At 40.7% G+C, this 144,179-nt stretch overlaps 7 protein-coding genes and 1 non-coding gene across 18 annotated transcripts; 3 read left to right on the forward strand and 5 right to left on the reverse strand.

Annotated features, from left to right (window-relative positions):
* Positions 1-6,293: 6,293 nt before the first annotated feature.
* On the reverse strand, positions 6,294-11,294 carry mars2 (methionyl-tRNA synthetase 2, mitochondrial). The gene is made up of 3 exons (XM_010896783.5): positions 10,692-11,294; positions 9,696-10,030; positions 6,294-8,454 (listed from the first exon to the last, which is right to left on the reverse strand). Exons 1-3 carry the CDS (start codon positions 10,987-10,989, stop codon positions 7,261-7,263), a joined length of 1,827 nt encoding a protein of 608 aa, XP_010895085.3. The 5' UTR covers positions 10,990-11,294; the 3' UTR covers positions 6,294-7,260.
* Positions 11,295-11,380: 86 nt separating this feature from the next.
* On the forward strand, positions 11,381-20,427 carry zgc:101583 (Mg_trans_NIPA domain-containing protein). 3 transcript variants are annotated; one of them, XM_010896782.4, is made up of 7 exons: positions 11,381-11,624; positions 12,816-12,935; positions 13,259-13,397; positions 14,012-14,068; positions 14,400-14,490; positions 14,775-14,935; positions 17,939-20,427. In XM_010896782.4, exons 3-7 carry the CDS (start codon positions 13,259-13,261, stop codon positions 18,601-18,603), a joined length of 1,113 nt encoding a protein of 370 aa, XP_010895084.1. In that variant the 5' UTR covers positions 11,381-11,624; positions 12,816-12,935; the 3' UTR covers positions 18,604-20,427. The 3 variants fall into 3 exon arrangements, with proteins under 3 accessions (XP_010895084.1, XP_019900541.1, XP_010895083.1); XM_020044982.3 differs by having other exon boundaries at positions 12,816-12,917; XM_010896781.4 differs by lacking the exon at positions 12,816-12,935.
* Positions 20,428-20,506: 79 nt separating this feature from the next.
* On the reverse strand, positions 20,507-21,784 carry timm8a (translocase of inner mitochondrial membrane 8 homolog A (yeast)). Its single transcript, NM_001305886.1, has 2 exons — positions 21,566-21,784; positions 20,507-21,174 (listed from the first exon to the last, which is right to left on the reverse strand). The coding sequence occupies exons 1-2, from the start codon at positions 21,674-21,676 to the stop codon at positions 21,013-21,015; spliced, it is 273 nt and encodes a 90-aa protein (NP_001292815.1). The 5' UTR covers positions 21,677-21,784; the 3' UTR covers positions 20,507-21,012.
* A 5,581-nt stretch (positions 21,785-27,365) lies between these two features.
* btk (Bruton agammaglobulinemia tyrosine kinase) lies at positions 27,366-49,850 on the reverse strand. Of its 5 annotated transcripts, none has more exons than XM_020044983.3 (19): positions 49,733-49,850; positions 45,395-45,449; positions 43,108-43,274; positions 40,394-40,498; positions 38,172-38,253; positions 37,786-37,914; positions 37,548-37,606; positions 37,239-37,396; positions 34,267-34,329; positions 33,964-34,018; positions 33,552-33,628; positions 32,293-32,420; positions 31,057-31,131; positions 30,756-30,927; positions 30,205-30,424; positions 30,019-30,083; positions 29,767-29,885; positions 29,466-29,623; positions 27,366-27,833 (listed from the first exon to the last, which is right to left on the reverse strand). In XM_020044983.3, exons 3-19 carry the CDS (start codon positions 43,246-43,248, stop codon positions 27,762-27,764), a joined length of 1,878 nt encoding a protein of 625 aa, XP_019900542.1. In that variant the 5' UTR covers positions 43,249-43,274; positions 45,395-45,449; positions 49,733-49,850; the 3' UTR covers positions 27,366-27,761. The 5 variants fall into 5 exon arrangements, with proteins under 5 accessions (XP_019900542.1, XP_010895077.1, XP_010895080.1 ...); XM_010896775.5 differs by having other exon boundaries at positions 27,367-27,833; positions 37,239-37,426; positions 49,733-49,849; XM_010896778.5 differs by having other exon boundaries at positions 27,367-27,833; positions 37,239-37,426; positions 49,745-49,842.
* A 575-nt stretch (positions 49,851-50,425) lies between these two features.
* On the forward strand, positions 50,426-54,600 carry LOC105025806 (60S ribosomal protein L36a-like). 2 transcript variants are annotated; one of them, NM_001310853.1, is given in 6 exon segments: positions 50,490-50,521; positions 51,056-51,161; positions 51,253-51,320; positions 53,971-54,087; positions 54,090-54,093; positions 54,477-54,600. In NM_001310853.1, coding segments are annotated over 6 exon segments (321 nt in total). In that variant the 5' UTR covers positions 50,490-50,518; the 3' UTR covers positions 54,500-54,600.
* LOC114839172 lies at positions 52,194-52,329 on the forward strand. The gene has a single exon (XR_003781792.2). It is a non-coding gene; the product is annotated as a small nucleolar RNA SNORA9 (small nucleolar RNA).
* A 7,903-nt stretch (positions 54,601-62,503) lies between the features above and the next one.
* Positions 62,504-70,425, reverse strand: LOC105025805. 3 transcript variants are annotated; one of them, XM_034291920.1, is made up of 10 exons: positions 70,114-70,425; positions 66,661-66,835; positions 66,230-66,350; positions 65,954-66,084; positions 65,783-65,848; positions 65,271-65,354; positions 64,996-65,133; positions 64,557-64,778; positions 64,095-64,175; positions 62,504-62,667 (listed from the first exon to the last, which is right to left on the reverse strand). In XM_034291920.1, the coding sequence occupies exons 3-8, from the start codon at positions 66,322-66,324 to the stop codon at positions 64,660-64,662; spliced, it is 633 nt and encodes a 210-aa protein (XP_034147811.1). In that variant the 5' UTR covers positions 66,325-66,350; positions 66,661-66,835; positions 70,114-70,425; the 3' UTR covers positions 62,504-62,667; positions 64,095-64,175; positions 64,557-64,659. The 3 variants fall into 3 exon arrangements, with proteins under 3 accessions (XP_034147811.1, XP_034147812.1, XP_034147810.1); XM_034291921.1 differs by lacking the exon at positions 70,114-70,425 and having other exon boundaries at positions 66,677-68,678; XM_034291919.1 differs by lacking the exon at positions 70,114-70,425 and having other exon boundaries at positions 66,661-68,675.
* Positions 70,426-75,964: 5,539 nt separating this feature from the next.
* Positions 75,965-84,283, reverse strand: gla (galactosidase, alpha). Of its 2 annotated transcripts, none has more exons than XM_010896772.4 (7): positions 83,976-84,283; positions 83,169-83,343; positions 82,369-82,543; positions 82,149-82,240; positions 81,800-81,961; positions 81,418-81,615; positions 75,965-76,824 (listed from the first exon to the last, which is right to left on the reverse strand). In XM_010896772.4, exons 1-7 carry the CDS (start codon positions 84,134-84,136, stop codon positions 76,489-76,491), a joined length of 1,299 nt encoding a protein of 432 aa, XP_010895074.2. In that variant the 5' UTR covers positions 84,137-84,283; the 3' UTR covers positions 75,965-76,488. The 2 variants fall into 2 exon arrangements, with proteins under 2 accessions (XP_010895074.2, XP_034147809.1); XM_034291918.1 differs by lacking the exon at positions 83,976-84,283 and adding an exon at positions 83,863-83,947.
* Between the last annotated feature and the right edge of the window lie 59,896 nt (positions 84,284-144,179).

Genomic DNA, 144,179 nt, shown 5'->3' on the forward strand with positions numbered 1-144,179 from the left:
GATGGCCTAGGCTATAAGAAGATTGCCAAGACCCTGAAAATGAGCTGCAGCACGGTGGCCAAGATCATACAGCGGTTTCAACAGGACAGGTTCCACTCCGAACAAGTCTCGCCATGGTCGATCAAAGAAGTTGAGTGCACGTGCTCAGTGTCATATCCAGAGGTTGTCTTTGGGAAATAGATGTGAGTGGTGCCAGCATTGCTGCAGAGGTTGAATGGGTGGGGGTCAGTACTTATGGTAAGAAAATCGACTACTCTGCAATGTGTGTGTAGTATGGCAGCCTTATCTATCAACAGTTACTTTTACTAAATGTAAATTGACTAAATTAGTTGCTTTGAAGTTTGTCTAACTTATAACCTATTAATAATGAGAGTTTACTTTGTGTGTACCAGTCGTTGGTATCCTTGTCCTGAGCTAGTATTTCTCAGGCCAGAATATATGTAACACTCAGCCGTGATGTAGGGCTTTGAGTCAAGTGTATGGTGAGCTGGGTTGGTGGTGTTTTTTCTATTGTTTGATAGTTGTACTCGGTGTATGTTTCCACAAAGGCTAGTTAACACTTATTCTTATGCTTTCTTAACCTTAGTTCATCCTTAACTAGAACACCGGTCTGATGCAGAACACTAACTTTTTGCCACCAGAGGGCAGCATTGTATTGGTCTTTGAGTAAGTGATTGTGGGACTGATTCTGTTCAGGTGAGCACCTAGAGAAGATTATCTTGAGGGAGTACTGCTTCCAGCATTTCAAAGTATTTATATTCAGGCACAACTTTAGGGGCCGGTTTCGCAGGCATGGATTAAGTTTAGTATAGGACTAAACATTTTTGTTCAAAAGAACTCCAATGAGCTTGTTGTTTTAGTCCTAGACTAGGCTTAATTTGTGTCTGCGAAACCAGCCCTAAGTGTTTCTCCCCCTGTTGATTACTACTGTATCAGTCTGTTAATCCCTGTCGTTCTTTATGCCTCGGTCTCACACTGTTTCTGCCTTGAGGTGTCTTATGTTTATATCCAGAGGAAAGCCATGGTTCTGGGTAGTTGAGATTAGACACAAACTAACTAAAGTGATCAAACTGTGTCTGAAGTACATCACCTATGACCCTAACTGTAACAATGATGAGGATGGGAATGAGTCAATGGACCCTGAAGACCTGCTTGATGACGATCAAGGTATTGCTTCATGTTATTCTCAGTAGCAATTACTGTGTTCTATATTTGTACATGCAATGCCATGATCAATATTAAAGCTAAAAGCAGAGGACCTATTTGAGGCAAGGAATAAAAGTGCCAATCTTGAGTTAGGGCACAAGGTGTGGGGTAATTCATGGACACCGCATCTGTGATATTCCTCTTAAACACATTCATGTTCCTCCATGTGTCAGAGGAGGAGTACAGAGATGTTACTGTAGGTGTGGTCGGTGGCCCGTTAAGTGTAAACTGTGATCAGTCCAAGGTGGACCTGTTGGGGATGCTAAATACAGCCGTGGTCTCAGTCCTGCTGACTTGGTTTCAAAGAGAGGGAGGAAGAGGTCAAGACAGATGTTTTCGGCCTTCATAGCCTTATTCCAACAGACCAGACCTATTCAGGGACTCAACATCACCGCATCAGAGCCTGGAAAAATAAGTTCCAGCCATTGGACTACTAAAGAAACAGGTTGTTTTCTAAACATTATTGTAAGTTTGTTAGACAAAATGTGCTGTCTCAGGTAGTAGCAGCTTATTAATAGCAGGTATACTGTATCATGACAGATTACAAGACCCAGTAAGTTATGAGAACTGTTTCAGTGTATTTTGGCTTTCCTTCAGTGGAGGTGTTGCTGAATGGTGCGTGGGTGTTTCTCAGGTCCCAAATTCGTGGTGTTCCACACACAGTTGAAAGAGAAATGCAATGAAGTCTCCACAGAGCTTTTTTTGTCTGCTGACTGAGCTGGCCAACAGACTGCCAGGTGACCTGCCGTAATATCCACCAGTGCTTATACTTGTTAGTGAACACACACCAGATATTAACACTTGAAATGAACACATTCCAGATCTTATCCCCAGTAATACAAGTACAGTGGTCACCCAAGGATCCACTAGTGGACGGATGCATAGGTGGGTGTCTGAAATGTGTGTAAACACAAAAGCCATGGTCACTCACATGGCAGCCTTATCTTCCACGTAGGGCACTGCTTTGGGCTGGATCTAAATTGGACTATACATATAAACAGGATAAAGGCCACTGATATCCATCTAAAACTAGATGGAAAATGTGTGAATACGTATACACAACATGTGTATGTGTACCTTGTAGCGCGAAAGCACCCTCTACCTTATCAGCATTGGGACAATGCTCCAGGGAGAACCACCTGGCCTGTGGCTGCTAAATGGGGCCCTTGAACACAGCCCAGTTGCTGTTGATAAACACAGCTCGGTTGCCACCCCTTGACGAGGCACACCTAGCATAGGCCACAGGAGGAGCTAAAGGGGCCCCTAGGAAAGCAGCTCCATCCACCAGACAGTGGAATGAGTGAAAAGCGGGGTTGCTGGTCCCTGCACCTGGATTTTTGGTTAATTACTGTTTTTGATTTGATTTTATCCACTACTTGTTAATAAATGCCCTCCAGGGCCCAGAACACTGGCTGTCTCTCTTCCCCTTGTCTTGCCCCAACATATGTATATACACAACTAGTCAAACGTTTTAAGAACACCTACATTTTCCTAATTTTTATTGAAATGGAGTTTAATGTCTCAATGTACTCAAATTAAAGTATAGAACAAATCAACAATTGGAGAAGAAATCATGGAATCACTTAATATTCATTCAGGTTTGCAGATCTAGCAGCCAAACACTCACGGCATTGTTTGTTGCAGAAGTTCCCACAAATGTGTTGCGCTTGTATATGCTTTGATACAGCATTCTGCAAACAGCCAGCCCTTTCATCAATGACCTTCTGTGGCTTACCCTCCTCATGGAGGGCGTCAATGAGTGTCTTCTGGGCAACTGTCAAGTCAGCAGTCTTCCCCATGATTGTGGTTGTGTGTACTGAAGGCTTGGTCTTATCGGTCCAAAATGTCCAAAAAATAAGACAATGTTTTAGTTATAGTCTAGATTATTGTAACCATTTTTAGCACAAATTTAAATGTATATTGTATTGAAGGGTAGCCAGACAGAAGTACATTGCGGTAGTAATACTGGATTGGCAGTGTGTGTTAGCTTTTCTGCATTTTTTGCAATGTTCTGGTGATTTGCACATCTACAGTATCTCACAAAGTGAGTATGCCCCTCACATTTTTGCAAATATTTGATTCTTTTCATGTGACAACACTGAAGAAATGACACTTTACTACTATGTAAAGTAGTGTGTACATTTTGTATAACAGTGTACATTTTCTGTCCCCTCAAAATAACTCAACACATAGCCATTAATGTCTAAACCGCTGGCAATAAAAGTGAGTTCACCCCTAAGTGAAAATGTCCAAATTGGGCCCAATTAGCCATTTTCCCCACCCGGTGTCATGTGACTCATTAGTGTTACAAGGTCTCAGGTGTGAATTGGGAGCAGGCGTGTAAAATTCGGTGTTATTGCTCAGCGTCATATCCAGAGGTTGTTTTTAGGAAATTGATTTGAGTGCTGCCAGCATTGCTGCAGAGCTTGAAGGGGTGGGGGGTCAGCCTGTCAGTGCTCAGACCATATGCCGCACACTGCATCAAATTGGTCTGCATGGCTGTCATCCCAGAAGGAAGCCTCTTCTAAAGATGCACAAAGCTCGCAAACAGTTTGTGGAAGACAAGCAGACTAAGGACATGGATTACTGGAACCATGTCCTGTGGTCTGATGAGACCAAGATAAACTTATTTGGTTCAGATGATGTCAAGCGTGGGTGGTGGCAACCGGGTGAGGAGTACAAAGACAAGTGTGTCTTGCCTACAGTCAAGCATGGTGGTGGGACTGTCATGGTCTGGGGCTGCATGAGTGCTACCAGCACTGGGGAGCTACAGTTCATTGAGGGAACTATGAATGCCACCATGTACTGTGACATACTGGAGCAGAGCATGATCCCCTCCCTTCGGAGACTGGGCCGAAGGGCAATATTCCAACATGATAACGACCCCAAACACCTCCAAGACAACCACTGCCTTGCTAAAGAAGCAGAGGGTAAAGGTGATGGACTGGCCAAGCATGTCTCCAGATCTAAACCCTATTGAGAATCTGTGGGGCATCCTCAAACGGAAGGTGGAGGAGCGCAAGGTCTCTAACATCCACCAGGTCCGTGATGTCGTCATGGAGGAGTGGAAGAGGACTCCAGTGGCAACCTGTGAAGCTCTGGTGAACTCCATGCCCAAGAGGGTTAAGACAGTGCTGGAAAATAATGGTGGCCACACAAAATATTGACACTTTGGGCCCAATTTGGACATTTTCACTTAGGGGTGTACTCACTTTTGTTGCCAGCGGTTTAGACATTAATGGCTGTGTGTTATGTGTTTTGAGGGGACAGCAAATTTACACTTATACAAGCTGTACACACTACATTGTAGCAAAGGGTCATTTCTTCAGTGTTGTGACATGAAAATATCTAAAAATATTTACAAAAAGGTGAGGGGTGTACTCACTTGTGAGATACGGTATGTTTATGTACATCAAAAGAGAGCTCAGGAAATCCGAGGTCACTAGCAGTTTTTGTGGAAGATTACTCACTGCACAACGGTTGAGATTAATTGAGATCTGACAGCGAATCTCTTCGTTTCTTGGGACCTAAAATAAAAGTTAAAAGCAAAAACATTTGTCGTACACTTCCTGAAACACAGCCTTCCAGATTAGGCAATTTTCTGAAACTCTGTAATGTCCGTTAAATGTACAGTTCTGTATCATGTGCATAGCAATGAACATTGACACTGTTGCAAGATAAGATAATTGGAAGCTATGTTCATGTGAATAAGGTAATAGAGTTGTAGTAAATATTTTTTATGAAGATTACAAATTTGGAAAAAAGACAGAAGACAGGTAAAGGAACACATCACAGTTGTTTGTAGTTCTCTAGGTCATATGGATAGTGAGCAATTAAAAATTATGTATAGAAGGATAATTTCTGATAAAATCTAAGCAATTGAAAATTGCAAATCTCAGGGGCATTCTTTAGACAAAGAAGAGGTACATGCCATCTGGATATGAAGCTATTTATGTTCATGTGAATTAGGTAATAGAGTTGACATAATACAATAAAAAAATTAAGATAATGAATTTGGAAAAATAAGATGGGTATCATTCAGAAGAGAGGTAAAGGAACACCACACTTGTTTCTAGGAGATCTAGCTCATATGGATTGGGAGCTATTAAAAATGTGTTGTAAATGGAAAATTTACCAAAATTTAAATCTAAGGGGTTTACTCTAGACAAGGAAGCTCAGGAAACAAAATGCAAGTGGTTTTAGTAGTACTTGTATTTGGATAGAATGCTATTAAAAAAAGGTATGTCTATTAGGTTACAGAAATGTAATAATACATGTCATTTTAACATAAACTACAGAATGAAGTCTGAAAGAATAATAGTGTCTACCTTTAGAAGAGAGGTAACGGAACACACCCCACTGGTTTGTAGATCTCTTGCTGAAAGGGATAGTGACCCATTAAAAAAGGATTGTATAGAAAGAAATTCTGATAAAATCACCTACATTTTAAATGGCAAATCTAAGGGGTGTACTCTAGACAAGGAATGTCAGTGACCAAAAAAAATGTGGTTTAAGAGGTACATGTCTTCTTGATAGGAAGTAATTAAAAAACATTTATCGATGTCTGGTAAAAGTTGTATTGATACATTTTTATATAAAATACTGAGAACTGACTTGGAAAAAAATCTGTGTACCTTTGAGAGGATAGGTACAGAAACACACCACACTTGTTTGTAGATCTCCATATCTTATGGATAATGAGCTATCCAAAAGGTGTTGCATTGATGGATATACAATTGTTTTTAGAGGCACATGTCATCTGGATAGGAACTTTTTGTAAAATGCATCTATATGTTAAGAGTTGTAATAAGGTAAAGATTTTTACAAAAATGAAGATATATAATGGGGAAAATGAGGTGTACCTTTGAAAGGACATATAAACAAAAATAGAAAACTTTTCTGCACCTCTCTAGCTCATGTGGGATTTGAGCTATTAAAAAACAGAAGTTTAGAATGAGAAATTAAAGAAGGAAAAACAACAATTATAAGGGGGGAATTGGGACAAGGAAGGTCAGAGACCAAAGTATAAATTAATTTAGAGCTAATGTCTCTTGGATAATATCATCTGTAAAATTATTTAGGCTTAGTCTATTTGTTTTATATTTTATTAGTATAAACAAATAACCTTTAATTGTAAATGTGGAGAAAAAAATTGAAGTTGGCACAAAGAAGAAAATGTCTAAACAATGATTTCTGCCGAATGCACTTTCAAGACAGTCCCTTAGCCTCATCAATGTAAAATTCCTACATTGAATGTAATGGAAAATAGTTTTTTGGAGAGAAAAAATACTGAACTGACAAACCAAAGGGTGTCTCTACCTTCACCTGATTATTTATATATCACTGTCGTCTTTGTAGTAGGGAGCGCTATTAACAAGCAAACTCTAGGAAAATCAACTGTTGTGACATGCAAAATGCTGTTTCATATACTGCATGAATGATTTATTAAGATTAAGTTTTTGCAGTATGTCCAGGTTGCAAACTTAACTTATGTGAGTCACCTTTGAGGGATACTTTTTCCTAAAACAGGCATTGACTGAAATATGGGCTGGGAAGGCCTGTTAATATCTATACCAAAGGTGGTTTCTCTTTTCAAAACAGTGGTTAGTAGATTCTGATCCTAGCAATCATAAAATTAAGAACAATAATGATGTTTTCCTCTGAAGTTGGGTTATGTTTAATTAGGCCATTCCACAAACTAAAACCAATGCAACAGTTTGTGTAATGTTATACTGCAAGTGTGAACAGAGTTTAAAATAGAAATGAGCCAATTTGTAATACCCCATAAAAGACCACTGGGCACTGTCAGTGTTGTCACAATGGGCATTTGAACTCATGGTCATAATATTTATATTTTAAAAATCACTATATGACCTCAATATTCTAACACTATATAATGATAAAGTTGGCTTCCTAAGACATGGGTGCTGGAAGGGGGGAAAATGCAATTATGAACATAAGCAGCAGTCAGATAAAGTTCAAACAGGCTGAAAGAAAATTAGTGACACATTCAAATGAATATTTGTTGTAAATGGACAGACAAAAAAATCCTGTTTATGATTGAAATTTAGCGGGTTTCTTATTTTTCTTGGAGCTTCCCTTCTCTGCATTTGGCCTCTCTAGACGATTGAAAAGTACTCCAGTGTCCGGACCCAGTGTTCTGCCTTCAAAGGGGCACTGCTTTCCCTGATACTTGGCCAGGAAGTCGAGAGCAGCCCAGCTCTTTTCGTCCTGCTTCACCCCTAGCCTGGACAGTAGCTTATCCGCTATCTCTGGCACTATCGGCTGGAGGAGGGTCCCATAAATCCTCAGACACTCCAGAGACACATGTAGAATAGTTTCCAGCCACTTTTGGTCTTCGCTATCCGCTCTGTTCAACTTCCAAGGCGTGTGGCGTTGGACAAAGCCGTTGGTCTGCCTCACACACCCACTAATGGCCTCCAGAGCTTTGTACACGTGCATGCTTTCGTAGTGCTGCTCCACCACGGCTGGGAGTGCATATACGGAGTCTAGCATGTGATAGTCTTCAGCTGCAGCCCTCCCCTCTTGACCTCCGGCGCATCGAGTGGGGAAGGAGTTAATGCAGAAATAAGGGTAAACCTGAGTTGGGTTGAGGGAGGTGGCAGTGCAGCGGTTTAGAAGGCCGCCCAGCGAGTCCGTGAGCTCAGCATTGAGCAGTTTGACCACTTTGTCGTCGTCATAGTCACAGTCTGTATCCGGGACCCCCTGGCGCAGGAGGAAGTACCTCATACCATCTGTGGTGAACCTCTGAGACCTTTCCAGGGGGTCCACCACATTCCCCAAGCTTTTAGACATCTTCTTCCCCCCCACAGTCCAATGAGAGTGCACATGTATGGTCTGTGGAAGAGGCAAGTTCGCAGCCAGTAGGAACGCTGGCCAATAGATGGCATGGAATTTCAGAATGTCCTTACCCACAACGTGATGGACAGAACTCCACCATTGGGAGTGTTTGTCTGGGTAACCGGCCACTGTTAGGTAGTTGACAAGGGCGTCTAACCACACATAGATAATCTGGTCAGGGTCCCCGGGAACAGGAATGCCCCACCAGAGACGTTTTGTCTGGCGTGAGACTGAAAAATCCGGAAGATCCTCCTGGAGCCACTGGAGAACGATGCGGTGGAAGCGTTCTGGTTGCACTGCTCTGGGGTTCCCCTCCAACCAGTCCCGCAGCTGTGACTGGAACTCTGATAGACGAAACATGTAGTTGTCCTCCTTCATCCACTCCACCTGCAACATAAATAGTTAAGCTGTTTTTATTTTTTTTGAAAAATATTGTATAGAGCACTGGAGTAGTTATAACTTTTTTATACTTATAACTGACTTTAATCTCTAAATGTTATATATTTAACTAATTCGTTAAATTTTTTGCCATTAATTTTCACAAAGTACCACAATGCCAAAATGAAAAAAAATTTAGAAACCTGCCAATTTATTGAAAAACTTCTCTCATGTACATAAGTATTCAGAACCTTTATTCAATACTTTGTAGAAGTGCCTTTGGCTGCGAAAACAGATTTGAGTCTTCTTGGATATTATCTCTCCCAGCACAGCAGGATTTGGGCAGTTTCTCACATTCTTCCTTGTAGATCCTCTCAAGTCCTGATTGGATGGGGAGCATTGGTTAACTACGATCTTCAGGTCTTCCACACAGGTTTAAAGGGTTTCATGTCGAGGCTTTGGCTGGGTCACTCAAGCACATTTACAGACTTGTCCAGAAGCCACTCCAGCTTTACAGTGTTTGGGTCATTTGTGCTGAAAGAAACAAATCTTTGCCGTAGTCTGAGGTCCTTTGTCTGGGACTATGGTTCAGGTTATCTTCAATGACCTTCTGGTATTTCTGCTGTTCATCTATCACTCAGTCTAGACCAGTCTTCCAGTCCCTGACCCTGAGAAGCATCATACTCCCACCACCATTCTTCTCCCAAGGGATGTTATTAGTCAGGTGATGAGAGGTACCCCATCAGTCATAGCCTGTGGAATTCGGGCCTAATAGTTTTATTTAGCTCTCATCAGTCCTGAGAATATTTTTCTGTCCTTCAGGCAGCATGCCATATGCTATTTACTCAGGAGTGGCTTCATTCTAGCCAGATGCCTGATTAGAGTGCTGCAACGATGGTTGTTCTTCTGGCAGGTTATCCCATCTTTGCAGAACTACACTGAACCTGTTAGAGTGGCTGTTGGGTTCTTGTTCACTTCCATGAGCAAAGGGTACTTAGTTTGGACACCTGACTCTTGGAACAGCCTTGGTGGTTCCAAACTTACATTTCACAACGATGGAGCCTATTGTGGTTTGGGGGAACTTTTAATGTTTAAGACATTTTTTTATAACATTCCTAAGATCTAGGCCTCAACACAATTCTCTCAGCAGTCTATAGAGAGTTGTTAAGCTACATGGCCCCAGAGGCAGAACTTCCAAAAGGAAACAAAAACTGTAGATTAAACTGTTTTCAATCACCATTTAAGCCTACCTTATGGCCACTCTCAAGTGATATCTTGACCGCCTTCCCTGATGAATCCTTGGCATCCCCCACCTGCGATAGTGTAAGAAAGCTCTCGTCCTGCGTTGAGTACCAGCCTTCATAATTCCCCTTATAAATGAAACCCTTACTCTGAAGCACTGTCCAGAAATGCTCCACTGCACATCGGTGCCTCAACTCAGTCGTGCGGATGTAGTCTGTGTATGAGATATTACAGCTCTGGAACAGATGTTTGAATCTCTGTGATACTTCAGTGCAGAAACTCTGAGGATCCTGACTGGCAGCATCAGCAGCCTGTTGTATTTTGAGGCCATGCTCATCAGTGCCTGAAATGTAAAGATATTAGATATGTTGAATGCACCAACCTCTAAGATATTCCAGAACAGTGCTTATCAGACATATTTCATTTGGGGAAGGTCATGGTATCTTCATGTAAAGAAACCCTGGACTGCTGATAGTACAGTATGTGTAGGTCTTTGACACCAAAGGTCTTGATTGGAACTCCTATTAGGAGCAGTCTTCCATATGACTTAATAGAATATTTCAAGGACAGAATTGTGTTGATGTTGCAGGAACAGTAACATTACTCATCTCCAAAAGCATCCTGTGTTAAACTGCACTGCAGAAGCCAGGAAGCAGAACAAAAGGTTTACATGACAATACTGACATCCATGTTTGAATGAGAGAGTGGTGGCATAAAACAATTCAATGAATATAAATACTTGAGACACTACTAGGTGCCCATTTCATTACAATCTTCTGCCTATTACAGGTGCAGTTTGCTATGGGCACAGTACTGCAGTACAGGTAAAGTAATTATGTCAATCACAACCACATTCAATTAATACTTTTTTATTTTTTTTTGCTAAGAAGGAGGAATGTAGTGTGTACCAGGTGGCAATACATCACCACATACCAGTCTAGGGTTAGTATACATAAATTGCCTTATCACTGTTTTATTTAAACAACAAGCCACCATTCACTCACCTGTGGCAAATCTAGTTTTGAACCCACGTAGAAGCTTGTATCTGTGTAGGTAGTCAGCAGTCACAGCTGAGTACAAGTGTCCGATGTGAGGAGAGGCGTTCACATAGAATATAGGGGTTGTGATGTAGTATGTTCTATCATCCCTGGGGATTTCCGTGCTCTGGCATCTCACCATAACCATTTTACAATTCCATTTTGAGGAAAGTGGCGAAGAAAGTACACATCCTTTTGCATGGCGTCTCGACCAACTCTGTACAACCATACACTCTCTAAATATGGAGTGGTAGGTCTTCATCATGGGAACAAGTAGATTTTTAAGTCTAACTATGACTGATTGCAAATGACAATAGCTATGAACAGGTGAGGAAGTGACTGCATTTACAACACACAGCAACGATTGACGCTGACTAGCTGGGTTTTTAGTGGGCAACCAATTTTATCGGATTGGTTGCCCATGATATTTGGACAAAATACGTCAGAACACTTAGCCCTTTGAATAATCCTTGCAATTGTTTCTTTGATAATTTTGTATCGGAGTCGACCTCGTGCTGTGAACGAAATGTGAAAGGCTCGTTCCCTGTCAAGGTTAGATAATCTTCCGGTTACTTCTGACGTCAATTCGAATTTATCCAATCACAGCTAAACTGTTTAATATTACCGCCTACTGTATGGAGAAACCAATCCGACAAATTCACATTATATAGACGATTTTGTCGCTTACCGTTTTTTTGTTTTTCAGTTTTTACATTTAATATTTTGTTGAAGAGTTTGTTAACTTTATAAAAACAGGTATGCTATTTTACAAAAGTAAGAATTTGATCATAGAAAATAATTAACACTTGACACGCTCACAGCTCACAAAAGAAGATATTCGGATATGCTGTGCTGTCAGCTGCTTATCTGAACAAATCGGATGGGTCGGAAAAAGCAAAGGTACAGTGAGTTGTTGCTAATGTTTAGGATATGTGCTAGTTATTGCAATTTTCAGTATTCTATGCCCACGTGAATATTGTACGTGAAGGTTGTTGTTGTACTGGAAAACGTTTATATGCAACCTCGTCTGTCAAATGTAAAAGTTAGTTAACTTATAGCTAGCTTATTATTAGCTAGGCTAAACAGGCATCTACTGTGTTTTGTCATCTACGGTGTTGGCTGCTTGCGAGCTAGCTTGCTACAACTGATTAACTGTTCAACGTTATTCAGATCGTTCAAACAGAATACATGTATGCCTAAATCACAGCCGTTTTGTTCACATTTGTTGCTGAGACATCACGTGATTTAAAAAGTTAGCTAGCTTACAGGCTAGACCCAAATTAAATTAGCCATGATACATGGGCTTATATTGTCACTGTAAAACCAGAATATATATTTAAATAGGGTAATAGGTATTGTATTTTTAATGAATGCTATAATTTCAATGTTCATAGGCATTGTTTAACTATTAGTAAAACAGTGTAGCTTAGGTAGTTTCACTTCATTGTAAAGTGTTTGTATGTTTACATGAATAATTAAAAGTTAAAATCCCAGAGATTCCTTGCAGGAATTGTATTCCTGGTCTGGTAAACTAAGCAAGAAAAAGTTTCACTCTACTATAATGACACCAGTTCTTTTAATCCTGTCACATGGTGTGTGTGTTTTTTTTTTAAGCTGTAGTCTTGTGGGAGGATAAATACCTTTTTGAACTGCATCAACCTTATTTTTATAGAGATACTAGGCTATCACGGTTTTTTCTTATGACATAACTAGATAACGTGTATTCTGTTTGGACTGAATATATGATCTATGCATATTTTGTGTATAGAAAGTTTATTATGTCCTTATTTTTCAGACACACTTAAATATTTCTCTCATTGTCTCTCTCACTTGTCACTGGTGTGTTTGTAAGCAGTAAGTTGTTTAATTTCTACCCAAGTTTACTCAGCAGGCAATGATAACTGCCTTATTATGACATTAGTGGTGTTTTTGTTCAAATGTATCCAATGCTAACTGTTAAATAATTTACTGCACTGAATTCAGTTAAGTGTGTCAAGGTGGCTTATGTTTGGCTTATTTGTTGGGTGATGTGGGCCCAGCCACTTCAATGATGATCAGCAGCACCGCAATTTCTGCTTACGCCCCTTGCAGGAAGAAAGTGGAACGCAACCTTGAGATTTGTGCCTGACCAGTGCAACCTGCTATTTCCACAAATATAATTGGTCAAGACAGAGCCTGCAGCCTGACGTCTATGTGAATGACAGATAACTTGTGCGAAAGATAACTAACCATGTAGCAAATCAGAAACCAGCATTTCATTGTCTTTCTTTAATGCTTTGCATCAGTATTCTCTCACTTGATCAATAGTTGTGTAGCACATCCACACATGATTGAAAATAGTTAGCTCACCAGACATTCTTTCCAGCGGCCTTAGAAAGAATAATCTATTGAATTGCCTCTAACCCGGCTTAGCAAAGATGGCCCCATCTCTCAAATCTATAGCAAAGTAACAGTACCATCACTGAAAAATAAAGGATGGTGGCCTTAGGATTTCTAGCTGTATACTAATAAAAATACCTTGTGGTTTATTTCAGATGGATATAGGACCGAACCGCACTGACTTCTACATTGGCCTCTCACTTGCCGTCAGCTCAAGTGTTTTCATTGGTGGAAGTTTCATTCTTAAGAAGAAAGGTCTTTTAAGATTGGCCAGCAAGGGGTTTATGCGAGCAGGTATAGTATTTTCTCACACATAGCTATATCATAGCAACTTAAAGGTCAACTTGGGGCATAAAAATCTGTTAACTGTCTTTCTCTAAATCTCCTAAAACAATTATGTGGTGTGCCTTTCGTGGTTCTTTGACAGAGATGATAATTTACTCTTACTCATCCAAAAAAGATAGTCCTTTAGCAAAGCTAGTCACTCTAGCTTGCTTATTCATTGAAAATTGTTATTCTGAATAATATTAATGAAGTGTGGGCTTATGTTTCCTATTTAACTCAAGTAAAGCAAAATATGTGAATTTTAAAATAAATTCCTCTTCAGATGCTGTAATTTCAGAAAAGCAGTTCTGTATTGAATTGAGAAATAAGATGTTTATCAACTTTAATATATATATTTTTTTAAGACAATGTATACACTACACTGATGGAGTGAGTGGTAGCAGAGTCAGCATTCCCCTACTCTGGATAGTAGCGGTATCTTTCAGTTTGGAGTGAATTAACAATGTCATCAATGAACCACCAAAAACTTTTGGCCATTGTGAAGTATGCTTCTGGTATAAAACAAATTATCTTGTATAAGAGGAGCTCTCTGAGTGATCATACATTTCATTTGTATTTAATAGGTCAGGGTGGATATGCTTACCTCAAGGAATGGCTATGGTGGGCAGGACTAATATCTAGTAAGTGCTGAAAATTGATTTTCATCTGATCACATTTCTTTATATTACAAGACACATTTGCCCTCTGCTGACCTTTAGTCTATGGTACAGTATAAACGGGTTAAGCCTCAATCACCCTTCTCTGTTAACATAGTGCTCTTTGTTTTCAAAGTGAATGTGAGGCTGTTGTGGGTTTGGTATTTTTGCTGGTAGCTTTTTGACCCACTCATTTTTGAGTAGACATTTTTGATGTACACATTCCACATTTGTACATGCAGGCAAAATGAGAGAGAAGTTATAAAAAAATCTTACTTGCCTGTATAATGTAGTAATGCTGGTTTCTGGGTTTTAGTGGGCGCAGGGGAAGCAGCTAACTTTGCTGCTTATGCTTTTGCCCCTGCCACACTGGTGACCCCACTGGGAGCGATGAGTGTTCTTGTGAGGTAAGTCTGATTACTGAACTTTAGTTTGGGACTTACTTGATTAAATCATACTGTATATAATTAATTGGCAACATATTTTCAGGTGCATTGTTTCAAAATGTGATAATCCATTTGCAATAGTTCAATGTTTTCCTGAGATGCATTTGGGCCTAAAGTCAGTCAGGCTTTATTGCAAGCCTCATAAAATGTTATAACTATAAACTTATATATTAGTTATGAAGTCTTCTGCTGCTAAAGATCTGTTCAATTAGACTAAACATATTTTGACTGGCTGGCCCATTCAGTGCTGTGCTGTCCTCCTATTTCCTGAATGAGCGGTTGAATGTGCATGGAAAGATTGGCTGCTTGCTTTGCATCCTGGGATCCACTGTCATGGTCATCCACGCCCCCCTGGAGGAAGAGGTGGCCTCCCTTACTGCTATGGCTGAGAAGCTCAAAGACCCAGGTACTGTAACTGGTATCGTATATACATGGTGTACCTTCTGTCATTTTACCTTTATTATAGATTCTCAGCTTTAATTCTAGTGTACTTGTGTACATTGATTCACCATTTGGAAATGACAGCACTTTTGATACATAAAGCCTGTTCAAACTATAACAGTTGTCTGTGTGACATTAATTTACCTAAAATGTACATAATATGTTAATACTATTTTCTATTCACAACTTCATGACTGCAACCTTATTGAGATGTTCCATCACATGTGGTCAGGGTTAGGTAGGTTACTTTTTAAATGTAATCTGTTACAAGTTACCTATCCACATTTGTAATCAGTAATGTAACTTTTTGATTACTCAAACTAAGTAACATAATCTGATTACTTTGAATTACTTTAGATTACTTTCATATTAAGAGGTATAAGAAAACAAATAGGAATAGCCTATAACCAGTTGAACACATTTTGCGGGATCAATCAATGTTAGAGTTTACATAGCTGGCCAAAAATGAAATTTGCATACACTTGGGGACACTAAATCTGCAGTAGTCTGATGTTTTTCTCCACAATCACAAACGTTGTCAAAACGTTGAAAAACAATTGTGAACACCCGCAAATAAATACATTTTACCAGCGTGAACGTAACCTGTGATTGTTAGGGCAACTAATGATGGATTTTCAAAACGCATTTTCTCCTCAAATGTCGTGATAAATTCCTTATAATGTTTTATCTTGAAGGTAGTGCCATGTTACGGCAAATAGTTGCCTGTTTTTCTAAACTCTTCCTGGCTGTGTTGTTCAGTGCGTTTGAGAAATAGACCTTGAAACTTGAAAAAGATGTAACACCACGTAGGCCTATCGCCTATCATTGTTCTGAGACAGATGCATCGAGGGGATAACGAAATCATATTTTATATGGGTAGGCTTATATTATCGTAGATAATGTAATAAAACTAGCGCTTCATCGGTCACTAATCTGGTTATGCGCGCCCACTTTGTGTGCATGATGATCACACCCAACAACTGAGGCAAATATTATTTTGGTTCAAATAACGATGTTTTTAAAACATTATATAAAAAAATCTAACATGCAACGTGTCATAATTGTTTCGCATAACTATTCTTTTTCAATTAAAGTTTCCAAAAGTAATCATATTTTTTCAAAAGTATCTGTAATCCGATTACAATATTTTAGTTCAACTCTGCATGTGGTGCAGGCATAAAATAGCTGTCAATGTCTAGTCTTTATTCTAAGCTTGCCTTTGGAGTGTGGCATTTGTGTCAATGTGAGTTAAGGATGTTGAGGCTGAATGTTTGAAATTCAATCCAAAACATAACCAAAACTTTAGGCTTACCATAAACAACAGTTTGGAACATTATATAAATGAAAGAAAGCACTAGTGAGTTCAAGCAATCGCAACAGCCTGTTAAGCCAAGCAAGACCTTGGCGGTGAATGGCCCGAGTATGCTCCCCATAATGAAGATGTCATTACCACCTGCATAACTACAGAGGCTTCACTACCCAGATGCAAAACACTGTTTTGACAGATGAAACAAAGGCTCTGGCTCATTTAGATTGATTGATTGCAATGAATTCCCATGTGTACAAAAACATATTGTCTGCAAAATTACAAGTAAATGCCTCAAACCCTTTGGTCTTTTTACAATGTGCAGAAAAACGATGACATCAAACATACTGACATCACCTAGGATGATTTTTGGCTGAAATGTAGACATGTCTTGCCTGCCCTAGTTGGGGTCCAGATGAACATGCCTTTGCTGAATATTAGATTTTAGGCAAGGCAAAAATACCTCAAAACTAAAATTAATTGAAGATCAAACTATTGGAAGTTATTCAGATTGCTGCAACTCATCTGGTGTTCAGCCATCCCATGTTTTCCAGTGTCAATCTGCAGCGTCACTCACTCCATTGGCGTCCGGTTAAAGTTTGTCTCTGCTACAAGACAATAGTGCTTGACTACAGATATCCAATCTTCAAAGCCTTCATCCCTACCCGAGTTGTTTATTTGAGAGGGTGGCTCTTGCTCAGCCCATTCAAAGCATGGCAACCCCATGGTGGAAACCGCTTCCCTATCAAGCTAAAATTAGCATAACACTTTCCATTTCTCCCCACTCCTTCAAAAACCAACTTAACAATGTGCCTGCAGAAATCATCCCAAAAAAAAGTGTGTCTTGCTGTATTTGATGTGATTTGATTTAAATTTTTACATGTATGTACTTTTATTTAATTATCTTGCAGTTATTATCATTATCTTGCTTTAGAGTATTTTAACCCCCCCACCCGTTGCCTTTTGTGAACTAATGCATGGATATTTTCACTCTGTACTAACACACCTTGCTGATAACTACCTCATGGGGTAAGGTGTATTTACTACTAGGTGTATTTCAACCCAATCTATCTTAAGATGAATGCACTTACTTACTCAAATGAAAAAAGATTGCTTCAGTACAGGCCTGACAGCAAATCATCAATATCTTTCTCAATACTTTTTATGTCCTGAAATAGGGGTGCAATTGTTTAAAAACTGACTGTCATTTCTTAATGTTGAGTCCAATATGTACACAGATACATGAGTCATCAATGTCTTTCACTAACTAGTCTATACTGAACCTAAGCAGCAGTTACAGATGCATTCTGGGATTCCTGGCCATTAGTTGTCAAAATAGAGCTGCCAAACAAAAACGGGTACCAAAAAATTGTACAATGTCATGTATGTGTTAGTATGTACCATGTCATCAAAATCACTCACTTTCAAACATGCAATTTTATGTAATAAAATCTGTCTACTTAAAGATTATGCACATAAACAACATTTTACATCTAGCCCAAAATGGGAGGTTTATGCATGTTTTGTTTGTTGCAAAATTCCCAAACTGCATCTTTAAGAGTCACTGATATATTAAAAGCATTGATTTGTAAATACATGAAAAAGTCATTATAAACTGCTGTTATGTACTCATTCAAACTCTTCAACTGTGATCTCTGCTAGGGTTCATCGTGTTCGCTGTGTCTGTTGTGGTGAGCAGCTTGATTCTCATGTTCCTGGTTGCCCCACGCTTCGGCCATAAAAACGTGCTTGTGTACATCCTCATCTGCTCTGTGATCGGCTCCTTGTCGGTGTCTTGCGTCAAGGGGCTTGGTATCGGTATCAAGGAGCTATTTGCCGGCACTGCTGTCCTAAAGGAACCGCTGTTCTGGTGCCTGCTCATCTGCCTGGTGATCTGTGTCAGCATCCAGATCAGCTACCTCAATAAAGCCTTAGACATATACAACACCTCCATTGTCACCCCAATATATTACGTGTTCTTCACCACTTCTGTAATGGCGTGTTCGGCCATCCTCTTCAAAGAGTGGCTTAGCATGACCACGGATGGAGCCGTGGGGACTGTCAGTGGCTTTCTCACAATTATCCTAGGGATCTTTCTCCTCCACGCGTTCAAAGATATCACATTCAGCCGGGACTCGCTGCCACTGTACCTGAGGAAGGGGCCTCACGGGTCCCCCTGGAGCCAGCAGCCTTATGTTGCTCTGTACAACCCAGAAAGTCAGCCCAATGTGCTGGGGGAGGGGAAGCTGGCCAGGGAAGGGGGCTCTAAGGGCGGATACTCACCAGAGGGCTCCATAAGGAGAAACAACAGCTTTGTCAACATTTAGCACCTGGTTTGGGGTCAATTTCATTTTTATATCAGTTAGTTGATGGAAATGTATTTAGATCATAGGAAACCATTCCATCTATTTATTTAATTTCAAGTTCCAGAATTGGAAACTGAATTGACCTGAAACCTGCTTTGCAAAAATACCAAATGTTCAGAGACTAATTGGTGATCCTGTGCTTTGCAATACTTCAGCTTTCTCAGTTTTTATGATATAAGTACCTGCGTAAACAAGTGGAAACTATATGTTTACTAAATCGGTAATAAATCTGTCTTAAAATCACAGGATGGTATACTGTACAGTCTAGTTATGTCTAGCGATAAGCAAATTGCATTTTCTTTATTCCTTAAGGTAAACCTTTTAACAGGTTGAAAGCATTCATTCTACATGTTTCCTTTTATCTCTGGATGTGGTTTTTCTACTGTTTAAGAAAACTTTGTTTGTGGCACTATGAATGAATGAGATCAATGTTAAAATATAATAATGGACAGTGTGACCAAATGGAATGTATTGATGAAATAGTTTTAATCTGAACCTATTGATGCCCTCTACTGTTTTTCAGTGAACTGTAACTTATTAAGTCTGTCTTGTACCTGTTTTTTTTTATTGCATTTTAAAAATCTTGTATTCTAATGTGCCTAGCAATGCCTCATGCCTTACTGTAAGTCAAGTTAATGCTGTGTTTAACTTGTATGTCATTCAATCACCTGTGTCTCTGAAAAAGTTACTGTTTGTGTCAAGATGGAAAAAGTCACTGCAATACCTCAATTGTTTTTCTTCATGTACACCAGTGGTTTGCGACCAAGTGTACTTACTCTTTAGGGTGCTTAGCCTATTCATTGGAGGTACTTAAAGGGATATTTCAACTTAGATTCATATTTGGGTAAAATTCTGTTTACCCTTAGTTCTTGGTGGCCCATGGAGTAGTTTTTCAAAACAAGCTATTATTTACCTAATTCCCAGTCTGGAATTAGCATTATTAGTATCTGCCAAATTCATGAATTGAAACTGTCAGTGTTATCTTGCTCAAAGTAATGTTTTCATTTTTGTTATATAAATCTAATTTTCAACTAAACTGATCCTACTTATCTGTTCATCTGATGAACTTGTTGCAAAGTAGAAAACTGGTCATTTATTTTGGACAAATGGTGTTAATGTGTTTTTAGTGTCAACGTACCTTCATGAACAACCATTTAGCATTTGCTAGCTACCGATGACAGTATTACTGAATAACAGGCTGTGTGTGGTGGCTACAGAAAATAATTTGCATAGTTAATTTGAAGTCCCCAAACTATGCCCCGTTTCGTCAGTATGCAGTCAAAAAATGTATGCTGGCATGACATAACTTGAAATGTATGTTTTGCGGCTTGGGACAAACTGTTTCAATTCATGGATTTGGATGAGGTTAATAATGTTAATTCCAGACTGGGACAGAGGTGGATAATGTGTTGTGAAAAATGACTGCATGGGTGTTCAATAACTCAGGGTAAGTGGAATTTCACCCAAATATGAATCTAGGTTGAGTTATGATATATACCTTTAAGACTCATGACACCATAGGTTGGTAACATGCACTTGAGGGGGTATTTCAGGGTTAATTCGTGTAGGATGAAATTCAGGTGGTGCAGTAACTGAAAAGTGTTGGGAACCACTACACTATGAGATTACTACTAATACATCAGTATTTACTTAGTCAAATTCTTACACAGCTTTTTTTTGCATTCCTCCAAGTCCATATGCAAAACTAACCTATTATAGTCATTAATCTTGTTTTCATACTGCTGACTTTGGTTGTAAATAAACATCTTAAACCATTTCTACAGAAACCCACTAATACTTGTAGTACTAAATTCAGAAGGTAATTTGTAAAAGACTTATTGCAAAGTACACAATATTTATTTTTCCTTTATTATATAATAGAACACTAGTTTCAGTTGTACTTTAGGTAAAAGTGCCTTTTACCAAACAAGATATTTAACAAAAATTGTCATGAAATACAGTGACTTGACACAGTGGAGAGGAATTTAATATCCCAGATGTTTTGTTCTTTTTGAAGCCCCAGATCCTCCGTACACCCTTAAGCAGCAACCTTTGTCCCACTCCCGTCGTAGTTGTCATGATATGACTGACATGTGACGGGTTATTGTTCAGGAAACACAATTACAAAGTTATTAGCTACCAACCAGAATTTTGGGATATTACTGCATTTACTAAATATTGTGTCTGGCAAAGTGACAGAAAATGGCCAAGACTTTTAATCTGTGACATGATACAAGTATCAAAACCGAGGCACTTATTTTCCCCTCCCCCGGTTATTGGACATTTCTGCACCATATAGAAAGCCAGTATTGCTGTAAGCCACATTTTTGGCTTTTGTCAGTCCATCCAGTCGAGGATGTTGCTGTTAGACTATTCAGACATGGATTCTGAGAATGTGCCTCTACTCCTCTGAGTCTGCTCCAGTCTGTTCAGGATGAATTGGCTAGTGTCAATGAAACGCTCTACACAGTTTACAAAGCAGATCTCTGTCCGGGAGTCCAACTTGGGCCCAGGCTTGTCCATGCATTTCTCCTGGTGGAAAGCAGAGCAGACGTGTTCAGTTATTGGATCACAAGACATTGCTTGAACTACCATTTCCCAGACAATTGTAGATTAGAGTATTACAGGTGGTTACAATAGTTAATGCCTATGATTATGTAGGTCAGGATTGTATCACGCTATCTACATACATTTGGCAAGCTAGAGTAGTTTACTACCTAAACGCAATACACCTAAAACCACATTAAAACTAACCGGCAGTAGCAATTACTACTAAATAATCTGGTATAAACGAAGTGTCCACGTGTCATTGTATCACTGCCAGTCAATGTATTTGCATTTATTCAGTTGACCGCAATATGTTCAAAAGTAGCTTGCTAGCATTCTAGCTAGCATTGCAGAACATTGCCGAAGCAGTTCTTACCCAACACACTTCAGTCATCTGATGAACCAACTGCTGAAACCTTTGTTTTTGGGACTCGATTTCAATGAATTGCTGAAGCTGAGGATCTGCCGTTGCTCCTTGGTTGTCCATGGTAATCCAGTTATCGTTTATAAATTTCACCACCGGTAATTATAAAATTATGGTCAACGATTCACTGCAAATTCTGACCTTCACGTGTGTGGATAGGCTAGGAGCATCACAGGAAACGGAAAAGAACTGAGCCAATCAGAAAATGCGTTGATCATAACGGTAATTTCCATTGGATGTGGGGATACGCTACAAAAAATACGTTTCTCAGGATTCTCCAGAGAGTACAAAATAGCAAGTTAGTGACAGTTAGTGCCCTGGGTTTTGCTTCAACTTAGTATGATATTCAGTAGTTTAATACTTTTACAACAGCTAGTTTACACACAAGATAGATTATTTTTATTACACGTATAGAAATTAGCTACTTTTTTGAGTGAATCTGTTTGTAATACAAATAGCTTTCGGCTATCATATAATGGGCTGACAGCTAGTATAGTTGGCTAACAAATCTCAAGCGTATGGTGAAAAATAACCATGGCTTCAGGTAAACCCTTAGTTTGAAAAACAAGGAATGTGTATCCTGTGTATTTAGCCAATGACAGGCATTCCAGATTAAGCACCACCCACAGGGGAAAATGGTCCGTGTATGTGAGTACAATTCCTTGTCCCGTCAAAACGAAACCAGCAGAAACAAGAAACACGCTTGATAATCCGTTATTTCGTTTTTTTTAAAACGGGACAACGGATTTTGACTTGTTGTTTTGTTATCTAATTTTTTCACATAAACTATAAACGACTTGATATTTCGGTTTTTCTCTTGTGGGTGGAGCAAAACGTGGAATGTTTGTCATTGGCCAAAATCAAGGCTAGCACTTCTTTGCCTTTCAAAATAGTAACTCACCCTACTAAGTTACACTAACTTCAGAGTTATAAACTAGCCACCCCAATTCTGGTGACTACAAACGTCGAAATGAACAGATTAATAATTAGATAAATTATATATTTTAGCAATAGCAAGCTAAATTAAGGAAGGCATACAACCCAAACAACAGAAGTTGTAGCCTATTAATCATTGGTTGCCCATTTAATGTTTTAAATAAATACGATAAACATGTATTTTTTTTCTTTCACAACACTCCTAACCACCAAGCAAGCCTTGTAACATAAACCTTTGATCCCATATCTCTCTTTAAATCCTTGTACAAAGGCAACTTGAACCATGAAAAACCGCCAATTGAATCAATGTTCTAAGTTAAGTATGAGCTCCAACAGGACATGCACAAAAGAGAGATGAAAGCTCAAATACGTCTAGAACCAATGTTAATTACATGATTATTATTATTATTATCTATCAGAGGCGGTGCTAGGATCCCAATACATTCGGGGATTAGCCCCCCCACCCGCAGCGCTCGGTACAGAAAGTACACAGTTTTGAATGTACATGCGGAAAATGTCATAATTTTCATAAAATATTCATAAAAGAACCGTGGCTATAGCCCCGGACGCCCAGGCATAACGACGCCACGGTTATCTGTTATTATTATCACAGTCTTTTGTTCTTGTAATATAAATTCTGAAAGAGTATTTCACATATATCATACCAATCCGAGATTAGTGGCCATCTTGCTTCACCTGACTCGGGATCCGAAGGTCAATTACAGATTTGTATAAAAGCCTGTATTTTATTTTGGGGACTCAGAAGAACACGTGTTTACGTTTGCGAGTCACGCTGAAGTGTTTCCATGGTAACCGAATGTAAACCGAAAGTCATGGTTACAAGTTTTCGGTTGGCTGCAAGATTCCCTAGCATGGATATGTAAGCGGGTTAGTTTGAGAATATTCCTGGCATTACTATAATATGTAGCTACTTGAAATTTGGATTAAGTGGTGTTGTTTCTTAGCTACCTATTATCAGCTTTCTCCATTACCATTTGCCTTAAGTGATTGTTTGTATGTGATTCATGAGAAGAATTTTGCAATTCCATTCTCTTGTTATAAATAATGATAGTGTGTTATTATTTTATACTGCATTACTATAAAGATTTCAGGGATTTCTGATTGGACAAAAACAATATTACCTTATGACTTCACCCTCCCAACTTCATTCTATTTAGCTAATAATCAATCTATTAGTTTAATTAATGTACTGCCAAAATATGGCTGGATTTTTCTATTTATATTTCTTTATGTAAGATTATTAACTGGTTGCTTTCATCGCCTCTGAGATTTTCTTTCCTCTCGGCATGGTGTGTTTTACATTCAATTGTATGAAAAACACCATACCATGTTATTTCTTCTTGTCTCTATCAGAATCCTGTCTAAACCCTTTCCTACAGATCCCTCCTTTGATTGGTTCATTTGATCCCCAATTATTTTCCCACCTAATATACATACAGACTTGATTTAATCAATGCAACTTGGGGTTCACTCATTTTTGCACCGGCAACTAAGTTGGATGCACCAATACATTTTAATTACATTTTTAAAATGTGTAATATTTCCTGTAAATCAAAATATGGAATAACTGTAAACTTTTTATGTCAGATAAAAAGGACTGGTTCTTAATAAATATACATTTCATGGTGAACACTTAAAGAAAATCTGTAATTATACAAGTTGTTAACATACTTTGAAGCAGCACTGTATGTCCAATGAATAAACTGGACTGTCAAAACAGATATGCTCATAGTGAAAATGCATTTCGATGGTGATTAAAGCTGAAATCATCACATTGACCATATACGATTTTTGGAAGTACATTTAATTATATGTTTCGCTATATACCGTTTAGATTTGAAAACCCATTGATGTTCTACTGCCTGTAGTGAAATACACCAGAATTCTCTCTGTCACACACACCACAACGTAATCTGAGTTTGAGCATGCACTCTATATACACTGCTCAAAAAAAAATATATATTAATAAGGGAACACTTAAATCACACATCAGGTCTTGATAAAGAAAATGTATTAAAGATCAAAATCTTTAATGTTCTTTGTAATTTGTTGAGAACAGTCAGCGGAAACCAAAATCACCAACCGATTGAGGGCTGGATTTAAACTCACACCGAAAATCAAAGTAAACCAAAGTGAAATCACTGGCTGTTCCAACTTTTGTGAATTTCATCATGGCAACTCATAATGTGATTCAGTAGTGTGTATGGTCCCCACGTGCCTGTATGCACTCCCGTCAACATTTGGGCATGGTTCTAATGAGACAGCGGATGGTGTCCTGGGGGATCTCCTCCGAGACCTGGATCAGAGCATCAGTGAGCTCCTTGATAGTCTGTGGCGCTACTTGGAGGCGTTGGATGCACCAATACATAATGTAACACCCCTGGCCGGGATGCTAAATCAAGAGTCAGAGTCAGAGGTAAAGAACACCGGGTAGAATTTATTAACCCTAACAAGACAGCTGTGTGGCCACTGTCTACGCCCAACAATATCTGTTAACACACAGACTCTTGACAGACTCTCTCCTAGATCTGTAGTTAGCTCAGACAAGTATCACACGTTACAATTCTCTATCACACACAGAAGTGGAGCCACAAGAGAGAGAGATGCCTGCCAAAACCTCACCTTATATAAGCTATGGCCGGAGACCCCTGGACATGCCCCTGCTGTCCCCGAGGCCCCAGAGATGCCCTCCTCACTGTGGGATGTCCCACTCTGCAAAACAGCCCCACCTAACTGTCAGGCCCCGCCCCCTAATGAAGCAACTTAGAACAGCACTTTAAATGAACACAGGGTCGCTACAATAATGTCCCAGAGGTTCTCAATTGGATTAAGGTCTGGGGAACTTGAGGACCAGTCTATGGCACCAATGCCTTCGTCAACCATGAACTGTCTACACACTCTGGCCACATGAGGCCTGGCATTGTCCAGTACCAAGAGGAACACAGGGCCCACTTCTCCAGTGTAATGTCTGACGATGAGTCTGAGGATATCATCCCGGTACCTAACAGCAGTCAGGGTCCGTGTACCTCGTGGCCAACGGTTATAGAACCTTAAACAGAAGAATGAATCACAATTTCACAGGTTGTTATCCCTTTTGTTATTCTAGGTTTGGAGAAATCGTCTGTTTTCACTCCTCGTTTGTCAGTTCAAATATTTGAAAACGAGAACAGTTAAAGTAGGAAGGTTTTCCGAATGGGTAGCGTTTATTTATTTAATTTGAGGGCAACAAACTAGCTATCGTTAATGCTAATGCCGTGAAAAGAAAGACTTGCTAGGGGAGGTACTTTAAAGTTAATATAACCAGCTGTATCTACACTCATCTAAAGGATTATTAGGAACACCATACTAATACTGTGTTTGACCCCCTTTCGCCTTCAGAACTGCCTTAATTCTACGTGGCATTGATTCAACAAGGTGATGAAAGCATTCTTTAGAAATGTTGGCCCATATTGATAGGATAGCATCTTGCAGTTGATGGAGATTTGTGGGATGCACATCCAGGGCACGAAGCTCCCGTTCCACCACATCCCAAAGATGCTCTATTGGGTTGAGATCTGGTGACTGTGGGGGCCATTTCTGTACAGTGAACTCATTGTCATGTTCAAAAAACCAATTTGAAATGATTCGAGCTTTGTGACATGGTGCATTATCCTGCTGGAAGTAGCCATCAGAGGATGGGTACATGGTGGTCATAAAGGGATGGACATGGTCAGAAACAATGCTCAGGTAGGCCATGGCATTAAACGATGCCCAATTGGCTCTAAGGGGCCTAAAGTGTGCCAAGAAAACTTCCCCCACACCATTACACCACCACCACCAGCCTGCACAGTGGTAACAAGACATGATGGATCCATGTTCTCATTCTATTTACGCCAAATTCTGACTCTACCATCTGAATGTCTCAACAGAAATCGAGACTCATCAGACCAGGCAACATTCTTGCAGTCTTCAACTGTCCAATTTTGGTGAGCTTGTGCAAATTGTAGCCTCTTTTTCCTATTTGTAGTGGAGATGAGTGGTACCCGGTGGGGTCTTCTGCTGTTGTAGCCCATCCGCCTCAAGGTTGTGCGTGTTTTGGCTTCACAAATGCTTTGCTGCATACCTCGGTTGTAACGAGTGGTTATTTCAGTCAAAGTTGCTCTTCTATCAGCTTGAATCAGTCGGCCCATTCTCCTCTGACCTCTAGCATCAACAAGGTATTTTCGCCCACAGGACTGCCGCATACTGGATGTTTTTCCCTTTTCACACCATTCTTTGTAAACCCTAGAAATGGTTGTGTGTGAAAATCCCAGTGACTGAGCAGATTGTGAAATACTCAGACCGGCCCATCTGGCACCAACAACCATGCCACGCTCAAAATTGCTTAAATCACCTTTCTTTCCCATTCTGACATTCAGTTTGGAGTTCAGGAGATTGTCTTGACCAGGACCACACCCCTAAATGCATTGAAGCAACTGCCATGTGATTGGTTGATTAGATAATTTCATTAATGAGAAATTGAACATGTGTTCCTAATAATCCTTTAGGTGAGTGTAGTTACTCATTAATCTGGGTTGATGGAGCAAAGTTGAGCATGGAATGTATTATGTGCGATGCCAACTATTTGGTTGTGTGTGTTTCTGAAATAAATAAACCAGGTACAAGTGTGTCTGTGTATATGTGGTAACTCATGCAGTAATTGGTATAATAAACCTTTGTATAAGATCTGCTAAATATCATTGTGCAATATGTTTCTCTAATAAACTGAAGCCCCGACACTGCAACAAAGGCTATGGTTCTTTTTCAATAATTTAATGAAACCACATTTTCACACAGTTTTTTTTCTACTACAGATTTTTGTGAATTCGCCAAAAAAAAAAACATACAGAAACAAATACCTATATTCCTTTTCAATGTAGTTAATCTGTGATGGGAATAAAAGAAAACATGAGAAATAAATAAGGAAAAACATTTAAAACAACATGTTCACAATCCACAGCAATAACATTCTCAAATATTGTATTTCACATTACTGGAGCTTGTCATGTTCAACCATAATGCATCTCTCAGCTGTCACAGGATGGCTCGAAAGGCAGGTCCCTGAATGGATAAGGCCCAGAGGTGATTAAGCATTGAGTGTTCGTTGCGTGAGTTTATCTGCCAGAAGGATGAGTCTGTAAACCATCTCAATCTCAGAAAGGGGTGGTTGAATCTACTGGAGCTCATAAAGCAAATCCTCCACAGTCACCGACAGCTCCTGGAAGGTGGGTCTTTCGTCCGCCTTCTACCAGTCAAACCAAAAGGGGAGATGAGACATGAGGGTGATGGTTAACCATTGTTTAATATAAGATCTGTCAAGTTGACACTTAAACTGTTACTTCAACCTTAACAGTTGACACTTACAATGTTACTATAACCTGAATAGTTGGGTTATATTTGTTTGGGAAATGGATCAATGAGATTACAAACAATATTTACTTAGAAAGACTGAGAATTTTCAGTATGTTATCACAATGCTTTAAACCATATAAAGCACAACTCAATTCCAATGGGAAACCAATGTTTTTTTTGTTTAGTTGTTGTAGGTAGATTTGTTGGTATAACTTATATTTAGAAAAACAGTGCTGCTTGAAAGGATTATTTTTGTACAAAATATAAAAATAAACTCACAAAATTCTTGTTTATACGCAAATTCATAATCAAGACATTTCAAAAATTGAACAAAAACTCAAATTTCATGTGTCAAATTGTGCACCTCTTCATTCAATAGCTTGTAGCACCTCCAGTGAGCAGCTATAACTTGGAGAAAATGTCTCCTATTGCCACTAATCAGACACATATTTTTTGAGGAATTGTTTCGTTACAGAACTCAGACAATTAAGTAAGGTTTGAAGGATGTTTGGCATTTACTGCCTGCTTCAGTTCCTGCCACAGCATCTTGATTGGATTAAGGTCAGGACTTTGACTTGGCCAATCTAAAACACAAACCGTCTTTCTCCTGAGCCAATCTTTGTAGATTTGCTACAAAGCTTTGGGTTGTTGTCTTTTTGGAAGCACAGCTGTAGTTCCTTGACTGATGGCCTGATGTTGTGTTCAAGAATCTCCATGGTATACCTCAGAATTCATGGTTCCCTTGATGTTGTGCAGTCGATCAGTTCCAGAGGAGGAAAAGCATCCCCAGATCTTGACATTTCTACGGCTATGTTTGTCTGTTAAGGATAAGGTTTTTTTGGTGGTAGGCAATGTTGGGTCAAACAACGGTTTTGCTTGTGACCAGAAAGGTGCATTTTGGACTTATCACTCCAGAGAATGGACTTAAAGAAACCAGATTTCTGGCAAAGTTAAGACAGGCAGTCTAGCAACACTGCCAAGGATGCCATTTTGATTAGTGTTTTTCTTTTTGTAGAAGCATGCACCTGAGATGCAGCAGGGAAGTTCTGCAAATCTCCAGATGTTGTGTTTTGGTTGACATTTACCTGATTTCTTGTGGCTATTGGGGATATTTTGGAAGGGTGTCCACTTCTAGGCAGTGTTGTCATGTTAAATGCTCACCATGTTTTAATTATTTGCCTCATAGTGGACTGATGAAGCTCAAATATTATTTATAATGCATTTCTAATTGGCAAAATTACAGAGAATGATACTTTCATCAGTGCCTTTTAGCAGTCTTGCTTAAACTTTTCAATGTGTATATTTTTATATAGATCTAAAAAGATCTGTCATTACAGAAAATAGAGTTTGTTAACATTCGTGGGAGATTTGATTATCTTCCATGTGAATAGGAGGGTCCACCACAGTTTAAAACATAAAAATCTTCCCTAAACACACAGATAACACATCACATCAAATGCCTATATTCAAATCTCAGACCCACCATAATTTTGGCTATGTTACACTATAACACACAGTAACATACCTCCAGCCAACAGCTCGTCATGATATTGTAGACTTTGTCATTGGCCAGTTGGGGACGATAGAGACGATGGCCTCGGGACACCTGATCCACTATTTCGTTGTTGTTTAACCGTTCATATGGCATCTTCCCCAAAGTGTAGATCTCCCACATTAAAACCCCTATGGAGAGTATAGTAACCTTGTCAATAAGTTTTAAATGCTAGGTAGAAGAATACAAAGATAGACAAAGTCTGCCGTGACAATGGCTATACCAAGATGACAAGAAAGCCTAAACAGATCTAGGACCCAACCAAGATACTTACCATAAGCCCAAATGTCTGACTTGCTGCTGAATCTGCAGTAGAGTAGGACCTCAGGAGGTGACCAGCGCACAGGGAACTTGGCGCCGACAGAACTTGTGTACTCATCATCTAGAACGTACCTGAAAGGACAGGGAATGTTGTGAACATGTCAGAGTTAATGCTGTCAGAACCACCGGTTGATTTGTTTGTCAGGTATTTCAGGTATTATTTCTAACAGCTGCCATAACCATGCACACAATTCATTGTCTTTACCTTGACAATCCAAAGTCAGTGACCTTAATGGTCCCATTAGTATCTACCAAGCAGTTCCTAGCGGCCTGAAAAAAACCCACAGATTTAGTGTAGTTGGGGATTATACAGAACCATGTCAGTATCAGATCTGCTGTATCTTTGAAAGACTTGAGCTACAACTGGGAGATGTCTTAGTACATCTCTTACCAGGTCTCTGTGGATGTACTGCTGAGACTCCAGATAAGCCATGCCCTCTGTGACGTCCTTACACATCTCCAGAAGCTGGATCGGGGATGGGTGCTGCTTCAGCCCTTCCCGCAGGTAGCTCAGGAGGCAGCCGTTGACGAGGAACTCGGTGACAATGTAGATAGGCCTTTGTTTGGTGCAGACCCCGTACAGCTGCACCAAATTTGCGTGGCGAAGTTTCCTGGTTGAAGTGACAAGAGAAGAGAATGAGCAGATTTGTTGGTCTATAACTGGGTTGAATACTGCCACCATATGTGGAGAGAATTTAGGTCATTTGTGGCCTGGAGTGGTTGTGTGGTCTAACCCACTGTTTCCAGAGGACATGGGGGTCTGCTTTTGCAGAACATAAGGAAATGAAATACCACTTGCACAGGCAAATTGCAAACTCTTTGGTGGTGCAGACTGGAAATAATCTTTGTGAGGATCACATGTGTTTCTGGGTTTGAGCCTCTTTGAGGGCTGAATAAAGTGAAAGTGGTTCTCGCAAAAAGTGTGACATCCTTTGCACGTACATCATGACTTTGGCTTCCTCTATGAAATCGTCTTCTGACATGGATCCCTCCTTGATCATCTTGATAGCCACGTCGTGCTGGCCCTGCCACTTTCCATACTTGACCACACCAAACTGCCCATTTCCTAGCTCTCTGATGAAGGTGAGGTGGCGTGGGTCAATTTCCCATATCCCTGCAGTACGAAATATAAAATAAAATAAAAATAACAGTTACATATCTTCGGCCTGACAACAAACAGGTAGACAGATAGACAACAGACTGGAACACTCTCACAGGAATGCATTAAAATAGAATAACTCACCATAACCAAGCCCTACTGTAGATGGGGCAGTTTGGGTTTGACTGGACACAATGTATTTCAGCCTGCTCACCATACCTGCAATGGTGCACACAACACATACATATTAAATTAAAGAAGCATTCTGGAATTGTTGATGGTAAAGGCGTTGCTGTTGAGTCAAAATGGGTACCCCAAAACATTCATACCCTCTTACTGAGCAAAATCATTTTGACATCTTTTCAACCAGAATTATGTCTTGAATGTCTTTTTAACTTTTTTTGCTTTAGAGGGATGTCATATGTGGTGATATGATGTCCAAACTGCCGCTTTAAAGAATTACATTTGAGTTATGAGTGAGCACAAGGCCAAAGCAACATTGCAATGTAACATAAAGGTGAATGTCCTCAAGTGGCCCCAGTCAATGTCCTGATCTCAGTCCCATTGAGAATCCGTGGCACTATTTTTTTGATTGAAAATTAACCAAACTAAACAACTTGAAGCAATCTGCCTAGAAAAAAGAGCCAAAATCACTTCAACATTGTATACAATCAGTTACATATTACCAATAGACATTAAGCTTTATTTGCAGCAAAAAGCATTAATACTAAATATCGAATGCTTATGCAAGTAACATATTTCAGTTTTTTTTTTTTTTACAGATATTTCCCTATATAAAACCAATGTCACCAGACAATAATTTAATAAAATGTTCAACATTTTGATGTACCATTTCTAAAAAAGTGTTTGACCTAAAGTTTTAAAATACAATACATGGGTCTCTCTCCTCACAAGAAATACATTGGCCTAATGGACTCATATGGTCTACCATGATTGATTATCCACCATTTTGAATCTTGCGAAAAAAGCATTTGAAATACCTTGTCTGCACAAGCTGTGATATGTAGTATTTAGGGATAATGTCTCTTGTAAGACACATTTTTTTAAATCTAGGATGTTCTTTTGTCATACATATGAGTCTAATGAAGCATGATATGTGCACTGGAGGCAGTGGCTTACACCGCAGGTTCACGGCATTTACAAAATCAAATATGCTTGGCCAAAGAGGAGCGTGACAGTAATCATCAGATATTCTCTAGTCACATTCAATATCTTGTTTGGGTAAAGAATGTCCCTACATTTGTAAACAAACTCGAACATAGAATTTTCTTCTTTTCATCTGATTAGGTGAAGGTTTCAGTTGGTTTTGTTAGAACCTGGGAATTACACAGACATGTGATGTATTTGCGGAAGTTGTACCTGCTGCATTGTGTTGGTGATAGTTAATGAGGTCTGGGATGCTGCTGAAATTGTGCTTCTCTGCCAAGTAGAACTGGCCTTGTTGGGTGGTACAGATGTTGTAGTGTCTGCAGCTACCAGCACTTTCCCTGATGAGCAACAATGAGAAGATTCAGGTGTAAAATAAAGTTTCCCATAGATTCAGATTTGGATTTTTCCCCACTAATGACAAACTAGGTTTGGGGTCAGGGAAACTGAATGCAGATATTTGCCTGGGGGAAACTTCACCCTTGAACAAAGTTATGTTTGTTTTGATTGAGTAATGCTAGGTTGTGGGTAGGTACTTTTAAAGGTTATATAACACTCCAAAGATCTCTAAAGTAACTTAGATTCCCATTATGGTCCAGACTTCACACCATTGGTTGTCTAAATAAAGCTATTGTGCCTAAACCTCAAATGATTGAAATAAATGTATTCTCTGTTTATGTTACCTTATAGAGCTGAATCTTTGATTTAATGGAATGCAGCATTGCTTACATAGATGAGTATCTTTACCATGGTGGAGTACACAGTGGCATCCTATTCTTTATATGGTGTGTTACTTTTATAAAACTCCCTTGTTTAAGGGCAAGCCGATATATTTGGCAACTTGTACAGTAGTGCAAATAGATTACTCCGGGTTTTGCATGGAAACATTTACATATGTCTTCCTCTTCAGGTGGCTGTTTCCGTGTTCATCTACAACTGAATAAGATATTAAATATCAATCATGAGGTGGATAATTTATCTGCAAACTAATTCCAGTTTCAACAATCTTCAAGTTATGGAAATGGAATGGAACTGAATTGGAATGAGACTGGACTTTTTCACTTGCAATTGAATTAAATAAGTTTTTTACATTTACCACTTAAATTGACCACATTGACCACTTTATGTGTTTTAAATCATTCCCACTTCCGCATCTATATATACAGGACAAACGTTGTAGTATGAATGTAAAAAGTGTTGTCTGAACAGTGACATTATCACTCTAAAAGATAAAATTATCTAAATTCAAATTGTAATTTGTGAAAATGATGGTGATAAAAATGAAATGGGAATTTCATTATTTAAGTTGGTCTTACATAGGGATTGATTGAATATAATTTTCTTCAGTACATCTACAAACAGGATTTGTCCCAAATGCTAATGGCTCTGATCAATAGTTGTGCACTATACAGGGAATATTGTGCCATTTTGAAATGCATACAGAGTCTTTGTTTGCCTTCAGTTTAACTCACCCAGCCTTGGTGAAAACAGAAACTGTATATTTTCCAACTTTGCTTGAGTCTCGTACTAAGAAACCACCATCTTTGTTCTGGGGAAAGAATAAATAAAATATATTTTAGTCTAAATCCTCCATTACAGAGTTACAAACAATGCAAAGGCAGTATTGCATTGTCATTCAGTAGCATCAGCCCACACTGCAATATTTTGTCATTCAAAGATATTTTCAGATGGTGACAAAGGGAACATGTACGCTAGTATAAGGACTTCTCGGAGGGCCACAACTGAAATAATTTGAGTACAATTCTCAATGATGATCAATGCACAGTATATCATTTTATGGGGCTGGTGTGAGTATGTAAAATACTCAAAGTTACCGATTAGTTTTACAGATTAGTCACAGGTTAATTTTTTCACTGACATTACCTCAGCCTTCAACAGATTTTCTGCTTGACTGCGGTTCATGCTCTTGCAGTACCAGCTGTGGCAAACAGAGTAGGTGAAATGTACATGTTGAAAACAACTTCATAGCAATGGGTATTAAGTGGGTCACATGAGACATTTGTGTTTAAATAACCTTTTAATTATGTTTCAAACATGGATATCCAATAAGAAATGCATTGTGTTTTGTGTGTACCACTGAACATGATCCTGGGGGATTTTTTTTAAAGTGTTCTGAAGGAGAGGTTTTGTAGTGAATGATTTGTAACAAGAGAATTCTATACTCACTCAAACCTTTCCAGTTCATTTCCAGCCTCCACAACGTAATTACTAGGAATATATCCTTCCTTGCTGCAAAGGAACGGCACACAAACATTTTCTGAAGTTAATTTGCATCCGTACCAAACATACTGTAAAACCCAACATTTTAATCTCGCTGTATTGATCTGTGTAATACTTTTCATTAACATTTATGTAATTTAGCTAGCGCTTATCAAAAGAAACGTTTCTACATTAGTCATTTAATTCATTTAGAAGATATAACGAACTTAGAAATGGTGGAGTAGAGAGGATGAATGAATCAAGATGGAACCTTTTTCTAAGACACCAGGGTTAGCTTAGCTACTCTTATCTCATGATATAACTACCATAGGATCTTTAGTGACCACAGAGAGTCTTGAAACGTGTTGACCATCCCAACCTGAAAAATATCATTCTAAGCAAGGTATATGTCCGCCCCACCACCCCACGATTTTATCTACAGATTTCTACAGCGCACCCTTCTGGATCTCCAATACTTTGATTAGCACCTGGTCTCCAATATGTGCCTTTAAGGGGCAGACTTAGTGAAGTTAAGGCCTGATGCCGATTCCAGTCTGAGGTCCCCTGCCACCCTGTGTAAAAAATAAATATGTTTAACACCCCTGGTTAACCAAAAAATAGTATTGGTTCTCTGATGCTCTAAGGAGGATTTTTACAATACTAAATAGGAATGTGATCTGAGTATTGATCCTTAATTGTAAAACAGGTGGTTCAAACCCTGATTGTCTGAAAGCTTTGATATATCAGACTGTATGATAGGTATGACAAAAAATATTTTACTGTTCTAAGCACAGTAGTCAGTGCTTGACTTTGGCAAACAGTATTCAGGTTCCTTTTTTATGTAAAAGAGCCGCCTTGGACATCTGGGATGGGGTACTTTAATGGAACAAGCCTTATTAACCCATACATTTTGATGAACATAGTCTAATGTGCGAGATGCCAGTTCCTGCACTTGTTTTATACAAAGTCAAGTGTATTATGCCTTATTGCTTAACCGCTTACTCTGACTGTGGCTAACTTAACCAATAATCAAAAGAATAGTATGAACTACCTTGTCTCACTTGAAGACCACTGAGACTGTGTATGGTGGTCGAGCTGTATGAGCTTCTGCCTCCAGGGCACATATACCACTGCATTTCTTCCAGCAGAATTATGCTCTTTCCACACTGTCTCTATCCAATGAAGCAAAGAATGCCTGAGAATATCTTATATTCTTTGGGATTTTTGGAGAAATATCTGAGCTGACAATTCATAAAAAAAATGTAAAAGACCTATCCAAGGCCCTTAGGAGAGAGATAATTAATGCCTATGAGTATATTAGGGATTACAAAGCAATTTAAAAGACATTCGAAGTACTTCATTCCACTGACGAATCATCCACAAATTGAGAAAAAATCCTCTCCACTGAATGGCCAGTGGTTAGAAATTATTCAAGCCAAGAGCTAACCGAAAAACGCTCATCGAAGTCTCTAAGAATACCATCAAGGTATCTACAGGCATGTCTTGCCACAATAAATGTCAATTGCATGAGTCAACTGTCAGAAAGAGACTGCACAAAGTTGGCCTACATGGGAGGTCTGCCCTGAAAATAGAATGTCGAGACACAATTGCCATTTGCCAGACAACACCTCTGGGAAAAGACACTTTTGGAACATTGTACTCAAGACAAATGACTCAAAAGTGGAATTGTTTGGCTGGAATGCCAGACACCATATTTGGCTAAAACACAACAGTGCCTTTGAACAGAAGAACCTTATACGAACTGTAAAGCATGGACGCAGCATTATGATTTGGGTTTTCTTTTGAGCCTCAGGACTTTCCATCATTGAGTCAAACATGAATTCCATATCATACCAGACAATTCTTGAGGAGAATGTGATGCCATCTCTCAATAACCTGAAGCTGAACCGAACATGAATCTTGCAATAAGACAATGATCCAAAACACAAAATCAAAACTAAAACAGAATGGTTCAAAAAGAAGAAATGGAGGGTTATGGAATGGTTGAGGCAAAGCCCTGATCTCAATCCTATCGAAATGCTGTGGGGGACTGGAAGCGAGCCTGCTAGCAAGAAAGCTCCCTAACACACAGTTTAAGTAGTACTATAAAGAAAAGGCAAAAATATTTCTGAAGATTTTTGATGAATAAATTATTGCAAAGTATTATCTTTCAGGGTCGTTCCAAAAACAATAGTTTACCTTTATAAAGGACTATCAGTCAATTACATTCACAAATCAGTTAATTGTATTCATCACACAATAAATTATCAGTTCTAAATTTCTTATTATTCTCTATGCTATTGAGACATAATACAGCAAATGTCTCTGTGCACATTTGATTGTTATTCATTATGCCTGCCGTAGAAATAATGGCAACCAGCAGGTCAAACAAACAACTGAAATTAAATAACAAACCTTTGCACTTGAGTGTGTAAAATGAGTGGCTTGCAATTGTTTTGTATAATATTGTAAATTATGCCAACTTTACAAGGCCCCTGATAACGTGAACCCTGAGGCATTTGTCTATTCTGCCTTATGATATGTCCACCCCTGCCAATAATATTTGAAATGGTTACGATTGTTATCCTTAGTGAATGTTAAAATGTTAATACTACACTAGCACATCCAAACAGTTTAAATGCACTATAATCTGTGAATGCCCCTTAAGCTATATATCTGGATCATCTCACCAGTCCTGATTTAAATTTTTGGGAGCAAGTTGTTTGTTACAGGGGCATGGGTCAGTCCAATCTTTTTTAATGTGCTAACTTGTTGATAGGACTGTATTGTGTTAAGTTTTAAAAGTGCCATTTTAGTGCATACACAACCGGATACACAGAATGGATTTGGGTTGTGTTATTGCCCTTTTTAATTGATGCTAGAATACTTCTTCTTTTCTTCCATCTGTTTCTTCACAATCTTTTCCTCCGCCTCCTCACCCATATTTGTCCCGGGCCTTCCACCAGTTGGCGTCAGACATCTCTAGAATGGTGTACTCCTCATCCTTCCTCAGCTCCAGATCCTGGGGCGTGCCAGGCGTGTATGCATACTCTGCAATCACCGTCATCCCTGTGGAGAGTGCAGGCTGCTCAGGAGGCTGTGGAGGTAAAGGCCTCAAAGGTTTCTCCTGTGAAATTGGACATGGGGACAACACTGATTAAGAGAGTGGGTGGTACATAATTTCTTGTGTCATTCAGAAGCAGAGATACTGTAACTGAAATGTACGAGTGAATATGTTGAACAAAGACCTCTTCTGGCGTAGGGGGAAGTGGTTTTCTAGATTGTCTTCGAGACCCCTTGGAAAACCCTGTATGATAAAGGGAAAGCTTCATGTCAGGGTGTTCCCTGTGACAAATTATAGTTTATTGTTAATAGGCTTTACATCAAATATGTCAATTAACTTCCTCATTACAAAGCCTGGTAGAGAAACACATTGTGTTTTCACTACCTCAGTTTTATGACCGGGTTTCTGACCACGTCACTGACCTCCATTCTTGGTCTCCAGCACCCGGCAGCCCATGGCTTGCTTGACTTCCTGCTGGCAGCACTGCCACATGCCATCCATCCAGAAACATGGGTGGTATTTCTGCATCAGGTCCTTGTTGAAGCGTACCACTTAAACACAATGCACAGAGCAGTGAAGGAGATTGACATTGGAATGGTCTTGCATAGCCATAAGGTACCTCCAAAATCATGTTATCACACCCAGGTATTTGAAAAGGCTTGGATCAACACTGGCAATTAGCATAGACTTGACTAAATCTGACTAGATTATGGGCCCTCAGGAAATGTTTATAGTGTCTCATGTGTCTCTTTATCTATTCTTTATCAGGCTTAGTGTTCAGTTTATGATAAGGCTAATACTGACTGACCATGCTTAAGTTTGTGTATCCATTGCTTCCGGACCTCATCGCTTTTTGCGAAGATATAGAGTGGGCCTTCATCGTAGATTATCTGTGGGCCAATGGTGGAACAGAAATACAGACATTTGTTAAGTTCAACAAGACAAGGCAAAATTATTTTCAGATGTATTGTTTTACAGTTAAGCAATTAACTACATTTTCTTTAAAAAGGCCCCACAAAATAGTGTTAAATTAGTTGGCATGAATAGTACAGTACCATTGAGTAAAGATTTTCTTCAAAATAATACCAACAACAAATTAAGAAACCTATGTAGAGACTTAGAATCCTGTGACTTCTGGATTATCCATTACAACAGAACAGGCAAAACATTGATTTCACACTGTTGTATCATTGGTTGGCGGATTTGAACAATTCATTTAAATTAATCATAGTTGACTGAATATAGTTCATAGTTGACTATGATTGTTCGAGACCTCCAAATGACTCCTGCAGCCAAATCTGGATTTGAATACTACTGGGCTACATAATAGTACAACAATAATACTATTTGGTACAGCGAAAAAACAGTATGAGTCAGAATGACTTCTTGGTTTGGTGCTTCTCTGACAAACATTCTCCCCCCCACCCACCAGTGGTTTTTCAGATGAAGAGATAGATGAGGTTTTCAAACTTCTTGATGACTCTACGATTGCTGCTCCAATATCAAAGATAGGCCTTAGGTAATTAAATGCACCACAAAAAACATTTAGCTGTTAGTATGATATGGATGTGTTCTTCTTCAATAAAATAAAACATTTACATAGATCTAAATATTTACTAATATGTAAACTGCAGTGCTTCATTGTAGTTGGAGGAAGAATGTATATTCATCTGACGACAGTGCGTATTTTGTTTACTATGGGGGCTGTTAAAATTAGGGAGGTGGTAAACAATGAAATTGTTGATGAAAGTTGCAGGGAACAACTCAAATGATATGTGCTTGTGATCTAATGTCTTCATTTTGGTAACAGGGTCTGTGGAAATGCAAGAATTATGACAAGGTTTTTAGGCAGCTTTAATTCTTCCATGTCTTTCCCCCTACTCATTTAAAAAATATAAAGTTATGGTACATCATTTAGATTTTTGTTTTATATCAATCTAACCTATCTTCAAAAAAGTTAACCTAATGTATTAACGCTTGTTTCCTAACGCTTCTCGACCGTACAGACATTCTACATCAAGCTGGGATATAAAAAGATACTGGGTGTTTCAGATGTCATGCTCTAACATGATTGGCTGCAAATAGTCACCATGTCTACCGTGGTGACACCTGCATTGTTATTGGAAACCCCAGTTCTGTCAAAGCTACTAAGTTTCACTTCTTCCTATTTAAATGATCCATGCTGTCTTGGTAATTTTTTAAAAGAATATTACTGTATTACTGCATGTCTGATAAATCTCTGTGTTTGTTTATTTAATGAGAAATACGTCAAACACATTTTTAAAAGTAATTTATTTACCTGAACCTCTTTTGCACAGTCTGATAATGTTGATGTTAATATGTTAGGATATGCTTGTAGGAAGGTCTACAGGCAACTTCCACAGCCAGATGAAAAGTCATTGGTCTATTATAATCAGAATCATTTTTTGACACCACTAAAGGACCCCAAAAGTTCCATCCCACATACGGCTCAGCAATTAACCAAAATGTCTTGTAGTTTCTATTATTGAATACATATTTAATCTCTTGGCATCTAGACAGATGCATATACTGGAACTGTCTATCTGTAAAATGCGTAAATTAATGTGCAGTATATAACCAAAGGTCATATCCCATTATCTTAGATGCTCGTCACCCATTGCATATGCTAACTTTGCTTACAATGTGTGTATTTTGTCTATATGTTGTCTACCTATAGGAACACAAGAACACAGAGTATGTATGTGTGGGTATGTTCAAATTAAGTATACTAAAGGTCATTCTGACAAAACCAGGCCAGACTAATTATTGTCATGATTTTCACAGAACTATACAACACTGGCATTCAAGTCTACCTATTATTAAACATAATGACAAATAGTTAAGCTTGTCTCATTGGTAAAATAAAATAAACTACAATATGTTGGGATGGTAGACTAGCGGCTACAGCAACTACTGGATCACTGGTTTAAATCTTAACTCTGATCGTAAGATGCTCTTGAAATCACAAACATTTTCATGTTAACTTATCTTGGACCAGCATGTGCTCACCTGAAATGGGTACTGGCGCTCCACAGGGGCACATGGCTCTGGCTGTACTGTTTCCACACACTTGATCTTATCAATGTCCACCGTCCCTTTCAACCCTTTCTTTTTCTGTGCATAGGATAGGAAAAATAGGCAACAGGACAAATGGAGATCAGTTGCAATGTAGAGGAAATCCCCTTGATGCCCTGCCCTCATATTTAGCTTAATTGTGAATTGTTGTGTTATTCCCCTAATAAATCAGCAGGGCAGTAGTTTACAAAATAATAATAATTTGACATAGTTGCATTATTTACTCCCAAAAAAGTGGTCTGCCAAACAAAAACTGGACAAAAAAATTATTATAAAATAATTCTGTAGGTACAGAAACTAGTGAGTGACAACTGTAGATTTGTCAATTTTGCAACTAAGGCTATGTGAGCTGGATATAAATACAGTATTAGATATTGTGATTCCCTGATCTTCTTTGTAGATTAACTCTTTACCTTCTAACTACTCGTGTGGTTTGTGAGGATCATAGAGACCAGAGGATGCACTTGTACAAGTCTCCATTTTCATAAATAGGTCTTAATAGTTTGTAATTATAACTATTCAGACTACAAACTCCAGGAACACTTCAAGATCTGCCCTTGACTCACAAACCCTGCTTTAGCTCAGCCTTTTTGATAACACAAATGATTGATCTACAGATGCAGAATCAATAGGAAGATCTAATTTAACAACCTAAAAGCTCTAACATAATTTTACCTAAGACGTTAGAATCCCAAAATGCTCTGACATACTCTGGGATATTTAAAATTATAATAGGATTCCCATTAGCTTTTGCCAAAAGACGTAACTACTCTTCCTTTACTCCAAGTATTTTTTCAGTTTTATTGTTTTGGCTCTGCACTGCAATGGTTTTGAAATTATATAATGACTATGTTTGAGGAAATATACATCCATAAACCTGAACCTTGTAGGAAGTGCTGTCCAATGAGTTGTGAGGCATTTGGTTGGATCTGAGCAGTCAAGATGTTTCTATAAACTTGAGAATTCCTCATTTTGCTGCTGTCAGCAGTTACATTATCCTTGAAGTGGGACAGTTCCAGAGGCTGCTATACATGTCCAAAACAACATTTCCTTATATCATTTCATAGAAAAGTTGGCATGACTTCTTTGTTAATATCCATACTTTCCTCTTGCCATCACTCTACATGTTCATATTTGTCTTATTACTTTTTCCTGAAAGCTCTTTTTGATATTTTCTTTGGCTATTCTAAAGAAATCTGTTTTTCCACCTTGCAGTCCAGCCTATGTAGTTTAACTGTTGAAGTCTGTGAATGGCATTATCTGAAACATCAACCAGCTACCTCCTGGAGAGTGTTCCTGATCTGTTGGACAGTTCTTGATCACCTGTAGAGGTCCTCCTGGTTCTATTATTGCTGCTTCCTTTCTTCTTTTTAATATATTATATATATATATATATATATATAAATCGATTTTGGCACACCTAATGTTTTGTTTATGCCTCTGTTTAATATATTATAAGGTATCTGCATCATGACTGCCAGCTTGACTTGTATTAGCCCTTCTTTGGTCCTTGTGTTCTATCAACCAACTCCAAATAAATGGAAATACTGATCCTTGCATCAAGACTAGACATTGACTGCTCACTTGTGCATGCACCTATGGTGCAAATAAATCCACCTGCCTAATAAGCGACAGCTGTGAAGCTGATTGTCCAACTTTTTTGGTACATGGGGCATCTATGTGCAAAATATGCTGTTATTTGTAAAATGATGAAAATCACCTCTAATTATAGCTGACAGTTTCCACTTGAACCTGATAGTCTTTGTATTATTTCATATCCAATTTACTGAGCCAAAAACCAAAACTTGTGTCATCATCATCATCATCATAATTTTCTTCCGCTTATCCGGGGCCGGGTCGCGGGGGCAGCAGTCTAAGCAGAGATGCCCAGACTTCCCTTTCCCTAGACACTTCCTCCAGCTCTTCCGGGGGGACACAGAGGCGTTCCCAGGCCAGCCGGGAGACATAGTCCCTCCAGCATGTCCTAGGTCTTCCCCGGGTTCTCCTCCCGGTGGGACGGGCCCGGAACACCTTCCCAGGAAGGCGTTCCAGAGGCATCCGAAACAGATGCCCAAGCCACCTTAGCTCTACTCTGAGCTCCTCCCGGGTGACCGAGCTTCTGACCCTATCTCTAAGGGATCGCTCAGCCACCCTGCGGAGAAAGCTCATTTCGGCCGCCTGTATCCGGGATCTCATGACCATAGATAAGCTCATGACCATAGGTGAGAGTAGGAACGTAGATTGACCGGTAAATCGAGAGCTTCGCCTTGCGGCTCAACTCTTTCTTCACCACGACAGACCGATACATCGACCGCATTATTGCAGAAGCTGCACCGATCCGTCTGTCAATCTTCCGTTCCATCCTTCCCTCACTCGTGAACAAGACCCCTAGATACTTAAACTCCTCCACTTGAGGCAGGCACTCTTCAAAACTTGTGTCACTGTTCAAATACTTATGGACTGCAATGTATATATTTGTTGTCAAATCTCATGTACAGTTATAGTATGGGTGTTGAATCTTAAAAGGTAGACCATTGAGACAATTAATATAAAATATACAGCATGTTAGTCATGTTCCAGATCTGGAACTCCTATAACATTGTCATCAACAACAGAAACCAATCTGGGACCAAGTTAAGAATACTTACCCCTTTGTCCAGATCATAGTCATAGTAGGCAAGCTTGTCCAATGTGAGGATGAAAAGCCTCTCCTTGAAGTTTAAAGGAGAGGTCTTCTTTTTCTGCTGGGAGCGTTTTAAAAAGATCTCTTCCAAGAGACTTTCTGACATGGTCTGATCAGATGTGATCACCCTACCTGGAGAAAATATGTATTTTATGGCATATTGTGCTTTATTGGACCGAAAACAGGGCAATAAATTGTATAGAGCATTTTGGTGAGAGATCAGTGGGCCTGATTCAAACCCATGCTGCAATGGTACATGTTGACTGGGTGCAGTAGTTTGGACTGCTGGACCAACCTAGCTCAATGATCAATTATTAAGATCAGTGCGGTAAAAGGATTTGAATGGTTCATGGTGTCAGAGTAAAAAAATTTTAATAAAAAATTGGTTATTTATTTTGGTTTGAGGACAGAGTTTATTTATTTTATAGAAAATTACTCTAGTCTGAATTAAAACTAATGGAGTTTTTAGAAAATATATTGAACATAAGGCTAAAGAAAATAATATTCACTCGTTGACCCATCAAAAAAATGTAATGGCTGGTTTGACAATATAAAACTCAGCTAGTCAGTCTGTCTGATCAGTTTCAATCAATTTGTCGTTTTGTAATACCTGCTAAATCTTAGCGAAGTAGCTATTGCAGATTGCTTTGGATATAAATCTAGCAAATATGTCGAAAGAATGAAGGTTGATTCATTTTAGTTGTAACAAAGTTGTCCAAGCAAATAACGACAGTGTGGGCATCTTGACCAATCGATGTCATGAAGTCGTTAATGAAATCATGGTAGCATAACATTGATCAAGTGTCAGTGATGTAGGCTACTGTAACATTACTCGCATGTCAAAGAGAATGTAACATTTGTAGCTTAACGTAGAATTTAAAACTGTATGGTGTCAGATAGCCCAAGGCTTAGAACAATGCAGTCTGAAAAGGCCTTTGGAGGCTTCCCATCAATCTTTCGAGTCTGTGGATCTTAGGATCTTCTTTAAAATCGCATTACTCATGGCTGTAGCTTGAGTTACCTTAAAGCCTTACCAGCTAATTACTTACATTAGCTAGACGTGAACTAAAAAGTAGCCTAAAAAAATAGCGATGGTAGTTAGCCTACCTACTAATATGGCAACAGCTAAGCTTAAAGCTCCTGTTCCACTTTCTCACTGCAGTTGCTAATTTGCTGTCTGTCTCACAGAAAAAGTTAGATCTTTACAGAAAATGTTTCTCACCATCAAAGTAATAGTTCTAAACCGAGAGACGACCCATGTATTTATTCATGTATTTATTCCACCCAAATACATATACTTGCAGTCTGATTTACAGGTTCATTGTGGATGCTAGGATCATTTTAGTAGACAGCAGGAGATGGAGGATGTTTTGTATATATGATTAGTTATATGAAAACATATGAGAAATCTTTATCTTACAACTAGGCTCACAGATTTTAGGCTAATAAATATATTAGGTATTATATTTAAACATAAGGTATTATTATTTTTGCTGAGGCTACCAATATATCTTAAGGCAACACTGCTTTCATTCGTTTTTGAGAGATTAAGCTATTGCACCAACACATGGGCCATGCATCTCTGTTGTTTTTTTTTGGGGTGGGGGGTGTATCATTTGATTTACACAACATGCCTACCACTTTGAAGATATTTTTTTTACAGTGAAACAAACAAGAAATAAGCCAAAAAATATTTGAGTGTGCATAACTATCCCCTAACTAACCCCTATCCAGCTCTTCTGAAACAAGCTTCAGAAGAGCTGTTTGAAAATAGGCATTAATAAAGGGTTATATTTTTTTGATCAATGTTTTACTATTTTCTATTACTCAAATATAGAAAAGCCCCCCTCACCAACTTGACTATTTATGTGAAAGGTTTTGGTCTATCTGTTTGGAATTTCACTTTTTTTTTTTTATCTAATTGTATATGAAATGTCAATATAATTATTTTTGTATTTCATATATTGTATTTTTTATCCATATTATGAATGTTGTTAAACAATATATAGAGTACTAGCTTCATTTCCTGTACAACTGGAAATGAAGAATACAGATTTAGGTGCCAAATTCTGTGGCATTGGGGGGTTAAGTCGTCTAAGCTGCTGCCTCCGATGCATATGCACTGCAGGGTTCAAATCCAGCCAAGCAAATGCTGTACATTTTTCCAGTCTTTGTCCATTAAAGCAAAAAGGAAAAGAAAAAAAGGGACAATAATATAGTTTAAAAAGACAGTTCTATCAGATCCAACTTACCTAATCTTCATGAGCTCTGCACTGTGCTATTACAGCATAGATCTACAGAATAGATCTGAAAACAGATAGAAATTGGAGCAGATATCAGTATATGATCAACCCCTGTTTTGCATTAGACCTTATTCTCATGTGAATTACGCCCTTTGTTGCCAGAGTTTCCTCCTTCGTCGTGACACATCTGTTTCCTAAACCCACATCTTCCTGCTTCTCTGTGTTCAGAGTCACATTGACCCACTTTTTGCCCCATATGATGAAGGCATGACATTATCTTTCCCACTTCCAAACCTTTCCCTTACAATCATTTTGCTCTTATGTCTGATAGGTTAAAGGGGAAAATGACTGAAGATTCTGAGTTGTTGACTCACAGTAAAGTTTGGTGTAATTGGACTTATTGCAAATGTATGGATCTTTGTTTACATGCCATACGCAACACAGTCTCCTAAATATGAACATGCAGCTACACATGATTTACTGCCAGTTGCACGTTATGGTTCATGAATTTATGTTATGTATTGAGTCTGTCAGTGTTGGTGACGTCGACTCTCAAATGCGGATGTATGCTCTGGAAAGCGCTAAACAAAAAAAAAAGCTTAATGGTTAAGGTTTAATAATGTTTCCCGTGTGGTTAAGGTTAGGACTAGGGTAAGGGTACTTTACACAGATAACTAGGCTACTTGCTGCCCCAAAATTTTAGAAATGTCCACACAATTTTTGGCAATGCAGTTCTGTTACAGTTACAATACCTTGTCTAACATACATAGAGAAATATGTACCTATTTAACTTTGTGGAAAACACAACACACATGAACAATTTTAATCTTATACTCTGCTGAATCTACACCAATAGATACGCAATGCATCTTGCACCATTTGTCAACCACACAACTGTAGCAGTCAACCTCCCACATAACACAAGGGCTCTATTGATTCATTCCAAATTCAGACGGAAGTGGAGCTTGACAGGTAGAGAGATAGTGACAGGCATTTATAAATTATTCATGGATCAGGATAATGGCTCCTCTGTGGACCCTGGTATGGTGGTGTCAACTCAGCTGATGTGATAGGACACAAATTCAGCAAACATTAAGCATAAAAATACCATTGTTCACCATGCGGCAGTCCAGGGCCCATATATATACTTTGTATATTGAGGTGATCCTGATTTACAGGTAGCTTGGGGTTTACACTTTTGGAACTGTTCCATTGGACACCATGCAAACTACAGTAAAATAAATCAAGCGTACTTAAAATATTCAAAAGAATTCAATGTTTGATTTGACCAGCCTTTCAATACACACGACAGAATTGTTTTTTTACATTCAATTAACAGTTTTAGGCCTAATAAATGATTTTATCAAACCAAAAACAACCTTTAGTCCCCACTCAGCTACTCTCAGGTTTTCCACTAAAGTAGGCAATATTTCAATGTCACAGAAATGCAATGACAAAGCAACTTTCCCACCAGCTACAACTCACCTATGTCCTATGCACCTCTCATATCGTAAATATATTCAAATAATCTGAATAGTTATGGTTCCTCTGTCTGCTGTCTCCAGGGTAGAGGTTCACTCAGCTCAGCTTATTTTAAACAGCCTCCTCACTTCCTGGTTGCATCTGCCACTGATACCCCTCCTTTAACACCAGTTGCTAACTCTTTCACACTCTGCCAAAAGGGACTGTGAACTTTACACTTATTTTGATACTGGACAGTATGTCAACTATAGTATTATCATTGATGTTTAAAATGATCCTTTTTCACATGAAAGACCACTTACCTCTGCTGCAAATACATACTGTGTAGTCCAAAAAAGTCCAAACGTAGGTTGGATAAAACAGTTACCTGACGTTTTTGGGTAAAGCAAGACAAAATATTGTCCTGTTCAGTGGCTGCATTTGTTCAAACAATCAAACAATCTTGTATTACAACAGTAGTTTTTTGCTTGTCAGCCACACAAGTGGCAGCATTTGAAAAGGATTTGACTCATTTAGGCTGACAGGGTAGAATGAATAGGGAAGTTGCAACAGTGTTGCACTACCCTGCAAAGGGAAAAGCCACTTCAGTTGAAAGGATCCGCAGCAGACAGTTGTTAAACTTGTCACTGTTATTTACCATAATGTGTCCCTGTTTTTTGATAAAACATAAAACAACTAATACCTAGTCTACCTTATAAGACCCAACATACCAACCAACACAGTATATTTGTTTGATTTAACTTTACATTTTCATTTTACATTTTAAACTATAAGCAGATGTTATTTTTTACAGAGTGACGTACTGTTAGTGCATTCATCTTAATTTAACTAGGTGGCGCAACAACAACCCCCAGTAACAGTAATTACACTTTACTCAGTGAAGTGGCTGTCTACAAAGTCAGTGCTTGAAGTAGTAACATTAATTCACAGAAGGCAAAGGTATCGGGAGGGCCAGTTCCCCTTGTTCCTGGTTTTGAAATTAGTAAGTCTAGTGGAAATTAATGGAGGTAGTGCTTTATAAATAAACAAAGGAGCATGTTGCTCTAACCTCACAGAAAGAGAGGCCCAACCCACATGTTAATATAAAATACAGTGATGAGTTCTGTTACTGTCACTTGTGACAAATAGCATACAGTGGTTTTAATATGAATGCCCTAGCACGCATATAGATAATATCACCATGATCTAAAACGGACATAAAAGTAGCCTGCACAATCTATCATCAATTTACAGAGCACAGGCCCTGTTTCTATAAAGGAACATTATATTGAATTTTAACTTTTATCTCAATTCAGTAGCATGTTTTTTAAAAGATAACCTACCATCTAGCCATATCCCTAAGTATGTATATGCAAAGACCTGTCCAATTTGAGAACCATCCAAGCTAGTAATTACAAATGTGTTTGGACATAGAGAAAGACATAAAATATAGTTAAAGCTGTAAAAAAAGATTTTGACGACTGCTGGGGGTTAGGGTATAATGGGGCCCTTAAAGAAATGTTATGCGGCCAACAACCAGGGACAACAAAATCCCAGGGACACAGCATCTAATAACTTCCCTGAGGATGTGTCTTATGTCTACCAACCAATGGTGAGGATGAATACACAGTACCGACTTTGTAACATCCATGGGTCCAGTATCCCTTTATGGAGTACTTTGATGTTTGTACAAATATTTCTTAATTTCACTGAGAGTGTCTTCTAATGAATGTATTGGTTTGTTAATAACAGGAACCTTGCAAAATGCTCTCTCTGGAGGTTTCCTGTCTGATAAATGTTTGTGTCGCATGTAATCTTCTCAATGCACATGCAAACACAGACACACACAATCACATGGAAACACATGCACACACATGCACCGGACACACACTGAGTTTATCTGACCACAAAAGGAGCCTATCCACAAATATATATAAAATGTAATAAATATATATTTATGTAGGAGGATTCCTAACATCTATAATCTATCACTCCTAATAATGTAATTGATTCAAATGTTAATGTTTCCCACTATAAAACACCATTTTACGCACACATTTTAGGTTCAGTGAACATTCAATCCAACTTTATTTTATATTTTCCAGAGTCCATACTATTTGGACGAAATTCTAGTTACTATCCATGACTGTATTTGAAAAATGAATACAGTGGTTTTTGTATTCAGTGGTTTTTAGTACAGCAGCCTAGTAACAAATAGACGTTGTCTTTGAAATGTAATCATTTAGGACAATACATTATATATTGCCCCCCCCCCCCATATACAATACAAACCTATGCCGTTTCTTAGAATAGTTCTTATAATTTCACAATTTCATGTCTGTGATATGCATCAATGGCAGCATCCTACCTATTTAGAAACAAGGCTGGAAAACAAACACCAGAGTATAGCTAGGAATGATACACCCGTGATAGGAATGTTGTTTGTTTTTACATAACATTCCATATCAAGAAAACATTTGCATGAACAAGCAATTTGATTTCTTAGTGTTGCTTCATTGCATAAATGATAGAAAAAGTTCAAAAACATTAAGCTTGGAAGTTGCTTCAGTTGTGGAGCTTACTGTCCACCCAATGTAGTGTACTGTATCGCCATGATATCCAAAGTCCCCTTTTTTGTTCTAACCTCACTTAACCAGTGTATGACTTCCTACTTCTACTTCATCAATTGTAACCTTCAGACAATTTTTCTTAAAATCTATACCTCAGACATTATTTACCCAAGTAAGATTTTGAGTGCAAACTTTGGTAGTCTCTTTGTCTATATAGTACATACATACATTAATACATAGCCTGCATTTAACCTATGAAGCTTTAATCTTTCTCCAACAGAGGGAACCCTACCATTTACAAGGCATTAACACTTACCTTTACACTCACACTTAGCTAGGCCTCTAGATGGATCACAGTCTACCAACTATGATAGAGCATGGGCAGGGACGTCTGTTTGCGGTTGCTCTTATTCCAGGTACTGTCTGTGTGTAACAGCAGTAGACTAAACTCCACCCTTTGAGAGGAATTTACTTTACTCAGTTCCCCTTTTGCTTCCTGCTCATTTTCATATTAGCTCACTGTGGCCCTGTTAGTATAAAGAAAGAGGGACAAATAACCACTAACTCTGCAGTAACTGGCTATCAGGCTAGTAAGTATGGCCTACAAAGTACCATTATTAGACTGTTTTAAAACTCTGAGGCCTCTGTGAAATGAATTATTACTTGAGGCCTCTAGGTGTCAGTGATAAATATTTGGCTTAGTACTAATCAGTGTGCGGGGGGCAGATCTATATGTTATTTGCAATCCATACTTTCTGGATTATACTGTTTGCTAAATATGAAATGTTTACCAATCCAATCCCCAGATTGGAACCAGATCTAAATTATGCTTTATAATAAATTACTGTGAATTTCTTATTTTTATCTTTGAAATGATTGATCCACATATGATTACCAGCATTGTCGTTTTACAGATGTAGAATACACTCAAACGTTGTAAAGAAGGCGTATTATTTTCATCACTGGCATTACACTCCTAGTCACAAGATGGCACTGTTTAAAATTAAAACGTTTAGTACTGCTGCAGCATCCGCCAATGGCCTTTATGAAGGAGTGCTTCCGGCTTCTTCCTTCCTCTTTTCGTCTACTTCGGGCCGTCACCATGGTATGCATCTCCGCCATCAATACACACTATTGAAAATTATCCACTGTAATCTTTGACGTATACGTTCCCTTGTTATATTTTAATGTTCCTAGTGCGTGAATCCATTTGTCATCTACACGTACGTCGTATTATTAGTATTTTCTTTAACTGTATGTCGCTATAAAGTGGCCAATAAATGGAACTCGAGCAAATGGCTACGAGGCTAATACCAACAGTGACTAGTTAACTGCAGTACCTATCTAGTTAATGACTTCTGTTACACGTTGAAAAGACCAATAAGACTGTTGGCGATATATTACGGCTGTCATTTTATCTTTAGGCCCCTGTCGTCTAGTGATAAAAAAAGAAAGAATGGATGCCAGTTTAACTGCAACACACTTTGCGGCCTCTCGGTTAAACCTCGCGGGGCGCGTGTTCGATTTATGATTTAGCTAATCGTACTGTCGGCTTGTGCGCACCAGTGAGACCTGATCTCGTGTAGGTTCTTGGCGTGCTGTCGTCAATGTACATGTCTCTAAACATTTTTTTATTCAGGTGAACGTGCCGAAGACGCGCAGGACCTACTGCAAGAAGTGCAAGAGGCACCAGCCTCACAAAGTCACCCAGTATAAGAAGGGAAAGGATTCCCTCTATGCGCAGGGTGAGGCTGTCTCAAAACAGTCGATGTGATTACTAATTTACATAGCATTGAGTGCCATGTGTTCCAATACAAATAATATACATTGTTTTAGGTAAGAGGAGATATGACAGAAAGCAGTCTGGTTACGGTGGACAGACAAAACCAATTTTCCGCAAAAAGGTAAGCTTGCATAGCTGTGTAGTTGGTACGTTTCCTAAGGTCCTGATACATGTTTAAACCGATTGCCTGTAATAACCCTGACAGTAACTATGTTGTGGTGGACAGCTACAAGTATGTGTCAAGGGCGACTTAACTTGGTCAATAAATTAAGCCTGGGAAAGTCCTATTTAAAAATATTTGTTGTAGGTACTGCCACATACACTTGATTTTGTGCAGTTTACCTCTAAATTGATTGGTGGACCATTCAAACAACCTGTGATGGTGACCCAACTATGTATGCTTCATTGTGGTGTCCCAAGTTCAGGACTATAACAATTGTGACTGATAGTGTAAAGTGTAAAATGCAACAGGAAAGCAAGTGCCATGTTATTAGGAAAACATGGGAGGTGGAGACTAAGGGATTAGATTGTGTATTCAGTCATCAATTCCTGTTTAGGTGGATTTATCTACCTGAGAGAGTAAACTGACATGCAGGTTAAGGGAATAGGCAACCCTCTGCCACATAACATAAATATGTGGATGTTAATGGTGGCTGACAGGGTAGCTCTGTTCTGGGGATTGGGTTTCTATCGAATAAATTGGTTACATTGCTATATAGTAACTACATCGTATACTGCTATACAGCTAGTCGTCGACTTACGACCGTCTGCTGCTGAAGTACATTTAAAAAATCTTGTATGCCAGCCAGTACGGTACCGTGCGGGAGACTGGAGTTACTGCCACAAATGTAGTAAGAGAGAATGCAAACATGGCTACGGGGGACTTGAATATACTACCTTATTATTCCTCGGCCGACTTACGACCAAATGTACTTCCGAACGATAGGTATAAACGCATCCCGATCATAAGGTGACGACTATCTGTACAATGTTTTTGCAGGTCATTGTCAGCGAGGCTTAGCCTACAGTGGCTCTGTCCTTTCCTAAAGTGTCTGCTAGAATGAACTGAGATGGTTTGAGGCCTTGCTGTGTTTCTCCATGGCAAGGTTATAGGTAAACCTCAGACAAATAATAAGTTTTTCACCTTTCTGTCCCTATGTAATAGGGCTACCTCCCTTTGTTCCCTTAAGGGTGCCCTATGTAATTTAATGCCACCTATTGGCAGTGAGTTGTACATCGGTTCTGTAACTCCATTAGGATCTGAAATTGTCATTACTAACTTGGTGGGTACTGACCGGTTTGAAGCAGTGTCTCCAAACATCTGCTGGAACAGTGAAGAGTTTTGTTTTAGATGGGTTTAAAGTTGATGGGCCCTTTCCGTAACTACAGAACACTGAATAAAGTAAACCGCTAAACCAATCAGTGTCATCTGGGCTATCTTGCATTTGATTATTACCATATTTCAGAGACTTGTTGATGGCTATCTAGTGAATATGAAACCATAATCGTGCTCGCTAGCACTATATGGAACAATATGCCCACTGTACAAACTGGTCAGTCTAAAAGGCAATATATTTGCGTCTTCCCGAGCAGATTCTTAGGCCTACGATTCAGTTGAACTACCCACAATGCATGTTCTAACATTTTGCAGAGAACACCAGGTTGTAACACTTTCCGCAGCGAGAAATGGAATCAAGGAGTCTGCTTGGACAACTTAGGCTCGTTAGCTTATTGTCTTGGCCCAAAGACTTTGGAGAAACCTTCCTAAATGTATCTGTGCTCATATAAATAGAATAAACAAGAACCTTTAATGTTGTTCTACGTGATAATTGTCACTGCACTGTAGTAACTGTACACCTTTTTTCTTGACTATCTAGTCAACCTAGCTAAAGGGTGATGACGTACTTGTCAAGTGGAAAGGTAGCATACTCTGTATGCAACCTTACTCATCACTGTTAACACAAACTTCAGTGCTCACCATCAAATGTAAAATCTACCCTTGTTTGTCAAGGTGAAGTTGCTTCAACATATTTTCGTTTCTGGAACGTTCAGTGTAGGCCATGTGAACCCAAACAAAGCTTGTCGTTGGCCTTTACTTCACACCTTCAAGGAAGTGCATGCCTTCAAATGTCCCAGCCTTCTATGTTTTACTTGCATCCAGGGTACTGGGGATAGTCAGTTTAGACACTCTGCCAGAGACTGTTTTTACATTTTTACTGAAGGTACATCAAGGTAATTGGATATTTTGAATGGGAAATGCTGCATAGGGCACCTTTAAGTTCTGGAACTAATATCCATGCAATAAAACAATAAGATCTTATTTATCCTATAGGTTTTTGCAACATTCTAGCTATTGTTTTGTTTACTAGGTACTGTTATTCAAACTTAGTTAAGGGACTGTCTGAATGTAGAGAAATATTACAAAACCAAATGGTAACAATATGGAACATTGTCTGTGGGACAAACAGTTTGTGCTTCCCAGACCTATCTTTGCGATAATCTGGTGATGCATGTGAACTGAAGTGTGTTAAAGCTGTTTAGGCTCAAGTGTATGAAGTACTGCTAAAAGGAGTTCCTGGGTTAAGAAACATCTACCATCTTAATTGAACGTGCTCCTACAAGAATTTTAACAAGTGGAAACCAACTGTTCTTTCACCATTTAGGTTTCAGTTGCATGTATGAATAAGTACTCTTGGCTAGGTGGGGAATCTAGATGGGACCACTGCTTAGTGCTGTGGCTTTTGAATTGTTAACATGAATGCTGTCCTTAGGCTAAGACCACAAAGAAGATTGTTTTGAGACTGGAGTGTGTGGAGCCGAACTGCAGAGCTAAGAGAATGGTGCCCATCAAGAGGTGCAAACACTTTGAGCTGGGAGGAGACAAGAAGGAAGAAGGTAAACAAATGTATTCGCAAACAAAATAGAAATGTAATGCAGATCTACTTGGTCCATGTATTTTTCAACATTTCAACGCTCATATATTTGAATGCCGGTAAATATTGGTTTCATTGACATGCAAATAACTGTCCTTAATACGATTTAGGTTGCATCCCACTTACTGTAATCTGTGCATGCATGCTTAATCAGAACATCTGGCAGTTAGGAGCTGCTTGGAGTAATTGGCAAATGTCTCTCACTGGATAAAGTTAGCGTTTTTGTTTTGCTGATGAATGTTAATGTATTTGTAATTCTGTAATCTAAATATTGTACTGTAAATGGTGTAATTTATGGTTGGAATGTTTATTAGCTACTTTTAACCCTGATTTTTTCTGCTTTCAGGGCCAGGTCATCCAGTTCTAGGCTGTGGCTCAATCTGTTGGATGGAACTTGTTCACTTTTTCAATAAAATTCTTGAAATTGTACACAAGGCCTCATTTCTGTTAGTAATAAAAAATGTGATGCCACAAATGGCTTAATATATGCTGATGTCTTCATGTTGTGGAATGAGATGCCCAGAAAATGCATAAACCCATTCCATATTTCTACCAAACATTCATGGAAGTGTAACAGAACTTCAGATTTAAAAAGGACAAGAACCATGCTCACATTTTTTGGTTCTTTTACGTTTACAAACATTGCTTTCCAAGTATGGAGGAATTTTGGGGGCTTGATTAAATATATACTAGACTAAATTTGTGGAAATATGCAAGTGAACATGTACCATACTAAATCCTAAGGTGTTTTTGGTTGTTCATTAGGACGTTTAGGCATATTCAGTGACAGATTTTACGACTGCACCATGACATAAATTACAGTATGAAATGTAGAAATACACCCCTAAATGTTACATGTTATGCATTATTTTTAAATTATATTTCTTTACAATGTATATAAGTCCCTAAGATCACATACCATAGGACACAATCTATGGGCATTGATAAGAGGTGGCTTAATGTTCATAAGCCATTTCATGTCTCAACTAGTTTTGCTACAGCCTGTGAAATGTATTTTAATCAGGCATTGGCAACTAAAATATGTATTTGGCGAATGGGGTGTTTGACCTGTAAACGATCCCTGTCCTTGGCAAAGTGAAAATATCAGGGCCCGGTTTGCCAATAAACGACAGTTAACAATGTGCGTAGCCTTAAGATGGACTTTGTTACGACAGACAAACCATCACTTATGTTGCTCTTTATAAAGTGTATCGTAGGTTTTATTTACAGCTGTTTGGGATGGAATTAGGGCATGAATGTTTTGTGTATTACATTTTGTTTAATTAGGCTCCTACTTAATGAATTTAAAAAACAAAACTCAAAACAAGTGTTTGTCATTCACAAATGTTGTAGGCTGTGTAATGCTATAAGTGTTATGATGCTCCTGTGTGTGAACTGCCTTGTCTACCTCATATATTTAGAGATGTGTGTGTACCTCATATCTATTTTGCCTATCCAATCGGTTTGCCTATTTCCTGGCTTAGGTTTTTCCCATTGGTACCTCAATGAATTTCCTAGGATATTAACGAGCTACCAGCGTTAGAAGATCGACAAAACAAATCACAGTCCGCTATAGGCTGAGCAAAAGCCATCTGATCCATGATGTCCAGAATGAGACGGAGGATGGTTAGGCTACATCATGTTGGCACCAAACGCATTTTACTTGAGTTGAAAACCTTATCGGAAACCCCAACCATCTCAAAGTATGTGCCTTACTGGAGTTTGCTATTGGCAACAGCTTGTTTCCAATTCCACATGCTGTAATCAGAACAGTTTTAAAAAGATTTAATTAATCTTGGACCACAAATTACACAGTATAGTAATAACAATCAACCACTGAACTCACTGTTTAGTATTATCAGGACGACATTTGTGAATCACGCAGAGCTCCCTATAACAGACAAAAAAAAAAGTGGAACAATTTGAAAGAAAATAAGAGGTAATTAACAACTATTGAAAAAAGTTATGCTTAAGGTGCTGATGGACCCACCATCAGGGAAAGGGGGTGGAGGCAGGGAGGGGTCACTGCTGAGGGACCCACCATACAGGAAAAGGGGTGGAGGGCAGGAGAGGTCACTGCTGCCACAAGGCAGTGGTACGCCACAATGGATGCAGCACTCTTAATCCGCCCATGGTAGTTGCTGCAAACATTACATCCACTGCAGGTGCCTCTGCCCCTGCCAGGGAGAGAGCCAGGCCAGCAGAGAAAAAGTGGGCAGGTGAACTCCTCAACTTCCTCAAAATAGAGGCAGGGAAAAAGAGTAGCTCTTGAAAAGGCTGAGGAAGAGGTCAGCAGCTGCCAGAAGTGAGAGACATCTCACTCTGCCTGATTCATGAAGGCTCTGGGAAAAAAGTAGATGTCACAACAAACAGTGTAAATTCACTAAAAACAACTAATAATGTAAACTGATAAATATTAAGCAATTCCATCTGTAATTAGCTATTTTCTTTATTTGTAAAAACTACTGAGTACGAATTAGTGAAAAAAAGTATAGAAAACTAGTGTTCTACATACAATTCTATTTGGCTGACAACAGCAGGTGCCTATTTCCCACCTGCTACCACAATGTACATCATACCTCAACTATAAGGGCTAGGATGACTTTTTTGTATTTAAGTGAACCTGTAATATTTGCCAAAAAATCTACTCCGTTTTTGATGAACTCCTCTTCCCAGTGAAGAGGGTTTCATTTGACTCCCTCCACTCTGAGGGCTGTAACCTCCTCAGTAGTCCCCGAATAAAATATTAAAGTGAAAATGAATGGCAGAAGGTTGTATGGAGACTACCGTTTCTTAAATAAAATAAGCAAATATTCATGAAAAAAATAAGATGCTGACTTACAGGTATCGTTACTCAAAATAAGTAACAACTTGCAGTTGTGGAGTTTTTCCTGCTCTTCTGACATCTTGAAATAACTCCTTGGATGTCAGATGCGATCTTGCTGAACATAGCCGTTTATCAACCCGCATTTTTGTCCGTACTTGTGTTTGGATTGGAACCGTACTTGGGCCATGAAAGATGACATCAAACGAGTTCACAAAAACACGTACGGACAAAAACGCGGATTGATGAACGGCCTATTTCCAACCAAAAGGGTGGACTTCAGCCAATCAAAATCCTATCTCCGGAAATAGATCACGTGACATCAAATTCAGTTCCTCTGGTAGCTATATAGAGTATGTTACAACAATCAACACATGATTGGTTAACTGGGAATATAAAGCATAGTTGGAGAAATCCATTCTAATTGTTTGAAATAAAAATGGAACGTAAGAGAAAACAAGCATTCAGACGAGGTAGAGGCACCAGCACCTAAGGGTGTAGGAATGACTGATGGTAGTCTGGTTTAAAATACTGGGGGCGATAATTGTTTCAACATCACTGGCTTGCAATACTCATTATATCTGGAAAGGGTGTAGCAAGTACATACAAAATTAAAAACAAAAGGACACTTGTTTTTGCCTCCATTTATCATGTGCTGAACTCAAAGATCTAAGACTTTCTCTATGTACAGAAAGGCCTATTTCTCTCAAATATTGTTCACAAATCTGTCTAAATCTTTGTTAGTGAGCACTTCTCCTTTGCCAAGATAATCCATCCACCTCATAGATGTGGCATATCAAGATGCTAATTAGACAGCATGATTATTGCCTTAGGCTGGCCACAACAAAAGGACACTCTAAAACGTGCAGTTTCACTGTATTGGGGGGGGTTCCGGGGGGTCCGAAAACCAGTCAGTATCTGGTGTGACCACCATTTGCCTCAAGCAGTGCAACACATCTTCGCATAGAGTTAATCAGGTTGTTGATTGTGGCCTGTGGAATGTTGGTCCACTCCTCTTCAATGGCTGTGCGAAGTTGCTGGATATTGGCAGGACCTGGAACACGCTGTCATATATGACGATCCAGAGCATCCCAAACATGCTCAATGGGTGACATGTCCTGCGAGTATGTTGGCCATGCAAGAACTGGGATGTTTTTAGCTTCCAGGAATTGTGTACAGATCCTTGCAACATGGGGCCGTGCATTATCATGCTGCAACATGAGATGATGATCGTGGATTAATGACACAACAATGGGCCTGCGGATCTCATCACGGTATCTCTGTGCATTCAAAATGCCATCAATAGGAGGCACCTGTTTTCGTTGTCCATAACCCCACCGCCACCATGGGCCACTCGATCCACAACGTTGATCACCACCCACAGGAGGGACCATAAGGGGCAGGTGCAGAGAGGATCGGGCGGCAGTCGAAGGCGGGTGCCTAGACAACCCGATCTCTGGCCACGGAAACTAGCTCTAGGAACGCGGAACGTCACCTCGCTGGCGGGGAAGGAGCCTGAGATCGTGCGTGAGGTTGAGAGGTTCCGACTAGAGGTAGTCGGGATCACCTCTATGCACGGCTTGGGCTCTGGAACCACACTCCTTGAGAGAGGATGGACTCTTCACCACTCTGGAGTTGCCCATGGTGAGAGGCGGCGGGCTGGTGTGGGTTTGCTTACAGTTCCCCAGCTCTGCCGCCATGTGTTGGAGTTTACCCCGGTGAACGAGAGGGTCGTTTCCCTGCGCCTACGGGTCGGGATAGGTCTCTCACTGTTGTTTGTGCCTACGGGCCGAACGGCAGTGCAGAGTACCCAACCTTCTTAGAGTCTCTGGGAGGGGTGCTCCGACTGGGGACTCTATCGTTCTACTGGGGGACTTCAAAACCCACGTGGGCAACGACAATGACACCTGAAAGGGCGTGATTGGGAGGAACGGCCCCCCTGATCTGAACCCGAGTGGTGTTCAGTTTTTGGACTTCTGTGCTAGTCACAGTTTGTCCATAACGAACACCATGCTCAAGCATAAGGGTGTCCATCAGTGCACGTGGCACCAGGACACCCTAGGCCGCAGGTCAATGATCGACTTTGTTGTCGTCTCATCTGGCCTGCGGCCGTATGTCTTGGACACTTGGGTGAAGAGAGGGGCGGAGCTGTCAACTGATCTCCACCTGGTGGTGAGTTGGATCCGATGGCGGGGGAGGAAGCTGGACAGACTCGGCAGGCCCAAGCGTACTGTAAGGGTCTGCTGGGAACGTCTGGCCGAGTCTCCTGTCAGAGAGATCTTTAACTCCCACCTCCGGCAGAGCTTCGACTGGATCCCGAGGGAGGCTGGAGATATTGAGTCCGAGTGGACCATGTTCTCTACTGCCATTGTCGAAGTGGCTGCTCGGAGCTGTGGCCGTAAGTCTCCGGTGCCTGTCGAGGCGGCAATCCCCGAACCCGGTGGTGGACACCGGAAGTAAGGGATGCCGTCAAGCTGAAGAAGAAGTCCTATCAGGCCTGGTTGGCTTGTGGGACTCCTGAGGCAGTTGACGGGTACCAACAGGCCAAGCAGACTGCAGCCCGGGTGGTTGTGGAGGCAAAAACTCGGGCCTGGGACGAGTTCGGTGAGGCCATGGAGAAGGACTATCGGCTGGCCTCGAAGAGATTCTGGCAAACCATCCGGCGCCTCAGGAGAGGGAAACAGTGCCCTACCAACGCTGTTTACAGTAGAGGTGGGCAGCTGTTGACCTCAACTGGGGATGTCGTCGGGCGGTGGATGGAGTACTTTGAGGATCTCCTCAATCCCGCTGTCACGTCTTCCTTTGAGGAAGCAGAGGATGAGGGCTTAGAGGTGGACTCGTCCATCACCCGGGCTGAAGTCACAGAGGTGGTCAAGAAACTCCTCTGTGGCAAGGCACCGGGGGTGGATGAGATCCGCCCTGAGTACCTCAAGTCTCTGGATGTTGTGGGGCTGTCTTGGTTGACAAGACCTCTGGGATGGCAGACCGGGGTGGTGGTCCCTCTTTTTAAGAAGGGGGACCGGAGGGTGTGTTCCAACTATAGGGGGATCACACTTCTCAGCCTCCCCGGGAAAGTCTATGCCAGGGTTCTGGAGAGGAGAATACGGCCGATAGTAGAACCTCGGATTCAGGAGGAACAGTGTGGTTTTCGTCCAGGCCGTGGAACACTGGACCAGCTCTATACCCTCTACAGGGTGATGGAGGGTTGGTGGGAGTTTGCCCAACCAATCCACATGTGTTTTGTGGATTTGGAGAAGGCATTCGACTGTGTCCCTCGCGGCATCCTGTGGAGGGTGCTTCGTGAATATGGGGTCCTGGGTTCCTGTACGACCAAAGCAGGAGCTTGGTCCGCATTGCCGGCAGTAAGTCAGACTTGTTCCCAGTGCATGTTGGACTCCGGCAGGGCTGCCCTTTGTCGCCGGTTCTGTTCGTAATTTTTATGGACAGAATTTCTAGGCGCAGCCAGGGGCCGGAGGGTGTCAGGTTTGGGGACCACACGATTTCGTCTCTGCTCTTTGTGGATGATGTCGTGTTGGCCCCTTCAAACCAGGACCTTCAGCATTGCAGCCGAGTGTGAAGCGGTGGGGATGGAAATCAGTACCTCCAAATCCGAGGCCATGGTCCTCAGTCGGAAAAAGGGTGGCTTGCCCACTTCAGGTTGGTGGAGAGTGCCTGCCTCAAGTGGAGGAGTTTAAGTATCTAGGGGTCTTGTTCACGAGTGAGGGAAGGATGGAACGGGAGATTGACAGACGGATCGGTGCAGCTTCTGCAGTAATGCAGTCGATGTACCGGTCTGTCGTGGTGAAGAAAGACCGTCAATCTACGTTCCTACTCTCATCTATGGTCATGAGCTTTGGGTCATGACCGAAAGGACAAGATCCCGGATACAGGCGGCCGACCTCGAGAGGGGTCAGCTGAGGTGGCTGGGCATCTGTTTCGGATGCCTCCACAACGCCTTCCTGGGAAGGTGTTCCGGTCCCGTCCCACAGGGAGGAGACCCCGGGGAAGACCTAGGACACGCTGGAGGGACTATGTCTCCCGGCTGGCCTGGGAACGCCTCTGTGTCCCCCCGGAAGAGCTGGAGGAAGTGTCTGGGGAGAGGGAAGTCTGGGCATCCCTGCTTAGACTGCTGCCCCCGCAACCCGGCCAAGGATAAGCAGAAGATGATGGATGGATGATTCAAATGAACGAAATGACTCAAAAGAATCAAACTTTTTACTGAACGTCACGAAAAGATCTGAGTCAATAAAAAGAGTCGAACTTCCCATCACTAATAAGCGGAGCCGGCTTAGATTGAAGGTCTCTTGGCGCTCTTCCACTGCATGGTACCAGCTCGCCTTGGTTCGCCTGTTTTGCTTTTCCACTGGCCAAAAGTTAGGACAGTACCTGGTACCTTTTTTTAGTACCTGCTTCATCAAGGTTCCAAGCGAGCTGAGGCGATACCAAAGGTGACGTGGAAACCCAGAAGACTTCTGATTGGACAAGAGTGACTCAAAGCGTGCAGCAAGGCAAAACAAGCAGTTCTGCTTTTTAGCCGTCCATTCTCAGATACAAGAACGGCGCATCTTTGCTGGTCTGTCCCAGGAGTCCTTGCATCGATATGGGTTAATTTCAGTGCCAGTGCATAGGATCAGACTCGTCATTTGAGCCATCGTATCTCCCCAGAACTCCTCTTGTTTTGGACTTATATACTTGCGTTGAACTCGTAATCCCTGTGAGAGACCCACACATACGCGCTGTTCTTGTAGCCTACAAAAGGACCTCGTCTTTTTCTTACAGGGTTTAGGCTATCTGGCATACATTGCACTGGTCAAAATAGTAATGTCAAGCCGAATAGAAGCAACCTACCAATCTTTCTAACTATTTTTGCAGTCTGCAATGTATTAAGACCACACAGCAAAAGGTATTGCGGCTTCCGGAACGGACCCACGAAGCGGACCCGTATCGGCGTCCACTTGCGTGCAGTGACAGATCCACAACGAAGGCGGATCACGGACCCGCCGCGGCTTCGCGCTGCATCTGCTCCGCATCCGCGATTAAAACCTTGCGTTTGGGACCCGCAAATTGATACATACATCTGCCGCGGACCCGTAATGGACTCAAAATTCCTGGTTCATCTGGCCCGGGTCTGTTTTGGACCCCTCTGTTCTTGCTGTAGGATAAACTAAACCATAGGATTTCTATCACTAGGCCTAGTCTAGGTTACTCCAGCAATATAGGCCTAATCTTAAATCTGCATTGCCTTGTATTTTTAACCTAACAATATTGTCAATAGGCCTAACAGAAAAGGCTCAAGTCAAGACATAATTTTATTGTACAAAAGTAATCACTACTCAAGGGAAATATAAAAGTTCTTCCTATTCTGTTTTTCTTAAGTAGCCTACGTTGGCTAAGCTACTTTACATTCATTTTGTGGTCAAACCCTAATTTAGTGCTTTATAGGCCTAGGTCGGTGCAGACATAAAATATTTTATCCATTAGGCTAAAACTTCAATGAAATGCACAGCTAAAATATCAGAAAATTAATAACTGGTGAACGACAAGATGTTCAAAAAAAATATTGTTTATTTCTCCTATTACTCCATTTGTCTGGCTAGAGGCGGGACACGTCTCCTCGTTGCCCGATCCGCTGCCAGGTTGAACCACCTGATTACGTGCTTGGTGACCTCTGCGTCTGTGGCTGAGTGTCACTGTGTTTTTCCTCACAGCACCTGTAATCAAACAGACAGATATGTTTATGGTATGTGGCATCCAAAGCCAAGTATGCTTACACAAAACAATATATAAGATAGGTATTAAGGAGATTAAATTTAAAAAAGAAACATGACTATAAATTATTATAAAGTTATAAACAGGGTTGTGGTGGTTAAAATAAGAGGTGGGTAAACTATGAATTTGCGATCAGGATAAGGTTTGCCGCACCTTTCGCTATCGGATGTTTAAAAAAGACATCCAAAATGTTCAAACAATATCAGTGGTATTAAATGGTTATTTGATCAGAGCACAATTGTATGTGGATACATCAGTGTGGTTGTGCAATGTTTTAAGTTTGGTAGGGTCCTACATAGATTCTATTTGGAGTTAAACTTTATTTCTGACATTTGAGCGGTGGGTAAACTCCATTTACTTGCATTTAGTCTCTACAACAGTCCTGGTTAACATTATATTACGTCAGTTAGCAGATGCTTTTATCCAAAGCAACTTAACATTCAAGCGATATGTTGCAGCAGAGACCTTAGTGTTAGATTAACCATTCCAAAAGCAACACTAAATTAAAATACAACTCACATGGTCATTTACAACCCACACAAAACTGCATTCCATCAGTGTTTATTATTATTATCATCATTATTATGGAGAGCCAAGACAAATGTACGCGAGCGAAGCTATCACAACCACCAGGCAGCATACATTTGCGTGCGTTTACTTCGAAAACATGATGGGCCTGTTGCCCACACCTGGGGTGTGTTTCTCTTGACATGACAACCCCCGAACTTCGACTGTAGTTGCGCTCTTACGCACAAATACAGGTATGCCACTGTCTTGCACAAGATTGTGCTGGAAGTTAGCATCTCCACTTTCTAGAAGCGCACCAATGGTCAACGCTGTTTACAGTGCCAGCGACAAACTGAAGGAATCAAAAGGAGGGAGTCTCACAGCAGAGGGTTTACTACATGTCAGAAAGGTAGGCTTTTTATTATTATCATTATTGCACTGCCTTTTTAGTTAACAGGAATATCTTTAGTAGCCTAATTCCCCATCTAAATAAATGACCGTGTCAGGTTTTCACAGACGCACTAACTATTGCATTGTGTTAAACAGTCAATCAGGCATAGGCCTTCCTGATTGAAAATATGCGTATGCAAAGTAGCCATCAGCTGCTCACGGAGTCATTTCAAGTTCAAAAAACATCGAACGTAAAAAAACTATGGTATAGTAGCCAGTCTAACAAAGGCTACATGGTTATATTGACAGATGGTTGTTACGATTTTTAAGGCTGCCCCAACATTTACAAACTATTGACTTTGAACGTATTTAATATTACTTTGAATTATATACTGAAAAGCAAGATCTTCGTTGCCATCCTACTGAAGGACTTTTTGTTATTAACACCCTTCCAGTTTATCTGATGAGATACCTCATCCGTGAAGAGCCTGGCCAGGATGTTCCAGGTCACCCTCTTCACATCCTGACCTTCAATGGTGGCCAAAGAAGAAATCTAAAAGGCAAAGACATCTTGTTTTAAATAGCAAGGTAAGCAAGGTAAACATTTATAAGCTTAAGTTGCATTTAAAGGTGCATTTAAAATGTTTTAGTTCCTGTTGAAAGCGTCCAGAAATACATAGAAAGACATAGACAAATCCTGTTCTCTTGGATTATTTTTTGTCTCAACATGCACTTGGCTCACACCCTCATGAACCTGTGCCACCTTTACACACAATGTCAAACGAGGGAGATTGTCACTCACTGACTGAATCTTACCACTGGGAAAAGGCGGATCAGGACAGGCCTGTTCAGGGCTGTTCAATAGAATATTTGCAATAATCATGGACAATCAATAAACCTAATGGCAAGATTCATATTAAGTAAGAAAACTCACCACTCTCTGTCGAGCTGGGCCATTTGACGGTTCCTTTAAAAACATTTCAAATGCCTCCACTGCCTCCAATTGTTCCAGGGGAAACTGGATATTGTCCGGCATCTCAACATCTGGCCCCGGGGTTGCTGTTCAGCCTGCTGCTGAGGTAGTTCACCTTTGCCACAAGCTGGTCTTGTTGCTGTTTAATGGTCTCCAGCAGGCTAAGGATGTGGACCTCAGCCGCTGTTGACACACATGAAATATAGCTAAAATGTAGTGCATAAAATATATCACATTTCAGTTTTTATCCTCATTACTCATAACACTGACCTTAGTTATTGACAATAGTTAATGACAAAAGCTATTGACAAAGTTTAAAGAAAATATGTGATGGTTGTGGGATGTTTTTCCAAAATCTGTGGTACAGAATGACCCTGAGGATTTGTCAGTTAGTGCTCACCAGAGCAGGGAATGGTATCGGTCATTATTCCCCCTCGCCATGTTGGTCTATAGGCCAGGCTTGAAGAGGGCTCCTTTGTTCGCCTCATGTTGAGGGCTGGTGCGGGGGGTGGAGGGAGTTGCGGAGGGACTGCCGTTCCTGGCCCATAGTGAGTTGGGCAGTGTGAGAGAGTGGGAACATTTTTTTTTAATTAAATGGTAGTCATCTCTTAACCATGACTAATAATACACTTTGGGGCCTTCCAATTCACTAATATTTCAGAAATCAGTCCCTACCTTGAGAAACACCCCTCATGTTAAATGCAGGTGCAGGGAGTTGAGGTGGTGAAGGGTGTTGGGGTCTGAAACCATGGTCAGGTGCTAAGGGAGAGAAATTGCTATTAAATGGTTGTGATCTGTTAACCAATGGTATGCTGCGAGCTACAGGGCCAAACAATGGCAAACAAAAAATCTCTGTTCATGGGGAACATGAATTTGTATGTTTCAACATTTTGGTATGAACTACCTATTTCAACCCCATGAATGGATTGCCATTGAAAAACAATGTGTTTCAATGCAATTTTATGATGATGAATTTAATATTGCATCCTGGATGCTGAGACTTTTCAGGCATTATTGCATGAACGCAGATGTTTTTAACTGACAAAATATTTGTCTGAGATTTTGATCTTTTGAAAGTTACAATTTCATTAGAGTATGCAGAAAATCTGATATGGTAATGCAGATCCAATCTGTTGATTTGAAACAGACTGACCATTGCGGTGTTAATCTAGATGGGGCCACTTTACCTAGACAGTTTCCTCCAGGTTGAGGAGTAGTGACTCTGCTGCTTGGCACTCGGCGAGATGGTGGAGCTGGAGGAATTGATACAAGGAGAGGGGTATATCTTTAGCACTAACAAGGTAAACTATATCTATATTATGATTTTGTTATTTTGATGTTAAGAGATTATTCCTTACTCTGCCAGTGTAATTGGTTTGGGCTTGAGGCTCCAACTGATACACCAACCGAGTTGGAAGGTCGTGGCGACCTCAGAGAAGCTAAGTCACAATTTTCTTCTTCACTCTCATCAGAGTCCCCAAAACGATGGCTGTTAAGTAACCATATCATTTTGGTTATTGCAATCCCAAAATTGCCAAATATACATATAATACTTATAGTATTTTTGAATGCTACAGGAAATAACCTTCCTATTACTGTAGAAACATAACAAAAACAAGACCGAACCCACTTACATTGGCTTCCTGACTCGTTTCTCTGGCAGCTCACCCTCCTGCTCTGCCTCAGACTGTAGCTCAGAGGTGTTGCAGTCGGTCTCATATTGATTCATTTGCCTGATGGCGTCTTTGTAGTTGTCTAAAATTTTATAGTTTCAAATTAGCTGTAGAGCTGCACAGAATATTATTGATGATGATAATTGTTAGTATCATTACTATTATCTTTATATAACCAGGTTGGTCTAGTTGAGAACACAATCTCTCTTACAAGAAAGACCTGGCCAAGAATAGCATCAACAGATATATATTGAACATTTTAAACAATGCAAGGCCAAGACAATTTCATGTGCATTTTCAGAAATAGAAAATAGAAAGACTAGGTAATTCCAAGCATAAGGAGAAGCAACCATGAAATTATTTTTAAACAAGAATTTTATGAATTGGCATACCACAAGTTCTGACAACCTTTACGTCATATCTTGCTTCTCCTCGTTTGCAGCTGCCCGTTTCACACGTTCAGTGCTCTTAAAGCTGGGCCAGTACACCATCCCGTCATCATACCAGTCAACTGGCACTACAGCAATGTCCTCGCTTGCTTGAAATTCAATTAGATGAAAAGGCATCCTTAATGTAGAAAGAAAGAAAAAGGGTATTTATTCATCATCAAAAAAGGAATAACATGGACTTAAGCATGCACAAGTATAGGCCTACAATGTATACAAATAAGCAAGTAAGACGGGCTAAAAGTTAACCTGAATGGGGCCCCAAGGTGGGAAGAAGTATAAGGAAGGAAAAAGTACAGGTCATAATGGTCAAGTAGAACTTCAGCTCAACCGTAGAGTACTATTGCATTTTTTTGGCAGAATGTGTTGGGGGTGATGTTTCATAAACGTACAAAAATCATTGAATAATGCTAATAATATAGTGGACTATGTACGGTAAATGGTATTGAGAAAGGTGGGACAAGTCAATGCATGTTAAATTCAGTATAAAATATTTCCCCATGGCATTTTGAGGGACAATATTTCATCTCATATTTTGAAAACATGAATTGTGTATACATGGAAAAATACCAACTTTTGTGAAATACTTACAGCATATTTTCATCCAGAGTAATGGAAGTCATAGTCAAAAGTCAGTAGTCAACTATATTATTATATTAGAGTTTTTAACTTGAACTGATTGTTTAAACTGAGTGATTGAACTGATTGATTTTTTTCCCCCATTTAGTGGAGGAGAGGTATGGCCACGAAACCATCCCTGTAAGGCAAGGCTACACATTTCTGTCGCAGCACTGACACCTCAACCAACTTCAGCTTGTCAGATGCGTCATTTACAACAAATATTTTCATTCTGTTGGAGTTGAAGGGGTAGGTATAGAATGGAGACTGCCGGGAAAATTCAGTGTAAATAGCGTACACACCATTATCATTTTGGATAATGTTTTTGATAAGGCAGACTTCATCCCCCACCAGAAACATGTTGTCCCCTGTTGTTAATCCACCTTTCACAACGCATTTCCCCATATTGCGCATTAACTCCCATGCCAACAACAATTGGGCCCACAAAATGCTCCTTTTTCAGTGTCTGCATCCGCATCAAATTTGGTAGCTGTAACCTCCGAAAAGGCGCCGAATGAGCTGAGCTAGTGGGAACTCAGGTTTTCTAATTATTTTATTTATTTTCCCGAGGTGGTTCGCTGAAAAAGAGTCCAGACAGCCATGCCTCTTCTCCTCATCTGCCAGGTGGACCAGACAGTGGACATTGCGTACAATCTGGTCTGTCCCATACAGCTCACCAAAATGGTTTACAAAAGATTTTAGCATTTGTCCGGAATAGTCAGCAAGGTAGAGATGTTCAGGGCTCACCAAAATGGATATAACAGTTCGTCTTAAGGTTGATAAGGAGACAGGCACAGTCTTTCTATTCATTTTTGTTCTAAAAGAGACATTTCAGAAAGATACGTTGATCAGGTGTGTAAAAGTTGAATAGTGGTGTTGTCTGTTTCATTGCTACAAACTAGACTGTTTATTAGACCCCAGATGAAACAACAAGCTAACGTTAGCTAACGCTGCAGTGACTGTCCCTCTGCCTCTGACTCCCTGCATGGAGTTTTCCATTAGCTAGCTAATGTTACTGTTTTTAAAACATTTTCTAGATTGGTGGGGGCGCATACCGCCCAAAACCAACATGAAAAACGTAGCTAGCTGGTAATGTTCACTCATTACTAGCCGCTCATTTTAAACTGTGTGTAAAATGAGCGGTGATTTTAAATCACCATATGTACTGTGTATTTGCTGAATGGTTTCAAGGTAATGGTCGGTAGCAACCATTAGCAGATAAGCCCGTACTTTACGTTCAAACAGGCGCAAATACCCATTAGTTGTCTGAACCGACTTAAACAGTGATTAAAATGCCGAAGCTTGATTTTAATTTTAACCCTTGGTAGCCTATGGGGCTTTCGGCCGGATTTCACTACTGGGACATTTTGGGTCCTAGATTCATTTCTGTAACAGATACAACCTATTATGATGTATCCTGGTAATACCAACCCTTCTGGCTACAATAAAAACACATAAAAACAGACTTCTGGGTCACTATTTATAAAACTCATCTGTTTGAAAGGCAACATTTTTTTTTAGGAAAACATTTCTGCCATTTTTTAAAGCATTATGAGATTTCCTCATACTTTCATGCCTTTACTATCAAATTACACTGTAATTGGGTTGAAAATAATGAAATAATTATATAATAGAAGGTAAAAAATATAGGCACCCCCAAAAAATTTGGTTCTTCAACCTAGAAATGAAACACTATAAAATGAAAGATTATAACCCAATATAACAGTTCCTTTAGGTGTTATGACACAAAACTAGATCGCTAGTTACGTTTGGACTTATATATTTCATAAACTCAGAAAAATTACCAACTTCTTCCCAAAAACTCAAGAACATCTCCACACTATTTTGACTAAATATTTATTTTTATATCTTATATATAATACAAACGATGTATTACGGTTCAAAACATCATATATAGTGATGTACACCCTTGTAATATCTATTCTAGTGTACACATGAGCCTTTCTAAGATGCATTGGCAATGTCGTTGCCTGGTGAAAAGTTCTCATAGCAACCCAAACTATACAACTATACAACCCATATTATACACGGACAACCCCAATTATACACGGAACGCTTCAGGAAAGTGGCTACAAATAATATACCATTGGAATCGGACGATTATGGCAAATCTATTTTTCGAAATATTTATGCAAATGAGCACTGTCCGCGGTATCGCGGATGTCGACTATGGATGGATAAAGAGGATGGCAGATAGACACTACACATGAGACCAAACTTGCCAAAATGAAAACTTAACAATGCACAGCTAGCTAGAAGCTAAACATGCTAAAATTGTACCTGCTAGCTATCATAGCAGACACGTGCTTCACTGACTGTAATATTGACCCCTCTCCATTAACTGAAATACAAATTCCCATTTATCAGTTATAGGTTTGCATCGCAAACGTGAACTCAAACATATAGCTATATATAGGCATTATCAATACTTGCGAAATGATGCAATTGCGCCTAGCAGCATGCTAGCTAGCAGCTACATGCTGCTAACATAGCATGAGTTACATATGGATAACTGCGACACATTAAAACAGACCAAAACAGTCTTTATCACACTACCATAACATATTCTGCCGAAATGACTATCCCTTTTTAAATCAAATGGGCCACATGATCATCACCTCTCAGCTAACAATAGCATGTTGCACAAAAGTCCTAATATCAAACAACGTCATTACAATCATTATACATGATGATTAAAAAAACACGAAGGCCTATGTATGTTGTTAATGTCGCAATATATCAATAAATCTATACACTTACTCAGATAGTTCAGCGCAACCGTGTCCCAGGAAAGAAAATCTCCACTGATATATGACTCTCTTGTCTCGGCTCTTGGTATAGCTACTGTAATTCAACCGACAGTAAAGGCGCGTCCACTTCTGCGGATCCGACACGGGTCCAGTGCATAGACTGTAAAAAAAAAATGGACGACGCCCCTTCGCTCTTTTCCATTGGTGAAAACTGAAGCCGCCAGTGTCTGACAGTAGAATCTACCGCGCTGCCCCGAGGCGGAGCTGATCCTCTGGGCGGCGCCAAAACGAATGTGACAGTAACGCGGGTTCCGCGACTTGGAGGCGGATCCGCTTAGGAGTCTTCTGCTGTAAAACTGCTCACGCATGATTCCTCGCTACTACCGGTATAAACGCTGCCTAGTTTACAGTAGGCCACTCTTGAGTCAGTTGACTTGGTATTATAGCCGGCAATTAATAAGGCAGTTATTTGTTTTAAATGTGTCAGGTTTGGGGACCACACGATTTCGTCTCTGCTCTTTGCGGATGATGTTTCATGTTGGCCCCTTCAAGCCAGGACCTTCAGCATGCACTTGGACGGTTTGCAGCCGAGTGTGAAGCGGTGGGGATGAAAATCAGTACCTCCAAATCCGAGGCCATGGTCCTCAGTCGGAAAAGGGTGGCTTGCCCACTTCAGGTTGGTGGAGAGTGCGTGCCTCAAGTGGATGAGTTTAAGTATCTAGGGGTCCTGTTCACGAGTGAGGGAAGGATGGAACGGGAGATTGACAGACGGATCGGTGCAGCTTCTGCAGAAATGTGGTCGATGTATCGGTCTGTCGTGTAAGCTGAGCCGTGAGGCGAAGCTCTCGATTTACCGGTCAATCTACGTTCCTACTCTCACCTATGGTCATGAGCTTTGGGTCATGACCGAAAGGACAAGATCCCGGATACAGGCGGCCGAAATGAGCTTTCTCCGCAGGGTGGCTGGGCGATCCCTTAGAGATAGGGTGAGAAGCTCGGTCACCCGGGAGGAGCTCAGAGTAGAGCCGCTGCTCCTCCACATCGAGGGGGGTCAGCTGAGGTGGCTTGGGCATCTATTTCGGATTAATTTAGTCATGTAGCCTATATTATTGTACTGTAATATATCTAGCTAACTACTGTAGGTAGCGCAAGTTTTCTTTTAAGCTATACCTGGCTAACTAGCTACTGCAGCTAGCAAACGGTACTGTACGACTACGCTAAACAAACATCAGTTTAGTTTGTTAAGCCGACATCATTTCTGGAGCACCGTCATCATTTCTGGACAAGGAATCTCAGGTAAGCGTATTTAACTTCTTTACAAAGCAGATAGATAACTATTTGTCATATAGCTAAAATCACTGGTAGTTCCCATCGAATTACAGTACTGTCTAGCAAGCCATCTAACATTAGCTAAAACGTTAGCAAGCTACAGTACAGTACAGTAAGAACTACTTACCAGCTAGGTTGGTACATTTTCAAACATAGATGAATATCGAGTCACCTCAAATGTAAATATTTTTTACTATGAGTTCCACAAGTAATGATTCAACAAGATATTTGACAAAACTGTAAAAATGATTTAAATGAATTAAGAACGAATTGAATCAAATGGTTGACACTCTGTTTTATACTGGTTTTAAACTGGTTTTCATTGTCCATGTCCAGGTGCAGCAACAAGTCCAACGGCAGAGGAAGATGAAGATAGAATTGAAGACCACTCAGAATAATTTCTGACAACAAGGAAGAGTAAAGTGTCCGTCTGCTTGTGTGATTGTATTTTATCAGTGGGATAATATTAATTGTTTGTTTCAATTTATAGTTCATGTTTTCTTATCTTCATCATTTCACAATTTGAGCATTCATATTGGCTTGTGTTCTTATTTTTTTAATTATTTGTAAAATGGCCAGTGTGATAATATTTCTATATTTGATCAGTTGATAGCTGGAACAAAAATATCAATGATTGGAGAAGGATAGAACTCTACTAGTGGAAAAAATAACTGTTTATCATGGCTTTTGCAGTTGAAGACCTTTAATTTCATTGGAGTTAACTATATGATATTTGCTACTTTATCCTTTCTGATGGTTAAGAAGTTCCACACTGTTCTGATATTAATTTCTGTGCTGTTGACCAACTTGGGAGTGTGAGGTGGGTGATAAAATATTTTATATAAGTTATATAAATTATATAAGTGTTCTTGTTTGTCTGTAAATGTATAAACGTTTTTGCTACATATATTTATTTGCCACATGAGCTCTTGTATTTTACAAGATATGTCATGCCCTTCGCTAGGACAAAATGTCTGGACTAATGATCTAACAGCATTGGCATTATTATGTCGGAAGGGGTTGATAAAATAAATCTATATTTATACATAATACCTCACTGTAAAACTAAAGGTCAGTGTAGAAGCCTGCTGAAATGTGTTGTTCACATTTAAGAGTTTGTGGAACAGTTGGAGCAGGTTGGAGAAAACTGTCAAGATAGACATAAATTAACTGTACATTTTCTAGCTGTAGGTATGAATAAAAAAAAATGTGAGAGTGAAAAGGGCAATGAATAGTGAACTGAGGATGGCAGGGATTTGTGATTACCAACCGACAACTTTAGAGATATCATGTTGCCACGACATGATAGCGACCAACTGACAACGTCAATTAGTTAAGTTATAGCGACTAAAAGAAAACTTTCACTTTTCCGGTTGTGATGACGTAACTGACAACGTTGCTGCTACCTAATTTCGGTCGCCAGAATATGTCGTAACAACAGAAAATTGTTAGCTGGGCTGATGCCTCGCATGAGAAACGTCATGCAAAACAATTCGAAATAATTCATAATGACGTTTGAGATATCTTCAGTCTCACTTGCAATTGCTCAATGCTTACGATTATTCATAGGAAGTTAGTAGATTCTAGTAAGCCTATTACTATTAATGGCATGGTGTAGTGGTTAAAGACCGTGCCTCTCAATTTAAAATCTACTGAGAGCAACGACATATATTAATTATTTCTGGTAGATTCCACGATTCTCTCGTCTTTTCACTTGATGAAAAAGTTAGTTATTGATAGTTATTGTATAAATGTAATTCACGAATGAAAGAAAAAGGTGCTTTGTTTTGCCATGAAAGAAAAAAATGTTCTTAAGCCATGAAATGAAATAGCTTTGGCAGACTCGCTAGCAATTGCTCAATTCTTATGACTATTCCAGTAAGTTAGTAGATACCGGTAAAGCTTATTATTGGCTAATACGCTGTTAAAACGCCCAGTGGCAAACGCAATACATAGCCGCTATTTGTGGTGGAGGTAAACTTAGTATGAAACGTTAAGTCAGTTGAACTGTACCAACGTAATTTGCGAATGGCCAATTAACTGTTAAAACGGCCAATGGCATAAGAGGATTTGTTGAGAATAGACATGAGGCTATACTGACACCAGGCAAATGTACAGATCCTTGGTGTAGTGTTTAATCACACAGCCTTCAAATCGAATCTGGAGAGGGCCACACATTCTATCGTGGGCCGGCTGAACTAGGCATGCCTAGTTTCTTGTTTACTAATCAAGAAACCAGGCAAGGGAAACTTTAAAATATTAGCTAAATATTTACACTTGATAGTTTGGGATGAATATCAGAAAACCTGAAAAAGCTATTTCAAACGGGATCTTCAAAATATTTCAAAAAAATCTATGCTTGATAATCTGTGAAAAATCCAAGTTGAGGCTCTTAGACAATGTCATGTAGACTATACTGATGCAATACTGATGACATTTTGAAATATATATATTTCAAGTAAGATACCCACCGCATCATAAAAAACATTTTCTGAGGACTGCACATTTAACCCGGTTCCTAACTACCCCTTTCTCCGGCACATTGATGTAACCTTGCCCGTCACTCCGCGGTCGGCAGACCAAGGACAGTTTTATCCCAACTTGGTAGTAGTCAAATGTGTGAATATGAAATCTTCACCGCGGTCTCACAACCCAGTCATGTAGAGCTTACAAAACTATTGGGAAACGCATGGAGTTCCCACTATCTCAAACATCCTGTGTCTAGACTGTCAATGTTTTTGTGGTACTTGCAATTTGTTACGTGCGTGGAACTGAGGTACAAATACTTCAAAACGCAGCTTTATTTATATAGAGAACCAGACTGAGACCATGGTCTGTTTTACAGCTGAGCCCTGTGTACAGCACAGAGAATACAGAAAGAAATATGTTTTTGAAACCTACAATTTACAAATAACAATTATATCCAACAGCAATATTTTCCTTTAGTACTGCTTTAAATTGTCTTGCAGAAAACCAAGACATCTAGCTTAGCATTTTCCTGAAAATAATTCCAAGAATGAGCAGCATTGTATTGAAAGGCAGTTTCCCCTAGCTTTGACTGAGCCTGAGGAATCTCTAGGACTAACCAGTCTTTGGAGTGTGTCTGATAGCTGCCAACTTTCCAATTTATTTTAGAGGTTAAATATCTGGGACATTTATGCATTATAGCCTTATAGACAAACATTAACCAATGTCAGGTTCTACTGGAAACCAAAGAGACCTAGCCCACTAAAAGGTTCAAAAGACAATAGTGCGTGTTAAAATTGGCACCAGTAATAAATCACACAGCAGCATGATAGACTGCATCAAGAGACTTCAACAGAGACTGAAGCATACATATTACAGTATATCACCATAGTCAAGTACTGACATAAAAGTAGGTTCTACAATGTCAACTCTATGCTGGTAAGACAGGCATGATTTGTTTATATAAAATAAACCAATTTTAAATCTTAGCTTCTTCACTAAGTCAGTAATATGAGTTTTGAAAAAAGGTGTTCATAAAACCAAATCCCAAGGTATTTGTAAGAGGGAACACGTTCTCTAACAGAACCATCCAGGGTACTAATTTTTAGATCATCCAAATGTTGATTTCTTGACTTAGAAAAGTATACTGTATATTTAGTTTAACTTGAATTCAGTTCCAACTTAAAATCAACAAGGGATTTTTGTAGGAATAAAAAATCTGTGCTTGAGCATGGGATGGGCAATAGCATAAAACATTTTCATCTGCATAAAAATTATTTTTACAGTTCCTCACACTATTACAAATATTATTTATATTTAGTGAACACACAGGGATCCTAAATAGGACATTGAGGAACTCCCTTTTGAACAACGAGGACATTTGACTTCATACCATCCATTACAATGCCCTGGGTTCTTATCACTCAGATCATTTTCAAACCAAACCACAGGCATGTGTCACGCGACAGACTATTTTCTCAGTAAATTTGAATGATCAACTGTATCTAAAGCTTTTGACAAGTCATTTTCATCAAGTGCTATGACAATATCATTAACAATCAACGTAGTGGCTGTAATAGTACCGTGGCCAGGTCCGAACCCAGACTGATACACTAAGTACCTAGCAAAATGTTAAAAATTACATCTCGCTGGAGGGGAGTGTTGGTGTGAATGCATTGTTGCTATAATTCAGCAAACGTCCACATTGGGGGAGCACATTCAGGATATCCCCTAACCCTTTCATGGGCGGTTTCCTATACATGTCAAGCATAAACCAAGACAAAAAGTTCCATGGAGATTTTGCATTCGTCTTAGTCCGGGACTAGGCTAAAACTGTGACGTGGAAAGTGTAAGAACCCAAAGTGTTAATTAAATGAAGACCGTTAAATGGGGGCTAATGGGTGGCCAGTTTTGGCTACTGAGAACCATCATAAGCTTAGTACAGGTCTTTCATCAGAACGTCAAATAAGGTTGTAAAAAAGCTATATAGCTTCATTTTCTACAGCCCCCCCAACTAGATGTGTCAGGGTGAACATATTTGCTTTTATTCAAAATTGGCCAGTGAATGACACTTCACAAAGAAATATTTATTTCAATCAAAATATCACATTTGATTTGATAGCTGAAAATTCAGTTCAGCCATCCAGCAAATCTCCCTTTTGTAAAAAGAACAATTAGGTTAAAACAATGTACCAATATATTAAATACTTTAAAATAAAAATAATTAAAAACCTCATGACCAGGGTTTAATCCTTCAACAGCAGGGCACTAATTAAACCTATGTACCTAGGATGGCTTTGCAGACAGATTCATCTTAATGTAGGTAAAACAAAATGTGTCCAGGACTAGGCTTTATTTGTGTCACCAAACCAAAATGGGCTAAAAAGCAAACTATCTAGGTTCTGAAGGGCTTGAACAATGTTTTGTTTCTACCTGGTAGTTTACTGCACTTATCTGGTGTCCCTGGGGTCTGAATCAGTCACTATTAAGGTGAGGATTATGATTTAAAAGCTAAGCAACTTTGTATGCCTACGAATTAAAATTGTAGTTGTCCGGTGCATTTCAATCAGTCCATGATTGTTAGCCCATACTAAAGAACTGAGTTGTGTGTGTTCCTGCTGGACACGTCCTTCCATAACAGCCATTGGTTTTTCAAGTCACCCTTTAGTGGAGCGATGGACAACAGTGCTGTGCCAGAAGGGTTGATGGCCACTACCAGTTTGCTGAGGAGAGTCTGGATCCCCAGTTCCTTGTAGCTGGGCAGGACCTGAGTGACATTACACTGGGGTGTGCAAATCTTCCAGCTTGGCAGTGTGGCCAATGTAAGAGGGAAGCCTCTAGGACCACCAGTTTCATACTTGTTCATCACTGCAAGCGCCAACCGGCCACCAGATAGGGGTCTCTCCCACACCTCAAAGTTGTTCACCTGGGTATCAACAGAGATGGTTAGGGGAGATTTGAAACTGCACTCAAATCCTGTTGCCCATTGTGCATCAGACAGTAACATTGTAATTGTGTTGCGTGATGTAGCATAGCATAGCATCATCTTCCGCTTATCCGGGGCCGGGTCGCGGGGGCAGCAGTCTAAGCAGGGATGCCCAGACTTCCCTCTCCCCAGACACTTCCTCCAGCTCTTCCGGGTGGACACCGAGGCGTTCCCAGGCCAGCCGGGAGACATAGTCCCTCCAGCGTGTCCTAGGTCTTCCCCGGGGTCTCCTCCCGGTGGGACGGGACCGGAACCCCTTCCCAGGAAGGCGTTCCGGAGGCATCCGAAACAGATGCCCAAGCCACCTCAGCTGACCCCTCTCGATGTGGAGGAGCAGCGGCTCTACTCTGAGCTCCTCCCGGGTGACCGAGCTTCTCACCCTATCTCTAAGGGATCGCCCAGCCACCCTGCGGAGAAAGCTCATTTCGGCCGCCTGTATCCGGGATCTTGTCCTTTCGGTCATGACCCAAAGCTCATGACCATAGGTGAGAGTAGGAACGTAGATTGACCGGTAAATCGAGAGCTTCGCCTTGCGGCTCAGCTCTTTCTTCACCACGACAGACCGATACATCGACCGCATTACTGCAGAAGCTGCACCGATCCGTCTGTCAATCTCCCGTTCCATCCTTCCCTCACTCGTGAACAGGACCCCTAGATACTTAAACTCCTCCACTTGAGGCAGGCACTCTCCACCAACCTGAAGTGGGAAAGCCACCCTTTTCCGACTGAGGACCATGGCCTCAGATTTGGAGGTACTGATTTTCATCCCCACCGCTTCACACTCGGCTGCAAACCGTCCAAGTGCATGCTGAAGGTCCTGGCTTGAAGGGGCCAACACGACAACATCATCCGCAAAGAGCAGAGACGAAATCGTGTGGTCCCCAAACCTGACACCCTCCGGTCCATAAAAATTACGAACAGAACCGGTGACAAAGGGCAGCCCTGCCGGAGTCCAACATGCACTGGGAACAAGTCTGACTTACTGCCGGCAATGCGGACCAAGCTCCTGCTTCGGTCGTACAGGGACCTGACAGCCCTTAGCAAAGGACCCAGGACCCCATATTCCCGAAGCACTCTCCACAGGATGCCGCGAGGGACACAGTCGAATGCCTTCTCCAAATCCACAAAACATATGTGGACTGGTTGGGCAAACTCCCATGAACCCTCCATCACCCTGTAGAGGGTATAGAGCTGGTCCAGTGTTCCACGGCCTGGACGAAAACCACACTGTTCCTCCTGAATCCGAGGTTCTACTATTGGCCATATTCTCCTCTCCAGAACCCTGGCATAGACTTTCCCGGGGAGGCTGAGAAGTGTGATCCCCTTATAGTTGGAACACACCCTCCGGTCCCCCTTCTTAAAAAGAGGGACCACCACCCCGGTCTGCCATCCCAGAGGCACTGTCCCCGACTGCCACGCGATGTTGCACAGGCGTGTCAGCCAAGACAGCCCCACAACATCCAGAGACTTGAGGTACTCAGGGCGGATCTCATCCACCCCCGGTGCCTTGCCACCGAGGAGTTTCTTAACCACCTCGGTGACTTCAGCCCGGGTGATGGACGAGTCCACCTCTGAGCCCTCATCCTCTGCTTCCTCAATGGAAGACGTGACGGCGGGATTGAGGAGATCCTCGAAGTACTCCTTCCACCGCCCGACGACATCCCCAGTTGAGGTCAACAGCTGCCCACCTCTACTGTAAACAGCGTTGGTAGGGCACTGTTTCCCTCTCCTGAGGCGCCGGATGGTTTGCCAGAATCTCTTCGAGGCCAGCCGATAGTCCTTCTCCATGGCCTCACCGAACTCGTCCCAGGCCCGAGTTTTTGCCTCCACAACCACCCGGGCTGCAGTCCGCTTGGCCTGTCGGTACCCATCAGCTGCCTCTGGAGTCCCACAAGCCAACCAGGCCTGATAGGACTCCTTCTTCAGCTTGACAGCATCCCTTACTTCCGGTGTCCACCACCGGGTTCGGGGATTGCTGCCTCGACAGGCACCGGAGACCTTACGGCCACAGCTCCGAGCGGCCGCTTCGACAATGGCGGTGGAGAACATGGTCCACTCGGACTCAATATCTCCAGCCTCCCTCGGGATCCAGTCAAAGCTCTGCCGGAGGTGGGAGTTAAAGATCTCTCTGACAGGAGACTCGGCCAGACGTTCCCAGCAGACCCTTACAGTACGCTTGGGCCTGCCGAGTCTGTCCAGCTTCCTCCCCCGCCATCGGATCCAACTCACAACCAGGTGGTGATCAGTTGACAGCTCCGCCCCTCTTTTCACCGGAGTGTCCAAGACATGTGGCCGCAGGTCAGATGAAACGACAACAAAGTCGATCATCGACCTGCGGCCTAGGGTGTCCTGGTGCCACGTGCACTGATGGACACCCTTATGCTTGAACATGGTGTTCGTTATGGACAAACTGTGACTAGCACAGAAGTCCAATAACTGAACACCGCTCAGGTTCAGATCAGGGGGGCCGTTCCTCCCAATCACGCCCCTCCAGGTGTCACTGTCGTTGCCCACTTGGGCGTTGAAGTCCCCCAGAAGAACGATAGAGTCCCCAGTCGGAGCACTTTCCAGCACCCCTCCCAGAGACTCCAAGAAGGTCGGGTACTCTGCACTGCCGTTCGGCCCGTAGGCACAAACAACAGTGAGAGACCTATCCCCGACCCGTAGGCGCAGGGAAACGACCCTCTCGTTCACCGGGGTAAACTCCAACACATGGCGGCAGAGCTGGGGAGCTATAAGCAAACCCACACCAGCCCGCCGCCTCTCACCATGGGCAACTCCAGAGTGGTGAAGAGTCCATCCTCTCTCAAGGAGTGTGGTTCCAGAGCCCAAGCCGTGCGTAGAGGTGATCCCGACTACCTCTAGTCGGAACCTCTCAACCTCACGCACCATCTCAGGCTCCTTCCCCGCCAGCGAGGTGACATTCCACGTCCCTAGAGCTAGTTTCCGTGTCCGGGGATCGGGTTGTCTAGGCCCCCGCCTTCGACTGCCGCCCGATCCTCTCTGCACCGGCCCCTTATGGTCCCTCCTGTGGGTGGTGAGCCCACGGGAGGGCGGCCCCATGTCGCTCGTTCGGGCTGGGCCCGGCCGGGCCCCATGGGGAAAGGCCCGGCCACCAGGCGCTCGCGAACGAGCCCCAACCCCGGGCCTGGCTCCAGGGTGGGGCCCCCGCTGCGCCATGCCGGGCGACGTCACAGAACACACGATTTCTTTCTTCATTAAGGGGTTTTTGAACCGCTCTTAGTCTGACCCGTCGCCTAGGACCTGTTTGCCTTGGGAGACCCTACCAGGGGCATATAGCCCCAGACAACATAGCTCCTAGGGTCACTCGGGTACTCAAACCCCTCCACCACGTTAAGGTGGCAGTTCAAGGAGAGGATGTGTTGCGTGATGTATTCTGTGTAAAATTCCACAAGAGCACTCTTTCAGGGAGTGAAGGGGAGTAAATGAAGCACTAGGCAAAAAAACTAAAAACACACATGAATTACATAAATATAAAGAGTTTAGATAAAAAAACATATCTGCAATATTATATAGCTTTGACATCATGAAAAACTATTTTCAGAGCAGAAAATTCATTTTCTAAGTACACACCCTATCTTTCTCTGAAAATGTATGGCACATCTACAGCAACACCCCAGGGCATCTATTCAGATTGAAGAGGCATGCACTTTCCGAGGAGAATCTTGCAGGATGGTATATTTCTACTTAAAATTATTATTATTTTAATTAGCAAGTTACTTACAATATGTACATTTTGTGTTATGCTTTAAACCTTTGTTGATGTTTTTTTCCCACATTTGAAACTGTATCAGACAGATTTTTCTAAAATGTATTGTATTACATGTAATTTCGGTTATCTTGATTTTATTCAGACTTTATTTTTCCTTGTTGTTTTTCCTGGTAACAGGGACTTTTCCACACAATCATAGAAGAAATTTAACTGTAAAGTGGTTGAAATGCAGACAACTTTTACATTGCAAAAGCGTGAACAAAAGAATGATGAGCAAATAAAAGAATTGTGAGCTGGGCGTAGCCAAAGCTGGGCACAGCCATGGCGAAGCATTATGAGATTCTCCAATAATTTCCCTCCTGGATTCTTATCTCTGGTATCAAAAGGTCTGGTTATGACTCTCCCAAGCCTCCCAATATAACATTTGTTAAATTTATGGAGCACCCTGCTAAATAGTTTTGCATATGTCCAGTTGATGTAAGTTAATACCAATATAATATCCTCAAAGAGCACAAGAAAAAGAAATAATTAGGTCAACTGGTTATTTTAGCATGTTGAATGCATGCTATTACAAATATGGATTTTGGATGGGTATTTTATAGTCGGGCTACATATTTTTTTTTACTTGTAACCTGAACAGGTACATTTCAACACATTCACTGCAACAACCTGGGAACAATTAGGCTTAACAGTCTCGCTCAGGGACAAAACTGAATAGTCCCATTAGAACCAGCAACCTTTTTCTATTCTATGTTAAGCATAGATATGAAAAATCACGAGTGACCTCAAAGATATACTACCTTGGCAGTGCGATAGCCCTGTTTGCCCAGCGGGTCCTGACTGATGGCGATGATGTGTCTATTCTGCAGCAGCTCCTTGGACCGGGGACAAATATCCCTCAGGTCATTGGACATCAGTAGAGGGGAGGCCATAATGGCCCACAAGGCCATTTGGGACTCTTGTTGGGCGTGGCTCAGGCCAAAGTTCCCAATTACCAGCTGAATGAAAAAGGAACCAATGTCAGATGTTTTCAGACACTGATTAGAACATTCGGCCACCTGTTTAGAAGGTTCCCTTAAAAATTCTCCATACAAAATGGCCTTTGATATTAATTGAAAACTGAACTAATTAACCCCAAGCCCTGTTCCGTGGCCCTGGTTAGGAGTGGAACAGCCACAGTACCATGTCAGGGTCATTCCAGCCCCCAGGCCCAGCCACAGGGACGATGACATTTTGATGGTCGGCTGTCCATTCCAGGATGGTCTTGACACTGGCCCAGGAGTCTTCCACATCCATAGAGTTGCGCCAGTGGTTACAGGCCTTTCGTATGGCAGAGTAGTCTGGCTGTAAGCACATTATTGGAATTTACAATTGACATTGTCCTATTGGGACATAACTAATCCAAACTTTTCTTTTACATTACGTAACCTATTAAATGAATCATGAATGTGTCATAACAGTAAATCAATTCAGTGTCTGGTGTATTTAGCCATTTCATTAGCTAAAGATAAAAAGGAATGTTCTTTGTTACCTGATGGTACGGCCACTCATACAGTGGCCACTCACAGGAGTACACAATACTCCTACCAGTTTTATTCAGCGCGATCGACATGTTTGTGTAACCTGGACAAAACAAACAGCATAGACAGCAGTGTTACATAGTTCACACCGTTACCACATAATTTGAAACCTAATTTCATTGGATTTAATTAATCAACTATTTTTGCTTGTGTATCAAGATCTTACTGCACCTTCTCCCAGTAAATTCCACTTCATGTAGCACCCATCAAATTTGAGCAGATCCACACCCCAATCAGCAAAGGTCTGAGCATCAATATCGTAGTATCCTAGACTTCCAGGGAAGCCTCCACATGTTTTTGTTCCCAGGTCAGCATAGATCCCTAACTTTAGACCTTTAGAATGAACCTGAATAAACAATCACAAATATAAATCTTACAACATTTATGATTTGGAATAAGTATCTCATATAGGCTACATCACTGAAGAAAGGTGAAAACTGAATTACACTGGGACAAAGAATTTGATCAGGGGTGGGCAATCTGCAATCTAATAAAAGCTCAGTTCTAAATTAAACAACTTAAAACATTTTGTCAGAAATGCTGTCTAACTATTTGGGAAAAAAAACAACTATTTTAAATGACATGATGAAACCATTCCAAAAGGCAGATTTATGTATACTGAATAAGAATATAAATGTAACCTGAATGAAATGTTTGAAAACACTGGTGCTTTAGGTACCATGGTAACAACAACAGCCCTGTTATTTTACCCTTAGTTATGTGGCACATTCTTTGAAAGGTGTTTTAAAGAATAAACTACTTATGTTTACAGTCAAATTGCCTCATTGGGTAGGCTTTCACTTGTGGAAGGACATAATATAATGCTTTTGTGTGAAAGTAAAAATAAGTAAATTGCTAAGTGTGTGTGGATAACAAAATGGCCAAAAAAAGTATAGCTTGTTATTGCTTTCCTTTCGAATACTTCGCTACTACGAGTTCCAATGAAACCTGCACTGCTGTAGGAGACTCACGTAGTCGGCCAGTTTCTTAATGCCGCTGGGAAACCTCTTGGAGTCTGCCTGCAGACGTCCTTGGGCATCACGCTGGTGACTAGGCCAACAGTCATCTATGCAGACATACTCGTAACCAGCCTCTTTCCAGCCCTCTGTCACCATTATATTTGCCATCTGCATGTAGAGGTTCTCACTAGCAGCATACAGAAGGGGAACAGATGGTGGAAGATAATAGCCAGTGCATAGTCATAAACTTTTCCCAAATGTGTCAATTAAGTAATAGTTAATGTGTCGGGCCATTTATGCCTGTCCGCAGTTAAATGTAATATTTTGCTGATGTATCATTGACATGCATGCAATCCATCTGTGCTCGTAATGCTCTGCTAGACTGATAGAGATACACAGCAATTCGATTGCAACTTAAGATTTAAAAGAGCTATTATCTCAAACTTTAGTTGCAGAAAGTTAGGTAGACTGACAATAAAGTTAATTATATCTAAACACATAAAAGCTTGGCAAAATACAGTTACTGTCAACATGTGACTCTATGAACTGTACTATGGACTGTAATGACCATCAGGGGATTTGAAATGTTCCTGACTAAAAAATAAAGTTGTTAAAAATCACACACCTCTCTTTGTTGACGCAAATTTCGATTTAATCAACTTTTCTGTCAGTCTAACTAGCGTTCCGCAAGATCGAAGTAACTTACATGACTGTCCAGGACGGTACGAGAGTTTGATATGGAGGAAGTTGAGATCACGCGACGGTGATTGTCTTCGCCACAATTAATTGACTACATTTGAGTGTGCAAACATATCATACCTGATACAATTGTTGGGGTCCGTGTCACAGTCGATATTGCACATGAATCTCTCCCAGTGAAGCCAACCCATAGTGGGCTTGAGCGCGAGACCATTGTCCAGGGATCGAACTGGACTGATAAAAACACAGAAACTAAATAGCACCAAAACAGCCGCTCCCATTTTCGTTGCTTTTAGTTAGTTTATTTTGTAGATACAAAATCAATGTAATAATTTACAGTTTTTTGTCACAAAAAATAAACAGAACCGCACAACAAGTACATAGCACCATCAGTATTTGCTGTGTCAGATTAGCCACATTAAAAAAAACACTTCCGGGTTACGAAAATAAAGGAGGCCAAATACATATTGCCTCATAGGTCAAAAAATATTGAATGTTCCAGAGAGAAAGCAATGTAGGAAATGTTCAGGAGAGTGCTAAAGTCAAACCTGTCTAATCATGGGGAATGGTGTGCTACATCTACCAACACAATATTTTCCATACACTCTTAACCCCCAATGCAAAGCATTATAATAGACTGTAAATGTACATATTGCCCCATACAGAAAAAAATATTCTATACGCCGCAGTGAATGTATTCTAGGAAATGTTCAGGAGACTGTATAGAGTGATTATATGCACACAAAAAATCAAGGGGCTTTATGTATTTGCAATTGTTGCTGCCATTTTATTTGACCCATACCATTAGCCACACTGTAACTCAATGGATATGACTATTCAATTGCATTTCATATCCATTGAGTTACATTGTGGCCAATGGTATGGGTGAAGTAAAATACATTTACTGTGGCGTATAGAATAGTTTTGCTCTATGATGCAATTTGTATCCCGTGTACAGTATATTATAATGTGTTTCAATGGGGGAGGAGGTGGAAAGTATAGTGTTGCTGGATTTAGCACAAAGAGCCCATATATAACTAATGAACACCAGCAAATGAAAAAAAACTAATTTTTTAAATATGAAATGTTTATAAGAACAGTTTACTATTTCACAATAGTTTACTATTTCTCATTTCTCAATGTGCTCCACCTTAGAATAATATTTATCCTTTGTGATGAATACAGGATTTTACTTTAGTTTATTTTTTTAATATGTAAATATTACTTTTATTATCTATATCTTTACAATATACACTCACTAAAGCGACAAAATTAATTTATTTAATATTAGTAATATCGCGTTTTACCACAGACTTTTATTTCGAAGGCAAAATCCGAAAACCGGAAGTCTTTATGTTGCTACGGAATCTCTAATGTTGCCAGCATGACGGTACTGTTATTTCCTCATACAACCGTAGATATAAAGCATACAACCTGGTCTGCGCTAGTATTCTGCCTGCAGCACTAACTATGACGTCATAATCGTACTGTAGTGAGGAAACCTTCAGAATAAAAGCGCCAATATCAATATTTTGCATAGTATATAATTCCTCCTAAAGAGGGTAAAGTTTAAAGATAAAAACAATTCAAACATTTACTAATGCATGCAAAAAGCAAATAATAGAAGAATTATAGACCACAAAATTAAAGCATAAAATTTGCAATACACTATAACCCAATTTGGCCTATGATATTGCCTTATAAAAAAACTAGATATTGTGCCGTGGAACATGGCATTCGAGAATTACTCACTAGGTCACAGGTGTCAAACCGGTTCCACGGAGGGCCGAGTGTCTGCAGGTTTTCGCTCTCACCTTGTACCTGATTGATTAATTAGTTCACTAATTGGTTAATTTCTACCCCCACCTGGTTGTTCAGGTCTGACCTGGGAACCAATTTAAAGGAAAACCCAAAGACCTGCAGACACATGGCCCTCCGTGGAACCGGTTTGACACCCCTGCACTAGGTTATAAAGAATCAATATAGATGCCATTTTCCATGGCACAACATGTCGTTTTTTTTGTAAAGCAATATACACTGAACAAAATTATAAATGCAACACTTTTGTTCCCCCTCCCCCCCCCCCCCCCCCCCCCCATTTATCATCTAAGACGTTCTCTTTGTACACAAAACGCCGATTTCTCTTAAATATTGTTCACAAATCTGTCTAAATCCTTGTTAGTGAGCATTTCTCCTTTGCCGAGATAATCCATCCACCTCACAGGTGTGGCATATCAAGATCCTGGTTAGACAGCATGATTATTGCACAGGTGTGCCTTAGGCTGGCCACAATAAAAGGCCACTCTAAAATGTGCAGATAAAATAGAAAATTAGTGCCCACTATTTGAGAGAAATAGGCCATTTGTGTACATAGAGAAAGTCTTCGATCTTTGAGTTCAGCTCATGGTAAATGGGGGCAAAAAAAGTGTTGTGTTTATAATTTTGTTCTGTGTATGTTACAATCCGGTCTGTACACTGTCTGTTTAATGTCTGTTCCAATATTCTTCTTAATTCTTTGAATGTATATATATATATAAAATACATACATATATATTTGTTTCTAATCATTATGTTTTTGCTTTAAGAAAAACATATAACTTGCTGTTGAATACAATTCACAATTTCTTTATCTGCATTAAGCAGATAATACATTTCACTGATGGCTTTTATTCTGAAAAAATATCAGCGTTAGTGCTGCCAGCATTATATCTTGTTGTTAGGAGAACACGGCTTCCTGAAAGACTGACATCCCTATGGACCAGTAAAATCACGATGCGTCAGTAACCTCATCAAGATAATAGTTTGGGCATTAAGTTCGATCAGCATGACATTTTTTCTTCTGTGTGCAGATTGTATAAGCCCATAACCTAGTCTTGCAATGCCACACGTACCTCCAATGTTGTCTGGCCTCCTTGGAGGTCCCGGAAACTTACCTATTACTGGAAAAAACGTTTTCCCACCTCATTGCAACAACAATCCTATAGGTCATTGTTTCTCAATCTGTGCGCACCCCTGCCCTTACATACCTGAAATAGCTCATGAAGGACTTGATAATGAGCTGATCAGGTCCTTCATGAGCTACATCAGGTATATTAGGGCAGGAGATATCTAAAACATGCAGGTCAGGGGGGTGACCAGGAGCAGGGGTGAGAAACACTGCTATAAGTATTCCCCAGGCCTAGCGACAAACCAGGCCTGGTTTACTCAATTACATACATGTGTTTTATGATTATTATCCACTTATTTATAAATTTATAAAAGCCTGGGTTTTCTGCATGTTAATACTAGAGTCATATTAACCTGTCATTTCACTCACCGAAATTCCCAATGACTGGAAGTGTGTCCTTTGCTTAAAGAGGGCGATCAAGTTGATCCTGTTTGGCCAGTTTCTGTATTTGCCCTGTATTTCAAAGGTGCTAATGTTCTGCTGCTATTTTTATTGATCTATTGAAATCCTTTGACATCCTTTGACAATAGTTTGACCTTGAAATACATCCTAGTGGGTTTGCTACAGAGTATTGGTGTCTCTAAACGGTTCTTGGCCTGGTGTTTTACATTTCTCTATTAAAAAGAGTCCATTGTCAAAATTGAGATTATCTGCAGGCTCATGTGGGAGTACCACATGACTCGATTTTAGGCCACACACTTTTTATATACATAATTAACATAGCCAGGCAACAGGAAGCACTTTCATCATGCAGATGATACATTAATATACTCAGCTGGCCCCTCCTGAATTTGTGTTAAGGGCTACACAACACTGTCCTTCATTCATCACATTGCATAGCTACAGGTCAAGGTTAAATCTCGACCTGGTATTCTCTACTGACATTGTTTCTCTACTGAAATCATGTATGCAATTACTGTGTCCAAAATATCACAGCTGACTGCAGGTAGTGCACTTTTATTTATTTGTAAGGGGAAAATTGTATTGTTGAAGCAGAGATTAAAGCAAAAATATTATTGTTTGTCGATTAGCTACATGCAGATGTCATCTATAAACAAACATTTTGTCAATTTATGACATCCTTGAGAAAGCATATACAGTGGGGAGAACAACTATTTGATACACTACCGATTTTGCAGGTTTTCCTACTTACAAAGCATGTAGAGGTCAAATACTTATGTCATGTCATGTCATCTTCTTCCGCTTATCCGGGGCCGGGTCGCGGGGGCAGCAGTCTAAGCAGGGATGCCCAGACTTCCCTCTCCCCAGACACTTCCTCTAGCTCTTCCGGGGGGACACCGAGGCGTTCCCAGGCCAGCCGGGAGACATAGTCCCTCCAGCGAGTCCTAGGTCTTCCCCGGGGTCTCCTCCCGGTGGGACGGGACCGGAACACCTTCCCAGGAAGGCGTTCCGGAGGCATCCGAAAAAGATGCCCAAGCCACCTCAGCTGACCCCTCTCGATGTGGAGGAGCAGCGGCTCTACTCTGAGCTCCTCCCGGGTGACCGAGCTTCTCACCCTATCTCTAAGGGATCGCCCAGCCACCCTGCGGAGAAAGCTCATTTCGGCCGCCTGTATCCGGGATCTTGTCCTTTCGGTCATGACCCAAAGCTCATGACCATAGGTGAGAGTAGGAACGTAGATTGACTGGTAAATCGAGAGCTTCGCCTTGCGGCTCAGCTCTTTCTTCACCACGACAGACCGATACATCGACTGCATTACTGCAGAAGCTGCACCGATCCGTCTGTCAATCTCCCGTTCCATCCTTCCCTCACTCGTGAACAAGACCCCTAGATACTTAAACTCCTCCACTTGAGGCAGGCACTCTCCACCAACCTGAAGCGGGCAAGCCACCCTTTTCCGACTGAGGACCATGGCCTCGGATTTGGAGGTACTGATTTTCATCCCCACCGCTTCACACTCGGCTGCAAACCGTCCCAGCGCATGCTGAAGGTCCTGGTTAGAAGGGGCCAACACGACAACATCATCTGCAAAAAGCAGAGACGAAATTGTGTGGTCCCCAAACCTGACACCCTCCGGCCCCTGGCTGCGCCTAGAAATTCTGTCCATAAAAATTACGAACAGAACCGGTGACAAAGGGCACCCCTGCCGGAGTCCAACATGCACTGGGAACAAGTCTGACTTACTGCCGGCAATGCGGACCAAGCTCCTGCTTCGGTTGTACAGGGACCTGACAGCCCTTAGCAAAGGACCCAGGACCCCATATTCCCCAAGCACCCTCCACAAGATGCCGCGAGGGACACAGTCGAATGCCTTCTCCAAATCCACAAAACACATGTGGATTGGTTGGGCAAACTCCCATGAACCCTCCAACACCCCGTAGAGGGTATAGAGCTGGTCCAGTGTTCCACGGCCCGGACGAAAACCACACTGTTCCTCCTGAATCCGAGGTTCTACTATCGGCCGTATTCTCCTCTCCAGTACCCTGGCATAGACTTTCCCGGGGAGGCTGAGAAGTGTGATCCCCCTATAGTTGGAACACACCCTCCGGTCCCCCTTCTTAAAAAGAGGGACCACCACACCGGTCTGCCATCCCAGAGGCACTGTCCCCGACCGCCACGCGATGTTGCACAGGCGTGTCAACCAAGACAGCCCCACAACATCCAGAGACTTGAGGTACTCAGGGCGGATCTCATCCACCCCCGGTGCCTTGCCACCGAGGAGTTTCTTGACCACCTCAGTGACTTCAGCCCGGGTGATGGACGAGTCCACCTCTGAGCCCTCATCCTCTGCTTCCTCAATGGAAGAAGTGACAGCGGGATTGAGGAGATCCTCGAAGTATTCCTTCCACCGCCCGACGACATCCTCAGTTGAGGTCAACAGCTGCCCACCTCTACTGTAAACAGCGTTGGTAGGGCACTGTTTCCCTCTCCTGAGGCGCCGGATGGTTTGCCAGAATCTCTTCGAGGCCAGCCGATAGTCCTTCTCCATGGCCTCACCGAACTCCTCCCAGGCCCGAGTTTTTGCCTCCACAACCACCCGGGCTGCAGCCCGCTTGGCCTGTCGGTACCCGTCAGCTGCGTCAGGAGTCCCACAAGCCAACCAGGCCTGATAGGACTCCTTCTTCAGCTTGACGGCATCCCTTACTTCCGGTGTCCACCACCGGGTTCGGGGATTGCCGCCTCGACAGGCACCGGAGACCTTACGGCCACAGCTCCGAGCGGCCGCTTCGACAATGGCGGTGGAGAACATGGTCCACTCGGACTCAATATCTCCAACCTCCCTCGGGATCCAGTCGAAGCTCTGCCGGAGGTGGGAGTTAAAGATCTCTCTGACAGGAGACTCGGCCAGACGTTCCCAGCAGACCCTTACAGTTCGCTTGGGCCTGCCGAGTCTGTCCAGCTTTCTCCCCCGCCATCGGATCCAACTCACCACCAGGTGGTGATCAGTTGACAGCTCCGCCCCTCTCTTCACCCGAGTGTCCAAGACATACGGCCGCAGGTCAGATGAGACGACAACAAAGTCGATCATCGACCTGCGGCCTAGGGTGTCCTGGTGCCACGTGCACTGATGGACACCCTTATGCTTGAACATGGTGTTCGTTATGGACAAACTGTGACTAGCACAGAAGTCCAATAACTGAACACCACTCGGGTTCAGATCAGGGGGGCCGTTCCTCCCAATCACGCCCCTCCAGGTGTCACTGTCGTTGCCCACGTGGGCGTTGAAGTCCCCCAGTAGAACAATAGAGTCCCCAGTCGGAGCACTTTCCAGCACCCCTCCCAGAGACTCCAAGAAGGTCGGGTACTCTGCACTGCCGTTCGGCCCGTAGGCACAAACAACAGTGAGAGACCTATCCCCGACCCGTAGGCGCAGGGAAACGACCCTCTCGTTCACCGGGGTAAACTCCAACACATGGCGGCAGAGCTGGGGAGCTATAAGCAAACCCACACCAGCCCGCCGCCTCTCACCATGGGCAACTCCAGAGTGGTGAAGAGTCCATCCTCTCTCAAGGAGTGTGGTTCCAGAGCCCAAGCCGTGCGTAGAGGTGATCCCGACTACCTCTAATCGGAACCTCTCAACCTCACGCACTAGCTCAGGCTCCTTCCCCGCCAGCGAGGTGACATTCCACGTCCCTACAGCTAGTTTCTGTGTCCAGAGATCGGGTTGTCTAGGCCCCTGCCTTCGACTGCCGCCCGATCCTCTTCGCACCGGCCCCTTATGGTCCCTCCTGTGGGTGGTGAGCCCACGGGAGGGCGGCCCCACGTCACCCGTTCGGGCTGAGCCCGGCCGGGCCCCATGGGGGAAGGCCCGGCCACCAGGCGCTCGCATACGAGCCCCAACCCCGGGCCTGGCTCCAGGGTGGGGCCCCGGCTGCGCCATACCGGGCGACGTCACGGTACTCATTATGTTGTTCTTCATTAAGGGGGGTTTGAACCGCTCTTAGTCTGACCCGTCGCCTAAGACCTGTTTGCCTTGGGAGACCCTACCAGGGGCATATAGCCCCAGACAACATAGCTCCTAGGGTCACTCGGGTACTCAAACCCCTCCACCACGTTAAGGTGGCAGTTCTTGGAGGGGAAATACTTATGTCATGCAATAAAATGCAAATGAATTACTTAAAAATCATACAATGTGATTTTCTGGATTTTTGTCACTCACAGTTGAAGAGTACCTTTGATAAAAATTACAGACTTCTACATGCTTTGTAAGTGGGAAAACTTGCAAAAGCGGCAGTGTATCAAATACTTGTTAACCCCACTGTATTATTCCAGTCTCTGCAGTGGTGGATAAGTGATGATATTATGGCAATACAATGGTTTAACGTATGCCTTTAAACCATTCTAGTTTAAAGGCCTATGTGATGCACTCTAAATGCATGGTTGCATTTTTGTGTTGATTGATTTTCTAGTATTGATTTTAGAGATGCAATATACAGCTCTACAATATACAGAGACCAGTGCACCTTTTTCTTTCCTTTCCAAAAAAAGTCGAAAAGGAAGGTTTTGAGTGGGAAATAGAAGGGTTAAAATTAAGAGACCACTGCAATTTGAATGCTTTCCTCTTCATTTTTTCTGGAGCTGTAGATTGGTTCTCCTTCAATGGGGTCCAATTGAAATGCACTTATACCGACTGTCGCCAGTAAAAGGCAGCAGTACAATTTTGGGCACTCATGCTCTATGCAAGTTACTGGCATTCCTCATTCTTCAATAATTTTGACTACATGCAAACATTTTCCAGGCTCTCCTGTACAGCAGGAATTGTCTGTTTGTTTACTTATATATATATATACACACTACCTTTCAAATGTTTGGGGTCACTTACAAATCTCCCACTTTACCACCACCAAAGCACCCCCAGACCATCACATTGCTTGACATATGGCGTCCAGCATTTCTCCAGGATCTTTTCATGTGGTCTGCATCTCATTAATGTTATTTGTGATTTGTCAAACTTAGATTTGTCTATCTATAAAACATTTTCCCAATCTTCCTCTGTCTGTGTTCTATCACCCATCTTAATCTATTTTTTTTTTATTGGCCAGTCTGAGATTCAGCTTTTTCTTTGCAACTCTGCCTAGAAAGCCAGCAACCCAGAGTTGCCTCTTCACTGTTGACGTTGTGACTGGTGTTTGTGGGTACTATTTAATGAAGCTGCTAGCTGAGGACCTGTGATGGCATCTGTTTTTCAAACTACACACTCTGTATTTGTCCTCTTGCTCAGTTGTGCACTGGGGCTTCTCATTCTTTCTGTTCTGGATAGAGCCAGTTTGAGCTGTTCTGTGAAGGAAGTAGTACCCTGCATTGCACAAGATGTTCAGTTTCTTGGCAATTTCTCACATAGAATACCCTTAATTTCTCAGAACAATAATAGACTGAGTTTCCAAAGAAAGTTATTTGTTTCTGGGCATTTTGAGCCTGTAATCAAACTGACAATTTCTGATGCTCCAGGTCAGGGGTGGGCAATATTTTTCACTGGGGGGTCACACTGAAAATGCCAGAGAGCACTGTGGGCCAGATTACTATTTTAACCAACATGCCTAAAAAACACACAACATAGCTAACTCTGTTAACTTGCATATTATATTTATGCATATTTATTTTCCATGCAACACCGTTTTCATAATTGAACCTAATTTACTTTTACAATGTTTGTTAAAAATTATTTTCTGTTAACAACTGTTATTATGGCAGGCAAAGGCCTACAAACCCCTTTTTAGGGTTATTACGCAACAGAAATGTTTCAACACATATTTGCCTTAAGACTTAACTTTCAACTCAACAGAGTAAGCTACTTTACATAAGGTATAGTGTATAATAGTTATATATGTATAATAGTTATTAGAGCTGACATAAGTCTATGAAACTACTTCTGAAGATTTTCACTCAAATGTTGGTATAATTGACGTCATCTAACTTCATACAGTATATTTTTGTACTACGTGCTTTTAACGACAGCGATTCCAGCAGCCCAGACCCAAGAAATCAACTTTTAGGGCTACTCACTCAATATGAACAGGAGAGCCTCGTATGGGCGTTGACAAGTGAGGTGAAGTCAGGAGTAATTTCTGTTGAAGCAGTGTGCGGTACTGTTGAAACAGTGTGAGGTTCTGTTGAAGCAGTGTGTGGTACTGCTGCAAGATGTTCATTAAGCAGGCTGCATCTGCGCGTGGACTTGCTGAATTGTGACAGTTTTTGTATTTCGCTGCATACTTGCTCTGGAAGTGCCTCTGTAAATTGTACTCTTTAAAAACTGTGATGTTAGCTTAACATATTAAGCAAGTTGCTTTACCTGCGACATCTGCAAATAAATATTTTTCTGTCAATAGTTTTTTAAATACCCTGCCTTTCTTTATCAACTTTTCTTAGGCTCATTTCCATAGATAGCCATCAATTGCGTATAGTACGTATACATTATAACTTCCGCGCGTGGATTGTGGTGCTGGTCCCTACGTATCATAGCAACGCAAATACCTTGTTTCAAATAAAAGGTATTTTAAACAGACAGTATGATACTGCTGTACTTATTACTGGGAGTGCCACGGGACTTTTAATTTGAAAATAAATAAATATGCAACAGTAAATAAAGTAACGTAATCTGCGGACCTCTTCAGGTATTTTTTATTTTGTATTATTTGAAAAGTTTTGGATGTATCGCGAGCCGGATAGAATGACTCAATGGGCCGGGGGCCTTATCTTGCCAAGGTCTGATCTAGGTGCTGGCAAACTGACAATTTAGGGACCGGGGTAAAAGTGCAGTTCTCAGAACGATGGCTTTTTATGATACACTTGGTAGCTTATGGTATGTTTTGGATGTAACACGGGCCGGATAGAATGACTCAACGGGCCGGATCCGGCCCGGGGGCCTTATCTTGCCCATGTATGCACCATATATTCAACTATTTAAAGAAGGCTTGTTTTATTGCTTCTTTAATTAGCACAATATATTTAAACTGTGCTAACATAATTACAAAATATATTTCTAATGATCAATTAGCCTTTTAAAATGATAAACATAGATTAGCAAATACAAAGTGCCTTTGAAACACAGGACTGATTGATGTAGATATTTCATTATTTAAAAAATTTGCTATTTCCAGGCACGATAGTCATTTCAACATTGAAAATGTCTACACTATATTTCTGATCAATTTGATGTCATTTTAATGGATAAAAAAAATGCACACACAACATGCGATCAAAGGAGCTCTCAATAAAAGTGAAACCAGCCATCCTTAAATTGAAAAATTTGGTACATTCTGAGAAAAAGGGAACACATTGGTGAGCTCTGCAACATAAAAAGGCCTGAATGTCCACGGAAGACAACAGTGGTCGATGACTGTAGGATCCTTTCCATGGTAAATAAAAACCCATTCACAACATCCAGCCAAGTGAAGAAGCCTCAAGAATAGAAAGGCCAAATTAGACTTTGCCAAAAAACATCTAAAAAGTCAGCCCAGTTCTGGAACAGCATTCTTTGGACAGTTGAAACTAAGATCAACCTGTACCAGAACGATGGGAAGAAAAATGTATGGAGAAGTCATGGAAGTGGAATATTCTGTAATGGCCGAGTCAATCACCTGATCTCAACCCAATCAAGCATGCATTTTACTTGCTGAAGACAAAATGTAAGGAAGAAATCACAAACAACTGAACAAACAACAGAAGACAGCTGCAGTAAAGGCCTGGCAAACCATCACAAAGGAGTTCCAGACATCAAGCAGTTATTGCTTGCAATGGATTTTTGACAAAATATAAACAATTTACATTTTATTTATGATTGTGTTACTTTGCCCAATTACATTTGAGCCCCTGAAATAAGGGGACGGTGTATGAAAATGGATGCAATTCCTAAACGTTTCGTACCATATTTTCTTCAACCCCTTGAAATAAAGCTAAAAGTCTGCGCTTCTGTTGCATCTCGGTTGTTTCATTTCAAATCCATTGTAGTGGTGTGCAGAGCCAAAAATGTGAACGTTTTTTCAGTGTCCAAATATTTCTCGATCTAACTGTACAAATGATTTTCTTTCTCACCATATACAGTACCCCGCCTGGTATGCAATACTGCTAGAAATGAATTGCCATATATTGTCTTCTTTGGCTTTTTAATTCAATATAAAGTAGAGAAGGTGGGACAATGTAATCATTGTAATGTCATGAATATAGGATTTAATGTAAATAAATAAGCCATATTTTTACATAAATCTCACACTGGTTTCCTCTATCATTATGAACATTAGTTACACCACACATGACTGGACCTGCTGGACCCTGATTAATAGCATACTGACGTCAATTGGTGATGCCTTTGTATATACTGCCACCTACAGGCCATATGCAAAACTGATTATCATATACACTACAAGTAACTTTGTAGCTTTCAATGTCTAATATGAATTTTTGGTAAATAAACTGAACTTTGATTCACAGGTGAGTAGCTTTGAGGAGATTCAATGCTAACATTGGCAGCAAATGCCTGATCATTGTCATTTAATTTTCCATTATTAAATTTAATATAATTAAATTAGTCTTCTGTAAATAATTGACCATTGATTCTCATGTTAACAGTTTCAGACTTTTTGTAGTACAATAAAATATTTAGTAGAAGTGATTTTCTATTTTGAGACTTAACTGTCTCACAAAAGCTGGTGGACTCAAAGCTGGCCAATTTGGTCTTCTAAAGTTGATCCTGAGAACCTCCAAATGTTGCTGCTGTGGAGCCCCAACAGCACAATAGTTACACCCACAAATCTTATTGATACCAGCTGTATTAGACACAGACATATCAGTTCCAAGGCATTTCAGCTTGGTCTTCTACCAATATTGGCGCAGCTGATGCCATGTTTTTGATGATGTTGAGGTAATTGTATACTACAGATGCACATTAGTATTGAAGCAGGTACAACACTACAGACAACACTTCTATCTAGAAAAGCAACTGGATTGCTATTTGTCTAAAATTGCAAGTCAAGCAGTGCTTGGAGACCTAAATCATCCTCTTTCCTTACAATTGACCCTAGACATCACTGCTGTTCTAATGGGTCCACTAGCCTGCTGTTCTCACCTGTCCTCGTCCTGGGTCATCAGCAAGGTTGAGGTTCAGCGTGTCATTAGTTCGTTTTGAAGATACTTATAATAATTATAGAAAACCTCCATCTTTCCTTTTCCATTCAAGTTCATATTTGCTTGTATCATATTCACATTATATACACTCACCTAAAGGATTATTAGGAACACCTGTTCAATTTCCCATTAATGCAATTATCTAATCAACCAATCACATGGCAGTTGCTTCAATGCATTTAGGGGTGTGGTCCTGGTCAAGACAATCTCCTGAACTCCAAACTGAATGTCAGAATGGGAAAGAAAGGTGATTTAAGCAATTTTGAGCGTGGCATGGTTGTTGGTGCCAGACGGGCCGTTCTGAGTATTTCACAATCTGCTCAGTTACTGGGATTTTCACGCACAATCATTTCTAGGGTTTACAAAGAATGGTGTGAAAAGGGAAAAACATCCAGTATACGGCAGTCCTGTGGGCGAAAATGCCTTGTTGATGCTAGAGGTCAGAGGAGAAAGGGCTGACTGTTTCAAGCTGATAGAAGAGCAACTTTGACTGAAATAACCACATACAACCGAGGTATGCAGCAAAGCATTTGTGAAGCCACAACACGCACAACCTTGAGGCGGATGGGGTACAACAGCAGAAGACCCCACCGGGTACCACTCATCTCCACTACAAATAGGAAAAAGAGGCTACAATTTGCACAAGCTCACCAAAATTGGACAGTTGAAGACTGGAAGAATGTTGCCTGGTCTGATGAGTCTCGATTTCTGTTGAGACATTCAGATGGTAGAGTCAGAATTTGGCGTAAACAGAATGAGAACATGGATCCATCATGCCTTGTTACCACTGTGCAGGCTGGTGGTGGTGGTGTAATGGTGTGGGGGATGTTTTCTTGGCACATTTTAGGCCCCTTAGTGCCAATTGGGCATCGTTTAAATGCCACAGCCTACCTGAGCATTGTTTCTGACCATGTCCATCCCTTTATGACCACTATCATTTCAAATTGGTTTCTTGAACATGATAATGAGTTCACTGTACTGAAATGGCCCCCACAGTCACCAGATCTCAACCCAATAGAGCATCTTTGGGATGTGGTGGAACGGGAGCTTCGTGCCCTGGATGTGCATCCCACAAATCTCCATCAACTGCAAGATGCTATCCTATCAATATGGGCCAACATTTCTAAAGAATGCTTTCAGCACCTTGTTGAATCAATGCCACGTAGAATTAAGGCAGTTCTGAAGGCGAAAGGGGGTCAACCACAGTATTAGTATGGTGTTCCTAATAATCCTTTAGGTGAGTGTATATGTTTGTGGAGTAATGGTACAAAGTAAAACAAATTAACATACCTTCGGATTTGAAAAAAAATACACAAAACATGCAACATATTTGTATTGATCTTCTGGACAAGTCAAATTGACCAAAGCAAAGTTGTCAAACACTATTTATTTTCTATAAGATACTACTTTTAGCGTACAAAATAATTTTACTTTTAGAATTTTTTCAAAGATGATATAAGTTAAAAGTTGACACCTATTTACTGCACAAGGGTGCTCTGGCCTGGTATCCTCGCAGTTAAAATGCCTCTTTCTATATATAATGGTGCAAGTGATGAGTGTGATTATGCACACTTAAATAATATCTCCATCAAAAGACCCGGGCCTAAACTAAAACGATCCGGGGGTATAACAATGGAAGCCCAGGCCTAATGACACCACTTGAGAATGCAAGGCTGTTAAAGATGCACACATGTCCACCTACATTTTCAGACTGGAAGAATGTCTGCAATATTTATGCATGATCATGCAATGGACTTCTCTGACCAGTGGAGGGCAAGCTAGCAACATCTGGCCAATCAATAATTGCATTATTAGTGGATGGAAAGTATGGGATGGATAGGAAACATCTGACTGGCTATAATCAGAAGCTGGAGAAAATCAATGTCATGTGATGGGGAGAGCTATTGCCCTGGTTCTTAAACATCTCCTTGGGGAACAGCATACATTTCACAGTTTTTTGTAGTCTGGAACTTGAACAACCATTCACAAGTTGAATCAAGTGTGTCTACTATGAAAAAGTTAATAATACATGGAATGGCTCAAGACCCCAGGGAGAAGGTTTGAGAATGACTAACAACTTTTTACAACTTTTTTGTGCCAGGGACTGTCAAATAATTTTTTATTTCTCTAGGCAGTATTTCTAGGCAATATTTCCCAATCCTGGTCATCAGGACCCCAAGGAGTTTTTGCCTTAACACTCACACAGTTGATTGACATAATCAACCAATCATTATGTCTTTATTTTGAATCTGGTGGATGAGTGCTAAAAACAAAATGTGCAACCTATGGGGTCCCCAGGACCAGGATTGAGAAACACTGCTGTATGGATTACATGCATAAAAACAATATTGACGGTTAAATTTTTTCGGTGATTTCTACTGTCCATTGAATTGTTTGACATAGTCATAACATCGTCCATCAAACAATTTAATACACTATTCAGGACATATTGGGGCTATTGAAAATAATTAATTGTGATAAAACGTTATTTGGCTTTTAGGCTACTCCTATAATGTTTATAAACACCTAAATATATTAAAGTAGGTCAACCAAAGTAGGTCAATGGTTTGTAATGACTGAAAGGCATCAGCATGGCTTCAGAATATTGGAAATGATTGGAAACATAAATATCATCAAATAAATATTAGTGTAGAAAACAAGACATTACTTTGAGTTGATATTGCCAGCATGTATGATACACAGCTTGTGAGTATCATAGAGGTAAACAGAAAACATGTTCCTGAGAGGGCTATTATACTACAGGTTTCGTTAAATACTTGCTCATTGGCTAGAATATGTTCTAGAAAGCACATTATTTCTAGATAAACAAGACAGTTGGATGTCTTTAGGACAGATATATGGAACACCTAATCATGATGTAAAAGCCACAAAACCACTATATTCAGAAAGCAATAAATGGCAACATTTATGGAGGTGTCTATACAGCAAAGAACAACATAAGCAAACATTCTAGCACAAAACACATTATTGTTTACATTTATATGTTCATTAGTGAATTCATGCCTTTTCACATTTTATTTGCTACAGACACACACTGTCATATGTTCCATTAGCTCTATAAAACTAATTGAACAAACGATCGGGTTGCATTTGTAGCAGTCAAAACATGAGATGCTAGGGTAACATATGGGATAGTTTAAGATTTTACTACACAAGATACCCCTACTAAATAAGATACTATGTGTCATTCATCTTCATCAAGAGTGAAATGCTCTTATATACCTACTAAAAAGCTCTCATACATACAAGTGAAACGCTCTTATGTACACTACTGAAATGCTCTTATATACCTACTGAAAAGCTCTCATACATACAAGTGAAACGCTCTTATATACACTACTGAAAAGCTCTCACACATACAAAAGAAACGCTTCTATATACATTAAGATGATTAGTAGTGCGCGTGCGCGAAAGCTGCATGGTGCCTGTTACGTTACTCCCGCCTTTGAGTTAGCTTTTTTTTACTTCTTAACTTTTATTCTCTTTTTGTTTGTTCTTATTTTTTACAATTTTGTTTGAGAGAATTTTTGTGTTTTATTTCCTGGGACACTAAGGTGGCCATTTCCTTCACATCAAAAAGGGGGACACTTTGCATACACAGGGACACACAAACAGACACTTGTTTGGTATGATCCCATTTTAAATTTTAATATGTTAAAATTCTTGGCATCAATAATAATAATTAATTAATATATATAATATTTATATATAATAACAATGTGCAATAATTACTGTGCAATACCATTCCATATTCACTTTGCAGTCTTTTGCCCATGTGCAACTGCTGCTGCTGCTACTATTTGTGTTATATGTTGTTTGTGGATTCTTATTGTTTTTTCTCTTGTACATAGTGTTTTTATTATAATTAAAAAAAAAAGATTTTCCTACTATTTTCCTTAGGGATTGGGTGAGAAGCTCAGCCATCCGTGAGGAACTCGGAGTTGAGCCGCTGCTCCTTTGCATCGAAAGGAGCCAGTTGAGGTGGTTCGGGCATCTGGTAAGGATGCCCCCAGGACGTCTCCCTAGGGAGGTGTTCCTGGCACGTCCAGCTGGGAGGAGACCTCAGGGTAGGCCCAGGACTAGGTGGAGAGATTATATTTGGACACTGGCCTGGGAACGCCTCGGGATCCCCCAGTCAGAGCTGGCAAATGTGGCTCGGGAAAGGGAAGTTTCGGTTTTTTTCTCTATCCACTTTGCTGCTCTAACATTGGAATTTTCCCATTGTGGGACAAATAAAGGAATATCTTATCTTTTCCACCAGATTACAAAAAGGTGCATACACATACCACATAACTAATAATAAATATACAAGATACAGCTCATGACAAAGTGCCCTTCCAATTCAGAATACATAGGTCTAATAAACATCATACAGAAACTGTTTTTAATATTTTTATCTGGATAGATAAAGGGTAAAAAATACAGCACCTTCTGTTTCAGATAGAAGGTGCTGTATTCAGGCTTTGCCTATACATGTAAGCATGAGCATTTTCAGAATTTCAGTCCAACAACCGACTTTAGTTATTGTAACGTTCTCTGTCGCTGAGAGCTTGATTGACAGCTTGGTGGTAGCAACTGCTGTGAGCAGGTGTTGTGGCGAATCAACACATGGCTCATTTGAATATTAAAAATAGCCATGTGTTGATAGGTCACGACACGAAAATTTAACCAATGAAATTACTTATTTTGACACAGCTTTTTTGACACACATATTTTGCCAATAAGTATTAAACTAACAAGGTAATGTGCCAAAAGGCGGACCTTTTTGTTATTTTCTCAAAAGGAGGACAAATGAGTGTCAGGCTTAAGGCTGCACATGCAGCCGGACTGTCCAGCCTAAAGCCGGAGGACAGTTGCCAATCACAATGTTTTTACAATATTATCATGCAATAAGACCATGGAACTATAATGTGTGAAAGGGTTTCACTATAGTGTGTGAGAGGTGATTCAGTAAAACCGGAAAGGCTTCCGTTCAACAAAAATGCGCAATTCACAGCGCTATTCACGTGTTGATCGTCAGCCACGTTGTTCGCAACACTAATGTCTGCCCAACAGCCTGCAAGCAGCCTAATCGAGGCAGCAGCGTTACTTCACACTATGCTGGCGTCAGCGGAGACCATCAGAACCTTGTCAAATGTGACAACAGTCCAGCAGCTTTTCAGTAGTGTATATAAGAGCGTTTCACTTGAATGTGTGAGAGCGTTTCACTTGTATGTATGAGAGCTTTTCGGTGGTGTATAAAAGAGCGTTTCACTTGTATATAGGAAAGCTTTTCAGTAGTGTATGTAAGAGCGTTTCACTTGTATGTATGAGAGCTTTTCAGTAGTGTATAAAAGAGCGTTTTACTTGTACAGTGGGGCAAAAAAGTATTTAGTCAGCCACCGATTGTGCAAGTTCTCCCACTTAAAAATATGAGAGAGGCCTGTACTTTTCATCATAGGTACACTTCAACTATGAGAGACAAAATGAGAAAGAAAAATCCAGAAAACCCCATTGTAGGATTTGTAATTAATTTATTGGTACATTATGGTGGAAAATAAGTATTTGGTCAATAACAAAAGTTCATCTCAATACTTTGTTATATACCCTTTGTTGGCAATGACAGAGGTCAAATGTTTTCTGTAAGTCTTTACAAGGTTTTCACACACTGTTGCTAGTATTTTGGCCCATTCCTCCATGCAGATCTCCTCTAGAGCAGTGATGTCTTGGGATTGTCGCTGGGCAACACAGACTTTCAACTCCCTCCAAAGATTTTCTATGGGGTTGAGATCTGGTGACTGGCTAGGCCACTCCAGGACCTTGAAATGCTTCTTACGAAGCCACTCCTTTGTTGTCCGGGCAAGGTGTTTGGGATCATTGTCATGCTGAAAGACCCAGCCACGTTTCATCTTCAATGCCCTTGCTGATGGAAGGAGGTTTTCACTCAAAATCTCACGATACACGTTTGAGGTTGTGGACAGGTGTCTTTCATACTGATAACAAGTTCAAACAGGTGCCATTAATACAGTGGAGGACAGAGGAGCCTCTTAAAGAATAAGTTACAGGTCTGTGAGAGCCAGAAATCTTGCTTGTTTGTAGGTGACCAAATGCTTATTTTACTGAGGAATTTACCAATAAATTAATAAAAATTCCTACAATGTGATTTTCTGGATTTTTTCTCCTCATTTTGTCTCTCATAGTTGAAGTATACCTATGATGAAAATTACAGGCCTCTCTCATCTTTTTAAGTGGGAGAACTTGCACAATTGGTGGCTGTATATGAGAGGTTTTCAGTAGTATATATAAGAGCATTTCACGTGTATGTATGAGAGCTTTTCAGTAGTGTATATAAGAGCGTTTCACTTGAATGTATGAGAGCTTTTCAGTAGTATATATAAGAGCATTTCACTTTTATGTGTGAGAGCGTTTCAGTAGTGTATATAATAGTGTTTCAGTAGTGTGTGCGAGCGAATAATCTTCCAGTTGTTTATGTGAGAGTGTTTCAGTAGTGTATGTAAGAGCATTTCACATGTGTTTGTGAGAGGTAATTCTGAATGTCCCTGACAGCCCCTCATATATTGATCTGAATATTTGTTTTGTTTGTAGCACCAACCATTAGTGTCCGAAATGTACACAATTTGTACTGAGAGAAAAGTGGTGGAAGGTCCTGCTTTTCAAAAAAGCGTTTGATTAGAGCCAATTTCCTCCTAAAACAGGACAATGACCCAAAGCACAACTCCAAAAGATGCAAGAAGTATTTAGGGAAGAAGCAGTCAGCTGGTATTCTGTCTATAATGGAGTGGCCAGCATAGTCACAGGATCTCAACCTTACTGAGCTGTTGTGGGAGGAGCTTGACTGTTTGGTATGCAAGAAGAGCCCACCAAGCCAATCCAACTTGTGGGAAGGGCGTCAGGAAACTTGGGGTGAAATCTCTTCAGATTGCCTCAACAAATTGACAACTAGAATGCCAAAGGTCTGCAAGACTATAATTGCTGCAAAAGGAGGATTCTTTGACAAAAGCAAATTTTGAAGGACACAATTATTATTTCGATTAAAATCATTATTTCTAACCTTGTCAATGACAACATGTAGTATTCATTTTGCTATATTTCTTATTTAAACTAATTTCATCTACGTGACACCAAACTTCATCTATGTGACATTTCTAAGTGACCCCAAACCTTTGAACGGTAGTGTATATTTTCCACTAAAGCTATAGCGAGCTACAATTTCAAGGAGATGTTGATCTACAGACTGATTTACCAAAATAATCGCTATAACTTTTTGGTCAGCATGTACAATTTTTTTTTTAATACAAAAGGCTAAGCTACCAGTTCATGTCCGACATTGAAGATATAGCTAGCTAGTCTAGCTTAGTAGCTAACATAATTCAAAAACTAACATTATTATCTATAGCTTACTACAAGGGAGGGAGTGATTACTAATTTAAGGCTTGCTAGGAGTGAGAATTGGTTCAAATATAAAATATTTCAATTATGTTGATATTTCTTTATCTAGAGCTGTTAAAATGATTTTGGCAGGACCTTTCCTAAAGATGGCGTAACAAAATCGAATGCAATTGTTGCACATCTGGTCCCTATGAATATAAAAAAATACTGTGAAAATCATGTGACACATTTATGTGAAAATAAACTTTATGGTGTAGCCAAAATGTAACACTAGGTGAATTTAGCCTACACTGAAATATCTTAATTATCACCGGCCCTGGCCTAACGAGCAGTTTGTGATGCAAATATTTTCATGCATGTCAAGGTTTTGTTCCAAAAATAATTTGTGTAAAAATCAGTTAGCCTATTTGTGTGTTTTTTGCAATGTTAAGTTGTTTGCATCACAAACTGTTTGACATAGGATAAAAGGAACAAACGTATTATTGTAATATTATTATTATTATTCGCTTGATACTGCTATAGTAAATTTGAATGAAACTCTAAATTTGAATGAAACATTAAGCTTTTTATCTGTTATTGAACGTACTATCAGACAGACTTGAATATTTTACACTTGAACTAAATCAGTTTAAATGAAAGGGCATATACGGCTCCATCATGTAATGCTTATGAACCATAAAAGCCATAGGCCTGTCTGATTAGTGAGTACAAATGTTTTCTGCTATCCATTTTAAGTTTCATTTTAGATATGAATGCGCAATATTAACTGTTGTGACCAGACAACATTTGACTACCTGAATTAATTCCTATGTAGTGCCAACTGAGAATGTCACAGGTGAAGAAAAACTAACATTTTTAACTAGAAATATACTTTCGGAATAGGTAACTACATTTACTACTGAAATTGTTCCCAGATACTTCTGTCCAAATTCACCCGAAGGTAAGGTTGAACAATCCCACAAATTTGGGCTTCATTAGGCATTAATAAAATATGCAATAGGCATGGGCTTAATTGGCTTAGTCTACAACCTCCCACAATACCTTTCCCCTATGTGTCTCGCACACTCAAGCATTAACACACAAGTGATCTCCATTTTGCCATTTTGTAACATTGTTGTGAGACAACTAATCATACAACTAATCCTACAGCACGTCTCTGCAGTTCACTTCTTAATTCCAAAATAATGTTACTAGCTAGCTAGCTTTTTGACAGAACATCAGAACAGGAACAGGTTAGTTATTACTCTGTAATTATGTTGTTTACTCAAAATGCATGTGCAGTATTACAGACAACAACCTTTGAATTACAAATTGGAAGCTAAATACTTAAACCTCTGTCTACCAGTACTTGATTAGCAGGGGCATAATCACAAATTAGATATCATGGAATTAGGGAGAAAAATGTATTAAAATAATTAATAAATGTTTTACATACCCCAAGATTTCAAAGCTGATTTTTTTATTTTTATTAATTCAAATGTAACCATTGAACCATTTTGATAGGAAACTCCTAAGAAAAGGTCGAATTAATTCCCTTTGAACCCATTGGGATGTTTCTACAACATGATTGGATTTCTCCTCTGGCAAATTGGATTGTTTGGACGGAACTATTAACAGTACAGGTCTCAGTGGAAATAATATCATATGAAGTTCAAGTAACTGTTCATAGAAATGCAAGATAGAATTGCAAGGGATATGATGCATTACGTAGATCTCTTCACTTTTTTCACATTTTGTCACGTTACGGTCTCATTCTTATTGACCAAGCAAAAACAGGCTTTTAGACATTTTTGCTAATGAATAAAAAAAAACATAAATACCTTATTTACATAGAAATTCAGAGACATTCACTCAGTCTTTTGCTGATGAATTCTTCTTGGGAAGAGTCTTTGTGGTTATGACGCTGCAAGGCTGGAACAGCTGTAGCTGGGGAGTTTCCCCCTTCTCTGCAGATCCTCTCAAGCTCTGTTATCGGGAATGATGCTCCACAGCCATTATCAAGTCTCTCCTAACATGTTTGATTGGGTTCAAGTCCGGGCTCTGCGCCAATTCTTCACCAGATGGAAGGTATTAGGCAGGTTATGAGCTATGCCTAGTTTCCTCCCAATGTGATGATTGGCATTCATGCCAAAGAGTTCAATCTTGGATTCGTCAGACATTATGGAGAATTTTGTTTCTCATAGTTTGAGACTCCTTTTTGGAGGTCCCTTTATGCCTTTTGGCATATTCCAAGCGGGCTATGATGTGCCTGTGATGGAAGTGAGGAGTCACTTCCGTCAGGCCACTTTAACATAAAAGCCTTACTGGTGTAGTGCTGCACAGGTGGTTGTCCTTCTGGATGTTTTCCAATTTACACACATGAGCTCCTTCAAAGGAGCCTTAGTGCTCCTGGTAGGGTTTCCCATGGCAAAGTGGTCTCAGGGGAGGAGCCAGACTAAGAATGGTCCAAAATACCCCTATGTAAAAACGAGGAAGAGGAGGAGTTACCCCCTGCTCGGAGGAAGCCCTGGGCCCAGGGAAGCCAGGCCCAGAGGGAGGGCTCGCCGGCGAGCACCTGGTGGCCGGGTTTGCCACGGAGCCCGGTCGGGCATAGCCCGAAAAAGCAACGTGGCACCCCCCTCTCCATCCTATGGGCCCACCACTCATGGGAGGAACCGCTGGGGTCGGGTGTGCTGCCATATGGGTGGCAGTGAAGGCCAGGGGCCTCGACGGACCAGACCCGGGCAGCAGGGGCTGGCTCTGGGGACGTGGAACGTCACCTCCCTGTGGGGGAAGGAGTCGGAATTTGTGAGGGAGGTGGAGCACTATCAGTTAGATCTGGTGGGGCTTACATCCACACACAGTCTCGGTTCTGGAACAGTACTCCTGGATAGGGGATGGACTTTATTCTTCTCTGGAGTTTCCCAGGGTGTGAGGCGCCGGGCGGGTGTTGGGATACTCACAAGCCCCCGGCTGAGTGCGGCTATGTTGGAGTTTACCCCAGTGGATGAGAGGGTCGCCTTCCTACGCCTACGGGTTGTGGGGGGGGGGGGGGGTCTTTGACTGTTGTTTGTGCATATGCCCCGAACAGCAGCTCGGAGTACTTGGCCTTCTTGGAGACCCTGAATGGAGTCCTGTATGGGGCTCCAGTAGGGGACCCCATAATTCTGCTGGGTGACTTCAACGCACACGTGGGCAATGATGGAGACACCTGGAGAGACATGATAGAGAGGAACGGCCTCCCTGATCTGAACTCGAGTGGTCGTTTGTTGTTAGAGTTCTGTGCTAGTCATGGATTATCTATAACGAACACCATGTTCGAACATATGGATGCTCATAAGTGTATGTGGTACTAGAGCACCCTAGACCAAAGGTCGATGATTGATTTTGTAATCGTATCATCGGATCTGAGACGGCATGTTTTGGACACTAGGGTAAAGAGAGGGGCAGAGCTGTCAACCGATCACCATCTGGTGGTGAGTTGGGTCAGGGGGTGGGGAAGACTCTGGACAGACCGGGAAAACCCAAACGGGTAGTGAAGGGTGAACTGGGAATGTCTGGAGGAGGCCCCTGTCCGAAACTCACACTTCTGGCGGAGCTTTTCTGGCATCCCTGTGGAGGTTTGGGGCATTGAACCTGAGTTGTCGATGTTCAAAGCCTCCATTGCCGAAGCTGCAGCGGGGAGCTGTGGTCTAAAAGTCTTAGGTGCATCAAGGGGCGGTAACCCTCGAACACCCTGGTGGACACCGGTGGTCAGGGAAGCCGTCCGACTGAAGAAGGAGACCTTCCATGATATGTTATCCCGGAGGACTCCAGAGACGGCTGCAGTGTACCGACAGATCCGAAGGGCTGCGACCTCTACTGTGAAAGAGGCAAAACAACGGGTGTGGGAGGAGTTCGGGGAAGCCATGGAGAAGGACTTTCGTTTGGCACCAAGATGTTTCTGGAAAACCGTCCGCCACCTCAGGAGGGGAAAATGGGGAACTATCCAAGCTGTTTACAGTAAGGATGGGACACTGTTGACCTAAACTGAGGAGGTAATTGGGCGATGGAAGGAACATTTTGAGGAACTCCTAAATCCCACTAACACGCCCTCTATAGTGGAGGCAGAGCTGGAGGCTGATGGGGAAGCATCATCAATCTCCATGGCAGAAGTCACTGAGGTAGTCAAACAACTCCGCAGTGGTAAAGCTCTGGGGATTGACGAGATCCATCCAGAAATGTTGAAAGCTTTGGGTGTGGAGGGGATGTCTTGGATGACATGCCTCTTCAACATTGCGTGAGAGTCGGGGAAAGTGCCTAAGGAATGGCGGACCGGGGTGGTGGTTCCCCTGTTCAAAAAGGGGGACCAGAGGGTGTGTGCCAATTACAGGGGTATCACACTTCCCAGCCTCCCTGGTAAAGTCTACTCAAAGGTACTGGAAAGGAGGGTTCGGCAGATAGTCGAAACTTAGATTGAAGAGGAACAATGTGGATTCCAACCGACCAGCTCTTTACTCTTGCAAGGATCCTGGAGGGGGCCTGGGAATATGCCCATCCAGTCTACATGTGTTTTGTGGATCTGGAGAAGGCGTATGACCGGGTCCACCGAGAGATACTGTGGGAGGTGCTGCGGGAGTATGGGGTGAGGAGGTCCCTTCTGAGGGCTATCCAATCCCTGTACGTCCAAAGTGAGAGCTGTGTTCGGGTTCTCGGTAGTAAGTCGGACTCGTTCCAGGTGGGGGTTGTCCTCCGCCAGGGCTGCGCTTTGTCACCAATCCTGTTTGTAACTTTTATGGACAGGATATCGAGGCGTAGTTGGGGTGGGGAGGGGTTGCAGTTCGGTGGGCTGGGGATCTCATCGCTGCTTTTTGCTGATGATGTGGTCCTGATGGCATCATCAGTCTGTGACCTTCAGCACTCACTGGACCCGAGTGCGAAGTGGCCGAGTGCGAAGCGGTTGGGATGAAGATTAGCACCTCTAAATCTGAGGCCATAGTTCTCAGCAGGAAACCGATGGAGTGCCTCCTCCGGGTAGGGAATGAGGCGTTACCCCAAGTAAAGGAGTTCAAGTATCTCAGGGTCTTGTTCGCGAGTGAGAGGACAGTGGAGCGGGAGATTGGCCGGAGAATCGGAGCAGCGGGGGCGGTATTGCATTCGCTTTACCGCACCGTTGTGACGAAAAGAGAGCTGAGCCGGAAGGCAAAGCTCTCGATATATCAGTCAATTTTCGTTCCTACACTCACCTATGGTCATGACCGAAAGAACCTAAGGCTGGGTCATGACCGAAAGAACAAGATTGTGAGTACAAGCGGCTGAAATGGGTTTTCTCAGAAGGGTGGCTGGCTTCTCCCTTTGGGATAGGGTGAGAAGCTCAGCCATCCGTGAGGAACTCGGTGTAGAGCCGCTGCTCCTTTGCATCGAAAGGAGCCAGTTGAGGTGGTTCGGGCATCTGGTAAGGATGCCCCCAGGATGTCTCCCTAGGGAGGTGTTCCAGGCACGTCCAGCTGGGAGGAGACCTCGAGGTAGGCCGAGGACTAGGTGGAGAGATTATATTTCGACACTGGCCTGGGAACGCCTCGGAATCCACCAGTCAGAGCTGGCAAATGTGGCTCGGGAAAGGGAAGTTTGGGGTCCCCTGCTCGAGCTGCTGCCCCAGCGACCCGATACTGGATAAGCGGATGAAGATGAGATGAGCTCCTTCAAAGTGACTATCAGGTTTCTGATTGGATCCAAGCAGAAATGCTAAGCATTAGAAGCTAGCTGCAGGTATTCTTTAAATTGAACAATTGGAGGTATGCCAAGTGGTCGCAAAGTTTACATTCACTGCAGTGGATCACAGCCTAAAGAGGGCAGTGCAGTGATTGGCAGTACACTGGTGGTAAATCTGATGGTGGAATCAGATTGTAAATTAAGCAGACCCTATTACTAATTAAGTTTTCAAATTCAACCAGAGGTAAGATTGTCATCAGAATCTAAATGTGCTGAGCAGCTTGGGTAAAAGACAAACAATTACGGTACAGAAGACAAAGTCTACCTTAACCTCTTAGCTTGTAGTTTGGCAATGTGATGAAAGCAATACAGTGTGCTAGCCAAACTCTAAGTACTGGTATGAGATGAGTGAAGCTCCACACTTTCAGCTGTAGTAATCACACAAGAGGAAGAGGGGGCATTTTTCCTACAAAACCACATTTGTTTTACAGATGTTTTGAACAAGTTTAGGGGCTGAGAAAACTTGCTAGATACTAAGAAAGCTTTGTTTTGTTAACACAAATGTTTAACACAAATTCAGTTGAGCAGCCAGCAGAGTACAATATTTTATTTATTTTATTATGTCAGCCGACATAACATGTCACATCCTGTCATAACATGGTCACGACACTATGTCAGGGATCAGAACCCAAAGGCAGACCGGACACAAGAAATAGAATGGAGGTGATGTATATTGTCAGAACACAGGTCAGAATGAGAAAAAAGGGATAGGGATCAGGTCCAGATGGTGGGGTGAGGACAGGTCTGGAATCCCAAGGGAGTGCGAAGGTGAGTGTTGGTCCCGGCGTGGTGGACTGATCCGGCTTTGGGGTGTGTCTCCAGGTGAGTAACCAGGTGAGTGAAAGATGAGATGGAAATCAAATGAGACATAACGATCCGGCAGGGACGGGACATCAGGTCTCCTCCTAAATGCAATGGTTGGTGAACCAGAAACAGGTGCGTGATTGCTGATGACCAGGTTACCAGAACAAACAGACAGACACAAATAAAAAACATTTCATGGAAGAGGGGCCGTGACAAAGTAATTGAAGGTAAGCAGATAAACTTGTGGTATTTTTACCCCCAATTATTGATTATCTAGCTTATTTGTAGCGAGCAGTATTGCCCTTTTTAGGATATGCTGGATATTCATACACATGTTTATATGTAACCAGCTAAATACATAACAACGTAACAAATGTACTATGCTGATTAACTTAGCTATTTGCAAGCTAATTTTACTAGTTAATTAGCCAGCTAGCAGGTTCAAGAAATGACAAGTTATCAAACAATATCAAACAGGATGTCATGTCCTTCTCCTGAAATCTACTACTGCTCGCATCCCAGTCATCAGAAACGAAGCACTAGGGAAGGTAAATACAGGACATCACTTCATGCGTAATAATATTGGTATATAGCATTTATAATGAAATGTAATATAAAAATACTGTTTATAAGAAGACTGGTGTTACAGAATGGTTTGATATGTTTTGACAGACTTGCAAAGATGTCATAACCAGTCATAAAATAACACAATATATGTCATTATATTTCTAAATATGTCATTAGTTTTATGACCATGTTATGACATTACACTTCAAGTACAGTGTTACCACTGTCTTTTCTTTTTTTGCAATTTACCAGCTGTGAACGCTCTGCGATGACCAAACACAGGGTTGCTGTCGGTGTCTTGCTGAAATATCTTCCTTGTTGTGAAACCAGTGTTGAATCCTAAATCATCATCGACCATTCCCAGTCAAAAACATTTTTAAATCCCAAATCAACACATAGCTGCCTCTTCAAAGCTTTGTTGACAACATGTAGAGGGCACAGCAGAGGGCACTCAATTGTGTTGGGCTTCAGGTCTTGTTTGAGATTAAATTGAATACACTTTAGTTCCATTAATCACAGTTCTGTTGTCTACAATATGTTTTGGGGAAAATGTATGGAATAAGTGAAAGTAGCATTTTCAGTCTACACGGAACTGAATGACACATGCAGCAGTCACCTTTTAAATTCACCTATATACTATACTACAGGAGCTTCCTTCATATGAATGTGCTATGTTGAAAACAGTGTTAATTTAATGTAGCAAATGGCATTTTTGTGCCAACGCCCTCAAGTGTTTTATTTGGAGCAGCCAAGGTGTCTTGCGTCAATGAGGTGCTTACTTATGAATGTGCATTATGTGAATTTTCTTGATCAGTTCTCATTCTTAAGTCATCCATGGTCTACCAGGTCATTTGCTATTGCTGCGCCTTCCAGTGATTTCTTGATTCTTTTGACACACTTAATGTTTTGGCTATGTTTGTGATTGATTTATCCAGATGATTTTTCACCTCATGATGGCCTGCTTTATTTACATTTACACTTCTTGACAGACGACCTCAACTGATTCTAAATGCAAAAGCCACACAAAGAGTCACCTCCACACCTTTTGTTGTTTCTTATCAACTATGAATGCAACGAAACACACCTGGCCAAGAAACAACTGAGCAGCCAATTGTCCAATTACCTTTGGTCACTTAAAATGGGGGACTATGTATAAATGGTCAGGTGTCATAATTTGGTTTTCTTCAAGGTTCTGTTCTTGGAACCCTTTTAATTTTGTTTCATGTTACCTCTTTATAATGTCACCCGTAAGTGCAACATTCATTGCTTTGCAGATGACTCCAAGTTGTACTTCTCTTTCAAACCAGATGATACTTTAGCTCAGCATGTCTTGAGAAAATAATTACAGATGTCAATCAACGGATGACAACCACCAACACAGATGTTTGCCTTATCACACCACACATGGTGTTAAAAACTTTGGAGTAACAATCAACATCAGATTATTTTTAATAACTGAATAAAATGTGTATCCAAATCGGATACTATCATCTCAGGCACATTTTCACAATGGAACACTTTATCTGTCAGCCAGAAGCAGAAAATGTGGCCCTGTAACTATATTGTTGCGTTCTCCCCTCCTGTGTTTTCGGTGTATCGTCCTTTTGTATCTGTAGTGCACGGCACTCGGTTTTGTTTTCCCTTTTGTCCTTATTAAAAGCTCCTTCTTCGAACCTGCATTTGCCTCCACCTCTCCGTAAATGTGACAGGCCCATTGTTTCATCTGGATTATATTACTGTAATGCCCTGCTCTGCTCAGACTACCATTAAAAGCCTATAACTTGCACATAAAAACAAAAGTTGGTAATTTTACTTTAATTAATATTAGAATGCAAGAGCACATCACTCCTGTTTTAGCTGCACTATGCTGGCTGTCTGTGAAAAATCACTGACTAAAGCCCTCCAGGAACTGAATGGCTTTCACTCTATCTTTTGAAAGATATGATTGTTCTGTACGATTCAGAGAGGACTCAAATTGCTGGTCGGCTTACTGTACCTAGAAGACGATTACTCCTTCCACACCTGTGGAAGGAGCTGACACATGCAGTCTGGAGAAGGCACCCTTCAAACCTGGGACAGCTGAAGCAGTTTGCTTACGAGGAGTGGTCCAAAATACTTGTTGACAGGTGCAGAAGTCTCATTGAGAGTTACAGAAATCGCTTGATTGCAGTGATTGCCTCAAAAGGTTGTGCAACAAAATATTAAGTTCAGGTTACCATATTTTTTGTCCAGGCCAGTTTCATTATTTTAATTTTTTTAATGATTATGTTGCACCACAATTCAATAGCAATGTCTGATTTTCATTAGTTAATATTAAGTTAATTTGTATTTATTATTACTTTTGTCAGTTTCAAGTTATTTCAGTGACCATTGTGGGTTTTTCTTACTTTAACAGAAGGGTACCAACAATTTTGTCCACGTGTGTATATTCTATCTTAGGCAGGGTTGGGTGCATTTAAGGACAGGAAAACACTTAGGTTGTGATATTACAGAAATCATTTTAAAAATCCATCTAGATTCTCGTCAAATTTGCTTGACAATAACGAGGTAGCTAGCTACTGGTAAATAGAAGGATTGTTTAGGTCAGAGGTTCCCAAACTAGGGTTTGTGACCCCATGTGGGGTCACCTGATATGAAAATGGGGTCGGGGGAGAATGTTTAACAATTGACTGTTATTCCTCAAATTAAAAATGAACAATTATATACATTTTCTTTACATGGTGAGGGTCGCACACATTTTTAGATATCCAAATGGGGTCGTCGGCCAAAATAGTTTGGGAACCCCTGGTTTAGGTCATGATGGTGCTAATTATCCAGCTTGCCAAGTTATCATATTTCACTAGATAATTAAGCAATCATATTACGCTGATAGTCTAGCCAGGCTGACCAAAAATCTATATAGTTGTATTCAAGTAACTCACCATTGAGTTTGGGTCTGGTAAAAACATTTACAAGATGGTGTATAGAGCTTGCTTCACTGTGGAGTGTACACAGTATAAACCAGGACCATTACAATGTAAGACAGTCTAAATGCAATGTTTTTAGGAAGACCTGTGTCTTCTCAGTACGAAAGCCAACACATTCTTATCATATTGGGTTAAAAGCACAGTTGTTGCACATCCTTCATTGTAGGATTCTATGCAATAGCACACAGTCTTTTGCCCTGTAATGGATATTTTTCTCTGTCATATGCAACCACTTTGTGAACTACATTGCAAACCAGCAAGGTAGAGTTCAATAAATGGCCAAACCCAAGATGATCACAGTAATCCTTTAGCTGCCATGGGTCTAGATTACAAAGTGAGCATACTGTATAATGAACACAAATCCTGACCTTTGTGCAAATGTCAGGGGTGTGTATTTCAACCCTAAACAATATAAGAGACCAAACCAAGATAGACATGCCTGATACAAACAATTTATCACTGCTAGTTCATATCAGAGAGCCCAGGCAAAGGCATTGAGGCTCTAAATGTCAGATTTCAATTTGAATCCTCTCCCCTGATGGATAGACCAACCGATTTACTTAGTTACAAATCTTGTTTCCTCATGGTAATAAGGATCTTACTGACTCGCTAGCAGTAACAGCAGTGATAGATTGTAAATTTTTTTGGTTTGTGAGATTACTTGAAAGTGAGGATGGGGACTCTTTCCTGACCCAGGTTGTGATTTGTGACAGATGGAGAGTGCAGGTTATTGTGAGCCTGTATCCCTCCTCTTCAAAGCAGTTGGGTTAACCCCCAAATTTTTTTTACTGTAACTTCCTTCCAAAAGTTGTAATTTATCAGCGTTACAACATATAACCAAATATCTTTTTACCTAACATGTTTAATCCTTTATGAAATGCATTCTGAATTTATAAGAACATAACAAATATTTTTATATTTCTTTAATTTCACATTTCTAATTATAATTTATAAAATGTATAAAAAGGTAACAGTCAACAAAATATTTGACTTTTAACATTTGGGGTCTTACTTTGTGAAGCTATCCCCATAGGGGCTTTGCTCCTATTGGTTTACCTCTCCGCCAATCAGCAGGCACCCAAAATTTCACCTCTCACTGCCACCTGGCCTGGCAGATATATCAGAGTGGTACATACCCTGCTCAGCCTACCTTTTTTCTTCACGAGAAAGTTAATTATGCAGTCTACGAGGATTCTGAACAATGGTGGCTTCCCATTTACAACTGCTGGAGCGGTTTCAATTATCCCAGCGCCATGGCTGCCGACTATCCCCTGAAGCTCAATGTGGGTGCAGACTTCCCGAGACGACGAGTGGTGTCTCCATCCTGACATTGTCGTCGAGATTTGGTCACATTTCAGGAGGGCCGAAGTGGATCTGATTGTGACTGCCCTCTGTGGAGGGGCTGTCACACGTTTTGTTTCGCCCAGGAGCCCAGTGGTTTGCGCAGATGGTGGTGATGGCATCGTGGCCGATTCCATACCATCACAGGGTGTTGACACAAGCGAACAGTTCAATAGGGGATTTTCCTATGATAGGCCAGCCGTTGCGGTCTTGGCTCCTGAGAGGGTCAGGCTGATGCAACGTGGTTTGGCTGAGGACGACGTTGCTACATTCAGAGCATGAGAGCGATCTCCATGTCCAGTAACTACATGGGTCGGTGGAGGGTGTTTGCACACTGGGGCAAGGGCTCTGTGATGGATCCCCTTTGATGTGACATGGCCAATCATGGGCAGAGATCGCCCAGTACATGGGCTGGACAGTGTCTTGGGGCATAGTTCTCTGAAGTTATTCAATCAAATTTATTTATAAAGCCCTTTTTACAACAGCAGTTTTCACAAAGTGCTTTACAGAGACACCCGGCCTTAAACCCCAAGGAGCAAACAACAGTAGTGTTGGATTTCAGTGGCTAAGAAAAACTCCCTAAGAAGTCCGAATTTTAGGTAGAAACCTAGAGAGGACCCAGGCTCAGAGGGGTGACCAGTCCTCTTCTGGCTGTGCCGGGTGAGATATTAAGAGTCTAATTGGAATAATAAATAAATTTCTCTGGGCTAAATCCAGAGTCTATTTGATTCTAGACTAGGTCAAAAGTATGACCAGATGGACAAGGACAGGGACATCAACGGGCCCCCCAAACCAGGTACTCCGCAGGTGTGGACCAGGACCTCATCCCCTCCTAAAATGTAAAACTGGAGGAGACTGAGAAAAGTTAGATGTGCATTCCTCTGATTTATTTGGATTGGCTGTGTGGCTTTTTGGTTGGGTGCTCACCCTTCGTGAAACTGACAGGAGTTCGACTCCCGTCAGGGGCTGTGTGAGAGTTTTCCTCCCTGTGAATCTTCCATATGTGGTGGGATGCTGGGCGGCGTCTGAGGATCATATGTGGTGTGTTCCTTTGGGCTTGTGTGTTTCTGTGTTGTATGCATGCAGTGGCAGCCGTGTGGTTAGAGCATGTGCCTGGCATGTGCTGGGTCCTGGGTTCGTGTTTTTGGGCTGGCTCAAAGTGCTCTGATTCAGTTTTTACTGATTGAGGAGGTGGCGGGTGGGTTGGTGCCGTGTGTTTATTCGTTACGTCTGATGTCTCAGTGCACGTACGTTTTTGCCTTTGGCTGAGCTGAATGGATGTGGATCAGTGACGAGAACAGTGTTCCCTTGCTCAATCTGTACTGTGCGGTGACCAGCAGGGAGAACATTTTAGGCTTGCTCGCTTTGCCCTAAACCAGTAGTAGTGAAACTCCTATGGGCAAAGCTTCATGAAGTAGAACGATTACTTTCGTAACTCCAGTTCTATGAGCAGAGCGTCGCCCATAGGGTTCAGGCCCTGACCGGTCTCTGAATGCTTTTCTCATGAAGAAATATTATTCGGGAGGATGTGAGGGGTGTGGGCCTCTCTGTTGTAGCTGCCAGGCCAAATGGCAGCAAGTGGTAACATTTGCATATATAAACTTTCTGTGCCTGTCGATTGGCAGAGGGGTAAACCCATTGGAGTGAAGCCCCTATGGGCAACGCTCCACTCATAGAACGAGAGTTATAAAAGGCTGGTCCGTCTTAGTTACTAGGTGTGCAGTTTTTATAAGTTGTGCAATCTCTCAACTGGCATCTGCATTTAAATTCCTGACCAGTACGTTTAAGGGCCCTGAAGATGGATTGTCAGCCACAAGCTTATTTTTTGACCTGAAGTAAAAATATTGCTTTTGTTTGAGCTCGTAGTTATCCTTCGCTGCCTTCTTCTCTTGAGTGACTGGTGTGAATTTTTAAATGTTTTATTGAAAAACAATACGAGACAGCCACGTGTCACATCACTGCTCAACTCTTGACTCTCCAAAAGTGCACATAAAGTGCTGCAAGGTAGTTATTTGTGCATGTGCCAGATTTGGAAACAACTGGAGGATGTAATTTTATAATGCGACTATAATTTTTTTCAATGTCAATTTTTTTTGCAATAACCAGATTGGAAAATGTCAAGCTGGGACTGATAAAACTAGCAAGTCAGTTTTATCAGTCCCAGCTTGACATTTTACTGGCCTGGGGTCATTGGGCCATTGTTATTGTTGAGGCCTGCTAATGTACTGAACTTTGCAAAATGAAGTCAGTGAAAACTATATGTAAAATAATGTTGTATGTAATATGCTACTGCCCATGGGATTTCACTGTGTATATTATTGTAGCTATTTGTTATTACCTGATAATTCCTTCCTCTTTATAATTCTGTACATTTAATTAATCTATAAAAAAGTGTAGCATGCCACTCATCAGTTCCACATCAATTTCTGTATTATGGTAAACATCCACCAAAAGGCTATACAGTGTGTTTTCACTCTTACTTCCATTTCTGGGGAGAAAACATTGTTCTCTATTCAACTTGATGAATATTTAAGGCCAGACTCTCTTTCTAAATCATTTTGGTTTCTACTATCGGTAATATTCTAAATATTTTGTTGCTGTCTTCCCAAATACACAAATGCTTTGGCTCTGCTTTTCATCAAGTAATTTACATTAATATAAACACTATATGGCCAAAAGTATGTGGACACCCTAACCAATTATTGCATTCAGGTGTTTAAGCCAAAACCATTGCTCACAAGTGCATAGAAGAATCCAGGACAAGACGTTGGAACTGTGGTAATGTGTTCTCTGGAGTGATGAATCACATTTCACTATCTGGCAGTCTAATGAATTAATCCGAGTGTGGCGGATGCCAGGAGAACACTACTTACAGGAATACAGGGATAATGGTCTGGGGCTGTTTTTCACGGTTTGACCTTAGTTCCTGTTTTAATGTCATCTTAAAATCTACAGGACACAAAGAAATTTTTGACAATTGGGTGCTTCCAACTTTGTTCCAGCATGACTGTACCCCTGTGCACAAAGCCGGGTCCATAAAGATATGGTTCGACAAGGTTCGTGTGGAGGAACTCAAGTGGCTTGCACAGAGCACTGACCTCAACTCTGTTGAACACCTTTGGGATGAATTGGAATGGCAATTGTGAGCCAGGCTTTCTGGTCCAACAACATTGCCTGACCTCACAGTTTTGGCTGAATGGGCACAAATTCCCATAGAGACACTCCAAAATCTTTTGGAAAGCCTTCCCAGAAGAATGGCAGCTATTATAGCTGCAAAAGGGGAGCCCAACTACATATTGATGCCCATTGTTTTGGAATGGTATATCCAACAACTCATATAGGTTTGGATATACAGTATAGTGTACATGTATAAGTTGACGGAAAACACACCAACTCCTATTGTATGCTTTGCCAACCAAGGATGCATCCCAAAATTCCTATGTGTCTTCCTGTCATGCCCTCACGAGTGTTCACCCTTTGATAGTACTCACCTGTGTTAGCTTGTTTCACCCCCTCCAGGTGTCTCCCATCCCCTCATTATCCATGCCTATTTAACCGTCTTCTCTGTTTGTTCCAGTTGCCAGTTTTTCTTGTGGATTCTCTGAGTTGTCCCTATGTTCTTTTGCGTCTTGTGCCTTGTTCCTAGCCTCATTTCTTCCTCAGATTTCCAGTGTCCTCTGCCTGTCTTGACCTCCTCCTGCTCACTCCTTGCTTGCTTTGCTGTTTATGCCTACCGTGTACCAAACCCTGCCTGCCCACGACTTGTCTCTGCTCTGTGTTTATTCATATCAAATAAAACTTACACCTGCATCTGTTTCCCTGAGTCTGCTTTTGGGTCTCACTCTGAGTTCTGTCAATTCCTTTTATTTCCTTACCTTACTGCAGAAGATAGCCCAAGGGTAACTAAATCTTGAGCATGAGGATGTTTTCTACACAGAAAAGCACACATTATTGCCTGATGAACTTCTGAGATTCTGTATTTTAGACACTTCACATGAAAATATTGTCAGACTAATTTATGATCATAGCCCAAATATATTGTTTATTTTGTAATATCCATCCAAGTGTAATTAGCAAAACAATGTATATTATTTAAATAGTGCATACAAAAGTATTCACTTAAACATAGGCTCCATTCAGGATAATGTAACATTTACTTTATATTCAATGAACGTTAACGGCAGCTGGTAGGCGAATGTGATGTTACTACTGATGGTATTTAATAGTGATCATTACAAAATTTATAAAACACAATAACATGTTGCAAATGTTCAGTCTACTGAACACATCCTTACTGTTTTGGCACTAAACTAATTCTAAAATGATTGACGTGTTTCGTCAGTTGTAGCTACAGCAACCATGGGGGCGGGGCTTTGTGAAGGTTCTGACTATTATAAGGCGTGTCTGGCGGACTGATTATGAGCCTCATAATACGAGGTGTCGCTGCATTTTAAAACACCCTCGAATAAATCAGCAAAGGTTCACTCGCCTGACGGACTAGTGGTTCTAAAATTAGACTTGCCTGAAATGTAAACTACTAGCCTGAGACGAGCGGGCGAGCTTGATTTCCAGCCCTGTGTGTAACTCTATCTTGTTTCATTCAAATGTATACAGGAATAAGAAAAGAGAGGACAACGCTTCCTGTGTGCACAGATGTTATCTCACTCTTAACAACTCTGTTGCATCTATTGAAGTGTGGATTAGAGGCTTATACTGTACTTCACTGATTTCACCCATCTGAATTATAATCTACATTACCCACTTCTTCCCTGCTTGAGACAATTCAAGCACAGATGTTAAACAGTTTGGAGTTCAATGCAGTGAAATGTGCATCATTATATAATTTTAAATTTGTTGCTGTTGTGAAAAAGGTTTTCAATAATGGCTTCTTAGTGATTATAATCTAAAATATTATTAATAATGATCTAGCAGAGCAAGTCAAGCGATTATACCTCAACGGCGAGTTACAAGGCCTCAGTGATGGGCCTTCCAGTACATTTGAAAAAGAAAATCAATTTTAATAGTGTAATCGATACATGACTCAGCTTGTAGTCCTTTAAAAAGTCAGAGTACACAATGCCTGACCTTCGCTTTAGCTATGATTACCATGTGCAGCACTGTAAGGTTGCCATAACTAATCTCGACTGTAAGGGGCCTTGACGGATCCCATGCCCATTGTAATAATTAGATAGACCTGCAAATTATTGCTTATTGCTTGAGCAAAGAGCCTCTGTAAAATCGATGTCAAGCAAAGAGTAGCGACAGTATGTTCCCCACAAAAATGGATTTGCTGCTGCAGTACGAGCTGCAACTAGGCTGAGGGAGAGAGTGGTTTAAGGATATTTCCAGACAGTCTGCCAGGTGTTTAAGTGGATTGTTCTCCAGTGAGAACCGAAACTGTCTGTCTTTGTTTTCAATAAAAAGAAAAATGATTAGCACACATCTAATTTAGGTATGAATTTCGTTCTGTTTTTGCTCATACTCAATAACAACAGATTTAAAAATAGTATTGAATACGATGATTAATGACACAAGTTAACACCAAAGACCAGGGCTATATCACAAAGGTAGGCACAGATGCTCCGTTATGGCACAGATGGCAACATACAATGTTTTTGGTAGTCTACAATGTTTTTGAGGATAGGCTAAAAATATCAAACAAATTTGCTTTGTTTTTTTCTATCTTGAGTACAAGAGATACAGTTAGAGGTTAAAAAAATTATGCAAATTTCAAAAAATGTATCATAACCAGATTTTATGTTGGCATTGCTGAACATGGTTTGGTCTCTATAACTTAAACTGTTCAAGAGATACTAACCTAAGAGTTATGGTTAAATAACGCAAATAATGCAACATATGGTGATTAATGTAGTAATACTGTAGCTGATCAATGCTTAAGAAGGATGAGTTGGAATAATGTAGTCTAAACATGTAAAACAAAGTCAGTTTGGTCGCTTTAGCTTGAACAGTTCAAGAGTAATTGTGAGTGGTATCTCAGTTATTCCAACTAATTTAAATGGCCTTATGGTTTATAAATATTTAATATAATATAAAATTGGTATTATAGCTTAATAGGCAAGACACCTGGCCATTTTGAATAGTAACTACTTTATCTCTGTAGTTTGTATTTAAACCCAAGTCAATTTATTCTGTCTGTGTTCCTGTTTTAATGTTTTCTAATGTTTAAAAATTATTATATTATACAAATATTATAAATCCTTAATAGGCAGTAAAGGGGCTCTTTATTGGTATAATATACCTGGTAAATTTTAATATTGAAAATATGTTGGAGAATCACAAGGGGAATGTTGAGCCACTGACCATCTCTGAATAGTCATGCCAGGGTACAGCTTCATTAACTAGTTGGGTTACTGTTATTTAAACTTAAAATAAATAACATTTGTGTGGGATATGGATTATGATTTAGACCACCCTGTTAAATGATTAAGTGGTCTAGGCTGTACCAGTGCACTAAGCTGCTGCCTCCAGTGGAGATAAAACACTGTAGCATGGAATAGAATCTGGTACACTGCTTTTTCAGCAAAATGTCTATCCTCCCATACTTTCTGTTTTCAATTATATTTATATTCAATTCTATTTCAGAAAATAAAGTATGTCTAAAAACAACAATTACTCTTGATTAACAGTCATTACCCACTGTGTGGTGCTTGCTTAAAAAATCTGAGTAATTACTATTTTTAATATGGTTTTTACTACATAAATAGCAAGTCTTTCAGGTTGAAAGCTAACATTTTTCACATCCTTTTAACAGATGAAATATATAAAGGGAACTAAAACTAGTTTTTCTATCATCCAGCTATTGCTATTCTACACTGCCAGCCATTGTTATTTTATGCTGAGTAAGGTGTTTCAGTATGACCTTTGTTTTTGCGCTTGCTAGCTGATGAGGTAAATAATATCCGCAGGTGATTTTTGATTGGATACTTTTTCTTGTGTGGCCTGGGAGATTAAACAGAGGTTATACTGAGGAATATGCTGCTCTGGTTACACTTTATAATAAGGTCACATCGGTTAAAAGGTTTATAAAGGGGTTTTACATACATTATGATGGGTTATTTAAAAATCTATAAATCAATAATAAAGGTTAAATCACATTATTCAAGCAAGTGCAATAACTATTCAGTGCTTCACTAATGAGCAACCTCCAGTTATTAACCATTTAGAAATACACTTATTGGGTATTAGATCATTTCCTATGTAGCGTCAAGCAACAATATTTTCAGGGGTTGTGCATTTGAAACTTAAATACTTTATCACATTTGGGTGATACACTGGTACTTTTTCCCAGGAACAGAAAATGCTGATTTTCATGATCTGCCTCAACCCAATTTCAAAACGCTGTTGTACTTTTAACAATAATAGATTTTTTAAATGATTAAACATTCAAATTAAATTATTTTAATTTTAAAAGTAGATCGAGGGCATTTGGTCTTAAAGATAAATTCTCTTTCTCAACAATATGCACACAAACCTAGCCTATACTACAGGCAAACAGTACAGTAAGGTACAAACAAAAACATATTAAAACTTATATAGTGTTGATTAGCCATACACTTAAAATGCAGAACACATTCTAACTTAAAGATGTCATTGTGTCTGGAAACTCAAGTCCAAGTTATAGGGTTGTTTTTACTTTTCCAAACGTCTATAGAAATATGAATATTCTAACCACTACGGCACCAGCTGATACACATAGCCTAATATGCACATTGCTGCACTAAATGCATGGCCTCCTTTCAGCTAATGGAGGGAGCACTAGTTGATAGTATTATTTATGGTTGCATTTATCAACAAAAAAATCACTGATGCAAGCCCAGCCCAGACTAAAATATCTGAATTTAAGGTCCTGTCCAGTCCTGATCAGGTTTGGGCTGAGAATGAACTCTCTACTGTAATGAATACAGAGTCGTGATCAGGTTTGGGCTGAGAATGAACTCTCTACTGTAATGAATACAGAGTTGTGATCAGGTTTGGGCTGAGAAGGAACTCCCTACTGTAATGAATACAGAGTTGTGATCAGGTTTGGGCTGAGAATGAACTCCCTGCTGTAATGAATACAGAGTTGTGATCAGGTTTGGGCTGAGAATGAACTCCCTACTGTAATGAATACAGAGTTGTGATCAGGTTTGGGCTGAGAATGAACTCCCTGCTGTAATGAATACAGAGTTGTGATCAGGTTTGGGCTGAGAATGAACTCCCTACTGTAATGAATACAGAGTTGTGATCAGGTTTGGGCTGAGAATGAACTCTCTACTGTAATGAATACAGAGTTGTGATCAGGTTTGGGCTGAGAAGGAACTCCCTACTGTAATGAATACAGAGTTGTGATCAGGTTTGGGCTGAGAATGAACTCCCTACTGTATTGAACACAGAGTTGTGATCAGGTTTGGGCTGAGAATGAACTCCCTACTGTATTGAACACAGAGTTGTGATCAGGTTTGGGCTGAGAATGAACTCCCTACTGTAATGAATACAGAGTTGTGATCAGGTTTGGGCTGAGAATGAACTCCCTACTGTAATGAATACAGAGTTGTGATCAGGTTTGGGCTGAGAATGAACTCCCTACTGTAATGAATACAGAGTGGGGAAGGTAGGATCCAAGTGCAGAAGCGCTGTTTGTTCATTAAACCATTGCACAGAACATTCAGTTGGAGTGAAAAAACCTAAGTAGTCAGTCAGTGGGTAGCAACAGTACCAAAAGGCAACAAACAGGGGACAACGTAGTCAAACAAAAAGCTCAAAGTCAAACCGGATAATCAAATTTCAGAAAAATGTGTAGAACGCTCAGAATGCAGACTATACTGGCAATACCACGCAACCAAACAGGGGGACTGAAACGATCAAAATTCAGGTGGATGTGATTTAAGGAATGTGCTGCATTAAGGGCATCTAGGGAGTGTGCTATGTTCGAGTGGTCTAGGGAGTGTGCTGCGTTCAGGTGATCTAGGGAGTGTGCTATGTTCGAGTGGTCTAGGGAGGGTGCTGCGTTCAGGTGATCTAGGGAGTTTACTATGTTCGAGTGATCTAGGGATTGTGCTGTGTTCAGGTGATCTAGGGAGGGTGTTTGCCATCAGGTGATCTAGGGAATGTGCTGCATTCAGGTGATCTAGGGAGTGTGCTGCATTCAGGTGATCTAAGGAATGTGCTGCATTCAGGTGATCTAGGAAGTGTTCTCCATTTGGTTGATCTAAGACAGGGCTAAACATGTGACCTGACGGCAGACCTCACACCTACAATGTCTTCAGCTGGCCTTCATGCAACTAGCCTTTCCTCCAGATTACTCAACCCCTTGAAGCATGGGTAGGATTTTGGCCTGAACCTGTTCTGTGAGTGATTTGTCTGTACAGAGCAAGGCTGTGGCGAACTTCCAATAGTATTAATTTACAAGAAAGTCATTGACCTGATGTACAGGTTTTGCATGTGGTTGTGACTCTTGTTCTGTTCCCTTGTCCTGTTCTTTGTCATCCTTTTCCACTATGCGAAGCAATATGTTTTTCATTGATGCGTCTGTATATTAAAACAGGAATGTCATAGTCAGCGTTCAGCATGCAATCCTGAAACCATTCCTTTTCTACATGATGTTGGGAAAAGGAGCAAAACAACTTGTAGGCATACTGATAGTCTAAGCATCCACATGGACTGGCCTCTACATTCATACTGATAGTCTAAGCATCCACATGGACTGGCCTCTACATTCATACTGATAGTCTAAGCATCCACATGGACTGGCCTCTACATTCATACTGATAGTCTAAGCATCCACATGTACTGGCCTCTACATTCATACTGATAGTCTAAGCATCCACATGGATTGTTCTCTACATTCAGTAGCAGCAACTGCTCCAACACACAATTTGTTTCACTCACTTTTTCCCCAGCGGAACATCTCCCTTTGACTCTGAAAGTCAATTGAATATTTCAATACAATCTACAGTAAACAGAGACTGCAAAGAAACTCCTACACTTTTGAGTAGAGAACTTAGTTCATGATTGCAGTCCTTCTGTAATTCTGCAATGCTAATAACATGGTTGTTTATTTAGCTTTTTCTTTCGCTATATCCACAATCTGGATCCACAAAGAGGGACTGATTGAATTGCCAGTAGAAAGGTGATATAGAAATAAGGTATGTCCCGCCAGTCAATATGTGGAACGTTGAAACATGGAGGCAGGACACAAGTGCAGGGAGAACGATGGACATTTAATAAATTAACAAAATAAAAAACAGAAAATGGTCTGAACTGGGAAATGGTTAGGGTTAGGAACAAATTGAAACACAGGACAGAACAGCGCTACGTAAGGGTGGAACCAAAACACAGATCGACAGGATACAATGGGGAAGCAGGAACATTAATAGGGTCCATGGTCAGGGAAAACAGGTAAGGGCAATAATCAACTAAAACAGGTTTCCATGATGAAGTGAGGGCGTAGAATGACAATGTGACAATACATAAATAACAAAAGTCTGACAGATAGACTACTGAATAATAATAGATCATAAAAAATTAAATGAGCCTTCCTTTGCCTTAAAAAAATGTAAACCCTCCCCACCACTGAAATTAAAAAAGCATGAACCTCCCCCATTTTCCTCTGTGTCTCATGTTAAATTCTGATCTCTCCCTAGTTATTGTTACATTAAGTAGCTGTGCTATGGTGCAATGCCCCTTTAAAGAGCTTGTGTGACCTCGCTGTAGCAAAATGTTCTCAACTTTTTCCATACCAGTCCCAACAGGACCTGAATCTACAAACCTGATAGGCCTAGTGGTTAGAGCATCTGCCAGTAACTGAAAGGGTGCTATATTGAATCCCTGAGCCATCAAGGGATTCAAGTACAGCTTTGTCTCTAAGCAAAGATGTTAATCCTAATTGTTGTTGCTTAGAATGTGTTCCTAATAAAAATGTTAAAAACATTAGTTCATTAGTAACATTTTGTCTTGATACCTCTAGGTTAGAATGGAACATTATGCCTGCCATTCCTTCTCTATTGGCCTGGTTATTATATTCCAATGTCAGCCTTGATAAATCACTTTATAATTATAATACCATTATACATAGCACAGTCTTTATCTGTAAACAAATTAGGGTCTATTTTCATCTTAGACCAATGTCCTTCATGCTCCCAGTAGTGAAAAAAATCCTTCTTCGCCCGCTCTAACCTTAATAATACTACTGAGCAATGGAAAATGCTGGGGATCCATACCATAGTGCATCTACGCATAGTAAGACCTTTTGCCTCCTTTTATTAGCTGTAACTGGGGTATATAGGGGTCTCTTTTGTTCCATCTTTGTTTCTTTACTCATTTACAGTATTCATAACAACACACTTGTGGTATATGATCTTATATACCACTTCTTTCATGCAGTCAGCATTCAGGATTTAAACCACTAGACAATAAATCACAAGGTTTTGTGGTATATAGCCAATTTCCAATGACTAAAGGCTGTTTTTATGCATGATGCAACATGGGGTACCAAAATAAACTCCTTGGTCTCTGTATATTGCCCTTAGCACAAACGCCAGAGGTGCCTTATTGTTATTATAAACCAGTTACCAACTACATTAGAATGGTAAAAATGTCATACCTTCAGTATATAGTCTCAAATATCATGGCTTTCCTTCCAGTCTACATTCAGGTTTCAAACCACACGGTTTATTATACCTATTAGGTGGAGGCATTGCGCTATTTCATTTATGGTTAGGCCATCCCAGTCCACACATTAACCTTCAAATATTGACTACTCACAGATCACACAGTGTATTACTGCCACACACCTAGACACTAGTTCTAAGCTGATAGGAAATTAGGTCCCTCAGAAGAAAAAGCTACATAAAGGATTTTATTAGCTCTGTAGTGCCGGGTCTGTTCCAGTGACAATTGATTGGAATTGATTTGGTTCAGCGTTTTTTAATATCACATTTATTTGTCTTTGAGAAGAAGTCAATGAGTAGTAAAAATTAATCTGTTCTGTTTTGCGTGAGCCATTGCTGCGGTAAAATCCCCAGAGATAATCCCAGTATTAAAGCTGCACTGTTACACCAACTACCAACCAGCAAATTGATTTATCAGTATGTGTAGCTGAGGATACATTTCTTATTCTCTTTGCTCCTGGCGATAAACATTTCATGATTTGCACTGATCTTGTATATCTTATCTACCTCTTTGGTATCAGCCTAAACACATGTAATATACTCTGGCTCTATTTTTCCCCAAAAAACACATTTGATAATATGATCAAGTTATCAAATGAAATAATTGCATCAGGTCACGTACAACGTTGAGATGAGCAAGAGGCAAAGGTTTTGGAAGAGAACATGATTTACAAGGCAAGGGTTTTGGAAGATATATGATTTAAAAGGGAAAAGGGGAGAGTCAATTCTAAAATGTAATTCATGTGAGTGTAATATGCCAAATTATTTACTATCAATCAGAATTAATCATGATCAAGAAATATCCAGAACCATGTACAATAGCTTAACAGACATATATAGCACTGATTACATAGGCATAAGACTGGGAGTAGCTCTTTGGAAACCACTATGAAACTGGAGGAAGTAATATTGTTGAATTCTATGTTCTGAGCATCTCATGAAAGCATTTTCATTCCAGTGGCAACCTGTCATTCTGAAAGGTTGAACTCATTACCTTCTGTTATATTTCCATGGTGATGTGGGAATCTATGGAGTCAAATTGAGCTCAAATGTATTGACTGTAAGAAAAGAAAACTGAAACATTTCAGTATGAAAAAACTAAATTCAATCGTATGAAAAAAATATATACAAGCATGGAAAAAGTGTATGCTAAATCATTAAATGGATTTTCGCGTCTGGTCTTAATATGTTTTTGTTCAAACATTTTTTCCAAGTTCACTTCTTCTTAGATTACAATTTCTTCCCACCTTTGTTTGAGTCATGCTTTCTCAAAACCAAGTTTTGAGCCTCTATTGGCGTTGAGGCAAGGCTTTATATGGGCATTGAATTCTCGCACTGATTAGCCAGATGAATCACACCATTATAAGGTGAAAATCATAGCCTTTCCATGCACTGCTTTCCTAATGCAACCTGTGGAGAGAATTTTAAGAATTGTATAAACTGGGCTAAATGTGTACATTTAAAAATCTAAACAGAATAATAAATTGTTATTTCCAGGTTGCATCAACGTCACTGTTGCCATGGTCACAGACACGGATATTGATGTCTGACACCCCCTCCTTCCCATAGTGCATCCTGGTGCCATGTGTTCTCCAGGTAAGTGACGGACACACACCTGACCATCCATGTAATGTAAAAGGAAATGTGAATCATCAGACCAGGCCACCTTCTTCCATTGCTCCGTGGTCCAGTTCTGATGCTCACGTGCCCATTGTAAGCGCTTTCAGAAGTACAGGGGTCAGCAAGGGCACCCTGACTTGTCTGCGGATACGCAGCCCCATATGCAACAAACTGTGATGCATTGTGTGTTCTGACACCTTTCTATCCGTACCAGCATAAACATTTTCAGCACTTTGAGCTTCAGTAGCTCGTCTGCTGGATCGGACCACATGGGCCAGCCTTTGCTCCCCACATATATCACTGAGCCTTGGCCGCCCATGACTCTGTCACCTGTTCACTGCTTTTCCTTCCTTGGACCACTTTTGATAAGTACTGACCACTGCCGACTGGGAAAACCCCACAAGGGTTGCAGTTTTGGAGATTTTCTGACCCAGTCATCTAGCCATCATAATTTGGCCCTTGTCAAAGTCACTCAGAACCTTACGCTTGCAAATTACGCTTCTAACACACCAAATCTGAGGACAGAATGTTCACTTACTGCCAAATATATCCCACCCACTGACAGGTGTCATGATAACAAGATTATCAGTGTTATTCACTTCACCTGTCAATGGTTATAATGTTATGGCTGATCGGTATATATATATTATTCATAAATATATAATTTATATTTATATATATTAATTTATATACACTCATCTAAAGGATTATTAGGAACGCCATACTAATATTGTGTTTGACCCCCTTTCGCCTTCAGAACTGCCTTAATTCTACGTGGCATTGATTCAACAAGGTGCTGAAAGCATTCTTTAGAAATTGGCCCATATTGATAGGATAGCATCTTGCAGTTGATGGAGATTTGTGGGATGCACATCCAGGGCACGAAGCTCCCGTTCCACCACATCCCAAATATGCTCCATTGGGTTGAGATCTGGTGACTGTGGGGGCCATTTCAGTACAGTGAACTCTGTCATGTTCAAGAAACCAATTTGAAATGATTCGAGCTTTGTGACATGGTGCATTATCCTGCTGGAAGTAGCCATCAGAGGATGGGTACATAGTGGTCATAAAGGGATGGACATGGTCAGAAACAATGCTCAGGCACACCGTGGCATTTAAACAATGCCCAATTGGCACTAAGGGGCCTAAAGTGTGCCAAGAAAACGTCCCCCACACCATTACACCACCACCAGCAGCCTGCACAGTGATAACAAGGCATGATGGATCCATGTTCTCATTCTGTTTATGCCAAATTCTGACTCTACCATCTGAATGCCATCCATCCATCTTCTTCCGCTTATCCGGGGCCGGGTCGCGGGGGCAGCAGTCTAAGCAGGGATGCCCAGACTTCCCTCTCCCCAGACACTTCCTCTAGCTCTTCCGGGGGGACACAGAGGCGTTCCCAGGCCAGCCGGGAGACATAGTCCCTCCAGCGTGTCCTAGGTCTTCCCCGGGGTCTCCTCCCGGTGGGACGGGACCGGAACACCTTCCCAGGAAGGCGTTCCGGAGGCATCCGAAACAGATGCCCAAGCCACCTCAGCTGACCCCTCTCGATGTGGAGGAGCAGCGGCTCTACTCTGAGCTCCTCCCGGGTGACCAAGCTTCTCACCCTATCTCTAAGGGATCGCCCAGCCACCCTGCGGAGGAAGCTCATTTCGGCCGCCTGTATCCGGGATCTTGTCCTTTCGGTCATGACCCAAAGCTCATGACCATAGGTGAGAGTAGGAACGTAGATTGACTGGTAAATCGAGAGCTTTGCCTTGCGGCTCAGCTCTTTCTTCACTACGACAGTCTGAATGTCTCAACAGAAATCGAGACTCATCAGACCAGGCAACATTCTTCCAGTCTTCAACTGTCCAATTTTGGTGAGCTCGTGCAAATTGTAGCCTCTTTTTCCTATTTGTAGTGGAGATGAGTGGTACCAGGTGGGGTCTTCTGCTGTTGTAGCCCATCCGCCTCAAGGTTGTGCGTGTTGTGGCTTCACAAATGCTTTGCTGCATACCTCGGTTGTAACGAGTGGTTATTTCAGTCAAAGTTGCTCTGGCAGCTGCTGCCAGCATATGTTGAGCCAAACTGGGCTTGGTGTGTGTGGACCCAAAAGTAAAGTAAAGGACAATCAAAAGTGGTGAAATAGTGTAGAGTTTTGCAGCAATGTGGTTATGTATTAGATTTGTTGTATTTTTAAATTAAATTATTGGAAAGAGTTAAGAGACCACTGCACCTTTATCTTTCCTTTCCAAAAAAGTTGAAAAGGAAGGTTTTGAGTGAGGAACAGAAGGGTTAAAATCAAGAGACCAATGCAAATTTAACGGTTCTGTTCCTCACTCAAAACTTTATTTTTCGACTTTTTTGGAAAGGAAAGAAAAAGGTGCAGTGGTCTCTTAATTTTTTCCAGAGCTGTATATTACCAATTCTCCAAGAGAATGCAAACTTTTGAGCACAAATGTAGATGACTCTGGGGGGCGAAGGTCACCTTATGGGCTGACCACCAGTCTCCACAATCCTTACCACGACCTGTATTGGATGTGGTGACATGAGAATCATGAGAAGGCTGATCTGCTTTAAATATGACCTCATCTAAAGGCTAGGAACTAAGAATTACGCTGCAGCAGATTATCTTTCTTGTCTGCCCCTGCTTCATAATGACGACTTCTCCATTGACATAGAGCCGGGGGCAATATCTGCTGTCTGCTCTGCCATTGGAGTGTCTACATTCACTGATCCCTGCTCTACCTGCCCTGAGCTGAGACCATTTCTGCCTCCATACAGACATGGTACCTTCCTTCCAAATCAGCAATGAGCTGATACGCAAAATTCACTCATCCTGAGGGAACCACAAACTACTTGAGCTATTCAGTCTATATTCGTACATGGTGAACATAGCTGATGAAAGCCATAAAAGCATTGTCAGAACGAAACATAGGTTCAGAGACTTGTACCAGTAGCCAAAAATAGATGCACTCATCCAGTCTACAATTGTTTCTTGTGAGTCATGTCAACTGAATAAGCTGACAGCAAAAACTGATTCCAGTTACTCTTCCCAGTGGAAACTGGCATAAGGTTGCTATTGACCTTGAAGATCAATTTGAGATGGTTTTTTTTTAACAATTACGGGTTTGTCATTAAACTAATAGACTTTTACACAATATAAGAGGTTGCTTTCACAGCAAATGTTACTGTTGCTACAATGATCAGCTTTCTCAGCACTGTTTTCAGCCAGAAAGGAAATCTTACTGCCCTAGTGTCTGATAATGGCCCACAACTGACCTCAAGCAAACTGAAATTCTTCCTGGAAGAGAGAGATATCCAACATATATTTGTGTCAATTTTCAATCCTGAGGGGTAAGGGACCGTAGAATTCTTTAAGGAAAAAGATGCTAAAGGAAAACATTCTCACTGCTGAAAGAGAAACAGCTCTAAAGAAATTATGTCAAAGAGTTCTTCAAAATCTAAAGGGTAACTCCTCATGGGACAACTGGAAGATTGTCTTTTCAACTCATATAAGGAAGAAAGTCGAAGACCAAACTCACTATCCAGCCCAAGGATATATTTGCCCAAAGACACCAACAATCTGCTCTGGACAATCTGTGTGTAAGAAAACCTCTGCATGAACAGAAAGGAAAGTCAAAGTTCACTGAACCACTACAAGTGATGTGACAGAAAGGATAAAACAGTTATGAACTGAGAGATTTTAGAAAATGGGACACTACTCATTTGTCACAACTGCAAGAGAGCTTCAAGCATGCCACCATCTGCTAGTGCCAACAGTAATACAAGAGCTGGGAGCCAGTGTTCACAGACAGCTTTTCTGGCTATAAGACTTTGTCACTTATTATAACAAAATAATATATACAATTACTGTTTTTAAAGCTGTAACTGCTACAAATACTGGTAGGTTCATGTTTGTACATCATCTGGTTTCACCTACTAGTATCCTTTGTTATTGTGATAGAAAACCTCCTTTCAATTAAGGGGGAGATGTTGTGTTCACTTCTTTATTTTCCACAAGGTGTCGCTGTTAAGAAGGTCAAGGTTAATGACTGAGATGGATAGTGATGGGAAGTGATGTATGATGGGAGAAAGAAGATGTAAGATAGAGAATAGAGTCAAACTAAACTTACTGCTCTGCTTCGACCTCTGTTACTGCGTTGGATTACAGCACAAAACAGATTTTATGCTTATTGCAAAATTCAAGGACATTTATAAACAATTCCAAGAGGAGGCGTTGACAGTTCATTTATGATGTTTTCAGCAGATTTTTCAGATCACCTTCATAAGGAGCCAGAGGAATTATTTTTACATCTTTTTTTCAACAAAGAACACAGACTGGGACTCATAGATAGCACACAAGACCAAGTACATTGCTTTAAACACCAGTGTTATTCCCTCAATGGCCTCATTTAGTGGATATTGGGCCTGGCGAGGTCTGTGATGTTCCTTAGGTGTAGTAAATCAAACAAAAGCAGCGCACTTGTCTTCACACAGTGGAAAAAGTATACGAAGCATAAATGTATATCTCTCTCAACATGTATTTATAAAATTGATCATCCAGCCATATCCCTAAGTATTTATATGCAGAGTCTTGATTAATTAAACAGCCATCCAAGCACATGAATGTTCAACCAGCCTTGTGGACACATTAAAAATCTTAACATTTGTTTTCTTTGCATTAAACTAGTTTAAGTTGTAAAAAAGACACTTGTAGCATCTTAAAATCTGTCTCTAGCTGCAATAATGCTTGGTTAGCCATCGAAGCAATAGAGTATATGATAGTCGTCAATGTATAGATGAATTTTACTCTTTCTTATCTTGATCTCATCTCTCATTCATCTCATCTTCATCCGCTTATCCGGTATCTGGTCACAGAGACAGCAGCTCCAGCAATATCACCGATATTGTTTATGTAGAGAATGAACAGTAATCGACCAAGTATAGAACTTTATGGAACTTTTTTAACCAACTCCAGTGGCTCCGACTGGATGCCGTCTAGTCTAACACCCTGAATTATTTTCTTAAGATAGTCATGAAAATACGTATTTCAAATACAAAATAGGATTTTGTCATTTGTATTTAATAGGGTTGATGAAAATGGCTTCATATTTTTATCGAAATACGTTAGTGTTTTATATTTTGTAGTTTAAAAATACTGTAAAATACTTTGTGAGAAGTCTACATGATGACATAAAAATGCTACCTCTAATTGGAGCCTACTCAGTAACTTGCCCAGACTTGTTGAGATCAGAACATAAATGAATCCATACCCAAACAAGAAGGTCAAGGTAAGAAACATGTAGGTTGCCAGCTTTCCATAGATTTTTTGCAAAAATTGCTACAGTTTTTAACAATTCATGTTAAGTTTTGGTGTTCCTTTGAGTAGCTTAGGCTAAAGCATTTACCAATTTACGTAATGTTTTAGCAATCTCTTTGACCCGCGTTAAAGCCCTCACAGTTAACATTAGCCTGCTACTTTCAGCCTATGTTAAGTATTTGTTGGTTGTGCCCAAAGATACGAGATAGGGTACAAGATTGTATCCTAATTGAAGTAGCTGTTTAGTAGAATTTTGCACAGCATTGCATGAATGACTGCCTGGTACACTATTTATTATTATATTTACGATTAACAATCAAATGATTAATTAGTTAGAAACTAGTTGCTATGAATAAAGGTGCCATCAGTTTTCTTCTTATGAATTACTTGTCATTGAGTCAGTTTTGCTGATGCAAAGCAGTCCATTCATTACCAAACACCAATTAAATAAATTAGGAAACAATTATGAGCAAATGAGCAAGCGTACGGATCTGAGCAACTTTGACAACTGGGTCAGAGCATCTCCAAAACTACAGCTTTTGTGGGGTGTTCCCAGTCAGCAGTGGTCAGTACTTATCAAAAGTGGTGCAAGGAAGGAAAAGCAGTGAACCAGCGACAGGATCATGGGTGGCCAAGGCTCATTGATGCACATGGGGAGCGAAGGCTGGCCTGTGTGGTTGGATTCAACAGACGAGCTACTGTAGCTCAAATTGCTGAAAAAGTTAATGCTGGTACTGACAGAAAGGTTTCAGAGCACACAGTGCATTGCAGTTTGTTGTGTATGGGGCTGTGTAGCTGTAGACCAGTCAGGGTGCCCATGCTGACCCCTGTTCACTGTCGAAAGCACCTACAATGGAAGGAGGTGGCCTGGTCTGATTAATCAAATTAAATGTTTCATCACATGGATGGCTGGGTGTGTGTGTGTCGCTTAACTGGAGAACACATGGCACCAGGATGCACTATGGGAAGGATGCAAGTCGGCGGAGGCAGTGGGATGCTTTGGGCAATGTTTTGCTGGGAAACCTTGTGTCCTGCCATTCATGTTACTTTGACACGTAGCACATACCTGAGCATTGTTGCAGACCATGTGCGCCATTTCATGGCAACGGTATTCCCTCATGGCACTGGCCTCTTTCAGCAGGATAATGCACTCTGCCACAAATAAATAATGGTTCAGGAATGGTTTGAGGAACACAACAATGAGTTCAAGGGGTTGACTTAGCCTCCAAATTCCTCAGATCTCAATCCAACTGAGCATCTGTGGGATGTGCTGGACAAACAGGTCTGATCCATGGAGGCCCCACCTCACAACTTACAGGACGTAAAGGATCTGCTGCTAACGTCTTGGTGCCAGATACCTCAGCATGCCTTCAGAGGTCTAGTGGAGTCCATGACTCGATGGGTCAGGGCTGTTTTAATGGCAAAAGGTGGACCTACACAATATTAGGCAGGTGGTCTTAAAGTTATGGCTGATCGGTGTATTTTTATATATTTTATATATTTCATTTTTTTTATTGATTTCATCTTTTTTGTATAAATTGTAATGATCTTCCTTTTGAATTTCTTCAGTTTGTGTTGGAAAAAAAGGGTTAAAATCCGAGATAAAAAAAAATCCAGTCTGGAATTTTCTTTGGTAGAGTCTTTCTTTGGTATAATCAAGAGACTACCAAATTGGGATAATGTAGCTGGACTCAATGCTCATCGGCTAGGTTCTCAGGCTTTGAATAGAAGGCACCAGCCAACGTCAATGACATTGACTTCAATTAGAGCCACATTTTGGAATGTCAGTAGAGTCAACCAATCACAACTATGATGCCTTAAGGCCCTCTAGTTGTGTGGTTTCAAACGTTTCTTTGAAGTGATGCAACAATATTTTCTTCTAATGTGGTTCCTGTTATCGATATTTGCACACGTTGTGTACGTATCCTGCTTTTGTGAGCCACAGCTTAACACATGGCTTAGGACCGTTTGACATCTGCCATCAAAAATAATTGCTTCTTGATAGGTCTGCAAAAGAAACGTCTCAAGTCATGCTCTGTATACACAACACAGGCATCAGAGTAGGGTACACATTTCCAAAAAGACACGTTTCGATTCTGCTTCAGTTCCTAATGTTTGCATTTCAGTGTCACATTTCACAGACCATAAAGGTTGAACTTATCTGCCAGCACCTGCTACACGGAAGGTGGCCTCAATGTCATGTAATTTCTTGATGCACAACAAAGCAAGCACGTGAGAACTGAGAAGAGACTTCTGTTTACATCCTGGACCACGGCTGACCACAGCAAAAGTTTTGCTTTGCTTCACAAAAAAGGTTAATGACAGATCAAAGTGAGGAAGCAGTTCCAATATGATGAAGCATTTACTTCAACACGGCGTAAGTTTGAAAGAATGTACCGTGTTGTGGTCTCCCAGTTCCAGCCACAATAACATCCCAGATACAACTAACAGTAGCAACGTCTTACTCTCAGGTACACGAAACACAGTACGGTTATCATTCTTCCTCTATAATACTATTCGAATTGCATTCCTTATTATTAAAAATGTTGGAGTTAAATTTATATATTTGAATATTAATCCTATAAATTTAGCACATCAACTTATTGTCACTTAGACATCAGTAGCAACCACAGTGAGCTAGCCAACGTGGAGGGTGCTGAGTGGTGGCAAGCAAACTGTGATAGCTAGCTAACGTGAGCATTCTATACTACCGTATGTGGACCAAGCTAGCAAGTTTACTTATTATAACCTACCAACTGGTCTACCCTGCTTGCTTGTAATTTCTTTCTTTAAAACTAGAAAGCTTGTTTATCACAGTAACATTAACTTAGACAACACCATGTATCCCTCGGCACCAGTCTCCGTTCTCTCTCCATTTTCTAACAGAGATGAGCTGACATATTTTATATTATTTATTTAAATAGTATTGGTTTGTAATAGTTTTTGTTGATCATTCCTTATAAGAAAGAATATTTATTTTTAATAAATGAAGGCAAAAAGAAACCTTCCTGAATCCTGTCACTGTTTACAGTTGACTGATTAAAGCTGTTTATATTCATTTCTATAGTGGTTTATTTTAAAATGCTGTGACCTAGGTAAATTAGTAATTAACAGAACATAGGGTCCTCTGTTTATCTGTTGAAGAGATCTTAGCTTGACCAGAGAATGACCTGGCATCTGTTCTGCGTTTAATGTTTGAGTAAGATAAGTAGGGGGAGTGGCCTGTGAATAAGTTACAAAGGCGCTTGTCTTACCTAGATTCTTTGATTAGGTCATACTTTTTTTCATGTAAAAATGACAAAAAATTATAGAACTTTGGACTCAAGACCGATATCATTTTCTTTTACACATTACCTTAGATTTTGTAGTCAGACCAGAGATAAACATTTGTAACATAAACATTCTGATAAAAGAACAAAACACAGACACAGAGTATAGGCTAGGAAAGGACAATTGACGTAATTATGTCTATACTAAATACCGAAGAATCATCAAATATGTAAATTAACATAGAATTTTTCAGTTCCTTCACAATGCCTGAGATACCTCTTGTTATTGCTTTCCATATTTCTCTATACTGTAAAATCTCATATGTAATACATTTGAATTAAATTAAAATGTGTCCTTAAATGCAGATAGAAGTTCTGTGTGAGAATGTCAGTCAATCTTGCATTTTGAAACACCACTGTATTTAAAATAAGAAATATAGGTGACTGCAAGGAAAAAGTGACAGATTTTCCCACCTGGCAACAGGTTTGTGTGCCTGACACATTGCATTTGTCAAGCACTCATTTCCTGTATGTGCAATAAAAAAATATATTTACATTATGAGTTATGACAGGAGCCCAGACAAGTTTCACTTTGTACAGCACTTTTGTGTCCAAGTATACACCTGGCACAATGCGGTGGTGAGTATTACATGGGGGGACTTGATGGGAATCCAGCGGCAAACAAAGCTCGGCACAGCAGGCAGTGGGCAGACAGTAAATAATGGGGCATTGGAGCACATCCAGAGCCTTGCCCTATCTTGGGTCTCTCATCTGCCCCCGCACCAAAACTCCATCCGAACATCCCACTCAACCGGAGCAGCAAAGCTAGACTCAACTCCATCAATGCAGAGGTAATAAAGAGAGATGAGGCTCTTTTTACGACGGAGGCCCCAGTGGAAACAAATGTTGTGAACGGTGATTATGATGTCGAGAGTGGGGTTGTTGAGGTGGGAGTGAGATGGGGTGTGGCGAGAACATGAGTGGGGTGAAGAAATGGTCCATGAGCTCAATTCAGAATGATAACAGTCTTCTCCACCTACTCCATATTCTCCTCCTCTACCCTCCACTTACCACACAGCACTCATGGGTTTGGTTGCTAACCCCCCCACAGAATGAATACCTCCCGGCTTCTCAGCTGGCCATTGTTGCCAAGGCAACAAGATCTGGGAGGTTTGTTCTGGGCTAGACAATCATCATTATTTTGGTAACTACAGATGAGAGAAGCACAGACTTGATAGAGAAAATGACAAAATGTTAGATAATTTAGAAAAATATTTTCTGTATTTCCAACTACTGAGTCTGCTTTAATGACTTGAATGAATCTCTTCAATGGACGTGTAGTTTTAGTATACAGTTGTACTCAAAAGTTTGCATACCCTTGGAGAATTGGTAATATACAGTGGGGAGAACAAGTATTTGATACACTGCTGATTTTGCAGGTTTTCCTACTTACAAAGCATGTAGAGGTCTGTAATTTTTATCATAGGTACACTTTAACTGTGAGAGACGGAATCTAAAACAAATATCCAGAAAATCACATTGTATGATTTTTAAATATTTAATTAGCATTTTATTGCATGACATAAGTATTTGATCACCTACCAACCAGTAAGAATTCCGACTCTCACAGACCTGTTCGTTTTTCTTTACGAACCCCCTTGTTCTCCAATCATTACCTGTATTAACTGCACCTGTTTGAACTTGTTACCTGTATAAAAGACACCTGTCCACACACTCAATCAAACAGACTCCAACCTCTCCACAATGGCCAAGACCAGAGAGCTGTGTAAGGACATCAGGGATAAAATTGTAGACCAGCACAAGACTGGGATGGGCTACAGGACAATAGGTAAGCATCTTGGTGAGATGGCAACAACTTTTGGCGCAATTAATCACCTTGTGGGGCATCAATGATCATGAGGAAGGTGAGGGATCAGCCCAGAACTACATGGCAGGACCTGGTCAATGACCTGAAGAGAGCTGGGACCACAGTCTCCCATTAGTTACACACTAAGACGTCATGGATTAAAATCCTGCAGCGCACGCAAGGTCCCACTGCTCAATCCAGCGCATGTCCAGGCCCATCTAAAGTTTGCCAATGACCATCTGGATGATCCAGAGGAGGAATGGGAGAAGGTCATGTGGTTTGATGAGACTAAAATAGAGCTTTTTGGTCTAAATTACACTCGCCGTGTTTGGAGGAAGAGCACCATCCCAACCGTGAAGCATGGAGGTGGAAACATAATTCTTTGGGAATGCTTTTCTCCAAAGGGGACAGAACGACTGCACCGTATTGAGGGGAGGATGGATGGGGCCATGTATCGCGAGATCTTGGCCAACAACCTCTTTCCCTCAGTAAGAGCATTGAAGATGGGTCATGGCTGGATCTTACAGCAGGGCAACGACCCGAAACACACATCCAGGGCTACTAAGGAGTGGCTCCGTAAGAAGCATCTCAAGGTCCTGGAGTGGCCTAGCCAGTCTCCAGACCTGAACCCAATAGAAAATCTTTGGAGGGAGCTGAAAGTCCGTATTGCCCAGCGACAGCTCCGAAACCTGAAGGATCTGGTGGGCCAAAATCCCTGCTGCAGTGTGTGGAAACCTGGTCAAGAACTACAGGAAACATATGATCTCTGTAAATGCAAACAAATGTTTCTGTACCAAATATTAAGTTCTGCTTTTCTGATGTATCAAATACTTATGTCATGCAATAAAATGCAAATTAATTACTTCATACAATGTGATTTTCTGGATTTTAGTTTTAGATTCCGTCACTCACGGTTGAAGAGTACCTGTGAGAAAAATTACAGATTTCTACATGCTTTCTAAGTGGGAAAACCTGAAAAATCGGCAGTGAATCAAATACATGTTCTTCCCACTGTATGTACCATTTGTAAAGAAAACATGAGTGAGCAGGCAAAACAAATGTCTTTTATTTCTTATGGGATTCACATTCAATTGTAGGTCATAACAGAATGGCACAATCATAAAACAAAACATGGCAAAAAAAACAATTAACTGACCCCTGTTCAAATGTCTGCATGCCCTTAATTCTTAATACTGTGTATTGCCCCCTTTAGCATCAATGAAAGCATGCAGTCTTTTGTAATAGTTGTCTATGAAGCCTCTAGGTTTTGCAAAGTCTTTGGTCATCTTGCATGAACCGTACGTTTCATGGCTCGATGATATTAAGTTAGGAGACTATGATGGCCACTCCAGAATCTTCACCTTATTCTGCTGTAACCACTGGAGGGTCAGCTTAGCCTTGAGCTGATGATCATTGCCGTGCTGGAAAGTCCAAGAAGGTCCCATGCGCAGCTTTCATGCAGAAGAATCTAGTATTTTCTAATAACGTTGCATTCATCTCATTATCAATTTTCACAAGATTCCCCATGCCTTTAGAGCTCACCCCCCCCCCCCCCCAAAACATCAGTGAGCCACCACCATGCTTCATAGTGGGGATGCATGATCAGTCATATTTTCAAAATCAATGCCTATATGTAACAATTTCTGCAAGGGTATGCAAACTTATGAGCACAACTGTAGCCTTTACACAGCCTGGAGATGTGTTTTGGTCATTGTCCTGTTGAAAAACAAATGTTATTCCCACTAAGTTCAAACTAGACCGGATGGCGTATTACTGCAGAAAGTGTGCCTTGAATTCTAAATAAATTACTGACAGTGTCACCAACAAAACACCATCATACCTCATCCTCCATGCTTCACCGTGGGAACCAAACATGCAGAGATCATTCGTTCAACCACTCTGCGTCTCACAAAGACATGCCGATAAGAACCAGATCTGGGCTCATCAGACCAAACAACTAATTTCCACTGATCTAATGTGCATTAATTGTGTGTCTTGGCCCAGGCATGTGTCTTCTTATTGGATCTTTAAGTGGTGGTTTCTTTGCAGCAATTCAACCACTAAGGCCTCATTCATTAAGTTGATGTTGAGATATGTCTGTTACTTCATTTGCATTTATTTAGGCTGCTGAGGTACAGATAATAGCCAATTTCTGAGGCTGGTAAATAATTAACTTTTCCTCTGCAGCAGGTAACTCTTGGTTTTCTTTTCCTGTGGTGGACCTCATGAGAGACAGTTTTCTCAAAGTTCTTAACATTTTCTGGAAATGTCTTCTAGTAATGATGGACTGTCATTTCTCTTTGCTTATTTTAGCTTTTCATGACATAATAAGGACTACTAATGTACAGACATAATGATGGTCTTCTGAATACGAACCCTACCTTGTTACTAACTTATGAAGCTGGTTGAGAGAACGCAAAAAGTGTGCAAAGCTGTCATCAAGGCAAAGGGTGGGTACTTTCAAGAATCTACAATACCTATCTTCAATATCTGTTGAACACATTTTTGGTTACTACATGATTGCATATGTGTTATTTCATAGTTTTAATGTATTCTCTGTTATTCTACAATGTGGAAAATGGAAAAAAATAAAGAAATAACCCTGAATGAGTAGGTGAGTCCAAATATTTCACTGGTACTGTATTAATATTAATTGCCTTTTCTTCTACCTTCACCAATTTCAACATGTAGGCCTATAAATGTATCTACATATGGGAATGTCTTGTTGCATTTCCTCCCAACAGATTTGGAAGGGTTGAAGATCAGGGGATACCTTCCTCCTAGGCTGCCGGGGGTGTTGCTAGAGCGTGATAAGACCTGGAAAAAAGTCAGAAAATGCTTCTCCCTCCATAGGTGATGCAGGCCCATGGGGCTTCCAAGGCATTCATCAGCTAGTGGCATGTCAAGGCTCAAACCTAGACTGTGGTGGTCTGATTGGTGCTACAAGAGCACCTTTCAGTGCTGAATACCCTGTACTGCTGAGTAGATGCTTTCTCTTGCTTATACAGATGTTTGTCTTTTAACCAACTCCAGGACAAAGTGATAAGACAAGTCCGCCTTCTCTAAGTTATATGATTTTTTCAACAAAAAAAAAGTCACCCAAAGTTATTTTTTTCCAATCTCAAAACAAACCAAAACAGTGTTACAAAAATAATTCTCACAGTGTCAGTGACATTATAGCATCCTCTTTGTGTATTGATTGAAGGCAACAAAGAGTAAAAATATGCCCAATCTGAGGCTAAACCTAGTGTGAGAGAATCCTTTTTGCCTTGCCTGTCACCTGTCCTCTGAAAAGTCTGAGGAAGATGCAAACAGACAGCCTAACCTTAAGAAATGTCGCCACCGCTCATTATAATGCATGGAATTAACAGGGAACCAACGTGAGTTGTGGCAGAGGGACTTTCACTCCTCCTCCACCATCGCACCATGCTAATTAGCATGGAGAAAGTGACCTTTTTTATAATCATAGGCCTCTGCCATGGTCACTATGATAGAGGTTCTAGCCACTGGGATTACACCTGGGCAGTGGTCATTATGCGCCAAACAGAATAAATATTTCAGAAATAAAGTACGAGGAGGTCTGGTATAATGGCAAGCAAACCACAGGGGCTGCTCTTATGAACGACCCAATGTAGTGATCCGGGGTACCGCTCTTAGCCTTGGCATATTGGCTGTTGCACAGGAATAAACATATTTTACCTGAATGGCAATTTCTGAGCATTTTGCTACACTACTGTGCACAACATGTTGGTCACTGTAATTTGCTCCAGATATGAATCCAGTTTACCAACATATCATACATTTTTGGTATACTTAAGATCCCAGAATAAAATGAAACTTTTAGGGAAAACTATACCAAAAGCTATATCCAAGCATTCAACTTGAATGATGTCCTAATCTTGATTGGGATTTAAGACTGCATTTAAATGTAATTCTCCTTGTCGTCTATTGGAGTATTTTTTAAGACAGTGTCTAGACACAGTGTTAACTTTTAAGCCTCGCTTCAGAAGTTTACAGAATCGTCAATGCCTGTCAAGTCGGACAAACTGTGACGGATGCATCTCAAATATTCTTGACACCAAGTCTGGTCCATCCAGTAAAGGGAATCACAAAGAAAGGCAGTCAGTTGGAATCAAACAAGGGTGTAACCACAGACAATGAAATTGGGATGCTATCTAATGGAGTGTGTCTAAAAGCAGGCGTTTAATTACGTATTTATAGGGTAATGTTAATTCTCCTAACCTGCCATGTAAATTATCCTAACCATGTCCCTAAACAAAAATGAAGACTAAATATTTCCAATAGAAAATTATTTTATCAAAAGCAATTAAGCAGCCACACAAAGCAATCTTTATGGCAATAAACCTGTCCACACTTACTATAGGTTTCCATATGCTCTCTTTACCAAATCTGCCCAATTAGCTGTTTCCCATACACGCTGTTAAGCAGTTACTCATCCTTGCTCATTGACATGGTATTGAGATTCATACCAGAGGTGAGCATTGTTTAGCTGTGCTACCTTGAGTCTGAGCATCACTGATCGCACACTGAGATTCACACACACACATATATTTTTTTCTTTATGGGGACCGGATGGACCAAGTGGGGACCTGCAATTATTTTTTTCCATTGGTTCAAATCAAGTACACATTGAAAAATTATTCCCCATCTCTGAACCCTAACCTGACCCTTACCACAACCTCAGTAACTTCATGCTTAAACTTAACCTAAACTCCTAATGCCTACACCTGACAGCAATTCCAACACTAACCCCAATTGTAAATTTGACCATAAATATTCATACTAATTTAGCCCTGTTGCCTTTTTGCCGTCCCAAATCTGCACTCACAATTGCATGGGGCTGTCTCACTCATCCATTCTTTTGGGCTTTTACACCAGTGAGTAATGTTTGAAAGGAGTGTAGGGATTCACAAATTCCGATGATCTCTGCCTCTGCACAGATCGGGGTGAACCAGATCCTTAGTGATTTGTTATTGCAAATATATTTCTCACTTGCTATTTTAATATTATATAGGTGTGGTCAACTTCTGCTCTTTTGAGAGCCATGGGAGGGGAGTTAAGAGAGAGGGATGTGCTGTGATTTGAATAGAGATGAACAAATTCGTACAACTTTAAATAGTATTCCCTTTCATGGGACCTGTGAAATACTTAGCTGTAGCTGACCAGTGTATTATCAAAGTGAGTTCAGTATGGTTTAATCATTGATCAATTTGTCAATTTATT

This window comes from Esox lucius, chromosome 4, assembly GCF_011004845.1.
Source record: "Esox lucius isolate fEsoLuc1 chromosome 4, fEsoLuc1.pri, whole genome shotgun sequence".
Taxonomy (NCBI): Eukaryota; Metazoa; Chordata; class Actinopteri; order Esociformes; family Esocidae; genus Esox; species Esox lucius.

Coding starts and splice junctions, on each gene's coding strand:
- mars2 (XM_010896783.5), bottom strand. CDS start 10,989: ATGATGAAGACCTACCACTCCATATTTAGAGAGTGTATGGTTGTACAG. Junction 10,031..10,691: donor CAAAACTAGATTTGCCACAG/GTGAGTGAATGG, acceptor TTTACATTTCAG/GCACTGATGAGCATGGCCTC. Junction 8,455..9,695: donor CACTTGAGAGTGGCCATAAG/GTAGGCTTAAAT, acceptor TTTATGTTGCAG/GTGGAGTGGATGAAGGAGGA.
- zgc:101583 (XM_010896782.4), top strand. CDS start 13,259: ATGGATATAGGACCGAACCGCACTGACTTCTACATTGGCCTCTCACTT. Junction 13,398..14,011: donor CAAGGGGTTTATGCGAGCAG/GTATAGTATTTT, acceptor TGTATTTAATAG/GTCAGGGTGGATATGCTTAC. Junction 14,491..14,774: donor GCGATGAGTGTTCTTGTGAG/GTAAGTCTGATT, acceptor TGGCCCATTCAG/TGCTGTGCTGTCCTCCTATT.
- timm8a (NM_001305886.1), bottom strand. CDS start 21,676: ATGGACAACCAAGGAGCAACGGCAGATCCTCAGCTTCAGCAATTCATT. Junction 21,175..21,565: donor AGATGACTGAAGTGTGTTGG/GTAAGAACTGCT, acceptor GCTTTCCACCAG/GAGAAATGCATGGACAAGCC.
- btk (XM_010896775.5), bottom strand. CDS start 43,248: ATGTCAGAAAGTCTCTTGGAAGAGATCTTTTTAAAACGCTCCCAGCAG. Junction 31,132..32,292: donor TCACCAACACAATGCAGCAG/GTACAACTTCCG, acceptor GCACCATTGCAG/GTATGGTGAGCAGGCTGAAA. Junction 29,886..30,018: donor ACTGACTTTGGATTGTCAAG/GTAAAGACAATG, acceptor CTGTCCTTTCAG/GTACGTTCTAGATGATGAGT.
- LOC105025806 (XM_034291610.1), top strand. CDS start 50,453: ATGGCCTTTATGAAGGAGTGCTTCCGGCTTCTTCCTTCCTCTTTTCGT. Junction 50,522..51,055: donor TACTTCGGGCCGTCACCATG/GTATGCATCTCC, acceptor TTTTTTATTCAG/GTGAACGTGCCGAAGACGCG. Junction 51,162..51,252: donor GGATTCCCTCTATGCGCAGG/GTGAGGCTGTCT, acceptor ACATTGTTTTAG/GTAAGAGGAGATATGACAGA.
- LOC105025805 (XM_034291920.1), bottom strand. CDS start 66,324: ATGAATCAATATGAGACCGACTGCAACACCTCTGAGCTACAGTCTGAG. Junction 66,085..66,229: donor AAACGAGTCAGGAAGCCAAT/GTAAGTGGGTTC, acceptor GTTACTTAACAG/CCATCGTTTTGGGGACTCTG. Junction 64,779..64,995: donor CGATACCATTCCCTGCTCTG/GTGAGCACTAAC, acceptor GTGTGTCAACAG/CGGCTGAGGTCCACATCCTT.
- gla (XM_010896772.4), bottom strand. CDS start 84,136: ATGGGAGCGGCTGTTTTGGTGCTATTTAGTTTCTGTGTTTTTATCAGT. Junction 83,344..83,975: donor GACCCCAACAATTGTATCAG/GTATGATATGTT, acceptor GTATGCTGCTAG/TGAGAACCTCTACATGCAGA. Junction 82,544..83,168: donor TTAAGAAACTGGCCGACTAC/GTGAGTCTCCTA, acceptor TTGTTTATTCAG/GTTCATTCTAAAGGTCTAAA.